Here is a 144,179-nt window from a genome sequence, read left to right on the forward strand (position 1 = left end):
GTAAATAATACAAAGAGAAAACCAAAGAAAATTGTAGAAAGTTGAAAAGCAGCTCCTCTTGCTCTTTTTTGCGGAAAAAAATGCTGAGACCACAAAACAAAGTTTATATAAACTGTCTCTCCTCTTGTTTGTGGCTTCTAAGTAGTCAATTAAAATGTCTTTGCCTTAAAGCGGAAACATTGTATACCAGGGGTTTTTACTGTGTTGCCGGCAGGCAGCGGGTAGATGTCATGATTGGAAGGAGATGGACCCATGTGGGGGTAAGCAGTAACTAGAGGCTTGGGTGCTCAGAACAACAAATCTCGGACCAAAGTACCAAACAAACAAGTGCGCACAAAACAACGAACAAAAATGCCCAAAACAAGAAACCAGGAACAAAAAAACAAACCTGTAACTGCAAGGTGCAAAGAAACAAAGAAACCAGAAACAAATTCCAGACATGAAACAGACGTCATGGAAAAGTGACATGGACCTGACAATCAGAGAGCCGTCCCAGCAGTCAATACAAAGGCTAGTTGGGACTAAGGACGGGCGTGTCGTGATTTGACTCTGGTGTGTTCGGTTCCAAACACGGTTGGCATTCTTTTGTTGAAGGTAACGCACCAGATCGTGACATGAGTAGCCCGTGGTCAGGTTCAATAGTGTTGGGTCATTGCGAATTTGATGCCTGACTGACTTGTAATAACAAAGTCACAACATAGTAATAACATAAATTATTTTGATAACGTATACAGTAATAGTAGCCTTTCGGGACAATCAGTAACAAAAAGTAGCTCAGCTGTAAATGGTTTCATGACCCCTGTTGCGGGCAGTAGCCAACCATATTGGTTTTCGTTGACACCACGTGACCTCCCCACACTGCCGCCGCTTCCTAGAATTCATTCCCAGGCCGCAGAAGTCAAACAGGGCTCCCACCCACGTTGGTGTGCAAAGCCACCGAACCCGAAGAGAACTTCTCTCCCGTTCGTTACCCGCGCTTGAAAAAAAAAGCATGTTATGTTCTGGACTATGCGCCACTTAACCAGCTAGTAGTTAATGCACGCACACCAAAGTGCATGTGTTAGAAAGGAGGTGCGCCGTGTGAAGTGTCTGGGAGAATGTCTAAGCTCAGATTTGGCTGGCAAGGTCAGCCGTTTACAGCTGAAAACAAAAAAAGGTGCATTTTCAGTCATCTTAAGTTTAATAAATTGACAGTAAAAGACAATGAATTCAAAATATGCTTTTTTTTCATCGTCATGTGGAAAGTCCACTGACCTTGAAGGGACTTTGTGTAAGAACTGTTTTGATTAAAGTACTAAAATAATAATAATAATAATAATAATTTCCTTGTATTGTCATTCTGTGTAACAATGTACACAGAACGAAATGTCGATTGCACCTGACCCGTTGTAGCGAGCCGATGCAGCCGCAGCCAACAGAGGGCGCCGCCGACCACTTTTTAAGTCTTAGGAATGACTCGGCCGGGGCGCGAACCACCGACCTCCCAGTCTCAAAGCGGGCGCCTTACCATCTAGGCTACTGAGCTGGTATCGATAATATTGATTTGACTCATGTTTGTGTAGAGCATAGGTGTCGCTCATGCGGCCCGCAGGCCGGTTCAGATCCGCCGATGAATCCAGCCCGCAAGACAGGGCTGGGAAAAGCTCAAGAGAAAAATGGTTATTTTGACCAGTAAGCTGCTGTTTGAAATAAAGTCAGGCGCCACCCCTAAAGCAACTATAGCTGTATTTTTTTCTCCCTCTCACTTTTTTTCTCTCTTTATTACCTTTTTTCTCTCTCAATCTTTGTCACTTTATTTTTCTCTCTCACTCTTTGCGTATCCTTCTCTTTTCTCTCTTTCTCCATTTGCCTCTCTCTCTCTCACTCTCTCTTTTTTCTATCCATTTATCTCTCTTTCTCCTGTCTCTTGATCTCACTTTTTCTCTCTTTGTCTAACTCTCCCTTTTCTCTCTTTGTCTCTCTCACTCTCTCTTTCTTTCCCCCTTCTCTGGCCTTTTCTGTTTCTTTTTCCTCTCTTCCTTTCTTTCTCCATTTATTTTTTCTTACCTCTTTTTCTCTTCTCTCTTTCTATTTCTTTCTATCTCTCATTTTCTCTCCTCTCTTTCTCCTTCTCTCTTTGTTTTTGTTTTTCTTTGTTTATTTCCCTCTTTCTCCCTTTCCTCCTTTCTCTGTGTCTTTCTATCTCTCTCTCTTTCTAAGTCTTTCTCTCCATTTATATTTCTCTCTATTTCTCTCTCCCTTCCTTCATCTAACTGGATTTTGCAGCTGGTATGATAAAATTATGGCAGAAACCACTTAGAGACAGTGCTGGGAAAGTAAAACCATTGAATGGATATTTTGCAACATCAAATGAATACATTTTTGACTGAACTAGTTACAAGTAACAATATGAGTGTATATTGCACATATGGTACAGCCTGGGAATCCATTGATCATTGTTTTGTTAATTCAGTAATCATTATTTTTGTTGGGAAATATCCACTTAAGATATGATTGTGTCCACCATCGTCCAGTAATTGTTTAGTTTTGTTAAATGTTCACCAAATGCCCAATTTATACATAAGATAATATAACGGAATTGTTGTGTAACTTAAAATGTTGATTGGACAGTTATGGACTATGCACATTAAAGTAGCATTACAGTATAATCAAATATTACTCAATACACCAAAGTGCATCACTCCCAAAGTAAGTATATCTTTACGTCTTTTTGATAGTTTTCCCCTAACCTTTTTACTTCAATAATCTAAAATTATGGCTTTTAGTTTTGGTGTGCCACCCAAAGGGTTTAAGTGGCCCCATCTGGCCACCCCTATGAAAGATTTCTAAAGGCACCACTGAAATATTTTTTAAAAAGATATTTTATTTTCTCAGTCATGTGAAAAGTCCACTGATTTTAAGATGAACCGTCACTCCACAAGTGTTTCCGTTGAAAAATGGGACCGACGGGAATTTCAGGAAGCTCCTCTAACCGATGACCACCTGACTGCTAATATCTGGAACGGTAAGACAGCTTTGCAAGATGACTCGCGGCACAATCTTCCATTGGCATCCATTGATTGGCAACAAAGGGAGAAGAAGGCAACGGTGGTGGTCCTTCTGTCCCGCCACTGCTGCCACTTTGGAGGATTTGTGGCCGGGCCGTTCTTTACCTAGGAAAAGACCAACAGCGACTGAAAATAAACAACACGGCCGGGTCAAAATGTCACAGCTCAAGTTTCTGTCTCTGTGAAGACAACTATGCCAAAAGGGCCACGTGTTGGTTTCAAAATTTAGAACCATTGTTCAACATTTCAGGTTAAACAATTATGAAACCGGCATAAATCGTTTAATTATTCTCCAAATGTTGTCACATTGTCACTGAAAATTGTATTTGAAACTCACTGGAGGGCCTAGCAGTTTACACCTAGGCCTTAAGCTCCAGTCTGAATTAATGATGCGTCGTTCGCGAACAAACCGGATCAGAATCTAATTGGCTCAACCCACAGCTTTCTCGGAAACTGATTTATTTATGGCACACTGCCTTTTGCTGTTCCTTCTTGCTTTTGTCTCTTTTAACCCATCTTTTCTTTTTTTCCTTGCTGTTTTTTTTCTTTCTTTGTGAAAGCCTGGGTAAAAAAAAGAGAAGATGAATGGTTCTTTATAGTCATGTTGAGTATTTTTGACTATTCTTTTTTAGCACTCGTTTTTGTTGCATGAAGACATCCAGTGGTCAAAAAATATGCACTAACCATAAGTAAGTGCGGCCCGTGCAAAATATGGATTCATTTATTTATCATTAGTTGATTTTAATGTTTTTTATTTTCTATTTTTGAAATATATTTTTAAAAAGATGTTTGAGAACAGTGGAATTTTTATGAACCCCTTTTCTGCAGAAAACCCGATTTGGCCCAACCTTTATCTGCCGGCCCCCAAGTACATTGAGCTTGCGACCCCTGTGATAACAGAAAATGAGTCGATGCCACCTTGTCAACGAGCCTTGATCAGAGACCTGTACAACCTGATAATTTTTGGTCAACAGCAAGTGAAAAATGGAGAATTGAATTTTGCTGCTTAATTAATAGTCCACAAACGTGACAGGGTAGGGTGAAATGAGGCTGGGCCCAGTGGGGTCCCGGCAAGTTGGTAGGATTTGCTGGAAGCGGCCCTCGTTCTACGGCGGGCGCTCCTGCTCCGAGTGTAAATGGTAATCGGCGTTACCTTGGCCTCAGGAGAGTTGGTTGGTTTTGGTAGATGGTGGAGATTTTGCCCTGCCGGTCCCTAGACCCTTTTGATGTATCTTGCATGCTCAGCTCTTCCACCACACCAACACAAACCACGATTTGTGAGAATAATCCCCCCTAGATATTTTAGATGATACCGGTTTCCAGCGATAACACTCTGCCTCTGCTAATCCTATTTTCATTTCTCTCTGAGTTTCTGCAGATAGGCACTGACCTCAGTTTCTCCTCTGGTGAAAAAAAATGGTCTGGGAAACCAGGAAAAGACAACATGCTTGCCTGACCCACTACCTCAGTCCTCCCATCCCACCCTCTAATTCTTTTGCGCACTTTTCCATAATTATGAGCTGATGAGCTTGGACTCAGGTATCGCATTGGTACATCAACCTTTCACCTCTGCTTGTTTCCTGACTACTTGAGTCAGCTCTGAGTCCAAAATACGCGGCAAGGACTAAAGTTCAATGAAGATTTATACTGTAGAGCTCAAATACACACATACAACACGTCGTACACATTTCCAGATAAAGGAGTGCGAAATTGAAATCCCCTTTAAATTGACTAAAAAACAATTTGTGATTTTATCCTTACTCCAGTAAAAAATAATCAAGCGTGATGTAAACAATATTCGTAATTTTTGCGATAAATTCTTGTGTACAAAGTACTGTGTTCTCAAAGTGCCTTTCGACACGCCACATCCCACTTTTTATATTTTTTTATTGACGAGGGCTCCTTGGCAGAATTCCCATGACCAGTAGGGGGATATAATTGTAATCACTAACAATATTATAAAAATAAATATGGTAATCATTTTGATTGATAGAAATGATTAATATAAAGACAACTAAGATAAAAAGATTTATACAATTATTATTAATAATATTATGCTTGCAATATTGGGTTATTTTTCATTTATTGAATATTGTTTTAATCAACTGAGAGGCACTTCAACGTTATAGCTCCAATGGCAGCTCTCAAATGAAATGGCTTCTGCCCTGTTTTGAAAAACACAATTTGATCAACGCAACTAAGTCGTACTGTTAATAAAAAGCTCTTCCGTCTCCCTGAGCAGTTGCAGTATTGAGCTTCCCACTCAGAATCGGCAGATATAATGAAGTCACGATTTTGGGTGGGGAGGATGGAATTATTGCGACACAATGTAAAATCTTCATATGGTTTTCCAAGTTTTAATCAAATGATGTAAACTTCTATCTTAAATATTGAGGGGGGCAAAGACATTTTCATAAAATACTGCGATATTTTTAAAATAAAATAGATGACTGTATAAAAAAAAAGTATACAGTATATATGTTTTTAAATCATGAGCTTAAACACATTATTAATGTTTATTTTGGGATTAAAAAATACACATCTTATTAAATATCTGTTTCTTTTTTAATATATATATATATATATATATATATATATATATATATATATATATATATATATATATATATATATATATATAAGTTTGAGTGTAGATAAAATGTTTATTTTGCCATAAAATCCAGGAAAAAAACACAATTCACACAAAAAAAATTAAAGGTTATTAATAATCTTTGTTCCGTCATAGCAGATATTTGCAGACAATGCTTTATTTGTGAAAAATGTAATTGTATTTAGTAAAATTAAAAACTATGGCATCTGGCATCTGGCTCAAGCTCCCGTACCTTGGATTTTGAATGCAAAGATCAGGACACTCAAGAGTGGTGGTCCTGCTGCCTGGGGGCAGACCCCCTATGGTAACAGGTCCAAATACACTTGTGTGCCAGACAGCCCACACCACATGGCTTTCAGTTTCACCATGAGCACCCAAGAAACTCTGTTATAATAATAAATACTCTATATAATATGCTGAAAATGAATGGTAATAGCAATAATGATAATGATGAAGGTAAAATAAGTGCTGGAAGTATTGATTATGATGGTGATAATATTGCAGGGACTGTGTATCCACAGAGCCAATGTAAATATGTATATTCATAAGTTACTTTTTACATGTAAATACACAGAAGAGCTAACTGTGGGACAAAATTATTAATCAAGTCAAAGGGGTAGGATTTAATAAGCACATGCTTCTTCCTACTCTCTTTCGAACATGTACAATAACATTGTTTGTGTGGGGGTTTTTTTTCGATTTGTTGTTTTGTTTTCGTTTTGTCGTGTATGAGATAAAAGTTTCATTCGTTCATTCATTTATACCAGATCTAAAAATCTGAAATAAAATTATCAACACGTTTTTTCAAAAAAGACAAACATTTAGAAAAAAAAAACCTGTACTTAAAGCGTCAGCATGTATCATATTACACATCATATTGATCAAATAAAAGTAAAAAATAAATTTAAAAAACAACATAGTAGTGGTGTATTCAAATATTTTCGTACATTCTGCTTTGGTAAAATTTGTACGCTTTCTAATATTTTTTTTTCTCATTACATTGTTTACTAGTGGGAGCTCGTGTCACACTCTGTGCTCTGCCTTTTCACTAAGACACTATAAGAGGAACTGCACAGAATTTGGAACTTTGTTACTCTGTGCCGCCATCTCCTAGCTCAATGTCAGGATCGCAGCGTCCCCAGCTCATTCATGATGCAAGTGCAAGTACGTGCATATTTTTGAAATAAATAAATAAAATGTTTCCATTCATATTCCATTTAGTAATCTTACCTGAAGGTCTTTGTTGAAGTTCGAGGTGGAGTCTCAACGCTGACAGGATGTGAACTTTTGGCAGGCAGATTGGCACTGCAGATTGCCCTTTTCTTACTTTCGTCATTTTCATGCTACGCTGACAAATACAAATTCTTCAACAAAAACTCTGCCCTGATTAGCTCTGATAAAAGTAAGATAAAAATATATAGGCGCAGTGAAAAATGAAGCATACAAGAGCTTAAATAAAACCTTGTTGACACACAAAGAAAATATTGAACTTTTGACCTTTTTCAGGACACCTCAAACAACGCACCACACCTTTAAATACCGGAAAACAGTACCAAGATCCCAATAGTGTTCTCCAAATGCTCAAAACAAGCAAAGTCCGAGGTTCCTCTTTGCCTGACTACATAGTACTCACCAAAATCCAACCTCACTGTCTGCTTCTAATTACTGTGATGTCGCTGGTTTGGCCAACACCGTCAGCTCAAAGCCCTTCTATATAATTCAAAGCAGATGCCCGCATGCTCTGATTGGACAGAGGGTCCCACGATTGGACCGAGGGTATCAGGAGCGCCCAACAGGGAGCCTCCATTGAAACCACGACAACAATAATAATAATAGTAATAATAATTTCCTTGTATTGTCATTCTGTGTAACAATGTACACAGAACGAAATGTCGATTGCACCTGACCCGTTGTAGCGAGCCGATGCAGCCGCAGCCAACAGAGGGCGCCGCCGACCACTTTTTAAGTCTTAGGAATGACTCGGCCGGGGCGCGAACCACCGACCTCCCAGACGTGGTGCTCTCTGATGTAATCGCATTCATCACGGGCGACGCCTGACAAAGAGTTCTAATGACGCACCATGAGATTCCACTTCGACTGAGTCATCTGGGTTGCGATTTCAGGATTTCTCTTTGGGACTTGCTAACACGGTAGGATGAACAAAAAGCATCAAAATCCAAACCAAGAAGGACTTTTTTTCGTTGTCTTGAACATTCACTTATTAATTGTTTAGGTTTAAATTGGTTTGTAATACAAGCACATCATATTTATTTGTATCTCAAGCAGTGTTGGGTAAGTTACTTTTAAAATGTAATCCATTACCGTGACAAGTTACCTTGTTTAAAAAGTAATTGTAGTGTAACTTTTTCAATTACTTTTAAAAGTAATGTAACCAGTTACTTTTGGATTACTTTTAGGTTTCAATGGGTATTTACTCATGTTCATCTGGCTGCGAGATCTCAAAACACATGCGTCTCAAAACACCTATGTTAGGTAAATATGCCATGCGAAACATGTTCCTGTCAGGACCAGAACGAAAACAGGACCCACTCGCGTAACGTTTACCACAAGTTTTATTGAAGGAACGGGGAAGGGGTGCGCCCACGATCCAGTGTTCGCTTTGGTACTCGGCTTGTGATCCGAACACGGAAGTGGATCTTCCGTAGCGAGTGGTCGCGGTGTCAGGGGCGGAAAACTGGTCGGTAGCCGGGACTGGAGAGCAAGACGTGGTCGGGGTCGGAAATGAGACGTAAGCCGGGACGGCAGAGCTGACGTGGTCGGGATAAAAAAACGCATCGTAATTCGGGACTGGAGAGCCGACGTGCTAGTACTAATGTAAAAATTTAAATGAAGAGGTATTTTCCAAAACGCTACAAATCAATTTTGATTGTTTTGAAAAAAAAAAAAAAAGACAATTATTTACCCATACCAACCTATGTAGCAAGTATTTAATTTATTTAGTTGAAAATCATTTTTGGTTCAGTCTGAACACTATCAGCAATAGTTGCGAATCAAACTACAACCATTAAGTCAGTCCTTCTCAGTACACCCACTACCATCAATTCAATTTCATATCGGAGATAAACAAATTAAAATGACTCATAATGTCACGCAACAAGGATATTAATGGCCTGACAATACTATTGTTTTACCCAGTGAATGTACGATCTGCTGAAACGACATGAATATTAGTAATCTTACCTGAAGGTCTTTGTTCAAGTTTGAGGTGGAGTCTCAACGCTGACAGGATGTGAACTTTTGGCAGGCAGATTTGCACTGCACAATGATGTTCTTTCCCTTTTCTTCCACCCTGTAAATGCATTCTTCTCTTTGTACCCAAAGTCATTACGTTAAAGCGCGGTTGGCAAATAGCAATAATAATAAAATAATGATGACAAAAAGCCAAAAACATACAAGCCACAGCAATTTAAACTAATACATGAATAATAGCAGTAATTAAATTCATAAAATGGGCCAAAGATGGCTCAACCAAGCACAAATTGAAATCCTGTTAAGTAACCCCCATGCTCACGAAATGTAACTGTAATCTGAATACTTTGTTTTTGCCTGTACTGTAACGGATTACAGTTACTTTTATTTTGTTTCCTTTTACCATAACGCCGTTACATGTAATCCGTTACTCTCCAACCCCGATCTCAAGTTACTGCTGTGGTGGCATCTAATTTAAGTTGAACAACTTAAAGACCATGTCTGGCACTTTCTTCTTTTATCCGTTTTAGCTTTTCAAGTTTGGTGAGGTAAAAGCTTGGAGGGTGGGGGGTACACATCTGTAAATATGTGCATTTATTTACGAAAGTAAACATTTCATACAGAAACAAACCATGTGAGATTCACTCACAATAATGGCAAAATGAGCTCAAAGGGTTTATCAACACTCTGAACATCAGGTTCTCAATACAGACGCTCCCCTACTTACGCCCATTCAACTTACGTAAAATGGTAAATACGAAAAAAAATTCGGGAAGTCGAAAAATATCCGGACATTGCTGTAAATTAGATTTTTGTATTGTGTGCACCTTTTTACGAGTACAGAACATTACTGTAGTGCTTCTATCCACCGCTACCTGCGTTTGGGCGTTGTGAGAGGTTACCCAGCATCCACCCCGAAGAAGAAATCCGCTTCCTCTTCCAAGTTTGTATGTCAACATTCTGTACCAGTGTGCTTACAACTTGGACATTTTTATCGTTAAATATCTCAAGCATCCATTGATTATGGTTGGTGAAAAGTTTAATGAAGTCAAAGGGGGTAGGGTTTACTAAGCATGTGCTTGTTCCTGACACGAAAGTGGAATAAGAAAGCTTGATGCAGTTGAGAAAAATTTTCTGGCCACTTTTTACCATGGAGGAAGAAGTCGCCTAACTCTTGAAGCTAAGTTAGACTCAACTTTATTTATCTTTACAGAGCAGATTATTTTAGTACAAAACAATACAGGTTACTTATACAAGCCTGAAACATAATTATATAAACCTTGAATATACAAAATATAGCACTGAAGCAACTCGTTCGTAAGTAGGGCAGCTTCTGTACATCAAAATGATGAACAATGGAAACCTAAGCTACAAAGAGGAAAGGTTGATCATGCATGTTGTGTCTCTAACAAACCTCACTCCCAGTTTTAGAACTTAAAAAGGAAAACTTGCTTCCATTTGTATCTAGTTTTGAATGTGAATTGTGTTGTGCATTGGGGGGTACCTTAAAAAAACATTAAGGTAGAATAATTAAGTGTTAACAATGCCCAACTGAGTTCAAAGAGCCTTTATATATATATATATATATATATATATATATATAGAGAGAGAGAGAGAGAGAGAGAGAGAGAGAGAGAGAGAGAGAGAGAGAGCGAGAGAGAGATGGATATAGATATAGATATTGTTCCCGCTCTCTCGGCCCTCCAACCCAGCTATGTCAAACATTTGGCCCATGGGCCACATCCAGCCCATTGAATGATTTATTTCTGCCCACTATAAATTTCAAGTATGTCAAAAAAAGAAGCAAGTCTTTATGTCATTTCAAGTTTTTGTTTGTTCTTTTAAAAAATGCAAACCAAATGCTCTCTCCAGCCGCTAGAGGGCGGTAAATGTTTAAAATACCTCCCGCTTTTATTTATATAGCTTGGTAAGTTGGTTTAGGGGTAAAACTGCATTCACTCAACTGTTAAGATAAACCAGTTAACACATTCAATGCTAAACACGTAAATCATGCTAACCCATTGTTTGTGAATAAATGCGTTACGCTTAGAAAAGATCCCTTTTCATTCGAGATTATAATATGTAGGGCAGACGACTAAAGTTGGCTCAATTGTAAAGGATAATAATGAAAAACAAAGCTGAATATCTCGAGTTGAAATTATTTTACTAATCCGGCCCGCCTGAGAACACAAAATCTGGATCCAAAGCCAAAAACGAGTTTGACATCCCCGCGTTAACCCAATACGGCCCACGAATCAAAATGTTTCTACCCCCCCTTCCAGCTCTTATGCGTGAGATAAATTTACATCAGGGGAAAAAAACGACTTGGCAAGAAATTGAATGCATGCAGTCGGATCGTAGTCTGCCTCCAAAAGCATTCAACAAGAAGCATCATGTAGTGTTATCATTGGCCTGGTGAATGGAAACACGGCAATTGTGCAGGCTTGAATGTTTGTTTTAGCGTGATGTGTGTCGAGATTCAAACATGGCCTCACTTCACCCCCACCCCGTTAGATTACCACTAAAACCGAAACTGCCAAAAACAGTTGTATCTTTTGGAATGCACCTAGTTTTTCTTGCCTTTGAGAATTTAATTAATTTTCCAGGTGAAAAAAACAGTACATTTGTATAGCCCTTAATCACAAGCAGTCTCAAAGGGCTGCTCAGACCACAGACTATGGTCCCTTCTCAGGGTTTCTTCATTTTCCTCATGTTGAGGTTTTTGAGTTTTCCTTGCCCTCATGTTGGTTCCAGATCAGGGGATGATGTAATAATAGTCTGAAAAATAGTCTGTGTAATAACCTGTGCAGCCCTTTGAGGCTCTTTGTGATTAAGGGCTATACAAATAAAAATGACTTGACTTGACTATTGTAAACTACAGACTATTAATACACAATCCCCTGATCTTAAACAAGCCAGGAGAGTCAAATAAAAACACAGCAACGTAACAAAAAACAAATATAACAATATCAACATGTCAACTATACCATCAATAGCACAATTTTTTGAAAATAATAAGTCGGAAAGTGCAAATGGTGTAAACAAAACTACCTAAAAACCTTAAACGTATGAGAAATCATACACTTCTGTTACAGAGCAAAAGTTCAGAGATTCAAACAAAAAAAACAGCAATGTAACGAACAAGCCCTTTTGGCTCCGTTGCCATAGTAAATGGGAAATGGACTGTATTTATATAGCGCTTTAACCAGTCATTGTGGAACATTAAAGCACTTTACAATGCACTTCACCCTTTACCCATTCACATACTGATAGCGGAGTCAGCCATGTAAGGCGAGAGCTGAATGTCGTGCATGTTTAAGAGGTTTCTCCTCTCCAACTCAGGTGATGCAAATTTGTGGGTGCTTGATAATGATCCAGGCGATTGGAATCACTTGTAAAGGAGCAGAGATATTCCAAAAACAGGACATCTGGCTCTTAAGAACCGGGTTTGTCACCCCTGCAATAGGGGTTCAGTGTCCTCGGAGGAACTGGGGAATCGAGTCTAGGACCTATTTGGTCCTGAGATGACCGCCCTCCTCTTGAGCTAACGCCACCCCAGTGACAACGGATTTACAGGTTTTGGTTCAGCAAATGTAACATTTACATTCCATTTTCAGTTTGCAGCTGGTTGATCTGTGTAGGGTGTTTTGGTTTAATGTGTTCAAGTAAAATTGCCAGTCACGGTCCACACCGTATTGCACTTTACCTCTTATAAGGGGTATATGCTTGGCAGGCAAGATGCAGCAGCCAGCCAGGTAGAGAGAGGTGCTCAGGGTGTGCCTGTCAGTCACACAAACAGGCATAAACTTAGAGAGTCACCAAGGGCGCTGGGTGAGAGAGACAAGGACTGTGGCGCTTTGAGTAAATTGGTGGCGGGATGAAGTCTTGAACCCAGGAAAATTCAAGTACTTGCTCAGTATCAATACTATTGGTATTTGGATTGATCCCCCCCTTAGCTTGGAGCAAGTTAGTATTCATACCAACAAGGTATATTACGTGTACATGGTACCTGTGAGTCTCAGCTGAAATGATCATTCTGCATTTATTACAAAACAGCAACAAATGCAAAACTAAACACACTTGTGCCTCCATTGTCACATGGGTGGTCTGTGATATACGTCTGGTGGGAAACGATGTAGCTGTAAGCTTCGAGTCCATCACAGCTTTTGAAAAATCTCGCAACAAGGGATTAATAAACAGCTACACTCTTGACCCGAAAGCCGACAGTATGGTGGGAAAATAAAAGCTCCCCTGTGTGAGAATGGCCCAAGAATGCCTCGGAAGGAGTCAATACGCACTCCCTGGATTCGTCCCTTTTCACTTGTTCAGTCTTCCTTTGACAAAAATGCCTAAGCGTGTTTTCCTAACACAGCGTTGGTCATGGGAGATAACATTTGAGCAACTCAAGATGTAAAGGAAAAAAACAAACCATCATCATATGTCGAACTATTGTTGACATTCCATGCTGGAAACTCAGATTTGCCCAATTAAATTGCTTGAAATATTTTGACTCTGGGGCAGCACGGCCGCGCAGTGGTTAGCGCTTGTTCGGCACAGTTCATGTCATCGGAACCTGTCGTGAGTTCAAATCCAGCTCCAGACTTCCTGTGCGGAGTTTGTATGTTCTCTCCGTGCTTGCGTGGGTTTCCTCCGGGCACTCCGGTTTCCTCCCACGTTTCAAAAACATGCATTTCAGGTGAATTGGCCGGTCCAAAATTGTCCCTAGGTGTGAATGAGCGAATGAGTTGTCTGTCCCTGTGTGCCCTGCGATTGGCTGGCAACCAGTTCAGGGTGTCCCCCTGCCCACTGCCCGGAGATGGCTGGGATGGACTCCAGCCCCCCGCGACCCTAATGGTCTTGGTCTGTGTTTTTAATATTAGGAGGATTTCAAACAAAATATGTGCCTTTTTGTCGAATTGTAATTCATGTTTCCCATTAAGACTGGTACAATATGTCCAAATTTCTTTATCCAACACAAAAGCCTGGATGTTTTTTTCCCTTCCTTATTTTCCTGGTGTCACTTCCGGGTTATAATAAACTTATTAAGACCAAAAGGGTGTCAATTTTAGGCACTCGTGTAAGAAAAGCATTTTATGCGTAGCTGAATGATTTACATTTACATCATTTTTTCCCCAACCAGTTCAAATAGGGTGGGAATGTTTTGTGTTTCTAATTTTCTATTCAGTGCACCATGAGAATTTTTTTGTCAAATCAAAATTTCTTTGACTTCCTATTCAGTTGCGGACATCTATTCTTTAATACTTTTGTTTAGATATTATAAGTCATGTTTTATTGGTCTTGGTCTCAAATGTTGTCTTCATCCCAGTCCCTTCTATCAGCCATTCATATCGCTCAGAGACGCTGCTTTTGTTGTCTCGTTTTGGTGTTTGTTTGTGCCGTATCCAACTTTGTATAGTCTTGTCCTTGCCACATCTTCACCTTATGTGTTTGAGTTATGTTTTGGGCATACTGCATTTTGTGTTTTAGACTACCATATTTTCCGAACTATAAGGTGCACCTAAAAACCCACATTTTTTGAATTATTTGAAAGTGCGCCTTGCAACCCGAAGCGTCTTGTATACCGCAGAATACTGTTGATAATATTATAACTGCATACAGTTCTTAGAAGTTTGTATTCCAACATGTGGATTTACAGTAATACTGTAAATTGCAGTATTTGAGTAATACTTGTTCAATCAATGAACATTATTGACCAAAATCGCAAAATATTGAATCTGCTAGGATTGAAGCCAAGGTAAAGCCATTAGACCTTATCTCATTATCACACTATTCTTACTCATGGTGCTAGAAACGCTTATTTGCAAAGAGACATTTTTTGCATTCTGATAGATTGAGCTGTCTCTCCACTTCTTCACCAAAGAAAGTTAAAGAATGGTGAAAACAGAAGTACATATAAATATTAAACTGCAACATGATTGATGCACAAGTGAAGAGGTGGAGGGACTATTAAACCAGAACAGAATGCAAAACAAAGTGCACCAGGCAAATCAGTGTTTCTGGCACCATGATCGAAAATAGTGAGATAATGAGATAAGCTCTAATGTCTTTTCTTGTGTCCCCTGCACGACCAATACATTAAAAGTAATGTGTCCGTGCCTTAACCACCATTACCCCAATTTTGAATCTAGCTGTGCACAATGTTAAGCGACTTTGAAGAGTGACACTTATCAACTGATCAATTATAGCACTGATATATACTTTGAGTGTATAAAGAACCCTACTCTAAAGTGACTATTACTTCAGTCTCATTAATGGGGTACGCATTATGTAGGAAAAATATATAACAAAAGAGTATTTTATGTAGGTGCGCCTTATAGTACAGAAAATAAGGTGTTTGGCGATGTTTTCTTTTCGTTTTTGTTTAAATGTACCACCTTTTTAAGATCTCCTCTGAACCGAACTAGCCATAAATTCCCAAATTACATAAGTATGTGCCAGGACTAACCCAATACTCCAAAGGTTTTCTCAAAGTTGATTGTAAAGGTGAGTAAAATAAAAGTGTCATTCAACCACAAGGCAGAAGAATGTTTGTGGTGGGGATGGCTGGAGCCTGAAAAGCTGATAACAGAGGACAAGAACAATAAAAGCAGAAAGGTTCTTTTCAGAGGGGGCAAAATGGGGCCCAGAAAAGGGCTGTTGAAAGGCTTACAGAGTGGAGCCGGAGTGGGAGGCACACTTCTGCATGAATGCTGACGCCACAACACTGAAAAGTGCACAACAGTCCTTTTGTTTGTGCATCATCCTGACCTGTGTTCAAAAGTGCTATGTTGAACATATCCAAAATTGAATAAAAGAATGGAGGTCACTCGGCAGGATACAGGTGGAGCATGTAGCAGGGGTGCAGGTGGGCTGAGAGTCTTGAAGGGTAAGGGGACCAGATGGAAACAATCAAACAAGCGAGTCAGACTTACTTTTAATGGGGACAAACACTGCTATGATACTCCTAATTTTTATTCAAGTCAGTCTTTTGAGGGCTGGACATGAAGGAAGAAAGATATGAATGAAAATATTTGGAATCTCTGTTCAAAACATTTTACTCTGTCGCAGTTCCCGGAAAGCTTGGTTGAAAAATTAGCCACCTGACTCCAATACACACAAAACTGAGTGACCAAAGAATCAAAACACTAAATTGATCTACTATTTATTATGGCTGTCTCCATGCAGATTTAAGAAGGAAATTGAACGTTTTTGAGATGAAGTGTTTGAGGAGTATGTTAGGAGTGACAAGATTGGATAGAATGAGAAATTAAATTGTGAGAGCCAGAACTGGAGGAGTCGTGGAACTGAGCAAGCGTGTGGATAAGAGAGTACTCGGTTGGTTTGGACACATGGAGAGGATGGATGAGGAGCGAATGTTAAAGAGGATCTACAGAGCAGAATTCAATGGAAGGAGACCAAGAGGAAGGCCGCGATTGACGTGGATGGATGGTGTTATGAGTGCACTGCAGGAAAGAGGTTTAAATATAATGGAAGCTAGAGCTCTTGTTGGAGATAGGAAGGAGTGGAGAGGTATTGTGAAAGGATAGTGGGATTGTGGACGCGTTGTTAAGGATGGGCTGGGCACCCTTGTGATGCGGCAGGGGTAAACCAGTGAAAGCTGTCGGGCCCTGCTGTTGAACAAAAGAGTGTGTTGTGTCACCCTGACCCGAGTGACATGGCCGCTTTCTGGTGTCCCGTTTCATCTGGAGGGACGAAAGCATGACCAACTTGGGTGCCTTGGTGCTTAACTTGTTTGGGTGTTTGGGCAATTGGGTTTGTCATGGTCCAAAAATGTTTGTGTGTGTCTTTTGCTTTTTTTTCCCCTTTTATGTTCTTTGTTATTGTATGTGTTTGTCTTGCTGTCGGTCAGCCCTCTTGAGGGATATGACCAAGGTAGATAGATAGATAGATAAATTTATTATGGACTTTTATGCAGAGTTTTTGAGGACTAATGTGAAATCCTACCAGCCAATTCAAGCTGATGAATCTGAAAATTAATTATGACTTGTTGTTTGTTTTTGTTTGCTTGTTTGTGGCTTTTTAATTTTAGCACAGCACAACCACTTATTACTACAGGTATAGAACAAAATTTTTCGACAAAAACTAATAGTTTGTGTGGGTGGCATTGAAGTTTGACAATAGGTCAAGTCAAGTCAAGCTATATTTATTTGTATAGCCCTTTATCACAAAAAGTCTCAAAGGGCTGTACAGAGCTCAACAACAACAAAAGTAACTAGTAAATTATAACATCATTTATGTGAAATACTTTTGTTAGAACGAGAATATTTTATGCAAAATGTGGAATCCAAATGCCCAAAATAATTACATCAATTATAATAATATATATATATATATGTAAAGTTCATACTCAGGTAAAAAACTAAGGGGGAGCTAGATAGCTATCTTAAATAGTAAAAGCCATCCAAATAGCCAGACCCAAAACTACATAGCTAGCAAGAAAGGAGGCCAAAATTTAAAAAAAGAAACAAAAGTTAACAGCAACTCCTATAAAAAGTACATACAAACTTAAATAGCTTCCAGATTATTATTTTTTTAACAATAAAAAAAAGATAAAGGATTTGTTTAAATCTGTGTGTTGGGGTGGGGGTTAGACTGTTACTGCTTGAGATTTTTTCTCGTAAAATTGTAAACTTCATACTTATTTGACAAAAGGTACATTTTAGAAAGAAACCAGTTGGCATCTAACAGTGGTAAGCTATCGGGGCATGCAAGGCCATCTCTGATGGCATAAAAATATCGGAATCATGTGATGTAATTATATTTTGCCCTCTCAAGCAGATATGCAGGCATTCCTGTGCCATAACATAGTGACCAACTGTAGGTTTAGCCAATCAGAATTCATGTTGGCAACATCAAGGCCTTGCAGGCGTAAGGAAAAATCAGCTAATGGGCGGTAATGCACTAAAGACTAAAATCTATTATTCTACCTAATTATAATAACATTTTTCCTCTTTACAGTGTGCTTTTAACCCATTTAAATTTCGAACTTTTTTGTACCAAGCAACTTTAATGTCAATCAATTTAGAATCTCTGAAACACACACAACAGGGCAGCACGGCGAAGCAGTGGTTAGCACGTGTGCGGCACAGTTCTGAGGTCACGGGTTCAAATCCAGCTACCGACCTTCCTGTGCGGAGTTTGCATGTTCTTCCCGTGCTTGCATGGGTTTCCTCCGGGCACTTTGGTTTCCTCCCACATTCCAAAAACATGCATGTCAAGTTAATTGGCCGGTCAAAATTGTCCTTAGGTGTGAATGAGCGAGCGAATTGTCTGTCCCTGATGGATGAAATACACACAAAAACATTTTAATTCAAATATTGACTTTTCATTGCAACAACCAATAAACTATGAAGTACAATAATTACATTTTACATTTGGTATGTAAAACACATTAAAAACACGAGAAACATAAATTAAGATATTCACAGATGGACAAAAAAGATTAAATACGAAACAATTTTCACCTTTTTTAACCTATCAAATTAGAAACATGCATATTGATTTATCACAAGTGAAAACAGCCTCTCGGGAGGAACTGGCTCTTGAAGCTCAGAGAGCTGGTTCATTCACGCAAGACACACTAAGGGTCCACACTGAAGGCCTAGGTGTGAAATCACGGCCCGATACTGGCATTTAATAACCAGTATTTCACTAATTGACAAATGGACAGAAAAAAATAGTAAATTCCCATTTTATTTATTTTTGTGTAAAATTATTTTTATCAACCTTCTATATTATATGGTTTTCTTGTAAAGTCATTCTACTGGCAAATCATCAGGTTTCTTTTGGTTCTACCCGCTGTGCTATCAGTTGTCAGGGCGACGATTGGGTAAAAATAAACATAATCATGTTGAAGCCTTCAGAAGGAGTTTTCCAAAAATGGGCTTCAAGCTTCAAAGGAGCAACGTGTTGCCTTGTACAATTGTGAAACATGTGGTGCCGCTGTGTGGTTTGACATCTGGATTTGCCTCACTGGTAAGCATTGGGTGCACCACAAGGGTGTGGAAAGATAAATCTCAGAGCAAATGTGGTTCTTAGCCAGATTTGGTGGCACGTCGACAACATGGACCACAGCCACAACAAAAAAAGAGCAAGGTTTTAACAACCGTACATCTGGGACGCATATGGAGCAAAACCAGACCTTTTTTGTCATATCTGAGTTCAATTTTAGTCAAATATTGTCAACAGAACTGTATTAATCATTCCTACAGTATTATGTCAATAAAGTATTAAAATACATCATGACATATTCGCCAAGCGAATCGCAACTAACGCAACAGACAAGATGTCAGGATCGGGTACGTGACCTTCCTCCAGAGGGCGTGTGGAACTAGACCCACCTGTGGCCAACCTCTCCACACATGTTCCTATTTTATCAAAACTTAAATTGACTGCTCAAACAGCATACTGCGTAGGTTCATTGCAGTTGTCATTCTACAACCCGAAGCAAAATGTCTGGAATCACCAGTCTTGGGCAAGCCCTCACTCCGACATTTTATTCTGTAGAAAAAAACTCAGATCATAAACATGAAACAATCGTAAAGTCAATCCAAAGTGCAACATATTACTTTTACAAAGGAAGTGCAGGGAAATAAATATGAAATAACTTAATTTTGAGGAAAAAAATATAGAATCATGAAAAACTAAAAAAGATAGCAATCATAGCATATCACTAGTATTTAGCACCATCATTGGATTTTATGACAGCTTACAGTCTCTGAGGCATGAACTTGATGAAGGACAGACAGTATTCTTCATCAATCTGGTGCTAACTCTCTTTGATTGCTGTTGCCAGATCATCTTTCCAGGTCGGAGCCTTGCTGTGGACAAATGTTCTCAAGTTCCACCACAGGTTTTCAATTGGGTTGAGATCTGGGCTATTTCCAAACCATAACATTGACTGGATGCGTCTTTCTCCAAGGAATATTTTCACAGTTTTTGCTCTGCGGCATGATGCCATGTGTTCTTGGAAAATTAATTCAACAACCCCAAACATTTTTTCAATTGAAGAAATAAGAAAGCTGTCCAAAATGTCAATGCATTTATTGCAGATTTGACCACAGCCAACTCCCCAGGGCCTTTGCCTGACATGCAGTCCCATATCATTAAGAACTGTGGGAATCTTTAGGCAGTCCTCTTTGTAAATAACACCGGAACGGCACCAAACAAAAGATCCAGCATCATCAACTTGTCCTAAGCAGATTCGTGACTCATCACTGACCAGTCATCCACAGTCCATGATTGCCCTTCCTTAGCCCATTGCAGCATTTTTTTTGTGTTTTAGTGTCAACGATGGTTTCCATTTAGCTTTCCTTTATGAAAATCCCATTTCCTTGAGGCAATTTTGCAGTTGTCACATACACCGACTCCAACTTCCTCCCATTTCCTCTTAATTTGTCTTGTTGTGCATTTTCTGTTTTCGAGACATATGGCCTTTAGTTGTTTGTCTTGATGCCTGCATGTCTTTCTTGGCCTAACAGTACGCTTGACTTTAACAACCTTCCCATGCTGTTTGTACTTGGCCAAATCTTCGGTATAGCGGATGGTGTACAGCCCACATCTTCGGCAACCATACGAGTAGAGTTACCTTCTTCAAAGAGTTTGACGATCCTGTATTTAGTCTCAAGGGTCGTCTCTCTTGTTGGAGCCATGATTCATGCCAATCCACTTATCCCAGGAACCTTCCAAGGTGTCATAACTGCACAGTTTTTAACTGCTGACTAAAAAGCAGACTTAATCTAAGCCAGGTGCCCAATTAGAGAAAAAAAAAATTTGACTGGGTGTGTCCTCATTTTCTACTCAAAATGCACTGATTTCATATTTCTTTCCTCAGAATTTAGTGATTACCCTGCACTTGCTCTTTAAAAGTAACATTTACTGACCGATGAACATTGTAACACGTTTTCCTAATTTCTGAATGCCAATATGTTGCAATTTCGAATTACCTTACGAATTTTTCATGTTTGCGATCTGAGATTTTTTTTTTTTTACAAAATAAAATGTCTGAGTGAGGGCTTGCCCAAGATGAAATGTTGATAGACCTGACCCGTACAGTTAAACTGTAGCGAGCCAATGTTGATATATATATATATATATATATATATATATATATATATATATATATATATATATATATATATATATATATATATATATATATATATATATATATATATATATATATATATGTAACGGGTGTGGTAATAACTTTTGTTTTATTGAAATTCCTGCTGAAATATGTGTATAGTTTTTGGTAAATGTCCTGCAATGATGAGTCCAACAGTGCCATCTGCTGGTATGGGGTGGGGTTTGGTTTTGGCTTCCGACATTTAACCGGGAGGCGGGGTTTGTTTTTGGTGGGACACGTACACCACGGTTACCAGAGAGAACTGCAATGGTAAGACACATCTTTTGGTGGCGCAGTGGTTAGCGCTTGTGCGGCACAGTTCATGTCATGGGAACCTGTCGTGGGTTCAAATCCAGCTCCAGACTTCCTGTGCGGAGTTTGTATGTTCTCCCCGTGCTTGCGTGGGTTTCCTCCAGGCACTCCGGTTTCCTCCCACATTCCAAAGACATGCATTTCAGGTGAATTGGCCGGTCCAAATTGTCCCTAGGTGTGAATGAGCGAAAGAGTTGTCTGTCCCTGTGTGCCCTGCGATTGGCTGGCAACCAGTTCAGGGTGTCCCCTGCCCACTGCCCGATGATTGCTGGGATGGGCTCCAGCACCCCCGCGACCCTACTGAGGATAAGCGGTACGGCTAATGAGATGAGATGAGAACCCCAGCTGACAAATCTCTCAACATGCACAGTAATGTGATTGATATTGTCAAGCTGTTTAGGTTTATTTTCGTTTTGTTTCTGTTTTACTAAATTATGAATTCCCCTTGTAGAGATCAAAGAGATCAAAGCCAGCAGAAAAGCTAATGTTGTGACTTATCCATTTGCAGGTAACTTGTACCCGTTTTAATACTCATTATTGTTTTTATTTCTATTTTCTCATATACATTAAAAAAGGATGATGTTGGTTAAAATTCAGACGAAAGAAAAATATGTTGAATCCATTGTAAACGTTAAAAATCCACTATACGATCTCTTGTTAAAAGTATCTTGTTAAAATGTAAAGATGTAAAAATGTATTGTGATATTCTAAAATGTATTTTCTGTAAAGTGAAAAGAAAGCTCTTTGATATGCTTTGTTGGCAGTCTTACCAGAGAGAACTGCAATGAGATCAAAGAGATCGAAGCCAGCAGAAAAGCTAATGTTGTGACTTATCCATTTGCAGAAACTGTAATAATAAAAACCTCATCATCCAGTCCAGCGTGAATGTGGATCTTTGGTGGGACACGTACACCGCGGTTATATATATATATATATATATATATATATATATATATATATATATATATATATATATATATATATATATATATATATATGTATATATATATATATATATATATATATATATATATATATATATATATATATATATATATATATATATATATATATATATATATATATATATATATATATATATATGTATATATAATTTCTGCTGTCTTTGACTATCATGGCAGGTTAGATCTGTTTGGTCATTTCGTCATTTTGTGATCACTTGTTTGTTTGTTACTTTGTACCTCCATTCTCGTATCAAATGCAATCCCTCTTTTTGAAAACACTGGCCTCTGTTTGGCTCCCCTGCCCTTGGGTCCACCCAAAAAAAACGTAACAAAAGATCGTGGCTTTGCAAAGATGTAAAAAAACACAACACAAACCATATAATATTTTTTAAAAAGCAAGTTGGGTTTTATGATTATTATCATCAATATAACATTAGAATGGTTTGATTTAGTTTTGTTTGTAAATGCGTTTCGAAAAATAAAATTGATTAGCCTTATGAGATGTGCATCAATAATGTTATCTGATAGGTGACAGGGCTACATTCCTTTTCTGGCTGACAATTTCAGGGTATTTATCTACAACCCAATCTCTCACTATAATGGATTTCACCTTTCGTGCTCTCGCTGCAAAAGGAATCCTTTTTTAATTAGGTTTTGTATTCTACATTCCAATTGGCTGTCCCTAAGATAAAAGGTATTGATAAAAAACATAAATACATGTTTTCAGGTAGTGTATATTTGTTAAACAAATACTGAAACCTGTAAGAGGGTATGTTGTTTGGTTTCCGTGCATAATTTGGTATTTATTTGTACAATAATTGTAAAATTTAAAAAAGGGTTCATGGATTTTGCCTACCGTGGGTTCTTTGAATGCATATCCCCCTTCTTCAATAATTTAGGATTCTCTGTACTATCTACATACTGTATGTCTGTCACTATAAGTAGTCATTCAATTAAAACAGAATTTTCTATGATCATTACAAAATTTTAAAATCCTTGAGGAACAAAATTGAGTCAATTGAGGCTCAATTAAAATGCAGCAGTCTGGCATTAAAGCTTTATTAGCAAACAAGCAATTGATGTAAATACACTCTGTTGAATAAAAAGGATGTGGCCAATTGAACAATTTTATACGTCTAGGAAGAGTTGATTTAAGTTTGATCAGGGTTTTCCATCAAAGTTTTATATTTTGCCTTGCATGTTCAAATATGTATCAAACGTTTGCTTGTGAGATTTCCAATCTTATGTAATCTGAGAGACTGTATTTCAGTAGCGTACTGTTGCGTAAGAGAAAAGATAGTCTAAATGTACTGGGTATGTTGTGGTATTTTTATAGTTTGAATGATGAATATCTTTTGGAAGGAGCTTCATCTATTGGCAGTTTCTCGGTTTTATCCCTATTATTTTACATCATCATGAGGCCTTTGAGCTGCTCTGTGTTAACGTTTATATTTGCGTCAGGCGCTTTTCCTACAATGAGACAAGGCAGAGACTTTCTGCTTCCTGGAAGGGAAAACAAGATGAAGACATGACCCCGGAGGACTGTTCTGTTCTTTTTCATCGTTCTTCTTCTGAACCCAAATGTTTTGTGTGTGTCGGTGTGGATTGTTGTTCTTTTTGTCAGCTGAAGGAGTAGAGGAAGCCCTGATTCTTTACTGTGAACTTAATGTGAATTTCCCTTCGGGGATGAACAAAGTATCTATCTATCTATCTAATGATGACCAGAGGTCTCTAGCATCCTTTGAGTATGAGATGTATGTCTTGCTTATTGCTCATAAAGATCGTTAACTTCCTCCCCCCCACGGTCTTCTGCTCTCTTGAATAAAGGCCGGCTCTAATTCAGTTCTGCACACTCAAGAGCGCTTGCAGCATTTTCCCAGCACAATCAGAACTTGGGCGCTCACATCAGGAGTTCAGGAGCTCTTTGTTCACTTTTCAAAGGCTTCCTCGCATTTCCTTTAGGTTGAGAACTTTCAACAATCAGTCAAGATTTCGGACAATTACACAATGTAACTCAGCTTAAGATGTCTGGAACAAGTCCAGTTCTACTTAGACACGGCTACATTTGGCACAATGATTGATAAGCTCTGGGTTATCCATGTATGATTGTTTAAATATGGGTAAAGTGAATGGGTATTGCATTTTATTTCACTATAGCCAAACCTACCTTGCAGACTATAAGCTAGTACATTTTTGGGGATATTTGCATGGAGGACACTCAACACTATCCATTATGACTTCTATTGTGCATTCAAACAAACTACAAACGCAGTGGTTGTGCGCCTTCACAACAAAGCCAGTGCAGACAATAATATTAATTTTCTTCCTGTTTTGACTTCTTATAAGAAGGGCCCTCTAAAATGTAGAGGAAGTTGAGCAGAAACACATATCATTTGACAAAGGAAGATTTTTTTAACCAGATAAAGCTCCAAGATGAGCTAGGTAAGAGTGGGGATTTCTGAAGAAAGCTTCTCTGACACTGATTAAAGACGATAGATGTTAAGAAATACCAATGGGTTTGTTCACTGCATGGCGTTTCTAGAGTGGAGGTGAGAACTTTAAAAAAAAAAGTAAAAAAGAATAGTGGTGCTTAAAGACATCAGCTCACTAATGGGTCTTTTTTATCAGTGCTTTCCAGAAAAAACAAGGTACTTCTTTCGTTCAGTTTGAGTCTGTTAGACCAAGAGCATCCACATGAAGTCTGAAATACAATAATACACAAACCAATATGAACACAAACAAGCTGCAGAGAACTCACTAAGACAGTGCAGTGACAGGATATAACTTTTTAGAAGGCTGCCTCAAGACCCTGTCTAAACTAGGGCTCAAATTTTTTTTAAAGCTGAGAGCATTGATTGGCTATCGTTTTGATGTGCATTTTAAAATGGACAACTTATCATGTTACTACCACGTTGTCACTATGTTATTACCAGGTTGTAATTATTAGAAAATGAGTTAAAATAGCTTCAGGCAACCACTGAAATATTCAAGTGAGAAATCAAATTTCGTGGACAACGCAATGACCTATCACTGGTGTCCTATTTCAGAACCTGTCTGCGGGTTAATCAGGTCTTCTTAGTGGGGCTACGTGGTGCTCACAGGCACCACTTTGGAGAACCGCTGTAAGAAGCAGACATGCGGTTTGAAAGAGTCAGGTGTGTAGAAAGGACTGTAAAATTAATTGTTGGAACAAAATTAAAAGGCCATGAAAAAAACTGCTGAAAAGTAATAACAATAATAAATCCATCATATTTATGACAGAACAAGAATATGATTCTTTAATCTCCTCTAAAGTCAAGAAATGTAAATCTGGAAGAACTCCTTTTGATAAGTGAAGATTCGTTCAAACTAACGATGTTAGAATTATGCTAATTGTGTCGGTCGTGCTTAAAAGTGTGTAATATTTAGTGTTATCTTGTGTTCGGTTAATAATTCCTACATTTTTTAAATTTCATAAGAATATGCTCACAAGATTTCCACTCACTTAACTACATTTTTAAATCCATTCAATGATATAGTAATCTTGAATTTGCTTAGGTAATCCTGCTTCTGACAAGACAGTGAGATGTTTTGCTGCCATCTTTCTAGTACACATACCCAATGGCAATAAACTAAGGTAATAAGCCTCTACGGTCATTACATTTTAGGTTGGACCAAAAGAGTGACATCCGCTTACTCGTCCAGCTGGGACCTTCAGCTGGTTGTTGCAGAGTCCCGCTTGTCTTTCTCTGTTTTGCTTTTGCTAAGTACTATCGCTAGGTGCACACGTTAGCAGCTCCAGCTATTTCTACAAGTTTGCTTTGGGAATGGAAGACACAGTATAAGTAATAAACAGTAAGTAGGGGCAAATAATGTACTTTTGGGTGATATTTGGACAGGTAACTTAAAATTAGTTTTATCTGGTTATATCAGTATCAGAAATATTTTATTAACACTCCACTTATTAAAACATGAATATTTTGTTTGTTTGTTTGTACATGATTCAATTGTTTGTTTGTTTGTAAATGATTCAAATTGAATCTTTTCTTCCGGCGCCGTCACGAATGGCAGCCACTCCAGCAGCTCCCGTGTTATTTTCGATTGTTCTCGATTGTTCTCAGCTCAGGGATGCTGCTGGAAATGTGAATTTCCCTTCGGGGATGAACAAAGTATCTATCTATCTATCTATCTATCTATATTCCATAAATTCATACTCAGTCAAGAACAAAAGGCAAAGGAGAAAAACTCTACAGAAAGACTATACAAGTCTTGTACATGTTGCAGCAAGCTCCTTATTTTGACACTTTCACCAGCTGTAACATGAGCTACCCCAGTACTCTCTGACTTTATTTACATCACAATTGACATTGGTGATTAATTACAGGCTGTTTTAAAAACTTTCAGCAACTAGATAAAACAAGACCAGATAGATCAAATTGTATAGCAGCATACAGTAATTGATTGTTGGCATGATTTTCTAGTGAGTTCCGTTACAACAATTTTGGTAAGGCATTCAAACTCTGTCAAGAGAATACACGAACAAGACCAGACATGATTCATGTTATATGATCACGATATGCACGATGTCTTTGCGCAGTTCAGCATTATTCTCGAAGTAATTCATGTTTCAGGGCCATGCAAACTACGTAAGAAGAAACACGCTTGTTTCCTGCTGTCTGCTGCCGGCAAGCCTTGTGAACGGTGGGGTTAGTGGGAGGGGAAGGTGATGAAGGGGCCCGAGCCAAAGACCAAGAAGGGGGGCCAGAGGCCAGAGCATTATGAAAGCCCCAAGCACACAGCTGTGTATGGACAGCCTCCCACTGTTAGTCGATCCACTGCAAAAGTCTGCTAATCCCTCTTCTGATCTGCTGGTCGGCACTCGGCCGTAAGGCATCAAGGCAATAGCGTTGGTGACTGTCCTTTGCAGAATAATGTGGAGGATGGTAGTGGTGATGCTTGTCGCTTTGTTCTCATGAAACAGAAGTGATGACTATGCAGATTTTATTTTAAAATAGGGCCCACTAGATATAAAATCTATATTTTATACCCAACCCAAGCCCCTTTGTTGTAATGGCTTGCGATCAGACGTGCTGCTTACAATATCACCTAATGAAGACTACAAGGACACAAACAAACTTCCTTGCTCAGCTTTTCATATGCAGTGTAGCAGGGAACAAAAAGCCTTTGAGGAGTAACACACGAAGGGGCTATCACGCTGTGAAGCCGTTTGTAGCGCTGGAGGCCTTTTTCTTCATCAAAGGAATGCCGAAATCACAGAGGCAAAATATTGTTACCCTGTGTCAGCAAACAACATTTCAGGCAGGGGATCGGGATGGTTTTGGGGTTTAGGTCTTTAGCTTTTAAGACGAACACCATGACTCAAAGCCAACAGGCAGCCATGGATACAAATGGAAACAATCCATCTTGACCTACATCCCCTTGAAAATATTTGAATACTGGAATAAGACGAGTTGCAGCTCTCCAGCGTGGAAAGAATTTTCAATGTTCTCGGAAGTAGAATATAATTGCTCTTAGAAGTTTCTGATGTTGTTTGTGCACTCTGCGTTCTTCAAGGCAATAAGCTCGTGACCACAAATTTACTGAAAATACCATACAGTACTTTTCCAACAACGCATATGCTATAAACCCATAAGTGGATTATGCACAAGAGGATTTGCAAGCCAACCCTGACCCAGACTACTGGGCAGCTTTGACCAAAGAAAGCAGCTGACCAAAGACCACACTTTTCTCTTTGTGTAATGAAGGGGCTGTCAATGCCACTTGCATTTTTGTGGCAGAAGTACATCACAGCAAGTACAGCATATTTTTTAACTTGCCCACTGCCAGCTGATCTTGTCCCCTTCACTTATCCCAGGAATTCTTTTCAGCCATGCACACGTCTCTGTGTAGTCTCATAAAACAAGCTGGTGTACAAACTCTGCACTGCCCAAAATAATCTGTACTCCAGCAAATGTGGGTTTTATGTGATTTTTATTGGTATTTAATGGTTAGCATTTGGCAAGAAAATAACAAAACAATTACCAGAGACTGAAAATAAGCTGCGTGATGGAATGTTTTAATTTTCCAGCTATCTGGTTTTACTTGACTTGCTGCAGACTTGGTGATCTTTTTATAGTGAGTCAAAATTGTTTTTGCTTTGACTATTTCAGATTTGTATCGCGCATGCTAAGGTTAAAGTGACTCCCGTCTAAAAAAAAGTGCATTGAAACTTTGGAATGCAAACCCAATTTTGACCCATGGGCAGGGTGTCTATCCAAAAGTTCCAGAACATTTCCTTTTATGCCGATTGCGTCCCAATATTTCAAGAGATAATATTATTTGCTGCATCTCACAACACGGATCTTTTTTTATCTTTCTTTTCAAAAAGTTTACAATAATGCTCAAATTCCACCCAGGTAACAGTGCCACAATTTGGTCCAAAACAATTTCACATTTCTGCCATTGGCATGACAATTACAAGCTAATGGTAAGGTTTCATAGCTGAAATATTAAGTCAAGTCAAGGCATGTTTATTTGTATAGCCCTTAATCACAAGCAGTCTCAAAGGGCTGCACAGACCACAGATTACTGCAAACTGCATTCTACACCATCCCCTCATCTAAAACCTACATTAGGGCAAGGAAAAACTCAAACCCACAACATTATGTGAATGAAGAAACCTTGAGAAGTGACCGCACATGGGGTATTCCTTCGAGAAGGTTTGTTCAAACCTCACTTTGTGTTTGCTGTTAAAAACGTAATATTGGAATATAATATTGTGAATGTGCTTAATTGCTGTTGAGATTGTCATGATTGTTTTCTGTTTTTAGTGTCAATAAATTTGTTCAAACCAAAAAATTCCTTCTTCCAGGATGACCAGGCTGCAATACAATTTGCACTAACAAACAATACACATATATTGTCAACATGAAATATAGCTCACTCATAAGATATAGAATTGACGTGTGTTATTAAGCCTAGATTCAAACAGTTCCACTGAGATTGCAGATCAAATCTCAGTGGGCAGAGCCTTCCAAAGCAGTTGGGCCCGAATGGAGAACACTCTTGAACTTCCGGTTCTCTTCTTGGCTCTTGGGATCACTAGTAGACCAGCATTTTCAGAGCGAAGGCTACGGACCGAAACTTTCCCTGGCTTAAGTGTTAAAGATCATTGGTTAGGCTACAGGAAATCGACTTGTATTTTGAAGTCGTCTGAAGTCATAAAACCTTTTAATTATCACTTTCTTCAATGTTTTTGTCAACCTTTGTCAATCCTTACAGATTTTTTTCTACAGTGCATAAAGTGCCACACTGCCACAGCCTTATGCACTTATATAACATCATACACCCCAAGACAAAATCACAAGTAAATATAATGACCACAGATACTTTTTTGTCCTTAAGCAAAGTATTTCTCACTTAATCTATCAAAAGAGCTACACGGGTTTTCTATGTACCGCTTGTTTTCCTTCATGTGCTGGTTCCTGTGACATCTCGTATCTTATTGCACTGTAAAACTATGTTTGAACATAGATCTTGAGTATGCACAGTTCTATACACAGACGCTAAGAGAAAATACTGTTTGAGATATATTTTGTAGACTTATCAACTAGCAAGTGTTGGGCATTATCCATGGCAAGTGGGGTGACCAATCTGAAGAGGACATAACAATTTGCTGTTATCTCAGTTACAATTTGTTCGTGGTGTTCAAAAGAGCAGCGGGTTTTTTGTTTTTGTTTTCTTGGGTTTTTTTTGCATCAAACACCTACTCCCATAATGTGATTTAAGGCACGGCACCGGACGTTGGTGTCTGGTCACTCAACGAACCCTAATTTCCATCACAAACTTAATGAGCTTAATGTGCACTCCCCTGGCCTCTGAGCTGGAGTGCATGGGCAGTTAACAGAGGACATGTACAGTCTTCGAGCATGTATCCGTGCCACCACAGTCATTAAAGAGTTACATCTGAAAATGTTTGACAAAATCGTGTGAGTTTTGATAGAAAATAACTGGGCTGTGCAAATCAGTGAAGACTAATTAAATGGGGCCACACCCCTTTGGGGCCAAAATAATGACAGAGCATAGATTAAAATTTGTACACAAGCTTATAGAATAAGAACAGGATGTTTTTTTTAATTTTTAATAGTTTGCAAAATAAATCTTTTCTGTTCTAAACACATATACATATACATCCTTGCATCCCCTGGCTACAGTAAACAAGCATACGCAATACCCAACAAAGTTTAGCTCCATTTAGAGCGTCATTTCTGTCTTCTTACTTTGGCTGATTTAAACAAATACTCTATAGGGTTTGAATCTGAAGTCTGGCATGGCCGGTCCAAAACTCATTCTTACCCTTGCATAACAATGGATTTTGACTTGGGATGATTATGGATGTGTTTGCCCTTCATTCTCTCTCTGCAGGATAAATAAGGTAACATTTGTGTAAGGACCAGAATAGAAAGATGACCCAGATGCATTACGTTTACTCACAAGTTTATTGAAATATAGAGGAAAAACAAACGAGGGAAGCAAGCCGCTTATGGGATCGCAGCGAGTTTGGAATGCGGAAGTGGATCCTCTGGGAGCAGGAGATTGTAGCGTGGACAAACGGGAAAAACGTGTAGAAAGCCGGAGCGGGTGATCAGAGCGTGGTCGGTGGTCAAAAACGGGTCGTTAACCGGGACGTGAGATCAGAACGTGGTCAGTGGTAAAAAAAAACGGTCCTAGCCGGAGACAAACAGGGAATCAGGAACAGACGAGTGGTATACGGATGAAAAAAATAGGACCGACAGCAGCCAAAGTCAGAGTGCTTGCCTTTACGTAAGCAGAGGTTCGCTGACGGACTGACAAAGGCCGAGTGAGAGCACTGAGCTTAAATAAGAAGGGAACCAGTCAGATAACCAGCAGCAGCTGGCGCCAAACGAGCGGGCGCAGGTGAGTGCAATGAGTAATCATGACAATTTGTAGATGATAGGGTGTAAGTCTGGAGATTTAGGTTGCTTCAGACTGTTAACCCATGATCGAACATCAAAAGCCCTAGTTGGATGACAATGATTACCCATTATTGCAACCAAAGATTGCAGTATTGATATGGATTCACGTCTCGAGCTTTTTGCAAATGTGATTTTAAGCTAGATATCTTGATTATTTAATTTTGTCTCGCCCCACAAACTGGTGACACAGTGTCACTGAGGATAAGCTGATGAAGTCTTCCTTATCCCATCACTATGCACTTCGTTTAATCACAGTTCGGCTGGACAAATACTTTAGCGTCGGTGCCATGCAAGTTTATCCTAAAACCATTCACTTGTTCTAAAAAGAGTTCCATTAATCTTTTAGATAAGAAGATTGACAAAGTATAGATTTACCCTCTTCTGACCAAAATCGGTCGTTAATGATGGCAAGTTTGTTTTTTTAAACTTGTTATAATGGAGGGATCATAGAGATAATGCAGCAGATCAACCTTATCAGGGGTGCCGAATGTTGCAACCCCATTATTTGCACCAGGGTTCTGACATCTTTACTTACAATTTAAAATGTATTTCTCACTATCACAATTGCACTGTTGTCTCTATCACGGTAGTCCAGTGTTTATCTGCTGTTATTATAACTGTTTAAGTTTGTCACCAACCAACACCTCAATGACATTTCACAATGTAAAGAAAATTTTCCTTTTGTTCAAGAGTTTCTCAGACCTAAGCCCATACTCAACTCTTGAGTGTTCATTGATAGCAATGTCATTTACATCTTTGGCTAAAAATAATGAATAATGTAGAAAATAGAAGTCGGAAAACTAATATAAAATTTTGTCCCTAAAAGTGCACTAAGTCAACAGCAGTACAATAATTCTCAAATTTGTAGTTATTTATTGTATAACAGCCAGAAGAGGGCAAGTGTTTTTTTTTGTATTGTTCTCCATCATAAATACTGATACCTGGCTGGATTGGCACCAATACAATACCTAGTATGAGTAATCACACATGCTTATTAATTATATTTACGAACCTGATATGTAGATAATCTAATGTTTGTTTGGATTTGTTTTGATTCTACTTGCAGGCTATAAAATATATTGTTCTGTTTTACAATTGGAAACCTGCAAAGTAGATTGCATGAGGTGCCAGGGTTGTTCGTAATATTGACTATTAGTGTACACTGTTTTTCGGTTACTTTGAATATCATTTAAGGCTTAAACACCGTTGACGTCCCTGCCACTCATGGCAATCATGTTGCTGTTCTTTCCACACCCATTAGGATGGATCTATTTTTGTAAACTCTGAGGTTTAAAGAAAAAAGAGAGCTCAGGGTAGGACCTCTAGAACAAGTTGGAATTTTTGCATCTTGAGGGTTTTTGTACCGGGCTCTCCTGTTCTCCTCGCAAGCTAAAGATTCACTGATATTTTCTCTCCTTATTTTGTGTGACGAGTGTAAACTTGTAAAACCTCATATTTATGTATTTACTTATTTTAATGATAAATATCATACTGCTTGTCTATCATTTGTCTTTCTAATAAAACATGTAACCATAAACTTGCATTGGTTTTTGGAGGCCGGTTAACGGGGTCTATAGAACTAATTGATGGCACAAAAAATGCCTTGGGGTCATCCATAAAACAGTGGTTTTCTTGGCATAAAACATTTATTCACAAACAATGGGAAAAAAATATTTACATGTTTAGCATTGTATGTGTTACCTGGTTTGTTTAAACAGTTGAGTGAATGCAGTTAAACACCTGAACCAGCTCACCATGCTATTGTGACTCAAGTGGGAGATGTGAAAAAATACATGTTTTATTTTAATTGTTGTACTGGTTTAAAATAAATTAAAACTTACAAAAAATATTTTAGTAGTGCATGGGCAATAAGATTATACAACAATAGATCAGACTACTAGTAAAGCTGAGAGTATTTTATTGCCCTCTACCAGCCATAAGGGGAATTTTGTTTGAATTTATTTTTAAAATCAGAACTTTTGATAGAGAGAGACTTGTTTTTTTTAACATATCGTAGTGTCACAAATATAAGGCGCACATAAAAATGTTTCAGTCGATGTTTTGCCGGATGGTACCCATAATTGACAAATTCCCACATTTTCTTGTACGTCGTACACGTCTTAAAATGCATAATAAACGTACTTGTACGGCAAAAACGTACAGGTTGACAGGTGTGTTTTTTTATAATAAACCTCATTCATGTCGAGCAACTCAGGATCTCACAACAAAATGTTAATTAACAATATATATGATATTACGAAACACATGTACAGTATAACATGTAAACCACATAAATGAACACGTTTGAAAAAAATATGGTGCAAGATTATTTTGTATTTTGTAAGGGAAAATACGACAGTTTGTAGGGGCATGGAGCCCTGGAGGTTGACAGGTAAGGAAGTTTGACCTATGTCCTACTCCCTTTGGGAACATGATTATGTTACATTACTGTATAGTTCAGATGTTCTTTGTGTAAATAATTGATTCTTTCCTTTTGTTAATCAATGATTGATGTTGGTTTTGTTTGTGCTGTTCCTGTATATAAAACAAATAAAAGTGCGCGCATTTGCGCGCGTGTGCGCGTATGTCTGAACAAACTACAGTTTCTCCTGTTGTCCCCAACAGGCCCCGCCCTTTGGCAACAATTCCCCAATCAGAGCGAAGAACGCCCTCCTGGGGCTCAGGACAGGAGACGAAGTGAGGAAAAAGAAAAAGGGGCGGGCAGAGGGTGAGCAGATGGAGGCTGGCGGGCTGTGGGGGAGGGTCACGTGTGTACACATTGTAACGCTAGTAACGTCTAGAGCGGACAGCCCTCTTCCCCCCCCTTAGATTAAAACGAGCCTCGTTCCAAAAGTTGATAGTCGAGAGTGACGAATGGAGTAAAACACCTTGATTCTCCCCTCTCGCCTTTGTAACTTCTAGAGGATCGACGGGACAGCAACCAGACCTGTTTTTCTTATTTCGGGACAAAAGAAGCGACTGAAAAATGTGTGTCGAAATGATCCGTCCTGACCCGATGCCTCCGTAGGTTGCTCCGACCAAGTCTCAGACGTCTCTGGTGAGTCGCTTTTGACTTATCGCCTGTTAAGGAAAACCCCGCGAAAGAAGTGGCCATTTCTTTCAATTTCCGAGTCCAGTAGTAGTAGAGAAAGGTTGAAAACGCGTATTTAAGCGTGACAGCTAGCCTCAGTTTCTGTTGTTGTGTCAAGTTGGATGGAGGTCGTCACAATTGATCCCTCGGTGCATTCTATGAAAGATCGTACAATACTGACTTTTAAAACTTTATAACTTATTATTGTATTAATAGACGTGGACGTTCCCTATTTGAACGTGTTCCAGAGCTTGCTTAAAGAAACCTTGATATTCACCCTATATTATCCATTATCTGCACCGCTTATCCTCAGTAAGGTCGCGGGGGTGCTGGAGCCCATCCCAGCCAACATCCGGCAATGGGCAGGGGACACCCTGAACTGGTTGCCAGCCAATTGCAGGTCACACAGAGACAGACAATTTGTTATGCCGAGAAATGCATCCCTGCCGAGATTTGCATCCCCTAGCTACTATAATCACTTTTACCTCGTTTTATCTCACTTTTATATCAATTTTCGGGAATGTAATGGCGAACATATAACCAAAACCACTTTGTCTTGCATTTGTTGGGAATGTAATACAACCTAAACCATTCCGTCTTTGTATTTGTTGTGAATGTAATCGAACGGTAATGCACACCGTATACAAATCACTTTTGAGCAGGTAACATGTTTATTTTGCCTTTTTCTATTCAAATCGCTCGCATTAAAACTGTTATGTACTCTACCATAAAGCTTATGTCAGCATAATAAGCTTTACGGTAGAGTGCATAACAGTTCTCAAAAGTGATTTGTATACGGTGTGCATTACCGTTCGATTACATTCACAACAAATACAAAGATAGAATGGTTTAAGTTGTATTACATTCCCAAAAAATGCAAGACGAAGTGGTTTTTGTTATATGTTCGCCATTACATTCCTGAAAAGTGGGATAAAACGAGGTAAAAGTGGTTATGGAAATGTTTAAATCTAGGCTTAAAACTTAAAACTTAAAACTCACTTCTACTCTATAGCATACGAGTAACCTAATCTTCTTATATGTAATAACTTGTGAAGCCCTTAGAGACTAATTGTGATTAAGGGCTATACAAATAAAAATGACTTGACTTGACTTGACTTGGTTATAGAAGCGAGGGGATGCAAATCTCGGCGGGGGTGCATTTCTCGGCATAACACCGGCCAATTAACCTGAAATGCATGCTTTTGGAATGTGGGAGGAAACCGGAGAGAACATGCAAACTCCACACAGGAGGTTCGATCTCATGACCTCAGAACTGTGTCGCACACACGCTAACCACTGTGCTGCCCTATATTATCCGTTATTTTTTTAATGTAAGTTGCAACTAAGATGTGAAACAGTTTCAACTTCATGCTATAACATTGTACAGTCCCAGGATGAAAACATGGTTTTGCCTAGTTCTGCCTTCTGCCAATCCAATGCACTACTGCAATATTTAGATTCTGACCAATTCTGTACTTATCTTTTTTTCAACCTTATATATTTCATATGCTTACTCTTTTGACCTAGTTGCTATTAGTATGGTGTGTCTTTTTTGTTTTACATTTTTGCACGCGGGGTGAAAAGTAATTTTGTGTAGGCTGTGTGTTGTGCATACAGTATATTTGACAACAAAGTTGACTATGACCATGATAAAAGCAAATCTGTCAATAGTCAATTGTTCTTCCTTTAAAAGTGTGAAGTTGTGTGAGCTGTCCTTAAAAAGTTGAAAGCTAATATTTTATTTATTAAATGAACGGTGTGTAATATTCAGTGCGTTTTAGTGAGACAGAAACACCTTCATTCAATAATAAAAAAAACATTGAATTGAATAACAGGCAAATATAAATGAACTATCATACCAATGTTAATTTTTACAAGTATTCATAGGTCGAGAAATTTGTATATCTCTTACATAGCGGAATCCATACCTAGTAGTCGCCGCTGTGTTTGTCTGACATCTTGGTGCTACGCTGTCCTCATTTGGCCCTGGCTTTCGCTTATAATAGACAATACCGTGCCCCCCTAGCGGTCAAATATGACACAATTTACCTTTAAGTATGTCCTAACAATACCCAACTGAGTTCAAGTATCCATTATGCTTCAACTTCCACTGCGCCTTTCTTTTATCTTAGTTTTACCAGAGCTGTTCGGGGTGGAATGCATTAGGTTCGAGGCGTGGGGCATCTTGCTTGTTCCGCAGGATTTTTAAAAATGTATATTTGTCAGTGTCGCATGAAAACGGTGTAAGTAAGGAAAAGCCTCCTTTAAGTGCTTAGAGTAAAGTCCAAACGCCATCCCACACTCCAAACTGGATGAAAAAAATTATCTAAGCACGTTTAAACCAGCTCAGTAGCCTAGATGGTAAGGCGCCCGCTTTGAGACTGGGAGGTCGGTGGTTCGCGCCCCGGCCGAGTCATTCCTAAGACTTAAAAAGTGGTCGGCGGCGCCCTATGTTGGCTGCGGCTTCATCGGCTCGCTACAACGGGTCAGGTGCAATCGACATTTCGTTCTGTGTACATTGTTACACAGAATGACAATACAAGGAAATTATTATTATTATTATTATTAAGAAATAAGTGCACTTGCATGTGCATCATGAATGAGCTGACAGACGCTGCAATAATGGCACTAGCCAGGAAATGGCGGCAGAGAGAGACAAAGTTCTAAATGATGTACTGCGCCTTTAATGATTGGAATTCTTTCAGTACTTTTCTTAGTTCAGTAAATTTAGTGTTGCTTATTACACGTAGCAGTATATATATTTTTTAAATCCACTACAAAAATTGTTATACCGCGTACACAATTTGAAATGATAGAAAGGAAAAAAAAAATACAGTGAAAACGTATAAATTGACAGGTATGAGTTTTTGCAGACATCGTGCTCAGTTTTAAGTGACACAATCAAAAAGTTCGATGTTCACGCTTGTCAAAGAGGATATTATACAAGTGTTTAGTTTATGATTCAAATAGACTGATTTATCTGTCACATTGTTGTAGTGAATATTCAAATTATTCAATTTTTTTTTTTCCCAAGATTTATCTTAATAAACTAGGAGCGGGTGAGTACCGATACCAGCTATTGGTATCTTTAAAAATGTCACTAATTTAATACAGAAGAGATTATTATTCTAATTATATAATTAAACAGGTATCAAACAGCCATAATATAAACTATATGTTTATTCATAGTTGGTGTAACTGTTTTAAATACCGAAAAATATCAGAAAAAGCTCTCACTCATGAGAACTTGGTAGACGTTATTGTGACGGCAGAATTTATAATGCAGGCAGGGTATACCGAATTTGGTGGATGTTGTATTTATTCACTTGCTTCATTTCAGGAATAAAATTAAAAAGGTTTTTTAACGAAAACAGAAATCAAAATAACAACAATTGAAAGTAGTAGTTCTATTATGGTATTGAACAAGTACAAGTAAGAGCTGCAGTTTCACCAAATCCTTCTGTAATCTTCCTTCTCAGCACATTAAATGTCACCTGAGATGTAAGCCCCCACCCACCTGCTTGTCCGGAACTGCCACACTTGTTGTCTACGTCATCCCATTGACCGAAAGCGACACGTAGCGTGTGTGGGCTGCGGCTTGTGTGCGATTATGCCTGCTTTGTGCTTAATGCTGAACTCTAACTCCAGTTTGTTGACAGAACGGGTCCATCGTTCTGCCACCAAAAAACAGTCACTTTAAAACTGTCATGGAAACCTCACCACCAATTGATGATGTAGTGGGGTGAATAATATTTCAGATAAATGTCATGCTAAGGTGCTGGCAAGGTAAATATGATCTCGGTTTGCAGTAAACCAGTGGTCGCCGTTCTACGAGAGATGATGCTGAGAGAAGCATACAGAATTTTTTTTTTTATCTCAAACAATGACCTACAGTTTTAAATATGTCCACTGGATGTCTCAACGTGCCACTCCAAACTACCAACTGTAACTGAATATGCTGACTACCATTTATCATTCAGGGAACATTTATGGTAACACCCATCCAGATATTATTTTATCTAAAATAGTCCTTTTTTAAGGCAATATGACTGCACTCACCTGGATTTTTTTGGCCCTTGTCCTTTTGTGTTGTCCATAAGAACTATTTTTCATTTTACTTGTCAAAATTTAATACATTTCATGCAATAAAACACTTCATAAGTAGCGCTGTAACATTGACTATTTCAATGAAACACAACTTGTGAAGGTAAATACAAATTGGTTTATGCTACTTATTTTCCTCATGTATTGCTGAGGTATATGATTTAAAACTCTATCGGCAGATTTAAAAGAAAAAAAACATAAATCAGGAATTTATTTTCTCTGGCCTGGCCCCTGTGCAAATGTCTTCGAACCAATGCGCCCCGTGAGTGAAAAAGTTTGCCTACCCCTGCTTTAAATAATTTCAAACAGCGGTCGAGTAGTGCTCAAAATGAATTCATATTAGGTCTGTTTAGTGGACACACCCTTTTTTCAAACTCGGATGATTTAATAAGAATTAGAGCGATCACAGTAGTGGAGTTACATCTTGGTCTGCTGTTCATAATTTTGAAACCGCATAAAGCTACTGTAAAACAAACTAAACATCTAACTAGATGTTTTTTTTTCAATATAGCAGATTTACTACTCAAATTGTGGATGTTTGTAACCGGCAACATGTTATGCAGAACTTTTTAATCATTTGTCTTATTATTATATTAGAATATTAAAGAATAGGTCTTAGGAGCTATTGCCGTTTTTAAAAACATGACTATGATATTTGAAAGTCTTTTAGAAGAAGCTTGTGGTCGCAATGCGGTACTTCTGCTGTAAATTATACAGCAAGTTGAGAGCAGAATGTCACGTAGTCTCCCTCGCCTCCGATCACCGCTGCCCAGCCGCAACATTTGTGAATGTGAGTCATCTAATGTTTTTTATTTGTATAGTAGGCCTGCCTCAATGTGCAGTCAATCATATGACAGAATCCAGTCATTTCTCAGAAGGCGGTGAGAATTCCAGTAAGGATGTACTGTAAGACTAAGGAGGTGGGGCCCAAGATGACATACACAATATAACGCACGGAGCACATGGGGGTCACTCTCACGACATCATACTTGGTGGGGCTCTCGCCATCTGGGAAATAATTTATTCCACCACTCTTGACGCAAAAAGTTCAGACGGGGCTGGCCCTGCAGTTACGTGTGAGCTGAACCAAATGTTATTGCCAAGGATTGAGAATGGAGTGTGCTTTTAGTGTCAGTCACCGTGCAAAGCTGTCAGCACTCGGAGGTGTGGTCTGAGACAAAAACAGAGGATTGAGGGAAAAGAGGACACAAAGCGTTTAAGTTTTATTTATTTTTTGCAGTGAATAAAGTGACTACAAAGCAGACAACGAAGAATATGAAAAAACAATGAGCTAGGTTGCTTCCTTACCACGGAAATGCATTTTGGTTGCAAATTTCTCTCCCCGTTAATTCTAATTTTATTAAAACAGAAGAGGATGATGGTCAGTGATCAACAATAAGAAACAAATATTTGCAAGATTATACTTTCAATCCCACAATTGTTAAATGAATGCTTATAGAAGCAAAGAATGAGTCAGATTGTTGACTTTAAAAAAAAGCAAATCTAACTTTTTCATTGGAATTTGAATTCGCAGAATTCTGACTTGAAGTCGTAAAATTCTCACCTAAAGTCATAATTACATTTGAGATTTGCTTTGCCACCAATGCATAACCAAAATAAGACCCAGAAAAGCTCGTAAGTTGAGTGTTTAGTTATTTAGACAATCAATACCAACAGAAGAACTCAACTTTTGAGGTAGAAATGTAACCAAGAGTAGACAGTGTTATTCTTTCTATACATTTCATATGCAAGGCACCTCAATATGATTCACACAAGATCTACAACCATCAACAAACACAACACAGGAGAGAAAACCTAAATACTTTAAAATGTACTAAGGGAACATGTGACAAAATTAAATTAAACAAAGTAAATTAAATATATCCATCAATCCATAACCTGCACTTCTTATCCTCAGTAGGGTCGAGGGGGTGCTGGAGCCCATCCAAGCTAACTTCAGGCTGTTGGCAGGGAACACCCTGAACTGGTTGCCACCCAGTCACAGGGCACACAGAGACAGACAGCTCACTTGCCTATTCACGGCTAAGGACAATTCGGAGAGGCCAATCAACCTGACATGCATACATGCATGTTTTTGGGTTGTGGGAGGAAGCCGGAGTGCCCGGAGGAAACCCACACAAGCGCGGGGAGAACATGGAAACTCCGCACAGGAAGGCTGGTAGCTGGATTTGATACCATCACCTCAGAACTGTGCCGCGGACGCGCTAACCACTCATCCGCCGTGCCGCCCATGAAATATATAGAATTTAGATAAAGAGGTGTTCAAATCAATAGATTTCTGCCTGGGACATACCTAAAATTTCAGTCATTATGACTGGGTCGGGCCTGGCTTCTCTCTTGCTGAGTTTTAAAAAAAATGTATTATCCACCCGTTATTGGTCTTAATGTATTATCCACCCGTTATTGGTCTTGTCTTTCTGCTTTTCACTCTCTTGCCACGCTTGATTCTTAAGGACGTACTGCTGCTGGGGTTTATGGCCGACTTTTCAACCTCTCAAAATAACACCCGGACATAAAAGATTTCCTTCAACTCTTGCAAAATGATTGAAAATTGTCACTTAATGTAACCTGCAGACACAGAATGATAAACTATGTAAATGTTTAACTTAGATTTTGTTGGAAAAGACAGGTTTTGTTTGGTTAGCATAAATCACCTCTCCCCTCCTCACAAATGAAATATGCAGACACATTTCTGCAAATCAAGTTAATTGGTCAAGTACGGGCTGGGTCGGCTTTTAATACTTGCGGGCTTGGGTCGGGCTGGAATCTTATTCCCCATCTTACCTCTAGTTCGAATGTATTTCGAGTTATTATTTTATGAGATGAAATGCCAGCATTGTGTGAAAGAGCTGTCGATACACTTCAAGACACTTTGGTGAGTCCTATTTGACTCTAACAAATTGATAAAATATCTGTTGGCACTGTTTCGACTCAGATATGTATGTAGGCTACATAGCCACAAGTTTTTTTTTCCTTTTATTCATAAAAATAAGATTTAAAAAAATTAATAAATAATTATTTTGTCCCCATTATTATCTGTTTGTGTTAAAAGAGTCTGAATGGAGTACCATCAATGAAATGAACTTATGCTCGCGCTAATTAACTTTACGATTCATGACATGACACAGTTAGTGTTTAAAAAAACTTCAGGGACATGGTAGCCGGCTAATTGCAGTGTTAACTTACTGCAGGAAAGTGCTTGTAAATGAATCACGCGGTACAGTTTACATGCGGCCCGAGCGGTGCTGTTGTGGGTGAAAACAGACTTTTGTGGAGAGTAACTGGAGACACTCTTCCTGCTGACCCTGTTTCAAGTCCAACTGCTTTGACTCCTAGTTTCAGCCACAGCCTCATTATAGCAAGCTAGAGTAGTACAGAGAGGGACTGACTGACGTCTCAGCCTCCCTTAGGCCTAAACAGACATTAGTGATTATTACATAAGGGAAAAGAATGATTTTACTGTAAATGCGAATCATCCTAGTGAAAACAGATTGGCCTTCCTGTCCTTTGTTGCAGATTAGCCTGTGTTTTTCTTCTGCATTTATTCACACATCATACAGGAACGTCTTTGGGAGGACGGCAAAACTGCAAATGACCAAATCAAGCTCTTAGAAAATAAACAAGAGCAAGCAGTTCGGATAACTTTGGCTCGATCCCTGATACTCCCTGATCATTTTCCTTGACCTCTCCATGAACTCCCAGACACTCGGTGTGGCTTTTTCACTGAAGCCTTTGCTCAATATAAATCTAGTTGTTGCCATGTGTCAAGATTCAAAGTTTCAGCCCATTTTTTCAATGCAGTATTTGTCTTAGTTTTGGCTCTTATGCGTGCATCAAAGACCCTGTGGTATTTTGACTTGGCAAATCTAGTTATCTTTTAAAATATAAATACGTTTTTTTATGGACTATCAGGCGCATCAAAAAAACACAAACTGACCGGAAATGTTAACACCTTATAATCTTGTGCGCCATATACGCGGACAAGATCGGGAAGGGCGTTAATATATTTTTGCAATTATAGATCAGTCGACAGGGATTGAACCGAATAGAAAGGTTAAAGTACCCAATCGTAACCACCAGGCTGCTCGGGACATGAATGGTTTTTCACAATTGCATAACATTGAATACAACAAGAATCAAACCTGGATCGCGGGTATCCACTCGATCCACAAGAACAATTAGGATACAGACAACACATTATAGATATTTGGTCTTATCTCATTATGAAGCTATTTTTAGTCACGGTACGAGATATGTTAAGAGTGAAGAGCATTTTGCTTGACTTTTTCTCAGCTTAAACTAAGCATTGTAAGAGACTTTTTTTTAAATAAATGCAGCCAAGCATGTATTTTTATCTTTTAGGACGACAAAATTACTTCCCGCAATGACTTTCTTTTCATTTAATTCCAAATTTTGTGTGCTTCCTTAAGACTGCGTGTGAGCGATAAAATTCTTTATGTCATTGGTACCATGAACCCGTTCAATGTCAGAGGTTATTCTTACGACAGGGTAATGTGGACCAAAACCCCGTGCGAAAAGTGAAAATTGACAAAATAGCGTCCTACTTCGATTAAAGCCCTGAAGGAGCAAAATTCCCTGGATATGACTTCCTTACTGAAAGTATACGGTGGTTGGTTGTATCCCTTAAACCCTAGGGTCGAAGGGGCACCACTTCCTGTGGTGTGTGTTGGGCAAGTACAGCCTGGTGGCGCCCATTCCTCCTCAGGCTGTAACAAAATAACAACTATAAATCCAAAAACATTAAAGCACAGAACACTAACTTGCATTTGAATGATTGCTCTTTATTGTCATTATACAAAGGTACAACAAAATTGAAGGGCTTCTCTTTTCAGAAAGTGACATAGTGAACGGCATCCCGTATCTTAGGATTAAGCCAGGTCTCCACGATTATTAAAATACAGCTCTCCTGAATGTAACGGTTTCCCACAAGTTGAAGCTCCAGGTCACCCATTTCATGGATAATATATCTAGTGTTGTTGGGATACAGGCTTTGTTGCAGGGGTGGTTAGAGAGAGTTGTTAGCCTAGCTGTAGCTGTAGGTTGGACTTGCAGACTTGCTTTTGCCTAGTGCCTCTACCAACACTGCCTCAGTCACTTTCCGAATCCCATAACAATCCACGGCGAACCCGCTGGTGAACAGCATTTCATTGTGCCCTACTGATTTTCCTCAGTGTCTGATTTAATACACCAGCCTATCTCAGTTGTGCACACACTGTCAAACACACAAAGACCCCCTTAACTTGCCCCGTGATAGAAATTGGTGTGTGATCAGTACATAATGTACGATACTGGGATATCAATGACTAAAAAGACTATTCCAATTAATTCAAAATCCAGGAAGAGTGAACCAGCTATAACCGTAGCGCAAACCAGCGAGGGGTCTTAATGTCGTCACTGCACCCAGAAGCTGTTTCAACCACACACAAAAAAGTAATTAGTGTCACTCAGTCACGTCCAAAAAGGGGAATATCCAATATGTGCAACATGAATACTGCTAATTATTGCACATTATTGAACCTTTGTATTTCTTTTTTTGTTTTTCCCACCTTTTGCTTAACAGTTTTTATACCAACAGCTTAATAAACGGTCAAGGGCCTTCGCTCTAAAAATGCTGGTCTACTAGTGATCCCAAGAGCCAAGAAGAGATCCGCAGGTTCGAGAGCGTTCTCCATTCGGGCCCCGGTGCTGTGAAATGCTCTTCCCCCTGAGATTCGATCCGCAACCTAAGTGGAAATGTTTAAATCTAAGCTTAAAACGCACTTCTATTATATAGCATATGAATAACCTATATTTTATGTTGACAATATCAGGGGATGGGGTCATAATAGTCTGTAATAATAGTTTGCAATAGTCTTTGATCTGTGCAGCCCTTTGAGACTCTTTGTGATTAAGGGCTATACAAATAAACCTGACTTGAATTGACTTGACTTGACTGAACAAAACTAACATAAACCCCATTATCATGCACCATGTGGAAAGCAGCAGGACGGCACGTGATAGTGTGACAAAACCCTATAGAGGCGTCAAACAATTCGGTTTTGTGTGGCAAAAGAAGAACAAGGCCTTCTTCATTTACTCCGGCTCGCTGGTGCTGGCACAAGGCACGTCCTGCAATGTTCATATTCATTCGTTTGGATGCAGTTGATTGGAATTAATGCTGCTTCTCCAGGTCAGAAAATAGTTTGTGTCTGCGTTTGACTGCTAGATTAATAACCAGTAATAAATTGAATGTTTTTTTGTTTTTTTTAAATTCGTAATATTATTTTATGTGTACATCAGGATACCAAAAATTTGGAATTTTTTGCTTGACCGGGTTATTAGTGCAAATACGGTGCAAACCTTTAAGCAAAGGTTGGCAGAAATAGATTTGTCAAATTTTCTTAGGGGAGGGGGCGTAAGGTGACCATATTTGGCCATGCTCACTCTCAGCATTTTTTTTTTTTGTGTGTCATGTTTTGATTAATGTATCCAACAATACCTTCAATAAACATTTCATTTCATTTCATGTATATAGTTACTTAGTTTCTATTTTTTTTTACGCTGGCAATTTATGTGGACTACAAAGTAAGAATTTCTTTGTAGAGAGAAGCCTGGTTCTTTACTGTGCATATGACAAACACTTTGAATTTAGATAAAAGATGAACTTGTCATTTGAGAATATTTTAAAATGTGATCACTCACGAAATCGACGGCAAATGTTTTGTGTTGGGTTTAGATTCAATGAATCAGATGCTGATTATTAAAGAATTGTTACAAATTACCTAATTGTTGCATTTAAAGGTTAGTCACAAGCTATAAAGCATTTTTTCACAAGCTATGAGTGGTAAATTTGGAGTAAAACAGGTTTAGAATCTTTTTACAGGATGTATATTTTTAATAAGCAAAACTTGAATAAATATGTAGGGAGGGAATTTTGCAATCTATGTTTCCGTAGCGTTACTCATCAAAACATTGCCACGAACAGCAACTTTGAACTTTCCAGTCACTTCCTACCAAACTTGCATTAGTTCCACCCGGATTTATAAGTGTGTAGTTACCCATTATACCTTGCACGTTTGCCATATTGCCCAGCAGAAAACATCTTTCAAAATCAAAAGTGAAACGTCATTTTTTTAATTCAATGCTTATTCAAACGGAGCGAAGTGACAATTGTCGTTTTGTGCAAAGTTGGGACAAAATCAGTGGAAACAAACGGGCATCTGTAAGCTTTTGTCACACTCGCACAAACACTGTCAAGAATTGGCAATGGGTTTCTCTCTCCAAAGTGTCTACAAGCCCATCAGTCAGCTCACCGGTGCAATTACTTTGAGAAATCGAAAGACCTTTGGGGCAAAGTTCTTTACGGATTCCTAACAAGCACGACTAGCAAGGCTACCCGAACATGACACAAACTGATATTGTGAACTATCTTGTGAATTCTGTGAGTGCCTATACCAGGGCTCAGTAACCCAGAATGTTGAATGAGCCATATTGTATCAAAAAAGAAAACCAAACAAACAATAAACTAATTCGTCCAGAACTGCAAAAAGATAAAAGCCTTATATGAGCTTGATAATGAATGTAACACCTCATGTATGTATCTACAGTATATTAGCCCGCCATCTTTATAAACCAGGAGATGCAGTGCATCCTGTGGAGAATGATGCACCACGTGATTACTCTGTTGAAGGACACCGCCTCAAGTTTATCCCTTTAACATTCCAGCAGCCCACCTGCAGGCCATCAGACTGATGATAAACAAAGTCGTGTCTTCACGATGTCACTAGTCACTGAATTACTTCATGCCACATACTATTGGAAAGCCTAAACTATTCAAGATATGAGTATACTATTTCAAGACGCACTGATCACAGAAACATCTTGATCAGTCTAAAACAAGAAACCCAAACACTATGAAGATGGTATAACTCACCCAAAAGGTGCTGTAATACTTCACTAACAAAATGATTATTCACAAACATGGACTGGTTCACTTGAATCCGGTGAATCCAACCGTGTAAATATATAATATATATCCAACCGTGTAAATATTTACTCCAAAGCACACGATAATGCCAACAGATTTAAAGAACAATCCACATAAAATCATTCCTGCTTCATTTGACAATGTTTGTTGTAATCAGTTTGTGTTCCTCCATAATTCCCCTTTAATAATATAAATGAATGAAGATACATTTGGCTTCAAACATCTTTAACCAATAATAACCGATTCAAATTGTGTTGACACACTGGCTAGCCAATGAAATTCCCAACATAATTCGGTCGCTGGTTCGCGCCTCGACCGAGACATACCTAATTGGTATAATGGCGGCGCCCTCTGGCTGCGGCTGCATCGACTCGCTACAACGGGTCAGATGTATCGACATTTCGTTCTGTGTACATTGTTACAAAGAATGACAATACAAAGGAAATTATTATTATTATTATTATTAATTCAGATCCATTTTTACGCATGCATATTACATGCATTACGTGCACAATTAGTAAGTGACTTCTCTTTCGAGAAGTCAAACATTTACAACTCTTTTACAATGTCTTAAAAATAGCCAAAGTAAATAAATATAAAAAGTAGTAAATATACGGTTAAAAAGGTTTTAGGGCTGTAAATTGGTCGTTTCCACATGGCCACTTTTGGAAACACTTTGACATACCTTTAGAAAAACGGGTAAATTACAAATTTAGTTTTTCAGATTGTGATTAAATCTGACCTGGGACCAGGTAAGGCTTCATGCTATTGTCCCTGCTGTTTCCCAGCTAAAATACCCTTGCTAAAATCTTTTGCAAGCATGTGTTTGGGGGGAAAACAATTCGAGCGAGAATAAAACCTTCCATTCCTGTGTGTTCCAACTTAAATTACTTAATGTTAATACTACTTCCAGTGATTTATTTTTCAGTTTGGAACAAAACCTGAGAGTGTTACCTTTCATATAGACCAAAACCACCCAAATTCCTCGAATAGTTCCAGAATAGCATTCATTTTACTTTGGGTACGTTTTGGTTTTTATTACATTACTAATGAACTACATTATGTTTTGTTGCTTTGATCAAATTAAAGAAATGTAATAAAGAAATCCAAATTTTGATGTGGGTTTTTTTTGGCCAACAAAAGGAGATAAATAAAACGCTGCATGCATTCATAAAAATGAAACGGCAGCGTTTTGAAAAGCTAAATAAAATTAAGTGAGTACAATTAAAGTTTTATTTCTATGCAAATGTCTCAGGTCAGTGCTTGGGTAAAACGCAGCATCCTCTTCTCTCTCTTTTGATACGTAATCATCGCACCCATCCTTTTGGTCTGAGCAACAAAACACAAATAATATTTTAAAGTGTCATTTAAAATATGTACAAAAATCACTTATTAAAAACAGCTACCTTGTTGCTAAAAAGTGCCTATGTCAGGATTGTATTCTTACCCGTTTGATGTGACTCATGTGTTAAAATGGGTATTTTAGCGAGAGGTTAAGTTATTGTGGGGGCAGCACGGCGGAACAGTGGTTAGCGCGTGTGTGGCACAGTTCTGAGCTCATGAGATCGAACCTTCCTGTGTGGAGTTTGCATGTCCTCCCCGTGCTTGCGTGGGTTTCCTCCGGGCACTCCGGTTTCCTCCCAGATTCCAAAAACATGCATGTCAGGTTAATTGACCGGTCCAAATTGTCTCTAGGTGTGAATGAGCGAGTGAATTGTCTGTCTCTGTCTGCCCTGCGACTGGCTGGCAACCAGTTCAGGGTGTCCCCTCCCCACTGACCGAAGACAAATGGGGTGGGCCCCAGCACCCCACAACCCTACTGAGGATAAGCAGTGTAGATAATGAATGAATAAATAAGTTATTGTGATGCCGTCCCATTAAGGGGGCGGAGCTTGCACTACGCTCATCTCCAAGTTGGAGACTCCAACACAGGAAACATGGGAGAGAAGAAAACCAGCAGAGGAAAAATGTGGTAAAATAGTTCAAATGTAATTCTACACATTTTTACAGCATTGGAAAACGTTAAGTTTCTGTGTAATGTTTGTTCTCCTACAGAAACCATATTAAAAGAAAAATATATTTGCTCCCCAATCCTTTTCAACTTTTAAACATTGTTGGAAAAGCGCCAGGGAGCCACTCGGCAGCGCGAAAGAACTGGATTCGGCTCTAGAGCCGCAGGTTGCCGGACCTATACCTTTTAGCAATTTGAGGCTGGCAATTCTCTTCAAGTGTACTATTATTTTTTTTTATAAAAGACGGAGTTCACGATGTAAGACAGCATGTAATAATGTCAGCTTGAGTAAGTTATTGGCAGAGGTAGGTCTGCTGATCCACTCCTTCTTCATAATGTAGAAGTCAATATTTTTGAAGGAAATTATGATGACTGTATTGTGACCCCACAGTACAATGTAATGCAACAGGATTCACAGTCGCATATTCAACAAAGTAATATTGTATCTGTTGAAGCACATCGTCCAACAGCCACAGTCCAACAATGAGGGGTTAAATATAAAAACCTTCCAACTGAAAGTAAGTTTGGTAGATTTAGCATGCAAACATCATCAATGTCCGGATTGCGGCTACCAGATGCATAAAATCATGTAGTCAACGTACAAAATAACGTGCTCAAATCACGTTACCAGCCACAAAAGGATTGGATTGAGAATAGATACATTGCGGGGAGTCCTCGACAACTTCAGGTTCGGTCTTTCCCTTTACATCTGCTTAGTTTTAAGTCTCTGTTTTGGAATAACGAAAAATGTCCTCTTTGTATGGTGTGTAGCGCGGCACCAAAACACGACACAGTTAAACATGTTAGTGGACAGAAGGGTCATGTAGTGTCCAGCGCACACCTAGCACCAACCGCATGGGGAATTTGGCGACGACGCCCTTGGCTGTAGAACGTCAACAGTGCTGTGGCTCTGCACATCTGTAGCCGTTTTGAGTTGCGGCAAGCTGTTTACGTCGCATGTTTTCGGATCATGTGAGCATTACAAATGGAAACAACCTAAGCGACAACGAGAATGAGCACATATTTACTACTGCGCCGGAAAACAAAACTCAAATAAGGGCCCCCTCGTGTAAAATGTCAGCCCTAAATTTCTACACTACATTGCATGGGTTGCCATACGATGGAAAATAATGCCAGATTGCAACACATATGTGAAAAGTTGTCTTTTTGTTTTATTGTTGTCTTTTCTGTTGCCACAGTTCGGGAACAACTGGCCTTTGCTTGTAAATGTTACTCGAGGATTAAAGAAACCTTTTAGCAACCTGACAATGACCCCCTATAGTACGGAAAGAGAAGTAAAGCGTTTTAGATAGATGACTTCCACTGCTGTGGAATTTGCACTTAAAAACAAAGGAGTTGATATGTGGGTGAAAAAGATTAAATACTGTGAGTACATTGAAAATATTCAATGAGTTATTATTAAAACTCCAGGTTTCCTCCTGTTATGTATTGTACGAATAATGTTGGAAAAGACATCAACAAATTCCTCCTATAGAAGGGGAGCATAACTGTTTCCAGACGTAATCGCGGTGTTTTGTATTAAAAGCACAAGTGCTGAGGAACAGAGTAGCTCGCCGTTTTTCACTTGAGAATATTGTTGACCGAGGGCCAAAGTTATAAACCTTATTCGGACATATGGGAGGAAACTGGAGTGCCTATAGGAAACCTACACACAGGGAGAACATACAAACTCTGTACAGGGAGGCCGGTAGCTGGATTTGAACTCTGTGGCTGACGTGATAACTACTCATTCGCCGTTTGTGCGGCATACTGCTGTTCGTAGTCTAGAACTTTGTTCCTCTCTGCCCCCATCTACTCACTTAATGTTATGATAGGAACCTTCGTCAGCTCATTCATGATGCGCGTGCAAGTTCGTGCATTTCTTCAATGTGCTTGAATACATTTTTTTTTATTTAATCTTTCTTGGGGTTAGCATTTGGACTGTACTTGAAGAAAGCCTCTTATTACTTTCACCATTTTTCATGCTACACTTACAAATAAAAACAGAGGAAAAACCAACAGAGACAAGCATAACGTCACTCTCCAGCACTCCCCTCAGTCCCCATTTCCTCTAACCTAATGTGTTCCGCCCAAAAAAGCTCTGATAAAAATAAGATAAAAGTACATAGGAACAGTGGAAATGAAGTATAAGAGCTCTTTGAACATGGGAAGTTGGGAATTGTTAGCAAATACTTAATAGATACAATATTTAACTTTCACATTTTTATGGACACCTTAAATGATGCACCCCACCTCTAGATGTAATTTGTGAGCCTGGTGAACAACCGACGCTTAGATATACCCTCCTCTGCATGGTAAATGTCAATGGGTCGGATTTATGGTTTGGTTAGCTTGACCATTGTTCTTGTATTGCTGGGTATTCACTATTGAGGTACAATGAACTAATTTGTATTTATTTTTTTAAATGTGATTGCAGTCTGCCACAGACTGCGCTGCTCAGTGATCCAGCGATGTGGATCTGCATGGTTTACAATGAGACTGAAACCAGCCTGGACTTCCGCCTGTGCCAGGACTTTGGCCTCATCCTGTCCGTGTTGTCACTGGTCTACTTGCTGGTGTGCTTCCCGCTGGGCCTGTGCTACAATGTGCTGCTGGTTGCTGTCAACCTCTCTAACAAAATATCCATGACCATGCCTGATGTCTACTTCGTCAACATGGCCATCGCGGGTTTGGTGCTTAACGCAGTGGCGCCCATCGAGCTGCTTAGCTCCACCTTCACGCGCTGGCACGCGTGGGAGTACACCAACGAGGTGTACATCACACTGCTTATCCTCTTCAACATCTCCTCCCTGGTCATCATGTACTCCACCACACTGCTCAGTCTGGACTACTACATCGAGAGAGCCCTGCCTCGTACATACATGTCCAGCGTGTACAATACAAAGCACGTTTGCGGCTTCATCTGGGGAGGCGCCGTGCTGACCAGCTTCTCCTCGCTGCTCTTTTATGTGTGCAACCACATCTCCACCAAGATGGTGGAGTGTTCCAAGATGCAGAACAAGGAGGCAGCCGACGCTATCATGATGTTTATCGGCTACGTTGTGCCAGCCGTGGCGGTGCTTTATGCTTTCGTTCTCATCCTGCGCATCCGTAAGGAATCCACGCCACTGGACCAGGACTCGGCTCGTTTGGACCCTTCTATCCATCGACTATTGTTGGCCTCCGTGTGCGTGCAGTTTGTGCTGTGGACTCCGTACTACGTGACTCTTCTAGTGCACACGGTGGTTGGCTCTCCCGAGTATGTGGGTGGCTCGAGCTACATGGCCACCTACTATTTCCTGCGCTGTGTGTCCAAGCTCTTGGCATTCTCTAGCAGCTTCGCCATGCCACTTATGTATCGCCAGATGAACAAGAACTTTTCAAACAAGTTGCAGCGGCTGCTAGCTAGACTGCGCTGCTGGGACCGGCCTTGTCCACATGAACGCTCCACAGTGCAGCGAGTGGTCACGTGAAACTTTCTGCCCTTATCCGCAGCACTTATCGAGCCCTGCACACCTTCTCCCCACCCTCCAGAACCAGTATATCGCTGCTGCCACGCCCTCGCAGTTTTTGACTGCGTTAGAGCACGACATAGCTAACTGTGGAATTTCCTGTCATCTTCCGGAGCGTAAGCCGACAGATCCAAGAAACCACTAAGCGCTGACATTTTGTGTGATTGTGTGCGTGTGTGTGTGCGTGTGTGTGTGTGTGTGCGCGCACATATATTTGTGTGACCAAGGGAAGCTTCCACTAAGTCACTTTGGCTGCATCATCAGCTGTTAGCCTCCCCTTTGCAGTAGCCTGACATCCTGGCAATGTGATAAACTTGTGAATATCAGTGTACATCCAAGAAGCTCTTAATTATGACGTGTCTCCCCTGATTTACAGCTTGGAGTACAACATATAGAACTTTGAGATGAAGTTATTGTGCAAGGCGGACATTAGCTAACTAAAGTACGTTCACAAAGCACTATGAATCACAAAAGACAAGCTGCTTGGCCTTTAAATTAAGTCAAACTTAAGGGTCTTTTCTTTAATGCATTTTTGTTTTCTGCCGCCTGAATTTTCATTTTTATGGTGCCATCTGTTCTGTATGGTTATGCCGCTCTAATCCTTACAGAAAGCCTACCTCAGATGTGTTAACACCTTGTCTACACACAAAAATTGATGCCAGTATATATGGAAAAAATGTAATAGATTTAAAACACACTCCACCCAACATACATTCATTTATGTAAAGATTGTATGGGTTAAAATGCATAATCTGCATTTTTTCCAGTTAATAAATTAATTGAATTCAACTTATAAATTCCCACTCTTAATTTCACAATTGAGCAAATATGTTAGTTCTCTATTCTTGAAATGACAAATTTAAATACTTAAATTTATTGCACAGGCCTTAAATGAAGAAAATATCAAGAATTGGAGAGGAAAAAATTGACACTTGCAATACTTCATGTATATCCCTGTCCTTCCACAACGCCAGCAATTGTTCAGAATGCACAAAAATGTGTTGTCTTGGTTCTAGCTCATGTTTCTCAGGATTTCCTCTTAGAGGTTTCTATTTAAAACCAACATTGAGATGCAGATTTGGTTTAAATGTAAACTTTTTCATCATTCTTTAATTTTCCAATGTAGTCGTCTGTACACCGATGACACATTACCTCCAAGGTCAAACAACTTGGCCTTCCAAGTGTTTAAACTCTACCAAACAAGTGGAAATAGCTCTTAACTGATGCTTATGTATAATAACGAGAATTACTGTAACAAGACTCGTAATAGAAAAAGTCTGTCCACTGCCATCCCTCAAAATAAGCATTGCGCCATTTTGCTATTGTTTTCATCTCGTGAAATCATGTAAGAGAAGTTTTACAAAATATTAAAATAACTCTATTTTCAACATGCATTTCTGGTTTTTGTTTTTGGTTAACAGTGTGTAGTCTCAATGAACCCTAATCAATCTGTGACATTCTAACGATTGGTAGCTTGTCTGGTCCAAATGCTGAGATTGTCCATCGGACGACTGAGTTTCTGTCAACCCCAAACTGTATGCCTTTGTCTCACTGAATAAGGCCATTTAAATGCGCCTTTAAATATAAATGAATCTTTTATTACACATTTCTCTTTCCTGTTGCTTGTACCTATCCGTTCCTTGGAAGCACAAAAAAGGGCAAAGGAGTTTTTACTATGAAGTTTCCACTTATAAAAAAGTTTTGGCACTCCACTTAATTATCGGTTGTTTAGATCAGAAAATTCAGTTAAAGATATCAAAAAGCAGACAGAGTGATATTTGAGAATCAGTATGCTTGAAGTAAACTAAAGTACATCTGAACAAGCCATCTTCATTTTGGAATAAGGTTCAATGGACTGATGAAACAAAAATTGTCTTATTTGGACAAAAAGACAAAAGGTGCTACGCATGGTGAAACAAGAACACAGTTTCGAGGAGAAATGCATGTTACCCACAAAATAATGTGTTGGTTCCATCATGCTGTGGGGCTGTTTGGTCAATGCAGGTACAAGCAATATTGTTAAAGTTGAAGGGTGCAGATGGTATCAGCAGATATGTTCAAGAATCTTTGACAACTTTTCAATTTTGCCGGGGCTGGATATTTCAACAAGACAACAACACCAAACACTGCTCAATTACTACAAAGACATTCATGCAGAGGAAGTACAATGTTGTGGAAGCACCATCTCAGTCCTTGGACCAGAATATTATTGAAAATCTGGTGAGTGATTTAAAGCAGGCTGTCTATACCCGAAAATCTGACTGAACTGGAGAAGGTCAAAAAGACCTTCAACTATACCCACATAAGAAGCTATATATAAGCGCCAGAGGCTGTAATTTCTTCAAAAGGAGAATCTACTAAATATGTCATTTTCTGTTGGGGTGCCCAAACTTTTGCACCTACCAACTTTTTTTTCAAGGTAATGTCAAGTTCTTAAACATGCAAAATGTGAGGAAATAGTACATGGATTTTGCATAAAATCTATACATATATTTCATCGGTATATTTCAATTATTTTCTGAGAAAATGCAAATTGAAAACAGCATTTCTTGTGTTTGTCATTCTGAGCTGTAATGTCATTAGGGGAACACCAGCAGCCTTACAAGCCAGTCGCCATATTGTTTTTTTTTTTTTTTTATTAGTCGAAGAAGTTTCGAGTGTTTAGGCAAATTTTGGTAGTTTTTGCAGAGAATCCCCGGGTGTTGTGTTGTGGGTAGATCCAGTAATGGATAACAAAAAGGGCAAGCTGCCAAAAAGGGGCTAATTGGCAAGAAAACGGAAAGCTGCCAACAGGAGGCTAACCGGGACCCATCAACGAAAGGCGGTAACAGCTACGCCAATAAACGAGAAGCATGCTGGGAATAAACTAAGGCTCATGGCAAAATCTGCACTAATGCCAGGCTAGCCAGCCGTACACACACGGTGGGCAGCCGGTGAGCGCCAACTGGGAGCAAACACAACTGAAAAACGCTCGGCAGCCCCGATGCTAACGAGGAGCTATCAGGACAAAAATATGCAAACAGTGACAGATGCGACAGAAATGAAAAGCCACATTGCCTACCTCTAAGCAAAAATGCCTGGTATGCAATCGCTGATTATTCAGAGATGCCTCCTATGTTGTGTTAATGGGATTTGCCGTTTTGAAGGTTCTTTCAATGACATCACAGCTCTAGAGGAAACAAGTCAGATCCGTCAACTTTGAGACATAATTTCTCGCGTACCCCGGAATATTTTGAAAAATATGTATCATGGTAGGGAGGAACACTACACATTCTGTGCCTAATTGAAAAAAGTATCTGTTTGGAAATACCTTTAACTATTGCACACTTCTATATTTAAATCTGACAAACTTAATTTCACTTATCTTTTTTTACTGTTTGTCTGCTATATGATATATATAATTTTACTTACCAAAATTGTAATTGTTTTTTTTTTGTTTTTACCAGCATGGTGCCTGTTTTTTTTTTTTTTTTACTTCTGAGCTCTTAAAATAATCTTTTTTTTTTTTTTAAAGCACGGTGTTCCACTAGTTAATCATTAGCTGCTCAAAGTCCATAGTAGCTGTTGATACGGTTAGTAAATGTGTCTAGTTTACATTACAATGTGTGACATACAGTACAATCGAATATCTAAGCTCCCCCATCCTGCTTGTCCTATCATTAAATACAACAAGTAAGAATCAACACCTTTAAGAGACAGTGTATAATATTTAGTGCCTCATAGTGGTCCATTTTTTTCAATTCAGTAAAAAAAAAACATTGATTTGAATGCTAGCCCAAAAATACATGAACTACCATACCAATGTTAATTTGCATATAAAACAAATCAGAGCTGAATGAATTTATTTCTTTTCCATAGTGGAATCCATGGATAGTAGTCACCGGCATGATTGTCTGGCATCCAGCTGCTGCGCAGTGATCATTTAGCATTATTTTTCCTTCGCATTAGACAGTGGTCAAATGTTACACACTGGGGCTTTAACTCAGGGGTGTCAAACATCCAGCCTGGAGACAATACCCATAGAAGCACAAGAGCCAACAGCCACTTGTGCTGTATTTTCTCTCTTTTTTTTCTCTTTCTCTTTCTTGTTGTCTTTCTTTCACTCTCTTTCTCTTTCTCTCGCTTTCTCTCTTTGTCCGGCACTGGTGCTCTCCTTTTCTTAATTTGTCTATTTACAGTATATTGTTCCCTCTTTCTCTCTCTTTTGGTCTCTTTTTTTCTGCTGTTTGTCTTTATCTCTTTTTGTCTTTCTCATTCTCTTCACTCTCTCATTCTTTCACTCTTTCTTATTCCCTCTATGTGTATCTCTTTCTATCTTTGTCTCTCTCTTTTTATATCTTTTTTCTCTGTCTCCCTATCACTTTCTTACTTTTTTCTACCTCTTTCTTTCTGTCTTTCTTTCTCTTTCACCCTGTCCCCCTTTTTCTCTCAATTTGTCTATTCTTTTCTCCCTCTCTCTTAATGTCCCTCTCTCTTTATTCCTTTTTAATCTACTAGTCCAACTCTTGAGAGTGTTTTTTGTATCATACGGCCCCCGAGGTAAAATGAGTTCGACACCCTTGCCTTAACTGCCGTCTGCGTTTTACCTTCTTGGGGAGTGAAGGCCTTTTTTTTTGGTCTTCTTATCACCACAGCGCCACCCTCCGGACTAATTTGTACCATAACCTGAAATTCTGGCAGCGTATGAGATTTTCAGTTTCGAAAGCCTCCAAGTTCTCTCTTACATTATCATGCAATGTAACTTTCAACAGCAAAACCTTATTGGGTCAAGATGAATCCACTTATGCTTTTTGACTGTGTCCTCCCGTAAATGGGTGATATTGATGAAAAATGATCGTGTACATATTGTAAGCGAGTGCTAGGGTGCTCTTAACGTGTACAGTATTTTTTTTTTTTGTTTATAACCAGAGTTTATCTAGATTCTCTAAGTAATCTACTGTCATCCGAGTCAAAGACTGAATAAACAACAAACTAACCTTGTGAAACATGGTCACTTCATTCACTCATGATCTAACACAACGTCATTACATTCAAAATTTCTCCTTTGGAAAGACAGACGCATTTGTTTTTGTAGCTAAGAATGCTACACGAAATGCGTCGATTTTATTCACAAAAGGGTCAAGCATCGTGTCTAACCAAGATCAAGCTGTTGCCTAGCAACGGCACAGCTAGAGAATCTTTTTATATTTGGATGGAGAATTCGTCTATGACATGTGTGTTTCTCACTTTCTATAAATATTCAGCGCTGGTCTAATTATCTGTAATATATATTGTTTATCCACGGTTTTAATTGGTGTGTTCAATTTGAGTTTTGCCTTCATCTCTTTACAAATGGAAAAGGCGATACTCACTGTGTTCTGATACACAAAAAATTGTCGGCTGGCTAAAAGCTCACAAAGACATTGCCCAAATGCAACAAAATTTGATTTGACTTTTTCCTTATCAAAAATTGCTGGGGTTAAAAGTTGCAAGGCCACACATTCTCTCCCTTACACACGTAGAACATTGATCCCTCAACACATTTCACGTGTTTGGTTAGAGGCCCCTCTCGTGGGTGACAACTGCAAGTGCAATCTGAGGTAGGATTTGATATCCAGCGTCAATCACTTGATTATTTATTTTGGTAAACGCATACCTGTCAACCTGAACGGGTTTGCCGTACAAAGTACGTTTATTATGCATTTTAAGACGTGCACGACGTACGAGAAAATCTGTACGGAAAAACGCAAATTTGTCAATTATGGGTACCATCAGGTATACACCGACCATCACGAAACGGCAAATCAATCAAGTCAAACGAGTTCGCCGCAGTAGCCTCTATCTCGGTATCTTTTTTTCGTTGCAAACGAAGCAAGCGGTTTGATGTAGTGAAAGGAAGTCTGTCTCTTTTTAGAGAAGCAGATTTTTCGGCTCAACTCATTAAAGAGACGGCTCACTTGCTTTGATGCATTATAATCCGAATTATTATGTTGTATAAAGAAGTTAAGAAAAAAGGAAGTATAAAAGGAGAAAATGAAAAAAGACAGGTTTGTGGTTATTCCTTTAATCAGTATATTACCAACAGTAATTTAATGCAGAAAATGAATTCGTAATTTGAATAAGAAAATCTATTATTCTACTTACATAATATACTTCTAAAGTGAACGTCCAAGCTACTTCATTTTTGAAGTTTTTTTTATAATAAACCTCATTCATGTTGAGCAACTCTGTGTCTCACAACAAAATGTTCATTACCAATATATATCATATAACGAAAAACATCTACAGTACAACATGTTAAACTACATAAATAAACACGTTTGAAAATAAAATAATATGGTGTAAGATTATTTTGCATTTTCTAAGGGAAAATACGTCAGTTTGTAAGGGCATGGAGCCCTGGAGGTTGACAGGTATGTCTTCTATAATCAAAGACCCAATCGATGCCTGTATTTTGATAATGGGTTCCGAGAATTTTGCTTTGTTTTTGTCCGTAGCGAGTGCTCTGACAAGAGCCAGGTATATGGAAACAGAATGTTGATATCCGTGTTCAGTAATAGTTAAGTCTCCCATGTGTCTTCCCAGTTACTTGGCTTCTGGATGCTTTCCAACTCATTGGGATAGAAAAGTGTTGTGTTTTCCTGAATGTCATATCAACGACGATTCAGTTGTCAAAGAAAGCCACTCGCAACATAAAAGTCAGGTATAGTTAAGTCATGTTTCTATGTATAGTCCTTAATCACAAGGAGTCTCAAAAGGCTGCACAGATCATTGCAGACCACAGACTATTATTACACCATCCCCTGATCTTAAACCTACATGAGGGCAAGGATGAACTCAAAAATATAAGCATGAGGAAAATGAAGAAACCTTTGAGAAGGTACCGGACATGAGGTAATCCCCATTCCAGGACGACCAGGCTGCATTGGATGTTGCATTAACAAACAATAAAATTCAAAATAAAATCTGGACACAGTTCGGCACAGTTCTGAGGTCATGAGACCGAACCTTCCTGTGTGGAGTTTGCATGTTCTCCCCGTGCTTGCATAGGTTTCCTCCGGGCACTCCGGTTTCCTCCCACATTCCAAAAACATGCATGTCAGGTTAATTGGCCGGTCCAAATTGTCCCTAGAACGAGTGAATTGTCTGTCCCTGTGTGCCCTGCGACTGGCTGGCAACCAGTTCAGGGTGTCCCCTACCCACTGCCCGATGATTGCTGGGATGGGCTCCAGCACCCCCTGCAACCCTACTGAGGATAAGCGGTGCATATAATGGATGGATGTCCTATCAAGTGTCATTACCCAAGATGTTTAGGTAAATCGTACACCTAAACAGGGCATTTACTATTGCAAAGATTACGTATAATTATGGACATTTATCATGGACAATGCAAAAAAAAATAGGTAGTGATTCCCAGTAGTAAACTAAAATGGGAAGACTTTCCTGCTACTGAGTCTAAGCTACATACTACTGTCATATTTACCCGAAACCTACTATATATGGAGAGATTTGTCTCAAATATTTACACATGTATTGTTCAGATCAACACATGTATCTGCAATTTACTCAAGAACTAAAAATCACATATGAAAATCCCACATATATTTGTTGATCTGCAAAATACATGATTCATGCCGGATTTCTTCTTTAGAAGGGTCCAGGAGAACTCGAAAAATGGAGTTTGAAAGTCCTTAAAAAATGCTTGAATTTTGCCATAACCCAGATGATTGCAACTTATATTACCTTTATACATATCAGTTATTTTATGCTTTGTATGAGAATCCAAAACATAAAAGCATATTTGGATGAAGCAATAGTATTTTATCTTTTAATGGCAAGACTCATATTTTCATAGCCAAAACATTTTTGCAATGAATGAGACTAGCATACACATTGGGTGAACATCAAAGATGATTACGTTTTTGATGAAATTAACATATTTCAGGCTTTCATTTGATGCTTTCATTTCCTGTTTATTTGTTCTTTTCTTTTAAAAAAAGTGGACTTTTATTTTTTACAAATAAACAACACTTTATTTTCTTTCATTTTGTGACATAAAAAGTCAGTTTAGCTCGCCACAAATATTGAAATTTAACATGTTTTTTTTTCATTCGATACATACCTTCTTTCTATTCATATTCTCATTGTTTTCAAATTATTTCAGGTTTGATGGTGGTTCGATTTCTCAGATCTTTCCATAAATGCTCTATAGATTGAGATCTGGACTTTGGCCTGGCCATTCTAAAACCTTTATGTTGTTAGTTTTAAACTAACCGATTGTCGATTTTGCTTTGTGTTTAGGGTCGTTGTCCTGTTGGAGAGTTAACCGTGGACATATTCAAGTGTCTTGCAGACTCCAACAGATTTTCTGCCAATATTGCCCATTATTTGGCTCCATACATCTTTCCATCAAATCTAATGATCGGAAGTGCATGCTGAAGAAAAGTAACCCCAAAACATGATGCTGCCACCACCATGTTTGACAGTGGGGATGATTTGTGTTCTTTGGTTTTCAAAATGGGGTGTGATTTCCAGTGTCTGCTTTCACAGACCTTTGAGGCCTTCACAGCGCCTGTGCATTTAAACTGAGACCTAATGACACTCTGTCATTAAAGTCGACATTAGATCTTTGAGAAGTCAGTCGTGAATTTCTTGAGTCAGTTGCCTAAAACAGGGGGACAATATTTTTGGCAACACCTACTAAGTTTTTTTCATTGTAAATATAATATTAAATGTTGTAATAATTTGGTTCCACTTCTCTATTGCGTCTCAGATGTTAATTCTTGAAGAATATATCCAGTTTTTCAGCTTTAAGTTTGAAGCCTAAATGTGGCAATATGACAAAAAGTTACTAGGGGGCCAATACTTTCGGTAGGCACTGTAAACATCAATTTTGCAGTTGTCCAGAAAGGTAGAGCTTTTACTTTGTGAAGACAAGTTAGACCATGGCAAACTTATAGTATTTCATTTGCTGTGCATTAAAAAGACAATTGTGCAATCTGGTAATGTTTTGATAAACAGCAAAGCAAGATTTGTGTTAAGTACATCTAGTTTTTGTCATTTAAAAATCTCAACATCGGTCTAAAGTATCCTACAACCTTAATTGTAGCATAAACATCAAATACTATTAACTCATTCAATGCCATACTTTTTTCTCTAATAGGGACGGTGCCAGCCATTTTTTGCCATCTTGACTCATTTCTTTAAAGACTACAGAAATGTTAGTTGCATATCTCTATTGGCATAGGGTATATAAAAAAGAGCAGAACTTTCACTTTGGTGCTTTTTTTTTTGCATTTGTGAAACCCTTATTAACTAAACCACTGGTCTCCAACGTGGTGCCTGCGTGCACCAGGGTGTCCCTTAAAAACAGTAGGCATGTCCGCGGACCTGTGCTGAAATAACTCATTGTGATTTTCTAGTAGAAGGTTTTCTAAAGTCGCTAAATGAATCTTGTCATCTATACTTCAAATGATTAACTTGGTAATAACACAATAACAACCTAGTAATAACATAATAAGTTGTTTTATAAATGCATTTCAAACTGGGTGCCCGCTGTGCCAATGAGTAACAAAAAGTAGCTTTTTGAATAAGGTTGTAGACCCCTGATCCAAAGAATGCTTCCTATAAACACTTTGCTTGCAAAAAACTTTATCGCAAGAACACCGAACCTAAGTATGGACTTTGCAAGAACTTTTCAGCACCATGTCAAATGCTTTCCCTCGGGCGACGGCGTTCCTGCGCATGAGAACGAAAAGTCATCCCTCCCTGATCAGATGATGACGATGGGATTCTGTCATCTTTTTTTTTTAAATAAATAACCTCTGTTGAAGAGTTAACTGCCTATTAGTATTTGTCCATATGTTGCAACTCCTACCACACTGCTTCACTATGCCTACTCGCCTTATGGGGTAGCCTACATCCACTCATTCGCAAGATAAAGAAAGCAATACAGTACTGGGAATTTGGGCGTCCTTGATGTTTAGACAAAGCTATTTAAGGGTGATTTACCATACTAAAACCATTCCCAGAGGCTTGATACTTACTGAAAAGCAGCGTCAAACCCTTTATAATACATATATAAAAGTATCGATTTTAATAAAACAAGAGAAACACATTTTTACGTTTTGGCACTCAGGGACAATGCTTCTAAAACATATTCATACCTTATGGCATTGAATGAATTAAGTCTTACAGACTCTTTGTCTTTTATGAGGTCAATAACTTGAAAGCGGGTTTCTGTTATATTCTAATTGCATTATTTCTGAATTGGTCTGCATTAATTTTCCCAGGGGCAAAGGTTCTGGTCTCTGTTTGCCCTAATCATGTAGACAGGTGCCTGGCCCCGTCATATTGTATTTTATTCACCTTAATAAATCTTATCCTTTCCATATGTCATATTGTGTGTATGAAATAACTAGAAGCAACAAGAAATGGCAAATAATGTCATGTGGACGAATTCTCTGGATACCTTTGTTTAAAAGAATTGTGTTTTGTGAAATAGTGGCATCTGTGTTTAAAAAAACAGACAATTGATACAACTTCTAAAATAAGAAAGGAAAAATAAATTGAATCATCACGTCAAAAGTCCAAGTGAAATCTTCTTTTGGCCCGCCTTCTCCAAAAGGGGGGTGGGGGCACACACAGCGGGTGGTGCGGTGACGGATCACCGACATGGGATTTGATAATTTCCACTTGTGCACAGGATAAGGAGAACTACATTTTGGGACGAGTAAGTGAGATCATTTGTATTTTTGAGGGGTTGTTTTGAAGGAACTTCAAAGGCGTTTTTATGGAAATGAGCAAAATGGTAAACCTTCTTCATATTTATTTATTGAGATTTCAGCTTCATTAATACTTTTCTCTTTGGAACCCTCTGTGCTTCATGAAAGTTTATTAACTATAGTATTATTTACATTATTATTATGACTGCTGGGGTCATAAAATGCTGATCATAAGTTTTTGTTGCCCGCAAATGAGTATTTTTTTATATAAAGAAATCCATAAATATAATTAAAGAATCCAGACATTTTGCAGGGAGTAAACGATATATTGTCTTTAATTATAATATGTTTTGTTTCTGCGACGTCGCTATGACGTTAATCTACCTACCTTCATCAATATGAAGTACAATTCATCTAATGTATCTTATGCTGTACAATATTGAACTAGCAACAATGAATAATTATATTTTGAAATTCTTCTGTGTGATGTTTGATTTAATTTTTAAAACATCTTAAAACCCTGTTAACTGGTTAATGACTTTACGCTTCATGCCAGAAAATGGATGCATTTTAGTATTTATTTGCTTAAATGTGTACTCCTGATTGGGCTCTTCTTAATAATCACAATTTAGGCTAAAGCATCTTTGTGTCATCCAAAGATGAATTTAAGTCACTCTTTTGTGCGTGATGCTGCACTTTACAAGTCAATACTTAAAATAAAGTGCATTCATTTGTTAGAGAGTTTCTGTGGCGCAGAAAAAAAAACTGCGGGCTGGGAATGTTTGTTAAAGGTCATGTTGGCCAAACAGGCATCGGGGTTGCTTTCCTCCGGGATCATCTCACAACCAAGAGGGTTTGATGTTAAAGCACATATTTGAAATAGACAGGGATGTCATGATATGTATTGTCTAATCTTGAACAATCTTTGTAATTATTGTGGGTTGAACATCCTAAAGGTAAAGGGTCGTGTTCTTTCAGCTTGCCATATGGACGACACGGTATTCGGGCTCGGCCAAAAGGATTTAAAAGGAGGACTTTCAATGCATCTGCTTAAGCCTGAAGCTTGAATTTTAATGAAAGCACTTATTTGTCAATCATCCTATTAGAAAACAGCAAAAATAACAACAGATTTCTCTCAACGGCTAATTACACTGGAAGTGAACTGAAATGAAATTAAACTAATTTCAAAGTAGTATTTTTTCAACGTCACTAATTCCCTTTTTGAATTGAGTTTGTTCACACCTTTTCTTTTCCCTCCTTAGCTCAGGTGTCACATGGGCTTTGTCTCCAGCCAAGGTCCACTTAATAAGGATGCTGAGCTACGAGGAGCACGGGAGCCAGTGACTCATCTAATCAATTAAAGGCGAGAAAAAGCCAAAGGTGGCACGGATTTGCTTCCGTGTTGTACCGGGGCTCTGTTCCTTATGGCTGTCGACGAAGTGTAAAACGTCTGGTTCCCTTCCTTTGGCATCCATGATCGACCCCACCCAGCCAACAAGCCATGTAGCGGCATCAGACAATCCAAAACGTTCCCAAAGAAGCTACCATGGAAGCGCAGACTACGTCCTTAGTTTGGATTTTGGTTAACCTCACGGTCAACAGTTCGGATGAGTTCAACTCTACGGGAAGCTCGGATAAATCATACACCATCGGCCTTTTCCTGTCCTGCCTATACACAATTCTGCTCTTCCCCATCGGATTCATTGGCAATATACTGATTCTGGTGGTAAACCTGAATCACCGCGAGAAGATGACCATCCCTGACCTGTATTTTGTCAACCTGGCGGTAGCTGACCTGATCCTGGTCGCTGACTCTCTCATCGAGGTTTTCAACCTGAATGAGAAGTACTATGACTACGCCGTATTGTGCACCTTCATGTCGCTCTTCCTGCAGGTAAACATGTACAGCAGCATCTTCTTCCTCACCTGGATGAGCTTTGACCGCTATGTGGCACTGGCTGGCTCAGTGGGCTGCAGCCCGCTGAGGACCATGCGCCATGCCAAGCTTAGCTGCGGACTAATTTGGATGGCGTCCATCATGGCCACGCTTCTGCCCTTCACCATCGTGCAGACGCAGCATCGAGGCGAGCTCCACTTCTGCTTTGCCAACGTCTTTGAGATCCAATGGCTTGAGGTGACCATTGGCTTCCTGCTGCCATTCTCGGTCATCGGTCTTTGCTACTCCCTCATAGTGCGCATCCTCATGCGGGCGCAGAAGCATCGCGGGCTTTGGCCTCGCCGGCAGAAGGCGCTGCGTATGATTGTGGTAGTGGTACTGGTCTTCTTCATTTGCTGGCTGCCTGAGAACGTCTTCATCAGCATCCAGCTGCTGCAGGGTACTGCCGACCCGGCCCGGCGGACCACCGCCACCCTGTGGCACGATTACCCGCTGGCAGGTCACATTGTCAACCTGGCTGCCTTTTCCAATAGCTGCCTTAACCCGATAATATACAGCTTTCTGGGGGAGACTTTCCGGGACAAATTAAAGCTTTTTGTCAAGCAAAAGGTCAGTTGGTCGGCTGTTGGTCTCCAGTTGGGACCGCCGGTCAGAACTGAGGTGACAGAGGTGTGAAGCAATACCTCTGGTTTATGCCTCATACATCTACTAACCTGCTCACTTTATGAACAAAAAGACCAAAGAAAGAAACTGTACATATTATCAGTGAGGTAATGCACTCCGCCTTCAAACGCTGTTACGTCTTAGACCAGCCAAATAATCGATCCATGATTATGCCACATGCCCAAAATATGTATATTATAATTTGCAATTACAGCTTTGCTTTCTTTGGGAGTAAAAAGGTTTTTAATAACATCTGACATTCCATCACCATCAGCTAAAACAAAAATAGGCTGAAATACTGTAACTCTGTGTGCCACCATCTATTTGTTGACAGTGTAATCACACCAAAGGGCCAAAATGAGGAGTTAATAGGTCAGGAGACACTCAAAAAAGGAAAGGCAACATCAATGTATTAGTAGAACAGGATAAGAAATTCCAACCTGTTCTGAAAGCCCTCCCTTGAGCTCTTTACTTTTTATTAAATTTCCCGGGTTATAAAAACCACATCCGCCCTACAGGGTAATCAAAGAACAGCAAGATTATTAGCCAACAGTGCATATTCAAAATAAAAGAACGTGTATCCTATGCAATCTCCTTTGCAGGTGTCCGATTCTAAAACCAGAATAAATTTCTTGCCAATTACAAAATACAGTAAATAAAATCTGCACATGTTTAAGAAACAGTCCAACCATGTACCTTGAAAAGGCAATAAAGGTATAACGGTCTTGTCACATATAAGTCAGAGTAGCCACACAGGCCTTCATATGATTTGCTAGCTGGAGCACTATAGCTAGATCTTTTCTGCTTCACATCTTTGAGTGTCAATGGTCAAGTCTGAACTCTGCCCTACATGTTTGCAGTTTGCATGCTTCCCGTTGCTTGTGTTCGTTTCTGCCATCTACTGCAGCAATCTCCAAGCTGAAAAAATAAATTCTAGTCCATATCTTCCAGAGGTGTAATTATGAGTGTGGATGCATACATGCCAACTTTTTTACATAAAAAGCGGTAGATTTTTCTGGGTGCTCAATTTTGGAACGCCAAACACGATCCGTCTCCAAAATATTGATGAAACAAACCAAAAACACGTGTTTGTTTGAAAATGATATTGGCAAACTTTTACCAAAATGCAAATCTAATGCGGCCGTTGTAGGAGTTTATTCAGTCCCTCTTCAAAATAAAGCAGCCGTTGACCAAAATAATACTCTCAAATGAACATTTACTGTTGTTGCTGAAATTTAAAAAAGCAATAAATTTTTTTTAAATTGGTAGCCGTTTTTAAGAAATGTTTGATCATAAATCAGGGGTGTCCAGACTTTTGAGAAACTGGGAAAGATTTGGTAAGCTAAAAAAGTGTGCAAGGGCATACTATTCAGTCTGGCATTTTTGGACATTCTTTAATCAATTTACCCTTCGTGAAAGGTTTGCAGTTCTTGGCAATCAGCGTCCCGACCTCGTAGCTCGCCTTTGTAGCATTTTCACTTGACCCGCAGTGTCTTGTGAAAAGGCGCTGCTGTGCCGGTAAAACAGCTTCCAGTTTCTTCACTTTTTCACAGCGTTCGTTTCCAGTTTGTTTTGTTGCGTCTAGCATGGTGATATTCTTCTGATGTACCCCAGTCAACATTACTGGCGGGCCACATATTTTTATTTAATGACAAAGGCCACGGGCTAGTAAAAATTTAATCACGGGCCGTATCTGGGTCCTGGGCCTGACTTTGGATATGCCTGTCATAAATGACTGGGTTTAGGTGTTGATCTGAACAGGTTTTAACCTCTTTCTCATGCTATTTGATAATAGATATAATGCACCTCGCGGATGGAGGAATAAACAGGACATTGAACTACAAATTTCCCAGTCACAACTATACACTCAAGGCGCTGTTGCAATCTTATGGCTTTGGCCTTTCTGGTGACATTTAACTGGTTTACAAACTTTTGATACAAATAGAGGATGGAAGGGTACATCAACCCAACACTTTTCTGCCTGAGCGCCCGTAACGGCAAATCAGAAACCAGGAGATCCGGCCACCAATGCCAGAACTGCTCCTGTTTTGGGGTTATGTAACAGGGGTTGATTTTCTTTGAATTATTTTATTTCCCTACATCACTTCTGAATCATGTCTAAAGCAAAATGAAGCAGAGTAATTGAAAAGCGATACAGGTAATAATCACAGCCGTGTCAGAACCAGGACAGCGCCTGTGTAGCGTTGCAAGTAACATACGCTGTCAGTTAACAATTAAAATGCATTAAATCGGACACCACCACCCCATAAAATATCAGTCCTTTGATAACTTTGCAGGGCTTTGCAATTTTTGCTTGATGCCCTCTTTAAAGGAGCTATTTGGAATTTGGAACTTTTTTACTCCCTGACGCCATATCCTGGCTTATATCATCATTGCAGCCTCTGTCAACTCGTTCATGATGTGCGCGTAAGTATGTGCATTCCTTAACCAAAATACTTTTCTCATTTAATCTTTCTTGGGATTTGAGTTTACGGTTGGACTCTACTTGAAGCAGGTCTTTTCTTACTTTCACCACTTCAATGCTACACAAAAAGAAAAAAACATGAGGACGGAACATGACATCACTCTCCGGCACGCCCCTTACCCCGAACAGCTTTGCTAAAAAAAGAATGAAATCAGACTGGCATTTTAAACTCTGTTGGGCATTGTTAACCTATACTTGATAGAGAAAACAATTAACTTTCAACATCTTTAGGGACACCTCAAACAACGCACCCGACCCCTCAACTCTCACATTTATCTGAGTTTGGAGTTATTCCATTGACTCTTGTGGCCTTCCATTGCGTTTTCCCGTCAAACATGGACATTTTTTCTGGACACAAACCAATTTTTTCTTTGCCTGAATGCTTCAAAAATAATTTTCAAGGAAATTGGTCAATTATTTATTTTGTTGTGTGTAATCCTGCTTTTGAAGTTGACCCACTTGTTAGCATAACTGGCTCTGTTCAAAGGGGACTATGACATGTAAACAACACCGTTCTATGTGTCTTTCAAGTGCTATAAATCCAACCAGCATCGTTAAAGGTCAGCATTGTGAGGGTGGAGAAATTATGCCTCTCCAGCTTCAAAGATACGGCTCCATTTTTTTAACAAACACCCTACATTATTGAGAATCTTGTCAAATGACTTTCGGTGATGACATTAACTTTTGGAAATTAACTCTCCGTTTTGCACCTTTTTAAGGGTTTAAAGCCATGCAAGGGCCTTAAAAATACACAAAACATTTGGACTTTTTTGTGTGTACAGAACTCATTAAAAAAAAAAACATCACCGGGCTGTAGACAGTGTACATGTTTTTATGAAAAGCATCCTGATGATTGTTTGTGTACTAACCACAAAACTGTTGTTGCAGCTGTAAACGGTTCAGAAGCCCTGGGAAAGAAAAATGAGAGATTCTGTTTTGACCCGTTTCATTAAGGGGGTCGCAAAGAATAACATAGAGATATTTAAATTACAAATGTGTGTAGCTAATTCGATTCTCCCGCTGCACAAAATATATGCGACTATCCAGGCCTGAAAGTACATTCAATTTTCAGAAATGCATATAGAATCCATTAAGGTTCTTTGAAGTGGTAGCCGGTAGCTTAAAGAGATAGCCAATCACCTCAGCAAATGAACCCTTGTGCATTCATAAGGGGTGCACACACAGTAATGATTCTTCAACAAGCTGCGTATCCAGCTGAGACTGTTTGGGAAGGTTCAACAATGGTCAGTAATGTTACAGTGACATGGCAGTATAACCACATATATGACAGATGACAAAAAAGGGCTTGGTGTCTTGGTCTTCTTTCGCCTTCCTCCTGGTAATACCTCAAACCATCATACATGTACTTCGCTGTTTTTGATTCAATTAAAGAGTTATCAATAATTTATTTATGCAAGCCAATTAAGAACAAACACTTATTGACAAGGCTCTCTAAGCATTAGAGTAAAACAAGATGATACAATTAACAACACAACCAGATGCATGACGTGATACGGTTACATAAACCGTGACATCAAAGCACATCTTGAAGAAAAGGGTCGAAAAAGGTTAAAGAGAGGGACATCCTTACCAACGTTTTCAATGATCTTAAGACAATTCACCCAGCAGCCTCTTTGGTGTGCTTGGTAGTGCAGTGGTTAGCACATTCGCGTAACACCCAAAAAAAAAGGTCCCTAGTTCAAGACCGGGTTGAAACATTTGTTCGCCTGGAGAGGGATGGGTGCCACCAGGCTGTACTTGCCCAAGACACCCCACAGGAAATGGTACCACTAGGACCAGTATGGTTAAGGGATTTAAACTAAATCAGAAATATAAGATGACTGACATACATATATGGTTGTGCTAACTAACCTTAAAGAACTCTGATGAACTGCTGATGGGATTAGGATATCAGTGTTTATCTCTTGCATCTTTGATATTTAGACACCAATGTTCTCAGTGGCGGAACTTTATAGTATGATTGGAAGGCTGACATGAAGATTAATTCACTTGAAAATGCGCACACTTTGATTTGCTAAATGGGAAACCTGCCTTTACGAGACAGTGCAAAAGGCTGATCTGTAAATGCATACCATCAGGTTAATGTAAGATAAAATACACACAGACTTGATGTATTGATCTAAAGGATGAACAATAAAAAATAAGATAAAGAAGAAAATTAGGATAAGCAATATTTATAAGTTAGTGCGGAGTTATACTGTTAACCAGAAAAGAATTACAATAGTGCAGGAGTGGCGAACACACGGGTCTAGAGCCGCATGCAGCTCTTGGCCAAAAAGAATGCGGCTCTTTGCCTCATCATATTTTCTAATTCTGTGGCTCTTTACCTTGTTTCACGTTTTGTTTTTTTGTGTGTGTATTAAGGGTGGACACTTTACTTGAAATCAACACAAGAGCAATACTTGTTGTATTGTAAGGAGAGAAGTGTTTTATGGGAAATAATATGTTTTTAATTGTGTGTTTGTGTGTGACTGTCTGTCATGGCAGGTCAGTGCGTGGTGTGGTACTTTGACTCTCACAGTTAAAAATTTCGGCTCTTTGTTTCAAACTTGTTCGCCACCCCTGCAATAGTGCATTGACATTAGCTGCAAGATTTTGCAAAATACAAGATTTTTAAAAAAATATATGTACATTTCTCAAAACATAAGTAAGATCATTTTTAACGGTGTTGTGTGCTTGTTTAGGGTGGTGTTGGGCCTCGAGAAGACATAGTCCCTTTATCTGAGCTTTAAGAATAGCGCCTGCCAGAGGGCAACAATTCAAAGAGGTTGTGGCCGGGATTAAAGGAGTTGTTTTCAATATTGTTGGCTATTTGTGGCATTGCAAGCTTTCTATGTTGTCCAGACTGGGCAGAGAGCAGTAACTCAGGAGGTAGAGCGATCGTTTTAGGATTAAAGGATCCCAGTTCGAATACCGGCTTGTCCGTGTTACATGCCTAAGTGTCCTTGGGTAAGAGACTGAAACCCCAATAGCCCCAATAAGCAGGTTAGCGCCTTACATGGCTGCACAGATCACGGCCGCTATTGGGAAATGTGAAGCACAATGTAAAGCGCTTTGGGAAGTCATTGACTTGAAAAGCGCTATATAAATGCAGATCATTTCATTTTCATTTCATAAATGGTCAAAAAAGCCCGTGGGCCACATCTGGCCTCGAGAATGTTTTCTACGGCCCCTGAGATTATCCGGATTTATCATTATAACCAACCCACGATATGATAGGCAGGTTACATCCTGTAGTGCATACATATTATACACTATATTAAAACCATTTACATTTTTCCTATGTTTTAGGTTCCATAGAAGTTCCATGTTACAGTAAAATAATTTGCAATTATGTCTCAACCACAGGTTTTCTATTGAGAAATATTGCTTTATTTGACTAATCATATTGGATTATATTTATTAGATTTTCAGTGGGTTCAATTAGGTTAACATGACTATATGCATCCTTTAAACATGTTACAAAGAGTATTTTCAACAACATCAAAGATACCTCTATCACATTTCCGTTGATTTCAAGAAGGCGTTCGGCAGAGTATGCCTCGGATGTCGCTGTTAATGGGGAACAGAACCACCTGCAAAAAGGGAAAATCCGCAAAGTAGAGACGCCCCTTCATAAAAGCCCCTAATGGTGAAACTTACCTCGCAATGACGTATATACTGTCAGAGAGTATACGACTGTAATAAACTTACATCAATAGATCTACAAACTAAAAGCACAGAATACAGAATTGCAGTTGAATAAATGGTCTTAAATGTCATTATTCAAAAGGACAACAAATTTGGAGGATTTCTTCTCTCTGTGTAAGATAGCGATGTCTAGAGCAGCTGACAGGTTTTATGGGTAATTGATCTGGCGTTGGTGAAATACAGAGAGTTGTTATGTAGCTTAGCCGTTGCATGAGCCGAACCTTTGCAGCCTTGCTATTGGGTTCTTTCCTGATACCGCCAAAATCCCTTCCAGGACCCGATAACAAGCAACGGAGCATCCGCTGACGATCTTTGCTCTTTTCTGACTTTCCTCAGAGTCTGATTAAATTGAGGAAATTCTTTTCAATGTAAAAGGATACTGAATTACTAGTTGAAGCTATGATTCGCATTTTGCTTCGGTGGTCACATGGACTTGTGTGCCCGCTTTGCTGTTTGACTGAGAGCATCCACCAGCCTATCACTGTCGTGCACACAAATAGCCATGCCGACCCAATACACCTAAACACACAATCTGTGCCATGATACCATTTGATGTGTGCTGTTTGTAGAACACAATGGACAATATGTTGATATCAATGGCAATAAAGACAATTCATTTCAATTCAAAATCCTTGACGGAGTGAACCAGTGCTAACCGATGCGCAAAGTAGCGAGGGATTACTGCATTTCAAACTTTTCCAATAACTCCACATTCGTTGGCAAAAATAGATATTGGTTGATGGTCTGCATGCTGAAAAAAAGAGAGGTTGATGTAGAAAGGCGTTTTTCATCTAATTTTAGAACATCGCTAAAGGGTTTGTGGTGTGCGCGTGTTTCAGGGAGTCAAAGCAATTACAAGAGCCTACTGGCTGTCTGATGCATAGTTACATGGGAGGGCACTTGGTGCACCTGAGCGGTTGAATAATGAACTAGAAGTATAATTGCATTTGTAAATTGAAATCCCATATGAAGAGAGGCCAAAAGGAAAAAATAAGCCAAGGAAACTCTGTAATGATGACAAGGTTTTTGGGGGGGTTTCAAGTTAGTGTTCAGGTAATGACTAAAAACAGTGTCACGAGGTGGAAGGGGTGACCGGACCAGAACGGAGGCAGGAGGCAGGAAGGGAGAACTCAATTGCGTACGATCAAAGCTTTTATTTACCGAAATAAAAGTTGTCCAAAAACTCCGGGACAAAACAGATCAAAAACATTCTTTCACTCAGAATGGTCTGGTACAGGTTTCCTCCGACTTAAACTAAACAGGACAAGGCATAACAGAACAGAAAAGGTGTGATGAGCCAACGCCCGCAATACCCTCAACCCAACCTTAAATAGCAGCCATGCAATTAGCTGATCTGCTTCAGCTGGTGCCCAGGGGGCGGGGCAGACCGGTCGCCATGGCGACCATGACAAACAGCACCTTGTTCGTCTTGAATTCAGAGGTCTATTGTTATAGAACAGCGGTTCTCAACTGGTCTGAGTTCAGGACTACACCTAAACATGTGTAATCATTTAATTATGTATCTAATAAAGATTGATGTAATGGTAAAAATCTCTACATATAGCATTTTAAACCATTTACTGTACATTCCAGCAGCACTTCAATGTTAGACACTCACACACCATTTTCCTATTTCGCAATCGTTTCCTTTTTCAACTTCTTGTTGTCACTCGTTTCCACTTTTTCTTCCCCTTCCCACTGACTTTTCAGAGACTCATCATTATAGAATAGAATAGAATAGAATATACCTTTATTGTCATTGTTACAAATGGGTTAACATATTGTGACAACGAAATTGGGCATGACACTCCAGTTTTACACATTCACAGTGAGGTATGAGCCAAGAAGATAAAGGAACAGAGAAGATAAGGTTATAAAACAAGGGGGATAAGGCTATAGTTATAATTTACATGGTATTTACACAAGAAATGTCGGCATGTGGGATGTTACATACAGTGTTGTCGTGATACCGTTGGTATCGTAAGGGTTGTGGAATATTGCATTTGGTGCAAAGTCATCATAGTGCAGAAAAATAGTCAGCATATGCATTGGTGCAAACATAGACATCATAGTGCAGAAAAAGGAAATGGTCAGACATTGTGCAAGGTGAGCAGTAAACGTAGTGCAGTCGACATGTGCAAGAACATAGACATGAGTACCATTATATTCGTATGAGGTAGTGTTGGCACGAGTTTTCAGTTTTTTTTGTGCGGTGTCTGTTTTGAGCAGTGAACAAACATAGTGCAGACAGCATGTACGTGAGTACCATTTTACATTCGTGTGAGGCAGTTTTTTGCAGCAGTTTTCAGTTTTTTTGTGCGGTGTCTGTTTAGGGTGGTAATGGCTGTGGGGAAGAAACTGTCTCTGAGTCTGTTTGTTTTTGCTTTGTGTGACCTGTAGCGCTTGCCGGAAGGCAGCAGGTCGAAGAGGTGGTGGCCGGGGTGAGAAAAGTCCTTGATGATGTTTTCTGCTCTGCTGAGGTAGCGAGAGCAGGCAATGTCCTCCAGACTGGGCAGAGAGCAGCAGACGATTCTCTGGGCTGTTTTGATGATCCTCTGGAGCTTTTTCCTGTCTGCTGCTGTGCACCCAGCATACCACACCGTGGTGCAGTATGTTAGGATGCTCTCCACTGTGGCTTTGTAGAAGGACACCTGCAGCTGCTGTTTTAGGTTATTTTTCCTGAGCAATCTCAGGAAGTGCAGTCGCTGCTGGGCCTTCCCTACCACCGCTCTGGTGTTTGCAGACCAGGAGAGGTCGTCGGAGATGTGCACACCCAGAAATTTGAAAGAGTGGACTCTCTCAACACAGTCTCCTTTTATGGAGAGTGGTGCTGGATTCCTGCCATTCCTTCTGAAATCCAGAATCAGTTCTTTTGTTTTTGTGGTGTTCAATATGAGGTGGTTTTCCGAACACCACGTTGAAAGTGACTCCACCTCATCCCTGTATGCCGCCTCGTCCCCTTCAGAGATGAGGCCGATCAAGGTGGTATCGTCAGCGAACTTAATTATAGTGTTTGTGGGGTGGGTCGGTGAGCAGTCGGAGCTGTAGAGGGTGAAAAGCAGGGGGCTCAGTGCACAACCTTGGGGGGAGCCAGTGTTCAGTGTTAGGGTGGGAGAGACGTGGGTACCGGGTTTCACCAACTGTGGGCGGTTGGAGAAGAAGTCCATTATCCAGTGGCAGATGGAGGGAGAGAGTCCTAGGTGTGCAAGTTTCTCCACCAGGATCTCCGGGATAATGGTGTTGAAGGCTGAGCTGAAGTCCAGAAAGAGCATTCTGACGTAGCTCCCCCAGTGGTCCAGGTGTTTCAGCACGGTGTGAAGTGCTGTGTTTATGGCGTCGTCAGTGGAGCGGTTTGCCCTGTAGGCAAACTGGTGGGGGTCCAGTGTGAGTGGCAGGGAGTTTTTGATGTGCCGGGACACTAACCTCTCGAAGCACTTCATGACCACAGGCGTAAGAGCTACAGGCCTGTAGTCGTTGAGGCTTTCCACTGCTGACTTTTTGGGGATGGGAATGATGGTGGAGGTTTTGAGGCAAGGTGGGACGGTCGCCTGTGACAGGGACCGGTTGAAGATGGTGGTGAAGACCCCAGCCAGCGGATCGGAACAGTCCCTGAGTACCCTCCCTGTTACTCCATCCGGGCCAGTTGCCTTCCTGGGGTTTATGGTATTCAGCGCACGCCTAACTACGTGCTCCTGAAATGTGAGGGAGTTGCTGCTGGTTTTTGTTGGGTGTGATGTGGCTGTTTGTGGCCTTCCAGCTTCAAAGCGAGCGAAGAACTGATTAAGGTCATCAGCTAGTGAAGCCTCAGCCTCAACAGTTGCCAGGTTGTGGCCTCTGAAGTTGGTGATGTGTTGAAGGCCCTGCCACATCCTCCTCGGGTCATTTCCAGCGAAGAGGTGCTCGATCCTCCTTGTGTAGGCTGCTTTTAGAATAGAATAGAATAGAATATGCCTTTATTGTCATTGTTACAACATGGGATATGCTGTGACAACGAAATTGGACGACTCCAGTCCCACATTTACAGTGAGGATAAGGAAACAAAGAGACAAAGGAACAAAGTACTAACTGACTTTGTTGTCCTCGGCGGGGGGGGGGGGGGGGGGGGGGGTTGTTGTGAGGGTCAAACAGAGTTCCCGAATGTTTGATCTTACATTACACAGTCCAGCGTTTTTCCAAATTGCTCAGTCCACAATTAGTAGATTTGGGAGTCCACAATTGAAAGGATTTTGGAGTACAGTCAATAAACATGCCCGATTAAAGTCGCCGTCGACGATAAAGCTCCGTTGGGGTAGCGCAAGCTGATGTTTAGCAGCGGGCAGGAGATATAGCGCTATGCTAACGTTAGCATCTGGTGAAACTGTTAGCGGTGGAAAGTATACAGCAAACACAAAGACCACAGTTAACTCTCCCGGTACATAGCTAGAAACTCCATATCGAGTGAGCATTGTGTATCAATGGTTCCGCTATTATTGTAGCGCGTAGTCTCCAACCCCTGTTTTTACCGGAGTCTTCGTCTCGTTCGAGCCGGTAATGTAATGCGGCGTCGGGAAAGCCAAGACTCCGTGATGGCAAAAAAAAGTCCTCCAATTCCGGACGTTGTTGGTGGCGATCCGCAGCTCAATTCACTCATTGTGGACGGATGGATCTGGCGTTGGTTGAACATGCTTGGGAGCGCTGGTCTGTGTGGTCGCCTTCTTAGCTTAGCTCAGCCTTTTCTCCGTCGTTGTCATTGTCGGCAGGCGGCAAATCTTCCAGGGAGATCCGGTGGTCTCTGTATATCCCTCGGGATGTAGTGGATATTATTGTAAGTGCGAAGGGAGTCGAAGGGAAAATAAGAGAATCAGGGGACACTGAAAAACAAAAGACGAACTGGAGCACGAGCCGCAGCGTCTAGTAGACGCGCCGCCATCTTAAATCTTTTGCTTTCTTGATGCCTCTCTTCAGGTCAGCCCTGGCCACCCCGTAAAGAGCCTTGTCTCCAGACCTGAAGGCGGTGTTGCGGTGTTTGAGGAGGGTGCGCACCTCGCTGGACATCCATGGGCAGACAAAGGAAATAAAATCAACAATATCACAATAAAATGAGATGTGGTCCCTCACAGACACATCAATTGATTGAACAGAAAAAAAAGCTCGAGCAGGGTATTCACTCCAACTAATGTTATGGAGTACCATTATTTTGCCAAGGAAAAGGCCCACAATCCACTAAAAACTGGTCTGTACCCACTTTTGGGTCCCAACCCAGCGGGTGAGTCAAGTCAAGTAGAGTCATGTTTATTTGTATAGCCCTTAATCACAAGAAGTCTCAAAGGGCTGCACATACTACATACTATTATTACACCAATACAATTCAGATGAATGAAGAGGGTTCAGCAAATAAGCAAAAAAACTAAACAAAAACACAACTTAGACGTTCTTCAATTTAGGGTAACCCAAATCCATGGGTATGTGCTAAAAACACATGTTGATTCTCAAAGTGGGAATCAAAAGAATAATCCAATTCAGAAACACTGTTTTTAGAATACAGAGGCAGTCAAATATTTTGTCTTAATACACCTTGAATGTTTAACGTAAACATAAAGCTAACCCAGGCTAATCGTACATTCGCGTGATCGTAATCTTCTGTACGAAAGATTCCCCTAACATTATCCTCAGTGGGGTCGCGGGGGTCCTGGAGCCCATCCCAGCAATCATCGGGCAGGGGACACCCTGAAATGGTTGCAGGCCAATCGCAGGGCACACAGGGACAGAAGACAACTCGCTCGTTCATTCGCGCCTAGGGAATATACGGTATATGTATATATATATATATATATATATATATATATATATATATATATATATAAATATATCTCACCTCATCTCATTAGCCGTACCGCTTATCCTCAGTACGGTCGCGGGGGGGCTGGAGCCCATCCCAGCAATCATCGGGCAGGGGACACCCTGAACTGGTTGCCAGCCAATCGCAGGGCACACAGGGACAGACAACTCATTCGCTCATTCACACCTAGGGACAATTTGGACCGGCCAATTCACCTGAAATGCATGTCTTTGGAATGTGGGAGGAAACCGGAGTGCCCGGAGGAAACCCACGCAAGCACGGGGAGAACATACAAACTCCGCACAGAAAGTCTGGAGCTGGATTTGAACCCACGACAGGTTCCCATGACATGAACTGTGCCGCACAAGCGCTAACCACTGCGCCGCCGTGCTGCCCTATATATATATATATATATATATATATATATATATATATATATATATATATATATATATATATATATATATATATAAAAATTATATATAAATGCATATATATATATATATATATATATATATGCATTTATATATAATTTTTTTTCTTAATTAACTATTTAAATATTTTTTTATGCTGTGCCCAAAAAGGCCACAAAAAAGGAAAAATAATCCGTCATGACAGGGGGCGGTAATGCACCAAACCACCATTAAACCAGAGAGGAAAAATACAAAGAAGAAGACGGACTTTTTCGGGGCGGTCCATGCGCGGCGGTGGAGCAACAGCTCAACCGCGCGTGCGCACTTAATTGTTTTGACTGAAAATGCCGTCGGTTTCGAAAACGGCGGCCAATGCTTCCCCTCAAACGGAGAAACCGACGCACTATACGTGAGTACCCTCGCGCGTGTACGCGATTGTCGTTTCAGCTTTGTTCCTACTCCGCGTTTGTACATGCGTTTTCGAATGTTGCTTTTCTTGGGGCTTTGTGACCGTCTCCGAAAAAAAACAGCGACTCTGCGGGCTCGAGGCGACAGCTCTTTAATGTCACTGACATGACGGTTCTTGGCGGGATAGTTTAAAAAAACGCTCTGTGTGATTTGCATTTATATGGCACCGTCAACTTTGCTAGCTTTAGTTGTGGTTAAAATTTAAACAGTCAGCTCGCCATCCCGCCCCTGCATGTCAACAGCTCGGCCCTTATTTTCGTGCCCCCCTCGTTCTGCCCCCTTCTCGCTACGTGCTTTCTTTTGCGTACGCTTGAGAAATTCCCACTAGACTTGCGTCGGAATGCTTCTGTGCGCTGCTTCGTGAATAGCGGGCTAACGTAAGTGACCCAAAATACTGCTCGAGCTCGTCTTTTAAAAGCAGACTTTTGCAACTTTAACGGAGCCAAGTTGCGTTATATACCTTAAAAATATTGTATTCCCCTACCCCAAAAAGTCTAATAAGTTCCTTTATGAGTAATAATTTAAAATTTATTTTATGGCTCATAAATGTATTTGAATGTTTTCTATGCATTAAAACCTTTATGGCTTTAGAGCGACGATTATTAAAGCACAAGTCCTCCTTTTGCTGACTGGCTGCTTTGTGTACTGTGATGTATAAACATCACACGTACTAAAAGAAAGTTGTCTCTTTTCCCAAGTTTTTCTACTAACGTTATTTTGTTTAGGTACTTTGTTGAATAGCATCCTTGTTATGAAACATTTGAAAGACGGCACTAATGCTAACGGTTTTGGAAAACTTGTGTCATAACGAAACAAACTAAACACTGGCCCACAAAGAGAATTTACTGTGTGACCTTGCTCTCATCCCGGATGACTTGTTGATAAAGTTGGTTGATGAGTTAAAAAGCAGAACACACATTTCAAATGTAAACACTATATATCGCGGGGAAAGTCCGAAAAATATCAATAGTGCAGCAAAAGTCGGAATCAAGGTTATTTGAGTATTTTTTTATTTAAGGAAATCTGACGCATGCTGAAACCACGAAGGCAGCTTGCGTGTTTCGGTGTTATCAGGTTAGCTTATTCGTAATTCATTGTATATCAGAACTGAGTATTATGTCTAAGTTGATTTTGTTTAGGTAGAGTAGGGCATCGCTAGGCTGGACCCAAGCGGTTAAGGCATTTGTGAATTGTGAAGCCTTAATCTGATTCATACGTGCTGTCCCACTTTTAAAAATTGCCAATCATATTCTAGGACTTCCACCCGTATTTTATTAAACAGGCACCTTGATTATGAATCCCTCTCCTTAATATTTTGTTGTCAATATGTTGTCACTGTATTGTTAACTATCTTGTTGTTTCTGTTATTTTAGCTACTTAAAGGAGTTCAGGACTGAGCAGTGTCCACTTTTCCTGCAGCACAAGTGCACACAGCACAGACCGTTTACGTGCTTCCATTGGCACTTTCTTAACCAGAGACGGAGAAGACCCATCCGCCGGAGGGATGGCACCTTCAACTACAGCCCAGACGTTTATTGCACCAAATTTGACGAGACCACGGGTATCTGCCCTGATGGAGATGAGTAAGTAGACAGGGTGGCCTTTTGTTTTTTTATGATAGGCATACATGCTGTCACTTTATGGTAGCCTTTTTTGTGGCTAGTCCTGGTCAGAGTTGTGGACAATGGTAGGGGTTTGGGGTCAGCAAGATCTCCACATTTTGCTAAAATCAGAAGGGACAGTTACAAAGTTGGTTTTTTTGTGGGTGATCTTTGTTACATTGTTCTCACATTGAAATAAAATTATTTATTAAAATTAGTTATTTGGATAATGAAGTAAACAGGTTTACAATACTCTGAAGATGAAGTTGACATAATTTTTGTTTAATGTGGTGATGTGACATAATTAATCAATACCAGAGCCAAGCTTTAGTTTTAAATCTTGGGTGGTTACTTCTAGACCTGAGCTGATAACGGCGCGATAGTGCTATTGTGGGACTCTTAAAACAGTGGTGCTCATTATGTAGATAGCCATCTAAGGGTGGATCACAGAGGGTACTGGTAGATCGTGAGAAAGTATGGAGTGCATTGTATTTGTTAGGACATGCTACAATCGGGCATTAAAATCCAGCAGCATTGACAACAATGTTGCTGAGCAGCAGTAGCAAATTGGAGAACTCATAATTTCGTTGACATAAGGTGTAATTTATTACAATTATTTGTTTTATATTTTTGCTTAGGATGTTATAAGTATTTAATGATTAAGAGCCCAAATGAAATGTAATATTTGCTTTTACATGGACATATCGTAAAATTTTTGATGTTGGAGTTCATCAATATGCTCTACAAATAAGTAAAGGAAAATACTCTTAACTAAATTACTATCTAGGTACAGGGTGACCCAAAAAGATACGTACCCATATTTTATTCGATAAAAAAATCAATTTTTTTAACGAATGTCTTTTCCGTTGCAGGACGTGAAAGGTGAACCTATGGATAATCATTTGCAGCTATAGTTGCCCTGAAAATGTCTGGTTCCAGAAGAAGTGCTTCAGAGGCCGCTTCATTCCGTTAAATGTACTGCCTGGGTGGCCATGAGCAAGCACGGGATCATCGGGCCTTTTTTTCTTGATTTTGATTGAAAGTTGCGACAGTGAAAACACTTTTGAAACTGGATCTGTACACTCTGGTATGATTTTGTCGCAAAATAGGTCTCCAGGGAGAATATCTTCTGCTGATTTGTCCAAGAAATTTTCAGGGCAACTAATAGCTGCAAATGATCATCCATAGGTTCACCTTTCACGTCCTGCAACAGAAAAGACATTCGTTAAAAAATTGATTATTTGTCAAATAAAATATGGGTACGCATCTTTTTGGGTCACCCTGTCTATGTTGGATTTCTACCCACAAATGTAAGTATTTGCCTCGTTTGAGTACATGGCATTTCATTTTTTCCGATCAATCGAATTGCACTTCAGCAATACAGTTATACTTATATCTTGCAAGAGCGTCGTTGGACAAAAACATTGGCAATAAAAAAAGAACTGACTTAAATTGAGTCATGGTGTGTACTCTTATTTTATATTTTTTCATTAGATTAATGTTTTTTTATTAATAAAGTGTGCATTGAAAAATATTATGAGCATTCAAATCCACTAATTAGAACTCGTTTCTATTTTTTTAAATGCTAGACTGCTCTTGAATATCCAGATCATTTTGACTCGGTCATTTTGTAACTAACTAGCATGCTGAAAATGATAAATGGTCTGCATTTATATAGTGCTTTTCAAGTCAGTGAAGACCTCCCAAAACGTTTTACAATGTGCTTCACACACACAATTGCAACCCTGAATGTGTGAGCACCCCTGCTCTAAAGAACATGTTATCGCTAATCTAACTGCACAAGGCAAGCATGCACTGATAGGGCACCTGTAGTGAAATCTCCCTGTCTGTCCCTGTTGCTATGAGCTGGTGGGGCGCTGAGTTTTGAGTTATGCATCTGAATGGTTTAACAAGATAAAGGAAATATGAGCCCAGGAATTCTGCAACGAGACGCACATCAGCTGACAAGGTCAAGTGCATCTGAGAAGATACCGTGGGGAAAAATAAAATAAAAACATGCTTTCTATCCATGTTTCAATTTTTGTACACACACTTGATAAGCCTCAATTACTTCGTGCGCGCATGCCAGCAAGAGACTTTAACCGTATGGAGTGCGGAGGGGTGTAAAGCAGCACGAAGCAGCACAGCACTATTGGAAGATACCCCTTTCTAATCATCATAATGAACAATTCCATTAAAAAAAGGAACCACATTTTTGCCCCCCTCTTAAAAAAGCACATGGTTTACTAAGTTGTTTTTTTTTTCATCAGCACAATGACAATTAAGTCCCAGAATAATGTAATTGTCTTTGAAATATAGGCGTAGGCTACATATTAAAATAAAATAAAATCTATGTTTGGCCCGTTCCTTTTAAGGGATTTACATAAAAAAAGGAAAATAAAGAATTATCACGGATACCTTAACCTCCAGGTTCGTCAGGGCACCATTTCCTGTGGTGTGTCTTAGGTAACTGCAGCCTGGCGCCAGCCATACCACACCAGGCCATTTTTGTGGTTGGTGTTTGCTCCCCCACATGAAACAGATAGGGCCTGTTTCCATGGTGATCAGTAGCAGTAGTAGCAGCTTGATCTGATTCAGATACAGCACCTTCGTCATCTGATGGCCATTGTTTTTCATCTGATCACCATTGTTTTTTGATGAAAGGGGTTATCCCGCTCTTCAGAGATGCAGCAGCATTGGCAGGCAGTGGCTTGTGACAATACTGATACTAATACTGATATTTAGTTCTGAAATTTCAGTATCTAATAACTCTTGTGGCTTTCATTTTTGTGTTGAAAAACAAACTTTGTGGCGACGACAGCACATCCTTTGTTTTTGTTATATATAAAAGGCTCAAAGGCTCTTTACCTGGTAAAGGACTTTGTTTTTGTAACAATATTTCAATTGTTTATTCAAACAAATAAATAAATAGATGGTTAAAAATTAAATGGTTCCTCCAAAAATGGTTTAAAATAAATTACACAAAAGAATCAATGAAATGGTTCAATTAAAAAATACACAAATAATTCAATGAAATGGTTCCATTAAAATAGATGAATAAATATCAAAATGAATATATGTGAAATAATGACATACTTGCCTAATGACTTTCCGGACTGAATTACAGTTTAACAGTTCACGTGAAGACAAAAAAGAATGGCCCTCCAAATAGTACACCAGTATCATTGTCTCAATGCAATTGACCCTCTGCCCGTGACGTCACGTTGCCTTCCCTGGCAGAATGAAAGCCCTGACAGACGGCAAGAAGCCCCCTAGCTAACGGCTAGTAAATAAGCATTTGAATCGTAACAAATATCAATAACGATGACAAAAAAAAAATAACCACCACTGACAATGGTGATTATTTGCTGTGCGGTGGGCAAGGTTGCTGCCGTTCGTCATGCTGTCCTCACGTGGTTAGGTCATGTGTGTGCAAAGGGTCAATGTTTTATTTTATTAATTTTAATGGTAGAGTAAATTTATACCCAGTGTTTCCCATAGACCTTTGTGAGACTGGTGGGTTGACAGTCCAGGGTCGTCCAGAGTCATGCTCCCCCAGAATAACATTTTGTACATTATAAATTCAAACGCATCGATTAGGGGCACTTTTAGTGTAAAATCAAAAAGTTAGATCTATGATGAACTTGTGCCCTTGTCATTTATTGATTCATAAATACACTAGTTATGAAAGGAAATGACACAGTAAACTAGGTAAATACCAGGCAAACAGACTGATAGAGATTTGTTACACAAATACATACTATGGCGTTGGCGATCATTTATGATTGAGAAATTTTAGTTATTTTTTTTTCACTTCGCATTTATGTATTTTTAACGATATCATACTTTTCTAATAAAACAAATGAAGTTTATGATTCTTTGGTGGGACAGATAAAACCCTGCTGGCCCACCAGAATCTTTCTATGGTATGGTAAACACTGCATTCCTAACTTATTAGGGTCCTTAAAGAAGCTGTACAGAATTTGGAAAATTTTTACTCACTGCCGCCATCTCTTTGTTTGTGTTATCATTACAGCCTCTCAGTTCATTCATGATGCGCATGCAAGTACATGTATTTTTTTACAATTGCTCAAATAAACTTTTTTTTTTTCACATCTCTTTGGGTTTGGTTTGGCATTTAGACTACTTAAGCAGGGTTTATGCTACACTAATTAAAATAACCTGCAGGGACTAGCATGGCATCACTTTACAGCATGCCCCCAAGATCCCATTCCTCCTACCTAATGTTTTCTGCCCTGACCAGCTTTACTTAAAAGTAAGATAAAAGCAGAAAAGCGCAGTGAAAAATAAATCATAAGGATGGGTTCTTTGAACTGAGTTGAGAATTGTTAACTCATATTTAATAGAGAAAATATTTAACTTTCAACTTTTAAGGACAGCTTAAATAACACCCCACTTTTAATGGAAATACAAATATGTTTTTTTAAAACAACAGTATAAATGATTTTACATTATCATACACCTTGTGAATTTCCCTTCGGGGATGAATAAAGTATCTATCTATCTATCTATCTATCATTAAATACATTTTCAATTTGTTTTAAAACATCCACTTTGTTTGTCGAAATAAAAATGAAGCTCTTTATTTGAACCCGGTTTTTGATAAATTAATTAAAAAATTCAAAGGAAGAATTTAAGGCATACGAATCTAGATTATCAGCAGAACGGCAATGGAATTAATCCTGATTCAACATAAATATAAACAAATGCATTTGTTATGATATAAAAAAAACCCTGCTCACCTTTTTGTTACCAATCAGTAATTCAGGCAGCCAATCAATCATTTGTTCATCACTTAACAGATTCAATGCAGGAATCGAACTTGAGGCGTGTGCATTTAAAAAAAGAAAGGAAAAAAAAGCTGCTGCCATCAGTACGCCACTCCTAACAATGGCAGCTATTTTTATATGACCTTACCTGTTTCCATGGCAACTGTTGCTACTCGAGACCGATGGCAAAGTCTGTGCTCATCAATGTAATATATTTGTCATCATAGCTCACAGTGAACTATGTTTTGTTGTTTTTGCGCTAAATTGTTGAATCATTTTGTTTAAAATATGTTTATATGCTTTCTCTTCAACTCTTTCAGTTGTCCTTATTTACATCGGACCACGGGTGACACAGAGCGCAAGTACCACCTCCGCTATTACAAAACAGGAACGTGCATCCACGAGACGGATGCTCGGGGCCACTGTGTGAAGAACGGCCCCCATTGCGCATTTGCCCACGGGGCGCATGATCTCAGACCTCCCGTATATGATATCAGGTGACTTTCAAGTGCCAGGGTTCCCAACGAACCTTGAAAAGTCTTAAAAGGCATTGAATTAATTATTCCAAAAATAAGGCCTTAATTGGCATTAAAATGTCCTAAATCCATTTTTTTTCTTATTTTGTGTACACATTAAATAACATTTATATTTGTTTGAGCTAAACATATTTAGTTAAAAAGTAATTTATTATGCATCGTGATAAAATATATAAAGAATATAAAAATGCTTCATTAATGCAGCAGAATTCTTTTGGAATTAGTAGTTATTTGCCAGTTCTGATTAAGGACCTATAATGTACCACAAACATCCTTTTTACTTCTTGTTTTCAATGACTTCAACTTTGTAAAGTGCGAGTTTTTTATTTTAGATGGAATTGGACCAGACAAAATCTTATTTTAATTTAAAAGATGAAAACGTTTGTTTAAAATGGAGTCTAATTTATGTGTTATTGGTGGGTTTTTTTTTGTGTCACTTGTTTTTTTTTTTTTTTTTTTTTTTTTTTTTCAAGTTAGTCTTAATTTTGATTTCAAAAGGCATTAAAAAGTCTTAAAATGTCTTGAATTTAACTTGACATAAGCTGTAGAAACCCTGAGTGAAATAAATGACTTTACTGCTGTAAGGGGAGGTGGGAGCTCTTCTAAAATTTTAGAAAAATTAATCGCGTTTCACACAAGAAAACAACATATCTGTGGGGCCGCAATAACTAATCGATATAATCGATTAAAATAAATTCTTATAAATCTTGGCAACTAACTTCATCATCAATTTGTTGTGTCATGCGATGTATGAGCCACTAGACACAGTTAATCAATGCAAATAAATGCATTAAATTTCGTTGTTATGTTGGGTATTGACTGCCACTTTTGGTCCTGCATAGGGTGCTTCGTATTGAGCATCGCATCATTGAAAACAAAATTGGCATAAAACAGTCAAACACAACAAAGTTAACAATTTTAAAGGGAACACAAAGTGCTGCAGAATCGCAGGGAAAAATAAAACAGAAAATAGAATAAAGTAAAAAGAAAAATAATAACGATGACATGTTTAACTCAACACAACGGGCACATTCCTAAATAAATTATACATCATTTGCACATTTGGAATGTTTCTCATATTAAAGATGCATTTAACAAAAATAAAACAAATAAGTTGACAACATTTTAAAGTTGGTTTCCGGTCTTGATATTTTTGGTGAATAAAGATTTTTGCTACACATAAAATGAAAAATTATTGCTTTTTATTTGTTTTTGTTTCATATGATACGTCCAAATATGTTATTATTCTAAAACACAATTTTAACTTGTTTTACCATATTAGGTTTAATCCAGTGAATAAACGTTACTTTACTCACAAAAACAGATTCATTTTGCAGTGAAAAAATAGGCTGTAAGTGTTTTTTTCTTTATTGCTGAATTCAAACAATTTGCGTTGTCATATTATGTTTTCTTTCAGTTGAACTTGATAGGAATAATTAGCATATTAGTTAATAATGTTTTTTTTTCAAGAATCAAACTGAAATTGAGATTGTGATTTTAACTTAAAAAAAGTGATTTTTATTTTATTTAACCTTATAGCCCACACCTAGATGCAATTAATATTGTTTGTGAACGAGCAGCTGTGTTAATGGGAAATGCAACTTAAGTGTACACATATCACAAGGTTTTCTCTTTTTGGCATATTAATTTTGTAGAAATCTAAAAAAAAAAAAAAATGCGTTAGGAAAAGGGTTCAGCGATATATTTGATTCATTTTCCAAAGGCAGATTAAACATCCATAAGGGTTTATATGTTGTACCCATCTAACAACAGAGAAATCCAAGCACAAGAGGCCCTCCAGAATGGACAGTTGGGCTCCGGCGAAGGTATTCCTGACCTGCAGCCTGGTGTCTTAGCCAGCCAAGCCATGATTGAGAAGACCTTGATTGAAGACCCCAGGTGGCAAGGTAAACGACGACAGTTCATTTCAAGCGCAATAAACTTTGAATTGTTTTTATTGAGGACTGAAGATCAAACTTTTTACTCTTTTCCACAGACACCAACTTTGTCTTAGCAAACTATAAAACAGAGCAGTGTACCAAGCCGCCCAGAATGTGCAGACAGGGCTACGCTTGTCCACACTACCACAATAGTCGAGACCGCAGGCGTAATCCACGCAAGTACAAGTACAGGTAAGCAATCGCTAGAAGGGTACAAATCTAAACCATGACTTAAAAATACCAATATGCACATGGATTTTGAATGTGATTTGTTTTTCTTTGTAATATTACACAGGTCAACCCCTTGCCCTAGTGTGAAACACGGCGACGAATGGGGCGAACCCTCCAAGTGCGAAAGTGGTGACGCTTGTCAGTATTGTCACTCGCGCACGGAGCAACAGTTTCACCCAGAGGTGGCTAGCAAATTTACACGCAAATATGAAATTCCAATCTAACTATGCTTCTTCTGCCTTCTCCAAGATTTACAAATCCACAAAGTGCAATGACATGCGACAAACTGGCTATTGTCCCCGAGGGCCATTTTGCGCCTTTGCACACGTAGAACGTGAGTCATTCAAGAAATATTTACTAAAGAGGAACAAAAATAGACAAATGTTCACAAAATATCATAAAATTTGGAATAAACATTAACTGGAATGGTAATAAGTGGACATTTGTGTTAGTTTTTCCTTGGATGTATGTCAGCATCCTCTTTGTACTGGATGAGGTTTTATAGTTAGGATGTCAAAAAGTATTAAGCCTATTTTTCAATGAGCTGGTTGTTTGATGGAATTCCCATTTGTATACTTTACTGTATCTAACTAGACCGATCCCAAAATGCAAAATTCCCACAAAACGTTGTCGAATTGCCATTTAATTATGTCATTTTATCACTCTTAAAAATGACAATATATCATATTCGTTATTTTAAAAATTATTGTGTGGAGTGAAACATGAGTCTATATATTTGGTATGTTCTGGAGGTAACTCAGTGTTTACATGGATGTTGATGTGAGACAAGACATTTGCTGGCAAACTGTCAAGAATAATTATGCTGCCCAGTTGTTCAAAATCGTCTACGTTGGGGGCTGTCTAATTGCGTCAAGTCTCCCCTCAGGAATCCCGTCTGCTGAGGATCCCATGAGCTCGTTGCTAACGGCGATACATTCCAGCTCCCATTCCCATCCCAGCTCTCAAATGTACTCGGAGTGTCCAGTTGGCGAGTGGACCACGGCCGGGGGCTCCAGCACCAGCAACGGACAAGTGGCAAGTGTTTGGAAATACTAAACACATTTCTTTCGGGCAATGACTTGAACAACTTGCTATTTAGATCATTAAATGCCAAATGTTTTTCTCAAATTGTGAAAGTCAGTGCCAGCCAATTTTTGCCATTTTGACTCATTTTAAAGGCCTACAGAAAATGTATTTTTGTAGCTGTATAGGCATCTGACATACCAAAAGAAAGCTTGAACCCTCAGCATTCATTAGAGAAAAAATATGTCATAGCTTTTACCATTGTTTAGTAAACAACAGTTGAACATCACTAAGTTTTCTTGAAAATTCTCGTTTCCAAGAAATCTTATGAGAAAAACAGCTTTTTGTGGAAGGATGCATTTCAAGCAGAACTTTCACCTTGGTGCTTTTTTTTGGGCATTTGTGATATCTAAACAACGTTTTTTTTTATAAACACAAGGGCACTTCGCTTGCAACATAAATTTTAAATGCAAGAACACTGAATTTATGCATGAATGATGCAAGAACTTTTCACCGCCCGATGTTTCAGATTAAGTCATCACACAATTTTGGTCTCAATGGCAATTGCGTTACCTCAGGCAACCGCGTTCCTGCAGATGAGAACAAAACACGATTCCCCTCGGACCTGACGATGAGACCTCGTCATCATTTTTTTTTCTTTTTTTTTTTTTAAGAAAGAATAAGCTCGGATAAAGAGTTGCCTGCCTACTACAATTTATCCATATCTCGTGACTCCTACCACTCTGCTTCACTATGCCTACTCGCCATATGGGGTCGCTTACAAACACTCATTTGCAAGATACAGAAAGCAACACTAGGGATTTCGGCTTCCTTGATTTATAGACAAAGCTATCTAAGGGTGATTTATCATACTGAAATAATTCCCAGAGGCTTGATACTTACTGAAGAGCAGCGTCAAACCCTTTATAATATATAATATATACGCCTAATCGCCATATGGGACTGCTTACACCCACTCATTTGCCCAAGGCAGGATGCAACACTAGGAAGTTGGGCTTCCTCGATATGTGGACAAAGAGCTGATAAAAAAAACCCACTCAGTTTAATGGTGATTTTTCATCCTGAAATAGTTTTTAAAAAAGGGTTTTTACGTTTTGGCACACAGGGACAATACTTCTGAAAACGTATTTATACCTTATGTCATTGAATGAGTTAAGAGATTCTTCAATGGTTAAGAAATATATTTACTTGTATTCAAAATTACAAGGCTAGCAAAATATCTCCTTGCCCGTAAAAAATAAATTGCAATTATATTAAGCAGTTTCTCATTTGGCCCTCATTAAAAAAATCCTTGCTCATCTCACATGCATTAAATGTTATTTAACTTTCCTTACTTAAGAAATTTACCTAACATTCCTTGACATTGGAAAAATATCAAAGTCCCTACAAAAACATCTTCTAATTTGGCTTTATATGGTGTACAAATACAAAAGTTTGAATGAATGTTTCACTGAAGGAGGCACAGTATTTTGCAGACTACTGTATTAAGCACACCCAAAAACCCCAGATTGGCCAGAAATTTAAACGCCTGCTCTATAAACCGGTGGGCCCTATATCAGTGTTCATTTTACCTCTGAAAAATGATGGGTCCCGGGGACTCGCATGTTCAAAAATCTATGGGTCCCAACAGATATCAATGGGTCCCCAAAATTTGGTGTTATATTAAAATTGTAAATCTGCGACAAATATATAATATAAATCTATATATTCATTCAGTTTTAATCATCACCGTTTAGTGATAATACAAATCAGTTATCACTTCAAGAGTTTTCAGTTCACAACAAATATATGGCGGCGCCCTCTGTTGGCTGCGGCTGCATCGGCTCGCTACAACGGGTCAGGTGTATCGACATTTCGTTCTGTGTACATTGTTACAAAGAATGACAATACAACGGAAATTATTATTATTATTATTATAATACAAAATAATCCTGCTGAAATATTAATCTATACTTTCATTGTTTTAATCATCACAGTTAATTGGTAATACAAGGCAGTTATCACTTCAGGTTTTCAGTTCATATATTCTTCGTGGTTTGCTGTCCCGCCACAGTTGTAATGCCTTTTTAAGGTCCAGTTGCAGCAACGAAATTTCCATAGTTTATTTGTGGTTTTCATTGTCGTGGTGCCGATCGAATGTGCTCTTCTGAAAGTTCGTATTTGCGAAATGATTTATGCAATCCAGTTTTTTTGTCAAGCTGGGTACACGCATCACAGAATATGTAGCCTCCTCATAGCGTAACCAGGAATAGAATTGAGTCCATTTTGGCAGAAAAGTCCTTTCCTTGCTAGGAGTATTCTTTTGTTTATTTCTTTTCGTCGAATCGTTCGCTTCAACACACGTGCGTTACTTGCCGGAATTATTGTCGTTTTTATCACTCTCTGCATTATGTTTCGACTTATTACTGACACTGATAAATGAAATAAATGAATTTTGTGTTGATTTTTACCTAATACTTTTTTGCCGGAGGCATACTTAACCTTTACTCGACGACAAGCACCACAACAATGACGTAATCTCAAAGCAACGAAATCTCGTTTGCCGAGATCGGCATGCAGACGAAATCTCGAACCGCGAGACCAAAACAACAATGGCGGATCTGCCTGACGAAAAGTTTGGAGTGCGATAAATCCTTGTTAAAAAAAAAATTGGGTAATAATGTCAATTTTGTGTCAAAAAAGTTGCGTCCCGGGGACGCACGTTGATTCGACACTATGCGTCCCCTGCAAAAATGATGCGTCTAGGACGCGGGCAAACGAGAACACTGCTATATGCTGACTTAATTAGAAATTTATCTCATAGCAATGTTGGCAAAGGGGATCAAACAGAAAAGCAATGGTAACTGCGCTGATTCTTAGATGCCAAGCCGCTAGAAACTTGGATGCCTGTTCACAAATGCATAACTTTGAATGCTTTAGGAATCAAACCCAGATTTTGGCATGGAGTGCACCAATTCTCATCAAGTAGAACATTAGGGATACAGACAACACATGAAAAGGCATTAGGCTTTTCTCATTATCACACTATTTTTGGTCTCTACTAGATATGTAATGAGAAGAATGTTGTTTCACTTTTTCTCAGCCCTACCCAATTCATCAACACATTGGCACCATGACTAAAAATGGTGTGGTGATGAGATAAGACCAAATGTCTTTTACTGCGTCATCATTTTTCCTAGTGGTCTAGTGGATTGGATCTGACATACTCCACACTGCCATCTTGGTTTGATATCCACATTCGAAGCTACGCAATTGTATGCAATCGAGATCAGTGATATATTCTGACTGATCAATCAATGCACAATAGGGTACTTTTTTGTTTTTATGCAACCCTAGCCCATATGGTAGTTATATTTCCATGCACATTATACCTGTGTGCCTTATGTTCGAAACAAACATATCACAACGGACAATTTTTTGAGAGTGCGTCTTCATATTCTTGTGTCCCTTTTAGTGCGGAAGAGTCGGTATTTATTTACAATTGTGCCTTTAGTTTGGTGCGGCATATACACAGTCAACTGAAATTATATTCAAGGAATCCATGTTATTGTAGGGGTGGTTAAAAACTGATAGATTGTCCCATTTCCATAAAGTAATGTCTTCACATTAAATCAATGCACCAATCTTAATTGGGAAGTTCACTAAATTAGTCTTATCACTCATGTACACTACATGCAATCTACCATCAGTATATTCAGATTTTTTTTTTTTTTATATACAATGGTTTCTACATATTAAAATTAATTACAAGATTTTTGGACATCTTCATCAAGTTGCAGAATATACAATAAATGTGTCAGGTGCATACAACATTTTTGAATGCATGGTAAAGTAACGTATGCCTCCCCTCTTTTCAGACACAAAACAGCGTTTTCTGCGCAGTGAACCCCTTGGCGTCAAGCTTCACCTCTAGCATAGCCTCCAGCTTGGCCTCCAGCATCGGCTCCGACAGCTGCTCCCCAACCACCTTGTCCACCATGAATGCAAAAGCCACTCCCTTCTATCCAGGGAGCAACACAGTGGAGTCGGTCATAGGTAAAGAGTTGGCAATCATTTGCTTTTTGGCCTTAAAAAGAAGAAGAAATACATATTTTGACTTTTTATTTGTCTCTACTCAGGATCCGCTCTGGACCTCAATTTTAGTGACATCAATGTTGCCTCTCTTGATAAGGAGCTAGAAGAACAAGATAACAATATTGGACTGGAATGTGAGTGAAAGGAAGCTAAAATGTATAGTTTTGCGTACGAATTTAATGGGTAAAACAAGTTTAGCCACAAGGAAAAAATAAAACTCAAGACAAAATTCACTGTTAATTAATAAATAAAGTTAGAAAGCTGCTACATCAAAGCTCCAAGGACCTCGCCTAATGCAGTTCCCAGAAAACACGTACTTTGCTTGTTTTCATCTGAACTTATAATTTGTGTTTTTTGGATGGTAAAATTACAAAAAGTGACAACGGGTGAAACAGGCATTGTATATGAATTCGACCAAAGGGCCATGTCCAATGTTTGCCCGTTACTGGAATTTTTATTTTTATTTTTTATTATTATTATTTTTTTTACAATTACCGATTATTTATTTTAAAAAGTAATTGCATTACCCCCCAGATTACTGATACTCAAAAGTAGCACCTTTAAGGTAATTATTAAGTTACTTATTACTTGCATTGAAGCCAAACCCCTAAATTTAATTAAAAATAGTTATGTCGTAGAATAAATAAAATGTGTACACCAACCTGTGGAAGTGTTGAAGCCTTTAAATTTCTTGGCTTTTGCAATCTTGAGTGATTGCAAACTAACACACCATATCAATTTCTTTCGTCTTCAAACCATTCAAATATTTCCTTGCAAAGTTCTGGGTGATGTCCAAGACACTTCCTTTTTTTTCTTCAGGCATGGTGTATTTAAAAAGAGTTTTACAAATAAAAAGACCAAAATTTGGCATTTTTTACCGCAAATTCTGTCCTCACTTTTGCCCCATTGATACAGTTTTTCCTATACAAGCCACGCCCCCACCCCATGGGCAGCCTACAATTGCAACTGATGACACACAACCAAGTACGTTTCTGTGTAAAAACTGACCTCTGATTTCAGTATTTAATTTTTATAGTAGTAAATACACTTGACGCGAGTATATACGGTAGGAAGAAAATGAGAATATCGGTAGGAAGAAGTTACGTGCCCTCTTACCTAGTGTTTACAACAGTACCACCGAAACTGTATTCATTTGTATTTTGTAGTTACATATAAACATGTCAAGTCATGTTTATTTGTATAGCCCTTAATCACAAAGAGTCTCAAAGGGCTGCACAGACCACAGATTATTGCAAACCGGGATTTACGATCTGCTGTTAAAAAGTCGCGGGATCATGTCGTAATTAATGAAAGTTGAGTTACAAAATGTCGTTAATAACGCGTTGCAGTACTTGTTACCAAGAAAAGTACTTGCATTCCAGCAATGTGTTACTTTGTAACGCGTTACTCCCAACACAGGACATGTATGACTCAGGTTTGACTTTTAGTTGGGATTATGGTTATTCCACCTGAAATTTTCATCCCCATGTCATGTCTCGGGCCCATAAAATGCGTTGAGCCACAATATCAAGACAAATTCCCATTTTTATTTCATTGTTCTGCCTCAGGTCAAAGAATATTTGGCAGCTCAGCCCCGGTCAACATTCCCGGCTCTCCAGCGCGTTCCTCATCCTTTAACTCGTCCTCATCACTGTCAACGTCACCGCTGAGCTCACTGTCGCAATCGCATTCCCTGCTGTCGGGCATGGCATCGCATCACAGCCACGCTGCTAACATATTGACCAAGCAGGAGCACGGCCTGCTGGGAACGCCCACGTCTTCGTCCCAAAACTCCTTAGGTCAGTAGAATTGTGTTTTTTTTTGTTTTGTTTTGTTTTTTCAACGCTTTTCTTCCAATAACACTGGAAAATATAGGTAAGATCGGACCTTAAAAAATGCTCCGCGTATTAAGGCCCGACTGAGCCTGACCAATCAACTCGATTTAAAAAAAATAAAATGCACCTATTATTCTTTGTTTTTCTTTGGTAACGCTGGATTCCGTCCCCCTGCCTCGCGCCGCTGAGCGCGTAGCTGGGTTCCGAGCCGAGTCCGGCGACTCAGGCTGGATCAGCGCGACAAAAAGAAACAACGACAAGAAAAATCACTGATGGATGTTTTTTTTTTTAAGTTGGAAAGACAGAAGCCCGGCCTAAATCAGAAGTAGTGATTGAAATTGTAGGCCCAGGCCGACCCGAATTTCTTACCTCTACTGGAAAAGGTCCAGTGGAGGTCAGCAACAAGTGGCTCTTGAGCCCAATACATAAACATTCTTAATGTTTTCTAATGAAGATATATGTTTGTGTATATATGTATACATACAGAGAGAAAGAGTGAAAGAGAGAGAGAGAGAGAAAGAGAGAAAGATGAAAATTAGAGAACAATTTACAAACATTTGAATAATTCTGGAAAAATGCTTCTTTGCTCAACAGTTTAAGGACCTTTTGTTTGGCGTATACCATGTTACTACAGCATTCTTTCACAAATTGGATAAGGATTTTCTACCAAAAACCTGTGTTTAGTCAAAAATGCACTTATCAAAATTAGGTGCCTCCCACTTAATGGTGCTTACCTAGCATATGGTCCTATTTTCTATGATATTCTGTCAAACCCTATTTAACTGGCATTCTGCCATTTTCACTGACTTTGCAAGATGGTGGGCCGTTCAAAGTGACTAGACAGCCTGATCTGATGGATAGATAGATAGATAGATAGATAGATAGATACTTTATTCATCCCCGTAGGGAAATTCACACTTCCAGCAGTCTACCCCGTTGTTTATTAACAGATGAACATGATGCCCTAGGGGTGCTTGTAGCGAAGTGGATGACGTCACGCCAGTCCAAAAATTCGACATCCCTGCGGCAGATGGAAAACATTTCTTTGTGAAAATCTAGAGATACACCACCTCGTGTTAGCAAGTCCGCCTCCTCTCCGATTCCCCCCGGCTTTCGTGTCTCTGTTTAGCGGCGTCGGAGCCGGATTGCTCCGGGTAGCTCCGGGTGGCTACACGTTAGCGTCCGAAATGCTAAACGTGAGCCACGTTTCCGCACAACACAGCAACTGCGCTCCCTGTGCGCTTCGATGTTTTCCACCAGCACTCGATGATCTTATTTGGTCGTGAGTTCGCATTTACCATGATTACGGATGGTACCGAAGACTTATAACGCCGCTAGCCGCTTCGCTAGCTCCGGCTCTTACTCGATAGGCCCCTTCATCAAGCCGGCACGAGAATTCTTCAGGGCAAGGAGTTGAAATTCCTTGAATACACGCATTTCTTGTGCGTTAAAACCCATGTCCATAGGATAGAAGTAATCCATAGTGTAGTTGTCAAAACGGGAAGAAAAAACACCGAAGATAGGAGCAGACAATAAAACAATAGGGCAGCTGCTGGAAAAGGCAGCCGCTCGTGGCAGCGCCGCTTTGATCTTTTGATGTTCCGTGACACATTGAAGAAATACTAAAACCAAAGTGTGTAAACAAAATCAGTGAAAAGTGTCCTTTTAGGAGCATGTTTTCTGCAACATTAGTGGGGCTTCTTGTACAGCTACATGGCCGAATGCTAATGTGGATCAGAACCTTTTTCAACAGCACACGGTTCCTTACTTGCGTTCATTGCCCAATTATCCATGCCGCACAGCAAAACAGGTAAAGAATTTCCTTGAAGGTGAAAAATTTGAAATAATAACATGGCCGTTTGATCTGAACCCAATAGATAACCTGTGGAAAATCTTTGGTGATGAAGTTATGTTCAAGAACGGGCAATATCGTAGTTTTGGAATAAATATTTTACACTGTTGGATTCTACGGATTGTCTTTTATGTACTGAAACCAATTTTTTGGTACAAAATGGCTCTTTTAACATTTCAGAGTGCAAACCCGAGTTACAACTTTGAGGGAACTTTGAGTCAATAAAGTTAAAGGGATCATAATTCAATGTAAAATGTTTTGCTGTATTCAAAAAGTCGATTAAGTCGAGTTATGTTTATTTGTAAAGCCCTCAATCACAAAAAGTCTCAAAGGGTTGCAAAGACTTAAGACTACAGAGTTCTATTAACCATCCCCTGATCTGAAACCTACATGAGGGCAAGGAAAAACTCAAAAAGCTCAACATGAGGAAAATTAAGAAACCCCGCTCCATGTTGCAATAACAAATTATACACAGATATTGTCAGTTTAAGCATTAATCTGATGGCTGGAATGATTTTTTCATAAACAGTGCAGTCAAGAAATTCAAATTATTTCAGCGTGATAATATTTTTCACTTAGATGTGGGAATTTATCTTAATTGTATTATGGAAACCCTCCAATGTGTCTATTATTAGAACTCATTAATACAATTTAAAATAAAGTGAAGTGATCAGAAAGATGCCAAACACTTTGTTTCACTGTATTACTCATTTAAAAGTTAAAAATTGAAAGAAGGGGAAATGTGATAAAAGTTTACTAATATTCTATCGCATACGAATTAACAGCATGGATGGAAAGAGAATTTTCCTGAAAAAAAAAATCAGTCATCCTATTATCAACATCCAGCCTAAAAAACTATTTATTTGAACTTTTACCCATTGTTATAATATTTTGATATTTAATACTCCATGCTTAAAATAAAACTTCCTGCTTTCAATTTAGTGGAACCATCTGCTGTTTCCCATGGATATCACTGTTATATTTACATTTACCATCAGTATTATGCTATTAGTGGTTGGAAATTTTAAGTGTGTGTGGCGATTTTTGACCCTATCCAGGCTTGAATGGCGCCAGCAGCATTTGGGACTTTATAAACGGCAGCTTCTCGCCAAGTCCGTCTCCGGTCTTCAGCAGCCTGACGTCTGGTGTGGGCAATGGCGATGTCTCACGCCTCTTTCGGGAACTGGATGAAGCCAAAAGGAAGATCAAGCAGTGGGAAGAAGCCTGGCATCAGGTCAAACAGGTACAATTTAAGAATGGGAAAGAGCTTTTTAAAAGTTTAACAACCGCCCCAGCACTATGGTCAGCTACAGTTGTGGTCAAAAGTTTACATACACTTGTGAAGAACATAATGTCATGGCTCTCTTGACTTTTCATTTATTTCTACAACTCTGATTTTTCTCTGATGGAGAGATTGGAACAGATAGTTCTTTGTCACTAAAAACTCACGAGGATGGGTTTTTTTAATGACTTTATTATGGGTTAACGGAAAAAGTGATCAAATCGGCTGGGTCAAAAATATACATACAGCAACACGAATTAGCAATTTTGGTGACTTTTGGTGAGCTTCATAACATGCCCTCTTAACTTCGTATGAGTGATTATGAGTGACTACAGCTGGTGACTTCTTTGAGGCCATTTAAATAGGGCTAATTGAATGCAAACACCTACAAATGATACAAAGGGACAGTCCAAGGAGCTCAGCATGGATCTGAAAAAGTGAATCATTGACCTGAACCAGTTAGGAAAGTTAGGAAGAAAACGCAACCTTTCACCTGTTGCTGAAAGAAAATGGTCAGGAGGGTGAAGATTCAACCGAGAATCACCATAAAGCAGATCTGCCAAGCATTAGAAGCTGCTGGAAGGCTTGACTGAAATTTGCTGCTGATCACATGGACAAAGATAAGACCTACTAGAGGAAAGTTCTGCGTCGGACGAAACAAAAATCAAGCTATTTGGCCACAATGCCCAGCAATATGTCTGGAGGATAAAAGGTGAGGCCTTTAACCCCAAGTACACCATCACTAATGTCAAGCACGGTGGTGGTAGTATTAAGCTGTGGGGCTGTTTTGCTGCCAATGGAACTGGTGTTTTACAGAGAGTAAATGGAATAATGAAGAAGGAGGATTACCTTCAAATTCTTCAAGATAACCTAAAGTCATCAGCCCGAAGAGTTTGTCTTGGGCCCAGTTGAGTGTTCCTACAGGACATTGACCCCAATCACACATCAAAAGTGGCAATGGCAAGTGGCAATTCAGGCTAGAATTAAGGTTTGAAAATGGCCTTCCCAAAGTCATGACTTGTGGACAGTGCCGAAGAAACAAGTCCATGTCAGAAAGTTTCAAATTTAACTGAACTGCACCAATTCACCAGAAGCCTATGGATGGCTACCAAAAGTGCCTAATTGAAGTGAAAAGGGACATGCTGCTGTATGTATATGTTTGACCCATCACTTTTTCTGTTAACCAATAATAGTCGTAAAAGATCCAAACCTCATGAATGTTTGTAGAAATAACTGGAAACTCAAGAGAGCCATGTCATTATGTTCTTCACAAGTGTATGTAAACTTTTGACCACAACTGTATATTAGAGGTAAAATCTGGCCTCAAAAGTCCAACCCTACTCGGCGTTGTGCCGAAAGGTCTGACCAGGTAAGAATTACTGGCCAAAGACACTTGGATAGAACTGCAATACAATTAATGGGGACCAGACCCACCCGCAAAATGTAAAAATTCCAATGCCCCCTTCAAAAAAGCCCTAAAAAAGTGTCAAACTTACCTCATGATGAAGTCCAGAGTAGCATGCACATACAGTCACGCCCATCTTACACACACATACACACTTAGAACCTGCCCCTCGTGATGGCATCTGTTATCTACTGTCTGCTGCAGAACACAATTTACGATACGTAGATATCAATGACAACAAAGACAATTCAATTCAAAATCCGCGAAGCAGTAATCCAGCAATAACTGAAGCGCGAAGTAGTGAGGGATTCCTGTATTTCCAGCCTTTAATACATATTTGACAAAGTAGTGTCCCTAAGTTGTCAAAAATATGTCCCTAGGCATATGAGACGTGCCAGAAAGATGCCTTTGAAGCCAAGGAACAAGTGAAGGCGTCAGAGGCGGAGCGGCAGCTGGCGGAGCAGAAAAGAGACGAGATGGAACGCAAGCTGAAAGACCTCCGAGGAGACTTTGACACACTGTGCCGGGCACCCGGAACGCTCCTCTCGTGCAGCTACGGCGAGCTAGATCAGCTTCCACTCTCCAAGCTGCATTCGCTTAAGAACCAGCTGCGCAACGACCTAGACCTTATAGACGGGGTGAGAAAAACACACAACACAAGAATGTCCATTCGTAACCTGCTTAAGTCACATTGGTCTTTTCTCCTCTAACAGGTTATTTTTCTGCATCAGTCAAAGAAATGTTTAGTTTGCCAAAAGCACGACCGATGCATTGTGTTGCAGCCGTGCCGACATTACGCTCTATGCGAGAGCTGCGCACCCAGCAATGTCGAATGTCCCTACTGTCGTAAAATAGTCAAGTGGTGATGGATGCTCACCCGCCAGGGGTACTATGTAGAAAAACGAATCAAATATAGAACCTTTTGTATATTTCATGCAACAACATTAAATGCAGAAAAAAAATATGCCAAACTCTTACGGAAAACACGTATGGGATATTTGGATGTTTAGGTTTTGCTCATTTTCCGCCGTCAACATCCTCAGTTGTTTAAAAAAAAAACATCTAATCTTTGTTGTAGTAAGAAATTGTACAATGTGAATGTTCTTTAATTAATTAGGATATACTGAACAACTTTTCGGTCTCATTCAAATACCGAAACTCATAGTGATCACGGACGCACCCATTTATGTATGTTACTGTTTACTTTCTTATTTTTAATAGCTACTCAATGGCCTGATATCAGTGTATGACAATGTTCGAACATTTTAGAATTTTAATATTGGGAAGACTTTTTAATACAGCAGTGACTGAAGAATTTTCTCCCCTGACAGAATTGAATATGTCTGGGATTTTTCCTGTACACTTTTTTTCAAGACAAGTAGATTTTACTGACTTACTGAAAAATACAAAATAATTAACAAATGAACTGAGACGATGTCACCTTTATAATGGGTAACAATTAGACATCCACTTTACCTGCAGTTATAGAGGAACACGAATTGCAAACATTTATCGGTATTTACAGTAACATCATGTGATATTCAACACTATGCAGAGTAACAAAAAAAATATCTGTACTACAAGATTGTCACGTGTTTCAGGTATTCGCTTTGAATGTTCCTTTTCAAGAAAACTAAATATTAGTTGACACAAATGCAGTCAGTCAAGCGCATTTTCTGACTTATTTTTCCTGAACATTTCTCAATGAAAGCACTTTGTTCATGTGGAACGCTTAGAAAAGTTTGCAGACATTTGGTTTAAGCTGCTTTGTCGGCATTCTTACTTTACTTTTTAACTTGTCATCGTTTTTATAAAGACTCCTATATTAATGCTGTCAAAAGTTGAAGCTTTAACTCAAGACTCGAAGCAGCTTAGAGCATTTACGTTTTAAATTAAAAGTCAAAGTATCTTCAAAGCTTTACATTTTTACGTAATCATATGTTCTGTAAAATTGAATTCTTATGATTGTGCTGTCAAACACAAGTAGATGATTTCATGTTTGCTGAAGTAAAATCTTGGCATGATTACGCCTAAAAGATTTCATACGAAATTAAAATATTTAACAGTTTCTACTTTCATAGTTAGATTTATAAAGGATTAAAATGCAAAAGTATTTGTATTTAGGCTTAAGCAGATAATATTATATTTGTAAAGTCCTCAAACACACTCAGACGTAGTGTGTGTCAATAAATTGCGTTTTTCTAAAAACAAAATATCCTTTGGAGGTGCATGTTCTTTTGAGTAGGAATTTAGCCTCTAGAACATATCGGCCTGCAGCTTTAAAGTGCCTTCAGTTCGAATTTTAGAAGCAGAGAGGTCATTTTTGTTGAAATGTGTCAAGAAGGTTGACTTCAACTGTATTCGGCCTGTTTCATTATACTTTGATGAAAAATCACCAGGTCCCACGTCTTGTACTTTGAGCGCGGTGCTCTTACCGTGCAATTTTGCTTCTTTTCTCCCCTGGCCATATGCAAACAATCGATGCATGCATTTATATAGAACAAATATTGTTTGACAATTCTTGTCATTAATGTAATCGAGTCCGTCTTAAATGACCTTCTACTGTGGAAATAAATCGTTTGTCTTTCTCAAACCTTCCAGGTACAATCGATCTAGCGACTTGTTAGTTTACATTCCCTGGCGCGACAATAAAATTCTGCCGTGGAAAAAAATAAGATGAAAAATGCACTGTATATTTTGAAGTCAAGAAGCATCCAGAGTGGTTATTCTTTCATTTACATTTTTTTATGAGAATAGACAAACTGTGTACTAGCCATAGCAGGGCATTTAGCTTTTACTATGATTTTTAACATGAAATTGACCAAACACATAACAATGTCTAAAAACAGCAAGTGCTACTAGCTGTTGTCGCATTTTTGATGGTCATCTGTGACTGCCTCTAGTCAGATTAGAAGATATAGTGACTTGCAAAATATATGACCAGCGAAGACCCCCTCCCCTTGAAACTTTTGTCATGTTTAAAGTTAAGTAACTGAAAATATTTTTTAAGGATAGAGAACACGTGAGACAATTGTGAAGCGGAACCAAATTATTTTAACTTTTCTATTTTCAACCAAGTGGGCGAAAAGTTGAAAACATTTTGGTCCCCCTGTTCTATCAGATCAGCCAACTGCCTACAAAAGTTCCCTGATGACTTTTGAATGATCCAACGTTGACCTAAACGACTAACAATGACAAACAGTGCAAATCTGTGTCATTTACTCTCAGTTTCGATGCACTTGATCTCTTATAAAGACCAAAGAACAAACCAGGCAGGTCTGGGATCAAGTTGTGGAAATGTTTAAAACAGGAATGGCATACAAGAAGATTTCGCAACATTTGCACATGTACCGGAGCACTGTATTGAGAAATTATACCAAAATGGAGAGAGCATAAAACCATGTGAAACCTACCAAGACCGGGCCAAGCCTTTAATTTTCAGCCCGAACAAGGAAAAAAACTAATCAGAGAAGCAATCAAGTAGTCCATGATCACATTGGGTGACCTGCAGGTTGAGGTAAGATCTTAAGCCCGAGTTTTTGAAATTAATCACATGTCCTCACAAATAAAATGTGAAGTTTCGGGCTCGCTTCGTGTTTTGTTTTGCCAATCAAGTTAGTTGGCCGTGCTCGGTGCTCGGGCTGGACCGAGTTTAAATACCAGCGGGGTCGGGTTGCGCTGCATTTTTTAGGCCCAATCCTCGCTCTACCTGCAGGCATACACCGCTGAAGTGGGACGATCTGGGCGTAAGACAAATGTGGAACAAACTCTGGTCAGATGAGGGAACTTTTTGGGCTGAACGCAAAGTATTACGTTTGGTGTAAAAGTAACACTGCACACACCCCTGAAAACACCATCCCCATTGTCAAACATGGTGGTTGCAACATTATGCTCTGGGGTTGGGTTTCTTCATCAGGGACTGGGAAGATGGTTATAGTTGATGGGAAGATGGATGGAGCCAAATACTGTGCGGTTCTGGCAGAAACTTCGCAAGAGACTTGATCATGTTGTGCAGGTTCATCTAACAGGACAACGACCCTAAATATAAAGCAAAATCTACGATGGGATGGTTTAAAACGACAATGTACATGTGTTTTAACTGAACATCTTTGGAAAGATTTGAAATATGCTGCGCACATACAATCACCATCAAACCCGATGGAACCAGAGCTGTTAAGTAAAGAAGAATATATGTGGGCAAAACTTAAAGACATCCCTAAAAAGACTGGCTGTGATCTGAGCAAAATGCGCTTGTACAAAATATTAAGATAGATAGATATATACTTTATTCATCCCCGTAGGGAAATTGACACTTCCAGCAGTCTCCTTTTTTGTTTATTAACAGATTAACAGGATGCCCTCGGGCTGCTTTGTTGTAGTTGAGCCACAGTGGAGTGGATGACGTCACACACTAGTCCCTGCAGCAGATGGAGTGCCCGGGGATACACCACCTCGTGTTAGCGAGTCCACCTCCTCTCCGCTTCCCGCAGGCTTTCGTGTCTCTGTCTAACAGCGCTGAAGCCGGATAGCTCCGGGTAGCGCCACGTTAGCGTCGGGGATGCTAGACGTGAGCCACGTTTCCGTAAAACACAGAAAACTGCACTCCCTGTGCGCTTTGATGTTTTTCACCAGCACAGCCAGTTCGTCGGTCTTATTTGGTAGAGAATTCACATTTACCACGGTCGGACGGTACCGAAGATTTATAACGCCGCTAGCCGCTTAGCTAGCTCCGGCTCTCCGTCCACGATAGGGCCCCCTCATCACGCCGGCACGAGAATTCTTCAGGGCAAGGAGTTTATTCCTCGAATAAACGCAATTTTGTGCATTAAAACCCATAACGATAGGATAGAAAGTAATCCAAAGTGTAGTTGTCAAACGGGATGAAAAACACCGAAGATACATGCAGACAATAAAAACATCAAATCACAAAAAGTGCGAGATAACAGGAAGCTGCTGGAAAGGCTGCCGCTCGCGGAGGTGCCGCTTTGATCTTATTAACTCAAAGGGGAACAATATTTTTGCAACGCCTACTTTTCAATTTGTTAGCACAATATAACATGTTCACTACATTTAGTTTCTTTTCACAATTGTGTCTCGCAGGTTGTTTATTGATTAATTTTGAAGCCTGAAATATGTCTTAAGGGTTCTTGCGGGGCTAATACTTTTGCAAGGCATTGCGTATCCATCCAGCTCAGGATATTTTTTGATGATAGACGTTGGATGAACTGGCCTTTCCTTCTACAAGAATGGTCTGCATAAGAAACCGATGGTTCCACCGGTAGTGTTTATCCAAAGGCCCGTTAAATAGAACCACCCACTGTTTACAAAGTGAGACCCATGCTTTTCCAGAAACATGGGAAGCGGATACAACCCTCAAGCTTCTCTTAAACGCTGATCGTCAACATTCTGATTTCCGAGTTACCTCGAAGATGGCACTTAACGTAGGTCAAGGGAAGAGCTCAGCACAGCATGTTAACATCAACTAATATCATTCAGTTTTTATCTTTTCGTGACCTATTCCGTAAAGCCTCTGCTCCTGAGCCATTGGAAAATTGGCTCGACCGTCATCACCGGTTTGCTTTGTGTCACCCCATCACGTTGTGCTTTACATTGTTGTTGTTAAGAGCTTATTCAATGAAGAATACGATTGCATATTTTTCTTTATGAATTAATAGATTTGCAATGCCGGATTATGCGGACTGTTCCATTCAATTCAACAAGGTTGAGGAAAATGCTCCCCGACTACCTTAGATAGTTAAATAGCAGTGATAAAACGTCAATCATATGAGTTGTCTTGAGAACTAACACCCAAAAATGAGTTTTCAAAAGGACATTAAAGGGTTATAGATATAGTGTTTAAACCAGCATATACATTTCTTTAATGTACATATTTTGTACATTTATATTTAGTTTTCGATTAAATATTAATCCTACTTTGACAGCACCTGGAAACTAAGAATACGTTAGTGCCAAGTACATACCATTCTTTGCCCCCCCCCCCTCCCCTTTCCCCATAAAACGGGGGTCACCAAACTACAGTATCAGGCCCGCAAAACGATGCTGAGAGAAGCATAAGGAAAAAATGAGCCACTTCTAGTCAAACAATGACCTAATATGTGCACTGGATGTCAACAAAGCATCCCATAATAGACTTCCAAAGTAGTTTTTCAACTCCTTTTCTTTGTCTCTGTCTATCTTTTTTCTCCCTTTTCTCTGTCTTTTTTTCCTCTTTTCTCCATCTCTTTTTTTCTCTTTCTCCTCAATCAATTTTTTTCTTTTCTCACTTTATCTCTCCTTTTTCCTCTTTCGCCGTCTCTTCTCTCTTTCACTCTCCTTTCTATCTCTTTCCCTCTTTCTCTTCACTTTCATTACATCTCTCGTTGCCTTTCTTTTTTGCTGTCTCTTTTTCCCCCTTTCTCCCCTGCGAGAGTGGTTTTTTTTTTTCTACCACGTTGCCCCCCCCTTAGCCCACCCCTTATTTAGATCCTTTCCGTGCCTAACGGGAAGGGATCTTTTAACCAGACTACCCGGCATACTTTAAGTTTTTTCCGTTTTTAAAATCCGATTTATGCAATCTCATTCTCACGTAACGGCATCGCGTGCGATGTTAGGATTCAATATTGCTTTGATTAGTGTGCTTGTCGTCAAAGGTAAGAAGAAAAAAAAATCTGAACGTGGAACTGGCTGTTTAGTGTACTGTTGACTTGCTTGTTCTTGTTAAAATTCGGAAGCTCTGAAATATGAATGTATCGTTCTAAATTTGATATCAAACGAAGAGGTCACCGGAACATTATTGCGATAGACCATTCCATTTTGACGTAGCATGGAAACGGCTTTTCAATCAGATCAAAGTGTTGTCACTCAATGAAGCGCGTTTTGAAACTGGACTGAGTGGCTTACCGTCTTGTGGTTATACGTAGGGATTTGAAATGATCATCACAAAAAACTGTTCATGTCGGTATCCTGTGAACACAAACATACCGTGTAGGTGCAAGTCTTAGAGTGATACCACTTGTTTTCCTGTTATTTCGAATTTCTGCATTAAAGATTGTGCAATGCATATTTTCCGTAGCCTATGACTAGTTTGTTAAGACTTGTTAAATTGTTACACTACAGTGTTGTTTGTAATGGTTTACAGAATCCACCCGATTTTTATCATCTTGACAATTAAAACAAAATTTTCATCGGCATTGTGTGACTCATTTGATCTTATATATTATTGTTATTTTATTTTATTAGTATTGCTGTCTGTAAAGTGCTTCATCAGATCATTAGAGTTGATAGGAAGATGGATGGAGCCCAATACTGGGCGAACCTGGCAGAAAATCTGCAAGAGACTTGATAATGTGGTGCAGGTTTACCTTTTAACAATACAACTACCTTAAACAAAAAACAAAATCTGCGAAAAAAAGAAAACCTTTATTTAGCCAGTATAAACCATAAACATGATATATACAAGAAATCATTTGACACGCGAACTCTCAATAATGATAATACAATAGATGTAAAAGAACAGAGTAATAAATATATTGTAGTGTATAAAACAAGGTAATTATTTAGAATAGTTTAAAAAGAAAGAATATGTAAATAACAAGACTAGAGTAGAATACGTCGGAGGAACGTCGTTGGCATAATAAAACTATACATAATAACCCAATCATTTCTCGTTGAACATGCGAATAGCGGAAGGGTAAAAACTCTCTTTAAGGCGTGTAGTTTTGCTCCTAATGGTGCGAAGACGGCGACCTGAAGGCAGGTAATCAAAGTACCTGTGAGCAGAGTGACTAGGATCGTCCATAATTTTTAGTGTCCGTTTTCTCGTTCGTTTGATGTAGATACTGCAGGGACCGGAGGCCAGTACCTATTATTTCCTCTGCCGTCCTCACTACTGATTCCATCTTTGACAATTCTTTCTGACTGATGCTACCAAACCAAACTGATTGACCTTGTTAAAACGGATTCAATGATAGCCCGATAAAAATTGACTAGAATTAATTGACAGACTCCGAATTATTTGAGTTGACGAAGGAAGTAGAGCCTTTGTCTGGCTGACTTTAGAATATCAATAGCATTGACAGTCCATGTGAGGTCAGCTGACAAGTAAGTACCCAGAAACTTGAATGAATGGACCAGTTCGACCTCACTACCATTAATTGACAGTGGCACGTTGGAATTGTTGAAACTAACAGTATAAAGGTGTTGGAATGGCCGAGCCAAAGTCCAGATCTCAACTCCTATAGAGTCAAGTCACGTTTATTTGTTAAGCCTTCAGTCACAACAGACAACATGAGGATAAGAAAAAACTCAAAACATCAGCTCGAGGAAAATAAGAAACCTAGAGAAGTGGTTATCCCCTTTCCAGGATGACCAGGGTGCAATAGATTTAGCATTGGGTAACGGTACACAAAACATCAATAAATGAAACAATAGGTAATATGTTGAAATTTGTCCAGAAAGTGCATGGTAGGAACAGCGCCTCAAGCCTGTAAACTTGTCCAATGGTCGATGCAGGCGTTGACATGCTTCAGGTCCAACGCTGGTTCACTAACTCATCTCGAATCGTCCTTCTCCCTCGTATCACCACCGGCCAGGCAGTCGGAAAAAGACAAGAAAAGGAGAGTGTGAGGTAGCCATCAATCATAAGCTATTGAAATAGAAGTGGGTCTTAAGTCTAGATTTTAAAAGTTCCACTGAGGTTGCAGATCTTCTCTCCTAAGGCAGAGCCTTCCACAGCACTGGGGCCTGGATGGAGAACAAGCTCGAGCCTGCAGACTTCTTAGCTCACAAACAAACCAGCATTTTCCGAGCGGAGGCTCCGTGCAGGAACATAGGGGGAAATCAAATCAGAGAGATAATACGGGGCAAATCCATGCAAACATTTGTATGTTAGTGAGTGAACCTTATAGTCTCATTTTAGGCGAACTGGGAGGTAATGCAAGTTAGGTCATGAGTAATATTCTCAAACTTTTTTTGTCTTAGTCAAGAGTCTCACTGCCGCATTCTGAACCAGCTGCAAACTTTTGATGCTAGACCTCGGGAGACCAAAAAGCAATACATTACAGTGATCGAACCGAGAAGTAATAAACGCATTTGTTTTAATCCCAGCATCTGATTGAGACAGCATCGGGCGAATCTTCGCAATATTACCGAGGTGAAAGAGAGCTATTCTATAAATATTTTTCAAATATAACCGAAACGGCAGATTAGGATCAAATGTAACACCTAGATTTTTGACCGAGTCACAATGGGTGATATATTTGTCGAGGTTCATAGCGGTGCTTGAGAACAAATGACAATTAGCTGGACCGACAATCAACATTTCGTTTTCCTCTGGGTTAAGGCGCAAAATAGTAATTGACATCCATCTTTGTATCTCACTAAGGCAGGCCTCCAAATTTCTACAACTTGACTGAGCAGTTGTCACCAAGCGGAAGCATATCAATACCAAAAAGAAGGGGGCCAAGTACAGAGCCCTCTGGAACGCCACATCAAAATGTTTAGAGGTCAGATTGCTGTAGTTAACACCTAAACCACGAGAGTACGGTTCCTGAGATATCGATCCATTTTTTTTAGACAAACAAGTGATATGTTCAGTTGCCGACAGTAGCAAAAGCAGGACAGCAGAGTATCAAGCACCCAAAGCTATTGCAAAGAGGAGATTTTCAGTTCCTTTAGCCAGGGCTGTCTCAGTAGAGTGATTTGCTCTGAATGCTAACTGGACAGTTCAAAGAAACAATTTTCAGAAATAAAGTCATTCAGCTGTTGTGCAATGACCTTTTCAAGTAATTTTGCAAAAAATGGCAGATTTGACACTGCCCTATAATTACATAGGCTTCCCGGGTCAAGGTCGGGTCGCTTAAGCGTGGGTTTAATGACAGCAGACTTGAAGGTTACCCGAACAATAGAGTATTTGTGGAAAATGATTTAAAATTCTATTTTTTTTAAATACTAGATTTAAAGCTGCAATGTGTAATACGTGACCACTAGATGTCTGGCAACCCAAAACAAGTGCTAAAAAGCACAAGGAAGACCTACAAGTGACTAAAACATTATCTTCCCTCACTTTTTTGCCTAACCTTTCAAGGAGATAGATAAAAGGAAACAATTTAAAAAAGAGAAAAACATTAAAAGACACAGAAAGAAATGTAAGCAGAAAAAATGTCCAGACAATTTAAAAGGAAAGCCAGAAAAAGAGGAAAACGAACAAATAAGAAAAAAAAAATTAAAAAGGGGAGGGAAATACCCAAAAAATAATACTTAAAATGAACACGAATTATCTTACTGTGAAACAATTTTTTACCACGTTCTTATCATTGTTATTTTCTTTAATGGTGAAAAAAGAAATACTGTCATTAAGGTATGTAAAAAAAAAGCTTTTTAAGGGTAAGCTTAGCAGCAGGATGGCGTCCAATCGTGTCAGCTTTAGGTGAGGATCATCATATGTCAAATAAATACAAGTTTTTTCGACCATTTATTTTAAAAATGCATGTTTACATAATGGTAACACATACGTTTGTTTTTAAATCAATCAATATATAAATATTTTTTTTTCTAATTTATTCGTACCACCAGGAGGCGCCAAACAATACACATTGTCCCTTTGAAATGTAAACACAAAATATGGAAGGTGATTTACATTGGATACGTCATACAACGTGAAACAATTCAAATAAAAGAAACGAATTACTATTGCAAAACTAACTCAACGTTCTGATTTAATAGATTTGTGATAATACGTCAATTTAAACTTAAAAAGTTCACGTGAATATTCAGTGCAGATTGCTGTCATACCGCCAGATGGCAGCCTGACTGCACTGGTTAAAATTCAAACCTTAAATATCAGATTTTTCTCTGGGCCAGGGGTGTCAAACTCATTTTAGCTCGGCACCCACATGCTAAAAAAGAGAAAAAACGGACTAGTCGATTAGAGAGAAAGGGACGGAGAAAGAGGGAAAAAAGAGGCCATGCAAAAGAGATACAGAAAGAAAAAAGAATGTAAGGAAGAAAAAACAAAAGGAGAATAAAAAGAAACAAAGAGGAAGAGAGTGAGGAAAGAAAGCGAGTGAAATAAATTTAGAGTTAAGGAAAGCGTGAGAAGAGGGTGTGATAAAGAGAGAGAAAAAGGGGAAATAAATAAACGGGGCAGGGGGATAAAGAAAGGGAGAAAACAAAAAGAAATATAGAAATTTGACAGATACAGTAAGAGAAAAACAATGAGAAGAGAACAAGAGAGAGATGAGGAGAGACAGAAAAAAACAAAGATGAAGAGAGATAAAAAGAGAAAGAAATAGAGAAAGAAAATAAGAGATAAGGAAAGTGGGAAAAAAGTGTGAGAAAGAGAGAGAAAGAAAAACGGATAAAAAGATAGTAAAAATGAAAGAAAGAGAAGAGAAAAAAAAGGAAAGACAGTAAAAAAAGAGAAATACAATACACAGGATATTGCGCCTGACTTTTGGCGACACATTTAGGAGATTTCGCTCTTGCGTTTCTTTCACTGTTGCCTCGTGAGCCAGAATAAATCTGTTGACCCCTGTCCCCTTCGCCCCCCCCCCACCCCCCCCCCCCCACCCCCGGTGTCTTTTCTGTTGTCGACTCCCAACGTCCTGTCGTCGGACCCAGAAGGTCAGGCTTGCGGTGGGGGCCAGGTTTGATTCCACACAAATAAACTGGGAAACTTCACTCCCAAGAGCGCATAGAGCCTGTTTGTTTGCGAACGACACCACTGAGTCACACCGGAGCTGAAGGCCTAGGTGTAAAATGCATGGCCCGCCACTGCCATTGTGATATGATTGACAGACAAAACAAAAACAGGGATTACAGTTTTTGGATGCATTTATTGCACATGCCAGCATTCAAGGAAGGTAAAGACATTTTCTCTAATATCTCCATGTCATATGTTTTGAAAGAAGAGCTTGTTTGTGTAACTATTCCAGCATTTCACCAAGATTAAAACGGGAGATTTCTGTTTATTCAAGTGATTTTCTTTTCTACACGTAAAAGCTTTTGCTATTCTCGTCAATGTGCGACTTCTCTGCACGTCTGAAAGAGTTCAGTGTCAATATCCCGCAGGTCCTGACCCAGTAGACGTGCAGGACTAGCGCACGTTATGTTGTTGTATATGGTGATGGTGCTGTCAGGCTCTTCGCCCTCTGCGTGGGTCTCCACTCGTCGAGGCACCACATAGGGGTTCTTCAAGCTGTAGGTCCTCAGCAAGTTGGCACCACAGTCGCATTTCCAGCGGTTTCCGGACAACAGAAGCTTCTCCATGTTTTCTGGGAAATCTGGCAGGAGGCTCGTCAAGGCGTTTGCTCTTAGGTCGAGGTAGCGCAGCCTGGGGAGAAGATGCTTGGTGCCGTTGTGAGGAAATTGGCGGCATTCGTTGTCGGACAGCAGCAAATACTCCAGATTTGTAAGACCGTAAAACGTGTGGCTGGTGAGAAGGTTTAACTTGTTGTGACTCAAGTCCAGTCCCAGGAGTCCCACCAGATCCGTAAAGCTTTGGCGTTCCACCACAGAAATGTTGTTGTACTGCAGAAAAAGTCTCCTCAGACTTGACAGCCCCGAAAAGGCTTGACTAGTGATTTTGCTCAGACAACCTTTGTCAAGGTGAAGGCTGTGTAGCTTTGACAGACCTTTGAAAACCTGATCGGGTAGGCTACGGAAGCAGCTTCCCGACAGGTTGATGACGGCTAGATGGGAAAGTCCCGTGAAGGTACCCGGTTGCGCGTCTTGAACTTGGTTGTGGTCGAGCTCAAGAACCTCCAGATGTCCGAGTCCTTCGAAAATCCTTTCGACCAGGAGGCGGATTCTGTTGTAGCTTAGACGCAGTTCTTCCAAGAACTGCAGATCGCGAAAAGTCCTGGGCCTGAGACCGGCGATGGAATTGTTAGAAAGACGCAGCACAAGAAGATTGTGCAAGCCCAAGAAGGTTTCATCATGGAGGGTGCTGAGTTTGTTATTAGTTAGGTCCAACCACCTGAGCGCTCTCATACCCACAAAGGCTCTAGGCGCCACTGTCACGATCTGATTTTGGGCCAGGTAAAGCTTCCGCAGTTTAACGAGTTTCACAAACACATTCGCCTTAATGACCTTGAGAAAGTTCCCGGTGAGGTCCAGTTCCTTGAGCTCACCGAGATTTTGGAAGAGTTGCGGCTGCAGGTAAGCAAGCCGATTTCCTGCAAGAACCAGTTCTCTCAGACCCTGGAGATCCTGGAAAATGTTCTCGGGTAAGACCGCTATCGAGTTCCAACCCAGGTTGAGAAGCCACATCTGCGTGAGCCCTGAAAAGAGTCTCTCTTCTATGCGGACCAGTTGGTTGTTGTGCAGACTGATGGAAGCCAGGTTAGGCGTATTCTGAAAGACGGTACCGGGTAACGCGCGAAGGCGGTTGCGCTCGAGGTGAATATGAGCTAATGAACCCAGCCCTCGAAAAGCCTGAGCATCTATTGTCGCTAGCTGGCCGCTCTGCAAATTTAAAAAGTCCAGATGGCTGAGATCCTTAAAGGAAGCCGACGGCAACGTGACGAAGAGGTTGCCGTCCAGCCACAGGGAGCGAGTGGCTCTCGGCATGTCTGCCGGGACTTGGGTAAAGTTTCGCGCGCTGCAGTAAATGTTGAGTTCCAGGCTGTAGTCATCGTGGAGACACGTGCACCCCTTGGAACACGGAATCGGTTCTTCTGGCGTCGGGCTGGGGTCGGGCGACACTGCGGATGTCCCCAGTACCCACAATGAGAACAATGCAAGGCTTTGCATCCCAGCTGTAGACAGAATGTTTAGCTCAGTCATAATAATCTCTCCCTGAAGGAGGTCGTCATCTAAACGGCTTACCTCCGACCTGGAACGTCTCGCTTGTAAGAGCGCAATGTGCGAGCAGAGCAAGGACTGAACCTTATGCAATCGTTTGTATGCCGAATGACTGCAAAGGCAAACCCCGACCGATGATAAGTGTTTCCTTATACTATCTGGTCTTAAAAAATGGTGGTCATTTCAAAAAAATGTGACTGACCCCTCTAAGTGCACAAACAGTCTTGAATTAAATAAGTTGAATATCTTTTTGTTTGTGTATGTTATTGAAAAAATAGACAACACACTGTTGACAGTTTTTAGCGTGAGTGCACTTACTGTACTTTCTACATTATAGACTACCCGCATTTGGTAGAGATAAATGGAACCCTCTTGAGCTGGTTTTCCCTAACTCAAACAACTTTTACCTCCAACCCAAAACCTAGCCCACAGACTCAGAGTCTTTCTTCTTTTTTTTTATTCACAATGGATCAGATGACAGTGAAGGTCCAAGGTCCATTTCCTCCTCTGGTCATAATGGCTAACTTTCTGTTGACTTTTATCCTCGGTATCTGGGCTTGTTTGACAGCCATGAACCACTGATGCGCTTGAGAACAAGACAGACGAATTTAGATAGGGCCTGTAAGGTTTTTGTGACTACAGGCCTCTATTTATTTCCTGATCATTTATTTCCAGTTTCCCATTGTAGTCTGAGTAGAGTCTTGCTTTCTTTTCTGTCTAATGTCCATCAATTAGGGCTACGGTCAAAGTACGTGCCACCTTTGAAACCAAAAGCTGTTTCTCCTTAATGTGTAAACAAACTGTACAAACAAGCAATGGGAGTTTACGCGAGCTTTAATTTTGTCAACCGCCAAACTCAAAACATATCGAGATACAGAACTTGCAACAGTCTTGCAAATTGGTGTAGACGCATACCTGTTTACGCATACATTTCCCCCGTACATTATAGAGTATTTGACATGTTCAGGTCGTATATGCCGTGTAACCATTTTTATACAGGAAGGTTTTTCGACAGCTACGTTTTTGGTTTTGTCTTGCCCATTTCAGTTGTAATCTGGATTGTCTCAGTCACTGGTAGTAGATAACCATATTGTCGTAGATTGCTAATATCGTAACAGTATTCAACGTAGTCCGTCCTGCTCTGAATGCGGATGCTGCCCTACTTCGTAAGTTGAATTTGTTCATAAGTTGCTTCATTGTTATATTTTGTATGGAACGTATGTTTAAGGTTGATTTATAATGAAAAATAAACATTTAGAAAATAATATGCTCTACAAAGATAAATAAAGTGAAGTTTAACTTACTTTTGGAAGATGGGCTTCAAGAGTTAGGCTAATCCTCCTCCGTGGTAAAAAGTGGCTGAATAAAAGCGATCCAACCATTTTCTCAACCGCATCAAGCTTCCTCATTACACTTTCCTTTCAAATGAAACAGCTCGTCTCTTCTTTACACTTTACAACTACTATATTAAATGGATGCATGAGATATTAAACAATAAAAATCGCAGAGTTATTTGCGCGCTGGAGATACAGTACAGAATGTTTACACACGAACTAGGAAGAGGAAGCAGATTTCTTCTTCGGGGTGGATGCTCGGGGAGCTCTCACAGCGCCACACGCCGGTAGCGGCGGAAAGAAGCACTACAGTACTGTCCTGTTCACTGAAAAAGGTGCACACAATACAAAATCTAACTTGCAGCAATGTCCAAGTATTTTTCGACATCCTGAAAAAAATGATCGAATCTACCGTTTTTCGTAAGTCAAATGGTCGTAAGTAGGAGAGCGTCTGTAAATAAATGCTGCGTTGTGTTTGTCAAGTGTTTTAATGCTTTATAAGGAGAATTACAATCATTAGTAGGTGGAGCAATCGGCTAAGATTGACAGGTATCAGATATAATGAAAATTGCCGCATTGTCATATTCAGATCATGTAATTAGAAGTTGCCTTCAACGGTCCAGTTGCAATCCATGTGCGCATCTGTTGGCCGGTTTATTAATGCAGTCTAATTTTAAAAAGTATTTTTGGCCACTGCGGTCATCAGGAATCTTGTAAAAAGACGCAAAGGTATTTTTCAACAGCAAAATACATTATTTTTCATCCCCTTCATTCAAAGTGAAGATTGTAAACAATATACACCATGATTGTGGCATGACCTTGTCTATTCATCTCGATTTATTATACAACTGGGTTCCTACACCTTTTTCATGGCCAAATTCAAGCACTTTTTAAATACTTCTAAAGCTAATCTTCTAATTTCTCCAGTACCATGGAAATAAAAAACCCGGTGTGAATCAGGTATTTTACAGAGCTACAAATATATCTGTAATTTACTAACGACATTTTTAATCTTGCTTGTGCATTTATCAAGACATATCGTTTTTAGATATTGAGGAAATTACCAATATATTTAGTTTTGAGAATTTTTTTTTAGCATATGAATATGTATCTTACATATTCAGTTTCAGGAATGTATTTCCATTTCAAGTTACCCATGAAAAATTTTCATAATTGATTCGTAATCCTTGCACCTATACACATTTCCTGGAAAAATGCCGTACAAACTGATGCCTGCTGCAGTTAATAATGGGGGTAGAAGAAACGCAATAGCAAAGCAAAGCCAGCAGAGAGCAGTGTTGGTGTCATTTATGGTGAATATTTAAAGGCACTTCACCCAAAATTCAAGCACTTTTCCATGCTTGAAAACATAACATAAAAATGCAATAATTTTCAAGAATTTCTAGCACCCGTATGAACCATAGTATAATGACATCTGTTTATTGTTATATCTGTTATAAAAATCTGGTGGTGGAAATCCCTTTTCAAGAAACACAGAGCATAATGAAAAGAGGGTCTCTAAATACTTTTCACTTCTTCTATTAAAACACACGGACATCGATAATTAGTAGTTTATCAGAAGTTAGAAGAATCTCACTGCTTTCTCACTACTTCGTTTCTAGCCTAAACATCTGCGAGTGAAGTGTGAAACCCAGGAAAGGAGACCTTGGGCATGTACCCTTGACTTTACTTCTTTCAAGACCTCGAACTATGCATACAACCAAAAGACACTCAGAAAATGGAGTCGATTCATTCAGATTACTTCAGTCAGTCATTGTTGGTGATTGGAATGAGTGGAGAGGTGTTGTAAAAGGATAGTGGGATGTTTGGGCACGTTCTAAGGGATGGGCAGGGCACCTGTATGATGCGGCAGGGGTTAACCAGTGAAAGCTGTCGGGCCCTGCTGTCGAACAAAAGAGTGTGTTGTGTCACCCTGACCCAGGTGACGTGGCCGCTTTTTTGTGTCCCGTTTCATCTGGAGGGATGGAAGCATGACCAACTTGGATGCCGAGGTGCTTAACTTGTTTGGGTGTTTGGGCATTTGGGTTGGCCATTGTCCAAAAAAATGGGTTTGTGTTTTTTGCTACTTTTTCCCTTTTTTAATTTTCTTTGTTTTTGTATGTGCTTGTCTTGCTGTCGGTCACCCCTCTTGAGGGATATGACCAAGGTAGATGGTTAGATAGATAGATAGATAGATAGATAGATAGATAGATAGATAGACAGACAGACAGACAGACAGACAGACAGACAGACAGACAGACAGACAGACAGACAGACAGACAGACAGACAGACAGACAGACAGACAGACAGACAGACAGGCAGACAGGCAGCCAGGCAGGCAGGCAGACAGACAGACAGACAGACAGACAGGCAGACAGACAGACAGACAGACAGACAGACAGACAGACAGACAGATAGATAGACTTAAGTCAATAATAAAAGATCAACTGTCAAAAACTAAGAGCAACTAGATTATGTCACACTCACTACACAGAAAGCCTGTCTTTTACCAAACCAAAAGCCCCAAAAAGATGAAAAACTAAGGGTTTATTCGAGGTTAACCGTCTGTGTTGTTTCTACCTTTATTTCTTGTTCTCAGTAATTATAGTATTGTTGAGTTTTTACCAATTGTATGACAAATAATAAATAAAAAAACTTGATTTTCCACGTTTAACTGAATAGAAAATACAGTGCTGCCATGTAATGAAGTTTGGTGTTTTTGATTTTAAAATAATGGTGCCGTGTATTCAGAGGGGCGGGTCTTGGCCAGATCTTGGTAGGTTTTCGGTGTTTTTATGCTCTCTCCATTTTGATATGATTGCCTGCAGACCGCTCTGGGTGATGTGTAAATGTTCTGAAATCTTCTTGTATCCAATTCCGGCTTTGAACTTTCTCACAACTATATCCCGGACGTGCCTGGTGTTTTCTCTGATATCTAAAATGCCTTCGATTCACAGGCCACTGAGCCCATCACAGAGGTGGTGCATTTAAACTGAGACTTAATGCACTCTGTCGTTGATAGCCATTTAGGTTGACATTGGATCATTCAGAAGTCATTGAGGAACTTCTGGAGACAGTTGACTGTGCTGAGAGAATGGAGCAACACCTACTTTTTAGGTTTATTTTTCATTGTAAATATAATATAAAAAAAAAATGTTGAAAAATTTCACGTCACTTCACTATGGCGTATTACATGTTGTTGATTCTTAGTTTTGAAATTTGAAGCCTGAAATGTGGCAATATGACAAAACAATATTGGGGGGCCACATGCCGTGTTTAACGTTGGGCTGAGATTCCTGAAATGACCCAATTGTGACAAGTTGGTCACAAATAATCACGTAAAAGTGTGTCAATGGACGGCGATGGGAATATTATGATAAGTGTTACCAGTCAGTCGCCCAAGGCTCCTGTTCCACATTGAGACTAGCTGAGCGAATAAATATAGACAGAAGTGTAGGTCAATAAGAATGGGGAGAAACCGGAGAAACAACATAACAATAAATGTACCTGTGGGATGGTTTTGAATGTTTTCAATACTTCCATTTTATAGACTTGAGCGCTAAAGCGCTGTAAGAGCTTACTGTTATCAGCAGGGTTGGCATTTGCTAGTTGGGACATTCGCAATAAGCGATTACAAATAAAAAAATATTTTACCGACAGTCAAGAACAGGGGTTGGGAACCTATTGCTCTTTTCATCAATACATTTGGCTCAGAGATAAAATAGAATTTGTGCACAAGAACCAGTTCTCTCAGACTCTGAAGGTCCTGGAAAATGTTCTCGGGTTAGACCGCTATCGAGTTCCAAACCAAGTTGAGAAGCCACATCTGCATGACTCCTTGTGCATAATTTATTATCATCTACAGAACCGATGTGGTATTGACTGCTGATACGGTTCATTCCAGTACATATAGAACACAATTTTATCTGCAGTTTACACTCAAGGTGTTACCCCAACTGACCCTGTTTTGGCTGTAAATTACCAATTAAACATTTATAATGAAGTTCATTGAAGAATATACGTTCATTGTTGAGAGACTTTATGATGAAATGCCACACGACAAAGTGTAAACACCCAAAACCTTTAAGCAAAGCACCTAGAGCAATTTGATAAGGAGAGCGGTAGGAATGGGCAGAGCTATACAAAGGGCACACGCACTCCATCTCCTCGCCCAGCGTCTTCTGCACTGAAGGTAAAAACGTTGGCATCCTCACTTCTAGTATTTTGTGACATTCTTTTAAAAAGAAGGATGCTCCCACTCTGTTTTGAAACCATTCTTTAGGACAAAAATGAAGGTCAAAATGAGCCTCATGTCAGAACCAGAACAGACGGTAGACCCAAACGCGTAACGTTTCACAACAAACTTTATTGCAGGAGCGGAGAAGTCAGGTGCGGGAAAACAAACGCCAGCAATTCGGCGATCGCTGAACAGGAGGAGCAGGGAGCTCACGTGATCGGTAGGCAGAAACGAGTTGAGCAGCCGGACGGGAGATCGGAGCGTGGTCAGTGGGCAGAAACGAATTGGGCAGCCGGGACGAGAGATCGGAGCGTGGTCATTTGGCAGAAACGAGTTGGGCAGCCGGGACGGGAGATCGGAGCGTAGTCGTTTAGTCAGCTTAACGGGGACGATCGGGAAGCCAGGGACAGTGAATTGATACAGGATACTGTATACAGGATAACGGGGCTTGGATCAGGGATTGATACAGGATACTGGATACAGGATACCGCATACAGGATAACGGAGCTTGAATCGGGGATCGATGCATGATACAGGATAGAGGATACAGGATACAAGATATAGCACAGATCGGGAACAGAACGAGAGCCAGAGTCAAAAATGCTTGCCTTGCAAGTACGGAGGTTTGTTGACGGACTGACCCGGAGTGAATGAGAGCATTGAGTTTAAATGGGAGGGGAACCAATCAGGAGAGGAGCAGCAGCTGGATTCAAACAAGCGGGAACAAGTGAGGGCAATGGGCAATCATGACACCTCAATGATCCTTAGTAACAGTGGTATCAGGACAAATTTTAAGTGGTATATTTTTGCCGAAAAGGGACACAGACTCTCTGGCATTATTATCATTTTATAGATTGTATCGAATCATCAAACATCACAAAATAAAAGAAAATGTCCTGAAAATTTTGCTTTTGTCTGGAGATTGGGTTTGGCAGTTTGGTTGAATTCTTAAAATGTATGGTGGGTCTCTCCCTCAAAAAAGTCAAACTATTTTTGCTTTTATGGCCCTTTGACTCAAAAAGGTTCCTGACCCCATGGTTAAGAAGATTCATACAGTGCAGATAGTGACATTTTAGTTTATTTAAGGCTGTTTTGGTTTTACTTATTTACTCCCCAGCCTAGAAAATCTATCTAAAGATGAAAAACCAAAAAGAAAGTAAAACCCAACATGTTCAAAATGTTTTCCAAACTAATGTCTGTTTTTTTTTGTGTCATGTTCATCCCACAACAAAGGAGTCAGCCAATATGACAGCTGAATAAATTTCGATATTTTTAGCTTATAACCCTGGCAAGATGACAGTCTGGCTTTAAATATACGAACGCAAACACAGCTAGCGATGGAAAAGGATTCCTTCCTTGTATCTTGCCAGATAACTTGACTTTTCTCTATCTGCCCTTGAACTTGGTGCTCGGAATTCCCAGTGGGCAACTAACGTTTCGTCGTGTCTGCTGCAAAAGCTTCACTAACAACGTCCCAAAAAACGCACAACCGGAGAGTAAAGAAAGGATGCTTATATGTAAAGCAATGACTCAAGCAATCGATAAATTCTACCTTTAGTAGGAGTTAGGAATCTCCCATTTGTGAGGTCTTGTTTTGTGTTTTTACGTAGCAAATTAAATAGAGTTCTAATGTTGTGTTTCAAAGTTTGGGAAGCACTTGACCTTTAGATGAAGTAAGTGCATGTAAATGTTTGTAATGGTTTCAATGTCTATTAGCAGTCCAACTTGATAGACCACGCATTAAATAAAGAAAAATAAAACAAGTACTCTTAAAAATGATGCAGACACTCTTCTCTGGTGGTTTAACTTTGCTAATGCATTCCTTTTTCCCTGGTGATTAACGGCAGCTGGCATCCATTTGTATAGCATTGTCATGTGAAGCATCCTTGCCCCTACAGGTGTTATGTAGCTAAGCCGCGCATGCATTGTTAAATCAAAATGGCGCAATTCAAGTCTGTTCATGACAGCCAACCGACAGAAAAAGAACATTTCTCGTAGATGGTAACATTTTAAATAAGTACAAAATATGTGCAAGCAGCAAGCTCGTGACTTGATTTTAGTTTTAAAGGTGGTGTCAAGTAAGTTCAAAATATTCTACTAGCTGATGCCATCTTCTGGCTGAAATCATCATTGTAGCCTCTGTCAAGCTGTTTGTGTGCCGCGTGCACGTAGGTGTTAGACGAGCTCGAACAAACTTTTCTTGTTACATCTTTTTTTAGGTTTAGGTTGGCATTTGGACTCTATTTGAACCAGTCCTTTGCTTAATTTCACCATTTTCATCCGACAATTAAAGAAAACCGCAAGCGTGCGCAAGAATTCCCTCTTGTCCCCTCTTCCCCCTCTTTCGATCCAGCCTAATGTGATCCGTGGCCGGAACACCGATAAAAAAAGTAAGACGATAGCAGATAGGTGTCATGATTACTGATGTGACTCACCTGTGCTCGCTCATTTGGCGCCAACTGCCGCGGGTTCTGATTGGCTCCCTGTCACTTTTCGAACCTTGTCCTGTCAGTCCCCTGTTGTCAGTCTGTCTGCGAACCTCAGTTTATACTAGGCAAGCCTTTTTCGACCCTGACTCCCACCTGTCCCGTTTTTACTCCCATCTGTCTCTACAACCCATTTTGATCCTGACCTCGTCTGCTCTCCCGTCCTGGCTTACGACCTCTTTTTGTCCCCGACTCCGTCTACTCTCCCGTTCTGGCTGACGACTCGTTTCTGACCCCGACCACGCCTTGCTCTCCCAGTCCCGGCTACTGACCCGTTTTTTTCCTTCCCTGACACCGCCATCGCTCGCTACGGAGATCCACTCCCGTGTTCGGATCACAATCCGAGTACGAGAGCGACTTGCTTCCCGCGTCCAGCAAACACTGGATCGTGGGCACAGCCCTTCTTCTCTTTCCTTCAATAACATTTGTGAGAAACTTAACGCAATTGGGTCCTGTTTCCCTTCTGGTCCTGACAATAGGCACAGGAAAAAATTGTAAAAAGGCTCTTTGAACTCAGTTAGGCATTTTTACATATAATTATTAGAGATAATGCCTAAATTAAAACGATTTACGGACACCCTAAACTATGCACCCCACTTTTAAAGTCAACACCAAAAAAAAAAAATCCTTCTATTGGCTCTACACATAGATTGTCCATATCAGGTAAGTACTAGTAAAAGTACCTTAGTGGTTCGGATGACTAGTTTATATTTACAGTGGCTTCGCAGTGGTTAGCGCGTGTGTGGCACAGTTCTAAGGTTTTGAGAACCTCCTGTGTGGGTTCAAATCCAGCTACCGGAGTTTGTATGTTCTCCCCGTGCCTGCGTGGGTTTCATCGCACATTCCAAAGACATGCATTTCAGGTGGACTGGCCGGTCCAAATTGTCCCTAGGTGTGAATGAGCGAGCGAGTTGTCTGTCCCTGTGTGCCCTGCGATTGGCTGGCAACCAGTTCAGGGTGTGCTCTGCCCACTGCCCAATGATTGCTGGGATGGGCTCCAGCACCCCCGCGACCCTACTGATGATAAGTGGTGCAGCTAATGAGATGAGATGAGATTCATTTCACTGGATTTCTTCTTTTAATGGTACTGTAGAAATTGGCTTTGGAAGTGCTTAAAAAGTTTTTGAATTTGGCTGTGAAAAAGATGAACCAACCCTGTAAATAAGACAAAAACAAGAGATGGCTGTCGATTCATCCACGCCTATGCATGAATATTCAACAAACTTAATTTTGTTAGCAAAAATACATGTTTGGCTTTCACCAACCTGGAATAAAATATGCCAAATTGGGCAATAAGACAGTCTGCGAATAAACTTTTTTATTTCATCGAAAGCAAAACACCAGAAGCATAAACACCTTTGACAATCTGTAGCGCATTAAAACACATTCCCAGCAGAGTTTAATGCGGCTGCCAATGTTTCCATCTTCAGTACACCTCGTTCGTGTCGTTAGCTTATTAGCAAGGTCAACATACACCAGGGGTGGCGAACACGTGGCTCTAGAGCCGCATGCGGCTCTAGGCCAATAAGAATGTAGCTCTTTGCCTCATCATATTTTCTATATACTGTGGCTCTTTGCCTTGTTTTGTGTTTAGTTTTTTGTGTGTATTGAGGGTGGACACTTTCTTTGAAATCTACACAAGAACAATACTTGTTGTATTGTAAGGAGAGGAGTGTGTTATTAATTGTGTGTGTTTGTGTGTGTCTGTCTGTCATAGCTGATTATTGCGTGGTGTGGCTCTTTGACTCTCACAGTTAAAAATTTCGTTCGCCACCCCTGACATACACCTGATGAAGATTCTGATCTCGAAAATCACTGCGAGCACTACCATTAATAGGGGAACCCTGCTTTTGTCCGTACAATCAAAGATAAAGTCACTGAGATGTATAATAGTCTAGTAATGGTGTCAAATGGCAGTTTTTATTATAACAGGACGTCTGAAGCTAACCTTGCATTGCTAAAGACATTCAATGGCTACGGATACTGTGAATCTACAAAAACAACAATACATATGCAGTGCTTCACAATAACAACAATGTTTTTTTTATTTGATGCAAATAAGTTGAATGTGACAATGTGTATTCACGTCATTCAATAACATCGACTCTTTGAAATAGAAAAAGTTCGGATTTTTTCACCAGTTGTGTGAAACACACGTCTGACTTTTACATCTGGTTTGTGCTTACTTGTGGTTAACCTAACAGTCGGTGTCGTTTCTGCCCTCATTTGTTGTTCTCGGTAAGAATGAAACTGTATATGCAATATTTATCGTATTTCATTTTTAAGAAAAATATGGAGTGAAAAAAATGTTACGGTTTCAGTGAAATCATGTCCCAATAGAACAGTTTAGCGCACATCATTTTCTTTCCACTCTCAGTTAAAAGTTGCTGTCAAACTAAACTCAAAACTAAGCACTTGCATTATTTTCACCGTATTAAAACATATAATCAACAGATATCTGAAGAACAACAATGAAACTTAACATGCTGTAAGATAATAGGTACAATGAAGGACTATATCAACAATCCTTTGCAAAGAACAACTCATCTTTATAGAGTTCTTCGAGGATTGATTGGACTGTCCATGCAGGGATCTTTCCATGTTTGTACAAGACTGCGCAAGGTGATTATACGTACAATGAATTGAAAAAAATATTGACCAAAAAACGAGAGTTATAAAGAAAGAGGGAGAGAAAAAGACACAGAGACAAAGACGGATACAAAGACAAAGTAAGAGAGAGAGAGAGAGAGAGAGAGAGAGAGAGAGAGAGAGAGAGAGAGAGAGAGAGAGAGAGAGAGAGAGAGAGAGAGAGAGAGAGAGAGAGAGAGAGAGAGAGACGTATATATAGAGAGGATTCAGAGAGAGAGACAGACGAAGAGAAAGACAAAGAGTTACAACGAGAGATTCCAAGAGAAAGAGAAACAGAGATGAAAGGAATAAATTAGAGCAAGGGGGACATATACAAAGCAATAGAGAGAGAGGGACAGAGAGAGAAAGAGGCAGAGAGAGAGACAAAAAGAAAGAGGGGGGCAGGAAAAAAATGAAAAGAGAGAGGGAGAAACAGACAATGAGAGATGGAGAGGCAGAGAGAGAGACCAAAAGAGAGAGGGATAAAGTAAGAGAAAAGGAGATAAAGAAAGAGAGAAAGACAGAGAGGGGAAAATAAGAGAGGAGAGAAACAAAGTAAGACAGAGAAAGAGACTGAGAGATTGTCCAAATTAGGTTTTTACTCCAAAAATCCAGCACTAATTTCAAGGTACTACCATAGTTTTCTTTTGTGGAGTTGTTTGTTAAGTCACCTTACTAACATACTGTATTAATACTAAGGCATGGGCAGGGCACCCGTATGATGCGGCAGGGGTAAACCAAGGAAAGGTGTTGGGCCCTGCTGTTGAATGGAAGAGTGTGTTGTATCACACTGACCCGGTGTCGTGGCCGCTTTTTTGTGTCCCGTTTCAGCTGGAGGGACGAAAGCATGACCAACTTGGGTGCCGAGGTGCTTAACTTGTTTGGGTGTTTGGGCATTTGGATTGGCCATGGTCCAAAACGTATTGTGTGTGTTTTTTGCTACTTTTTCCCTTTTTTTTCCTTTGTTTGACTTGCTGTCGGTCACCCCTCTCGAGGGATATGACAAGAGTAGATAGATAGATAGATAGATCAATTTGAGTACTTGTGTTCTCCAGAATGAACGAGCACAATACATATTAGCAAGTGATACGATGCATGATACAGTATGTAAACAGTATTGTGTAGAGTCTGAGTGAGCATGCGTGATTTGGTATTATTTGTGCTCTAGCATTTCTTTGAATAAAACCCTTTATCTTGAATACTGCACTGCGTTCCCCCTTCATACCGTCACTTCTGTTTTGCTGTTGGTGACCAAGTAGGGTTGCGGGGGCATGAAAGGAGCGGTTGCTGCCACGCAAAGTTTGGCGGGGACGTACCACTGCCTCAGCCCCGGCATGCTGTTGCCCTGCCAAGGCCTGGATGTGGCCGGGCTGGAAAAAGAGCCAAAAGACAGCGACTGAGAGATTTGGCTTCTCGGGCTTTTGTGCCTGCGTCTGCTTGGTGCGCTCGACATTTGCCTGAGCGTCCCACCCAGGGGGTAGGGGTTCCTGGGCTCCGGCTCCGTGTCTCCGCGCTCCATTGGAAGGCCACTCTTTGCTGTTATTCCGCTCAGGACTTGGAAGCGGTTGGTGTAGAAGCTGTCGTCCGCTTTTCCTGCTGACATACGGAGAACAGCGAGACTCAGCATCCGAGAGGTTCTTAAACTTAGAATTACCTTTCTATCAGAGACAGTATTTGATCAAGTGAAAATTTTCATAAAGAGAAAGATGATGTTCTAGTTAAGTCTGCTACAAAAGCAGATCTGGTCTGTTTCAGCTTTGGTTCGGTGATAAATTGACTTTGGGGATGGCACGACTCGCCAACCTCTCTTTATGTGATGTAATGAACAAAAAAAATAGTGAATGAGTTTTACTCAAGCTTCTCATTTTTATTCAATCAGAGCCATAATGTACAGTATGAATATATTTTCAAAAGCATTGTGCATAGGTCAGGGGCAATAATTACAAAAGTTCACTCGAGCCCCTTTTTATCCTTCAAAAACGTGCAATAAGAACCATACACAGGGTAGGATATCGGGATCATAATAATATTTCATTCATGCAGTCCAAATTATTAAAATTGGATGATTTAATAAAATATTTCACTTCACAACTGTTATTTAAGGTCAACAAAAACATGGCGCCAGAAGACATCCATAAATTATTCATTCGGAAAGAGGGAAATTATAACTTGAGGGGCTGTAGTATATTCAAAATCCCAAAGGTGATAACAACCAGGAAAAGTATGTGTGTGTCTGTGTGTGGAGTCAAACTTTGGAATAATTTACAAGATAAGATCAAACAATGTAAATCTATTCATGTGTTCAAGTTTAACTACAAAAAAAACATTACTGGCAAAATACAGGGATGAAGACAATGGGATATGAGTGAGATTGGAAATACTGCGTTTAAAACTATGGTTATAACACTTGTTGTTATTGTTGCTATTATTATATCATAACTGTTATTATAAATATTATGTTTATTTTTATTGTTTTTATTATCATTGGTGCCGCAGTGATATTTGGTAACTAGTGGCATTATGACGTTGAGGGATGGGTGATTATTGTAATAATTACAAATATTGATATCTGACCTATGTAATAATTATATCCATGAGATTTTGTTATATTAGACACAAGAGGAGAAGAGGATTCGTAAAATGTATTTAATCGGGAAAGGGGTAAAGGGGTAGGGAAAATCTGCTTCTGACTACCCCTTTTCGAACATGTTTTGTAACATTATTTTCTTGTTGACTCATTGTTTTTGTTGTGTTTTCATTCAAATGTTCGAAATAAAGTTTTCATTCATTCATTCATTGTCTTTATGCACCAAAATGTAAAAATGTGTATGTTTGAAATGTATCTACATTTTATTTAATCATCTGTTCTAAAGGCTTTGGCATTGCTGATCAGTAAGTATCAAGCCTCTTGGAAGGATTTCAGTATGATAAATAGCCTCCAGATGGCAGGGACGGCTGTGATTAGATCTTTGTCCACACATCAAGGAGCCCCCACTTGCCTTTGTTGCCCAGCTTCCTCTATCGAACAATGCAGAGTGCAAAGAAACCCCGTGTGACCGAAATTGGCTCACGTCACCGGCAACATTCTTGCAAAGTTAATGTGTCATTCATGCATAAATTTAGTGTTCTTGCAATAAAATATTGTTTTGCAAGCAAAGTGTCCTTGTTAGTTTTTGGAAAGCTTTGTCTAAAATTTGGAGATATATCACTGATGCAAAAAAAAAATCACAAAAGTGAAATTTTCACAAAAAGCTGTTTTTCTCAGTTTTCTTGGAAACAAGTATTTTCTAGAAAAGCAATGTTCATCTCTTGGTTACTAAAGAATAGTAAACGCTATAAAAATAGTTTTTTTCTAATGAAACATAAGGATTCAAGCTTTGTTTTGATGTGTCAAAATGTTGGACAATAGCTAGCTACAAAGCGAAAAACATAGCCAGATAGCAAGCTAAAAAAAGGCAATTTTTTGGGTGATTTGCTTATAGAATTCATAAATTGGAAATTAATTTGTTGTGTTTCCTGTAAGATACACCAATACAAAAATGAATAAAAAATTTGTTTCATACATGAAAAGAATCTTGTTTTTTTCTTAATCAATTGATTAAAAATAATTATCAATACTTGTTGTATTATTTTTTTTGTCCATGAAGTTTATGAACAGGAATTTGTTTATTTGAATTTCTAAAATGGAAAATCTATCATGTTATTACAGTTAGTACATGATTAATTATTAAAAATAAGGTGAAATAGTAATTCAATTAATATAATTTTAATAGAAAATCACAATGACCCAGCACGGTGAGCTGTTTTCAGGACAGGTCCGCAGGCGCCTCAGCTGTCTTTAGGGGGCACGTTGGAGACCCTTGTTAAATGGCTATATAGCTACAGCTCGGAATTTTTGGAAGAATGGCAAAAATTGGCTGGCAACCAATCTTCCCATCTGAGAGAGACATCAGCCATTGAATGAGTTTTTCTTCTGTTTTTCCATTTACTGTAAGTGGGGCGGCAGTTAAGAGGTCCCAGCAGAGTTTGGATGTCATCCCTGTGCCTGTGTAGCTTTTCTCCTGGTACTCCGGTTTTCTCCCACATACAAAACATACCTAATTAATCAATAAAAGCACTGTTCTTTGTACTTTGTAACCTTTTTTAACAAATAACTTATGTGCTGTCATATAATACTTAGCGGGGAGAATGTTTAACCAATCAGAATGCTGAACACAATGTATGACGCTAATCTGTGGTGAAATAAAAAAGTGAAAAGTAAACTGCCTTTTAGCAAGGGATTCCTGCATGACAAGGGTGTTAAGGTCATCTGGACAGAGGTCTGAAATCAAAATGTAACTATAGGCCCGCCCGTAGTTTTCACTTTTGCCTCAACACTAACAATAAAAACAAAGAAACCAGTTGACCTTGAGGGTGAGTGCACAAGCCAAAAGGAGCAACACTTAACCTGTTGTGAAGCACCCATCCATCATCTGCACCGCTTATCCTCAATAGGGTCACAGTGGTACAAGAGCCCATCCCAGTCATCTTTGGGAAGTTGGCCGAGGACACCCTGAACTAGTGCCCAGCCAGTTGCAGGGTACAAGGGGACGGACAACTCATCCGCTCATTCACTATCCATCCATCTATCTACCCTGTGTCAAGAACCGGAACAGGATCAGGACCCAAACGCGTGACGTTCTCATACAAGCCTTTTATTTTACGGAAAATGGGGAGTCATGCACGTTGGGTAGCGGTCTGGCGTGGAAAGACAGGAAGCCAGAGAACGACGAGATCGATTGCAATTGCCCTAGCAGACATCGGATAGATGGGGTCGATACCGGACAGGACGGGACAGACAGGATTGATAATGAAAAAGGATATTGAAATAAACAGGAACTAGACGGGAACGAAAACTGGAGAGAATAATAAACAGAACAAAATAAACGGGAACAGTACCGGACAGGAAATACCAACAGGAAAACAAGACCGAGTCAGAACCCACGTGTTGCGGGGCATCGGTTCGTTGACGGTTTGACAAAGGAAGAGCACTGAGCTTAAAAGATGGAAAGCCAATCGGTCAATGAGCCACAGCTGGTGCCACACGGGTGGGGCCAATTGGGCGCCATGGCAACCGTGACACCCTGGTCATATCCCTTGAGAGGGGTGCCCGACAGCAAGACAAACAGAGGCACAAAACAAAGAAAATAAAAAAAGGGAAAAAGGAGCAAAAAAACACACACAAAAATCTTTGATGACCATGGCCAACCCAAATGCCCAAACACCCAAACAAGTTAAGCACCTCAGCATCCAAGTTGGTCATGCTTTCATCCCTCCAGATGAAACCAGACGCAAGAAAGCGGGCATGTCCCTCGGGTCAGGATGACACAACACACTCTTCTGTTCAACAGCAGGGCCCGACAGCTTTCACTGGTTTACCCCTGCCACATCATACAGGTGCGCTGCCCATCCCTTAGAACGCTTACAAACGTCCCATCGTCCTTTCACAACACCTCTGTACTCGTTCTTATCACCAACAAGAGCTCTAGCTTCCACTACATTTAGACCTCTTTCCTGCAGTGCACTCGTAACACCATCCATCCACGTCAATCGCGGCCTTCCTCTTGGTCTCCTCCCATTTACTTCTGCTCTGTAGATCATCTTCAACAGTCGCTCCTCATAGATCCTCTTCTCTTATCCACACGCTTGCTCCGTTCCACTCCTACTCCAGTTCTGTCTCTCACAATTTCATTTCTCAATCTATCCAATCTTGTCACTCCTAACATACTGCTCTCAAAAACATTTAATTTTTTTCTTAAATCTGTGTACAGGCTCCAAGTCTCTGCACCATACAACACAGTCGGCACAATCACACTCTCATACAGTCCTCTCTTAACATCTATACTCATCCACGCTCATTCACACCTAGGGACAATTTGGACCGTCCAAATAACCTGCCATGCATGTTTTTGGAATGTAGGAGGAAACCGAAGTGCCCGAAGGAAACCCACGCAAGAACGGGGAGAATAGGCCACCTCCACACAGGAAGGCTGGTAGATGGATTTGACCTCAGAACTGTGCCGCAGACGTGCTAACCTCTCAGCTGCCGTGTCGCTGTTGTAAAGAATTCACTGTCACAATTGCTATGCCGCCCAATTGGTCCGCCAGGATTGTCACAGTTGACAGATTGCTTCCGGACTACTTAAACATGGTCTTGCGGGTTGCCTGGTGTCAGAGCGTCTGCGAAACTCATGCTAGACTCTGTGTGATATGCCAAGTCCCGTGAATCTCCGTTTTTTCCTGTGTTTTGATCCTGTTTTATTTTCGGCCCGATCTGTTTGATTTTGACCACTTCTTAATTCTGATTTCAATTTACTTCCAAGACCATCGATCCCCAGATCAAGTAGGGTCATCCCTCCTCTCCCCAATAAAATGTGAGTAACGTTACGCGATTGGGCTCTCATTCCTGTTTCCTGTCCTAGTTTGTGACATTCACATCTAAATGCATTTCTTCAGTTTGTGTTATTTTCTAATGGAAGAACGGTTTCATCATGCATCATTCTGTTTGAGGGTGTTCCATTGTACTTACTCACAGCATACACTCCAACGCCCCGAATATACTGTTTCCTCCAATCAAAACGAGTCCTTGATTTGTCTTGACCGTCTGCTGTCCTCAATCTCATCAGCTAAGATCCGCTCTATTTTTGATCGTTCCTAATTATCTGTTTGCTAGCACTTCCCGCTGAGTCAGATAAGCTTCAGCTGCATCGTCCAAAACTGGCCCCGAGATGAATCGCTCAAACAGACTGAATATTGTGATGCTTCGGGGCAAGCATGGATATTGACGTGTAGCTTTTGATGTCCTTTTTTTTAGGTTTTGGCCTAAAAGTGCCTGTCGAGGCAGTTGCGTTTTGTGTCAAACTCTGACATCCATTCGGAAAATGACTACGCTCAACAAACCTGTCCTATAAATTTGTTTCCACTCCTCTCCCACCGGACATTCAAAGCATATTGACTTAATAACTGTGAGTAAAATAAAATGTAAAAAAAATATTTTCATTACAATTGTTAAAAATTTTAGGACCGACTGGCCCGAAATTTGGCTTGAGCTCGGGCTTAGGATCTTTTTGTAGATTTAAGGAGTAACGCAGTAACGCTCCATGTAGTAACGACAGTTACTAAATGTTATTAATAGTGTGTTACAGTACAGCGAAATGCTTGTCTTTAAGGCAAGTGGCAAAGAAAAATCCATATCCGGGCAGAGACATTGAACAACTCATTTGATAAATAAAAGTGTGACTTTTTCATGGAACACACAACATTGCCTAGGTGACCACAAACTTTTGAACGACAGTGTATCACATTTTCACGATAAAGGTATGATCGGGCCTAAAGAATACAGCCCGACTCGACCCGAGTCACGGGCATTTAAACCCGAACCCGCCCAAACCTGACGGATAAACTTGATTTGATAACGGAGCCCAAAATACACAGTTTTAAAAAGTAAACACAAAGCTTTACTTTGACCGCGCATACTTCAGCTGACTAACCAGCTTGGGGTCTACTTGGGGCAGAGTCCCTCAATTCAAGTGTGCACTGCAAGTCCTGCACAGAAATGAACGTTTCGGCGACGTGCAATGAACAAAAGTGAAGGTCTAACTGAAACAAATGGCACAAAAACGAAAACTGTATTCTGCAGATCACAAGCTACGACTGGTGAAATATTTGGTCAAAAAGCAGAAAGAAAGTTTGTCAGAAACGGAGACAGGACCCAGTAGCGTTTGTTTACTCAGTTTTATTAATAAAGAGAGAGAGCAGTGCTTGCGTCCACAATCCGATGATCGACGGACACGGGTTGCAGGTGGCTGGAACGTGGAAGGCACTTCCGTGTCGAGCGAGGATAATCGTAGACTTGCAGGAGTACTGGTCGTTGCCCGGGACGGGAGAGCAAGGGCGGTATCAAGTTCAGAAACGAGGACGGCAACAGGTGTCAGGCAGGAAGCGGGGCAAAACAGGTCGGATATCGGGATGGCAGAACAGGGCAGAATCGGGTCCAGAAACAGGTCGGCAATGGGTATCAGGCAGAGAAAAAAAGGGCAGGAAAAATGTCTGACGGAATGAGCTTGCCTAGCTGGGAGCATAGGTTCGCAACGATCTGACGGCGTCCTCTTGAAAGCAGGGGGTTTAAGCCAATCAGCTCTCAGTGCTGTTGGCGCCAATTGGGTAGTCACAGGTGCCTTGAATTGGCAATCATGACAGTAGAGCCTGCAAGCTATTGGCGAGAGGCAAATATTACGTCTGACGTAAAGGATGCTTAGGTGGAAAGATGAAGCGGTGCATCTTTTGCGCCAATACTTTGTATTGAGTGGTTTGTATTTGAACTGATAGTTCGGTAAGTATGTTCTTTATCTAAATAATTACTATAGTAAAAGTAATTGCATGCTGTGCTGATCCTCCATGAATGGTAAAAACAAAAATTGCGAGAGAGAAGCCCAGCCGGCCCCACTTAATGACTGACATTTTAGGCCTAAACTTTGGTACAGATTCGGGGTGGGTTCAGGCCCGGGCCCAAGATTTAACCTCTATTTTCACCTCAAACACGTCTTATGCATTCTTACCAACAGTCTTGAGGGTGGCGTACTTGTTGAGGTCCATAACAGACGTCTGTAGCTCGTAAGGGCTGCTGATCGGATCCAGCAGAGTGTACGGCTCAATGAGCAAGGGAGATGCAGGTGTCGTGTTGTCCATCAGGGGGCTATCTGAAAAATTGAAAATTGAAAAACATGTTTGAACACCACTTAGTATCTGTTTTGTCGTGCTTGGTGAGAAAAACGCCCAAATGAGAGCCGTATTGCCAGTTGCCCCACCTAAAATAGTATATTTAAGTACCAAGACTGACCTTTAAGGGTTAGAAAAGTCCCATAAGGCATGTGTACTTCCTTATAATACAAAGCAAAAGAGGATGTGTACAGGAAGAAGTTAAACTCACTATTCACTAATTGAATAATGACTGCATTTGCCAAAGGGCTCCTACTTGGCTTACTTGTAAGACATCTGGACAAGTGCTTAAATGGACCGTGTGTATTCTTTAGCGCATCCTGGGTTTTGAATAAATAGGCTAGTAGTTATCGGATGGGTGTCTTTCCTCTCTGAGCCGATCTTGGAACCAGATCTAGGCGAAAGGGTTACCCAAAATCAATCTCCGACTAAGAGTGTTTCTTTACTGTAATACAATCTCAAGTTTTAACCTTGACAACGTTCTTCAACTCAGTTGACTATATTAAAAAAGGTCAAATCCAAGAAGTACAGCATAATAATAAACAAAACCAAAAAATAGTTTGTATTACCTTATGAGCCACTGTGACCACAGATGATGAGAAATTATTGATATTATCAATTTAAGCAACATTATTATTTAAGCTTTAAAAAATACATGAATCTGGTGCCAGGTATTCGTTTTTAAACTTCTATGAAGGGAAGTGTGCCTTGTTATTTTTTATTTTTAAAAAAAAAGTGTACAAAAAAGTTGAGATATTTTGGTCTACTAAGTTGTCACCTAAAGGCTCTTGTGATTTATTTTAAGAAAGTTGAATTCTGAACGTTTTTTACATATTTTGGTGTTTCAACGTGTTGGAGTAGTAGAATCGGTAGTCGAAGACATTCTTATAGGACGAGACAGACTCAGACAGCCTCTGCATTAATTAGCACAGTAATAAAGTCTCTTAGTGACCAGTGGGGAATAAGAGCCTCATTAACCTCATTCTGGTTTAATGATCTGTTTTCTGCGCAGAAATCCAAGTGCCGACCAAATTGGTAAACCCCTCAAAATGTCCATCCAGATTGAAAACAGACTTTTGGTGTGAAGTGGATTTCATTATATCGAGTTTATTCGACGAAAATCTCGATTAACAATTTAACTTTGTATTTGGTCAATTCTGTAAAAAATACATTTAAGGGTAACAAAAAAACATTTCGGACATATAATACTACTACCACTACTACTACTACTACTACTACTACTACTACTACTACTACTACTACTACTACAACTGCTATAATAATTATGATCATAATAATAGTAATATATTATTTTTTCTAAATGACTGCAGTGCTAAAATCTGCTTGTAAGCCAGAAATAAAAGCACTATTTATTCTATATTTACCATTAAAAATAAATTGTTCATTATTTAAGGCCTCTGGAGTAAAAAAAAAAAAGAAAAAAACTTCTTTCATTAAAAAAAAGAAACTGAGATTTGGGGAAAAAAAGGGAAAAAATACACAAACCATCATATCAAAGTGCTTTTCCCCCCAAAAATACTCACAGGAAAATTGTATTTAGCTTACTTAACATCAGACTCACATTGAGGGAATTGACATGATTGTGTGCCATCTTGCTGCTACAAGTACCCCCCCAAAGCCCCATTAAAGGCTGGGGAAAAAAATGATAAGAAATATGGTGTGATTTGGTCACTTTGTCTCTCCGTAGTTTGTGTTACTTCTTGTGTTTTGTAGCACTACCGTTGCACTACACAATGCAGCGACTTCTAGTGGTCAATTATTACACAGAGGTTCCTTTAAACCATGTGTCACCAACCCTTTTGAAGTTGAGAGCCACTTTTTGTAACTTATTATGTTTATGTTTTGGCTGTGTTTTGTAACTTAATATGCCAATTAGAAATCAAACTTCCTGGACAATTACAATGACCCATCACTGATGATGTTAGGTTCTGAGTCCACATGGGCACATCCTCCCACAAACCCTAACAGATGAGCTATTATCAGAACCTTTTCATGGGCTACTCATTTGTTCTCAGGGGGCTACCTGGGGCCCACTTGCACCACGTTGGAGAACCCTGCTTTCAACTATTTCTTAACAGTAGTACTGTTTTGTGACGGCAATATCAATAAAATACTCGCTCATGTCATTTAAAAAAAACAAAACAAAGAAAAGATAACATATCATCATGTGGGAAAAAAACCATACAGTACCTTCAAAATTTGTTTTTGTTAGTTTATCATCTAAACCGCGCCTCCATGTTTCATTTAAGAGTTATTTTAAGAATAAGTTTGTTTTAATTTGTCCATATTAAATTCATCATTGCTTACATGTAAATAGAATAATCTTTTGAGAGTGTTTTTATTCAAACACATTTGTAAATAAGTATTTTTCTCATGACAGTGACATATGGCGTTCCAGGAAATGTGCTGGTAAAAGTAAAAGGGCTTTATTTTTTGAAATAGTGTCAAAAGTTTGTAGAACCTAAATATTAAATGACTGGCATTCAGGATTATCAGAATGTCCTGGCAGCGATCAAACGGTCTTTTGGAACATCTGCTAGCTCGCACCGTCATGCCAGGGCGACGGGGCGCTCTATTTGCCGCACAGCAATTAATTGCACAGATGCAATCGTGTCGGACTTGGAGAGCAGCCACCATTCTCCAGCTGCATCTCCAGGAAGTCTTCACTCTCTTCATGCAGGTCCCCAGAATATTTGGATCATTGCCGCTGCAGAGTTTTGATTTTCATTGTCAGGAACAAAACTTTATTTCAAACATTTAGTTTAAAAGAAAAATAATCCAATATAATGAATGATAACATTACAATGTTTGCTGATGTTGCCTTTTAACAGTGTATATTTAAAAAAAAAAACTTTTAAAAATGTCTATTTTATTAGGGGTGGAAGTTGAAAGGACAATTATAGTTTATTAATAGTTTGAATGTTCCTTTGTATGATTTTTTTTCCCTTAAAAGTACCTTAACAAAGCCAAAGATTATATCCAGGTGCTGTTTGTATTCTTACAACATTTGTATTAATCAAGATGTCCTTCACTTTAGTGCGGGAAGTCTGGTCACAAGCTTGCTTCCCCTGATATACTGTCTTATTTTTACAGTAACTCATTGTTCTTTTATGTTAAAAAAAATTCACTTTTCTTAACGTTCATTTATTGTGCTCGCAAGCCATCTTGTGACCAGCATTATATGGCTCCATTTAATTGTGTGATTTTGTTCAAGCCAAGCAGATACGTTTCATGTATTCATGTGATCTTGTTTAAGCCAATCAGATGTGTTGTTTTACACCTGTGTTTCGAACAATGGGCTAGTAGTTATCGGATTGAGCCGTTCTCAGATTTAGGGGAAAGCTAAGGTGTGATGCGCGTCCGATGAAAGCGCTACCCAAGATCAGTCTCTGACACAGAGTGTGTTTCTTTCTTTACTTTAATACAATCTCAAGTTTTAACCTTGACAGAAGTGACTGTGAAATTTGGTATCAATCCAATACCAACTAAAGGCAGGAAAGTATTGGCTCATATTGACACTTTCTGAATGGAAATGTCATGATTTTGTAATGATTGAACCCTCTTTCCCTGAGTTTATTTATTATAACCAGGTTTAGGGAGTAATGGAATCCATCCATTAAGTAATTAGGATACAAAAAAATTGTGTTCCGTGACGGTTACCAAAAATAAGACACAATCAAATTACGTATACATTTAGTTGAAATTAGGTTTACTTTGCACGATTACTTCCTGCCTCCCTGTGCAGAGTTTGCATATTATCCTCCCCTGCCTGCATGGGTTTCCTCCGGGAACTCCGTTTTCCCATGAGCCTGTGAATAGTTGTCTATATGAATGTGCCCTGTGACCGGATGAAAACCAGTTCAGGGTGTCCCCTGCCCACTGCCCGAAAATAGCTGGGATGGGCTCCAGCACCCCGAGATCCTACTGGGGATAAACGGCGCAGATAAAGGATGGGTGGATATTTACTTATACATAATGCACCAATAGACAAATAGTGTCTATCACTAGAGAGACAGAGAGATGTGGCTTAAACATGACGTGCGCGCAGATCGTAGTAGTGTTCGTATCTGTAGAGCAGATAATACAGATTGCGTGTTTGTCACACTGAGTTGCAGGTTAGAGCAAAAACGTTCTATTTTCTTTTTCCTTCAATGTAGCACTCACTTTGTTGAACTGCTGCAAGCCTGCAGTTTTGTGAGGCTCGGTGTTACTATTGGTGCTTTGGAGGAATATTACAGGCATATTTAGAAAATCTGATCATCTTCTTTTTGTGTTATGCAGTTAATTGTTGGTCCAAATGCATTACAGGATCACTGTATTAATGTGATCTGAATAGTAACTAAAAAAACGGGTATATTAAGACTGCCATGTGAAAGAGAAAGTTTAATTTTGCACAATACATGACACTAAATCAGGGGTGGGGAACAAGTTTGACACAAAGAGCCGAAATTTTTAACTGTGAGCGTCAAAGAGCCACACCACACACTGACCTGCCATGACAGACAGACACACTCATTTTTCTTTATTCATTTAATTTTCCATATTGTTATTGGTTCTTATTTCTTTCTGTTTTCTCTTTTCTTCTTTTTCCCTTTTATATTTTCTTTTTTTCATTTGTTTTTATTTTCTATTTTTCCCCCTTTTCCTCTTTTATTCTAAAACGCTGTGCAAAACAAAAAGAAGGGATAGTGGGACATTTAAGTCAGTTTTGACTCCCTGTAGTTCGTGTTTTCCCTTTTTACCACTTATTTTTTGATTCACTACACAATAGAGCGACAGATAGTGGTCAAACATCACACACTGTCCCTTTAATGAAGAAAAAGTGTGCTTTGTACAAAACAATTATAAATCTGATTGGAAATAAGGTTAAAACATTCACTCACGGAGACTGTTGACGGCCACTCTCGTTTGCATGTTGTCATAGTGAAGGCCAAGCGTCATCTCGTCTGTGTGTTGGGCAGCAGGATGGCGGGTAACATGTGTCAAAGCTCTGCAAAGACGATATACAGTAAACATTCAAACACATCTGATAAGGTTTTGTTCAAAAGGGGAAAAAGACGTCATCAAATTACAGGTATATTATGTAAAATCAGGATCACCTTTCAGGACTACAATTATATTTAAAAGCCTTTTTATGCTGCATACTACAGGGGAAAATATTTAAGTCCGGTGTGCGTTAGTTTTAACTCAATTTATTCAGTTCCATTCTCAAATTTGCTTTGTTTACATTCACCATTGCGCCCATCTCTCTCTCTGCCGTCTCATTCATTCCATACACACTCAGGGCACTCAGGACCCCGACCCTGAATCCCCTAAACATCAGAGAAGTCATGTTAATTAATGTTTATTTGAATAGCCCTTAATCACAAGAAGTCTCAAAGGGCTGCACAGACCACAAACTATTACAGACTACAGACTAATTTTACACTATCCCCCGATCTAAAACCTACATGAGGGCAAGGAAAAACTCAAAACTTTAGCATGAAGAAAATGAAGAAACCTTGAGAGGGGACCGCACATGAGGTAATCCCCCTCCCAGGATGACCAGGCTGCAATGGATGTAGCAATAACAAATAATACACAGATATTGTCAATGTGAAATACAGGTCATTGCTAAGCTATAGAATATAAGTGTGTTTTAAGTCTAGATTTAAACAGTTCCACTGAGGTTGCAGATCGAATCTCAGGGGGAAGAGCATAACATAGCTCCGGGGCCCGAATGAAGATCGCTCTCGAACCTGCGGATCTCTTCTTGGCTCTTGGGATCACTAGTAGACCAGAATTTTCAGAGCGAATGCTACAGACCGAAATGTAGGGAGAAATTAAGTCTGAAAGATAGGAGGGGGCAAATCCATGCATGATTTTGTATAATACAAAAAACAATGATTGTATCTGCCCAGACCAAGGTTTGATCTGATACCTCAGCAATTCATGAGGGGAAAATATAACGAACACCTATCCAATATTTCTCACATCGTCTCTACTTTTTAGGCGTTTTTAAATTTTACCTTTTCTCATTGTAAACATTCATTTTATGCAAAATATAAAGAGCCAAAAAAATTGAGATGGGTCTGTTTAGAATAGCAGCGATAATATACATGTATGAATAAATATAAATTCAGACATTTATACGTTCAGTATGTACAGTAGCTTAGGCTTCCATTTTTTTCATTTTTGCATGAAATTTGCTTAATATTTTGCTTGAGATTTTAAAAGATTTAACCAGCTATTTGAATGTAATGTCAAAGTACACATTTATGCTTCATAAAAACTATTGTTATTGGTGAAACACACAAAGGGACACTGGGGACAAGAACATCCCCAAAACGTTTTTTTTTCTCTTATTACTAGTTTATTTATCATATCATGTATATTATCATTATCTTTTTAACGTTTGCATTCGGTCGACCGGATTAAAGAGCTTGACTGGCCAAATGTGTCCCACAGCCCATAATTTGCCCACCTCAGTTTTATTGGTGGCTCATTTGTTTTTATTGACGGCCTGCGTGTGGAGTGTTGAGAGATGTCTGGTACGTTGCCATGTGGTATACGATGGTTTAATAATTGTTCAAAATATATATAATCATACCAGTCAATTTCTGCATTTTCCCTATATTTTATACTTTTTTGATCATTAAAAAAAAAACAACCTTTTTTTAAATAGAGTATACTGCTGCGTATAATAGGCGCCACTGAATTTACTGCAGGTGGGGAAAGAGCTAAGCAAAGTGTTGTTAATATGGTGAATAGATTAAAGTTGTTTAAAATTTTATCTTTGTTTTTAGTCTACATAGCATGTCTTGCTGTGAGTAAATAGATGCCGCTTTGTGTTTGCAAAATGTATGATTGCTTAACAAATTAAATCAAAAGGTATTCATTTGTAAAGCACTTTTTAGCCACTCAAAGTGCTGTATTAAAACATTAGGCATACAACAATTTTGTTTTCTCTTCCTTTGTTTTCTGGTTCATGTAGCCTCCTTATTTGTTTTTCTGTTTTACATGGTTTTGTTTCGAGAAATTGTTTGACAATATAAGGAAGCCTTGCAGTACTTGTGATGCATATTTAGAATAAACAGCGACAATAATAAGACAATAAGATCCCTTTCTTTATCGCCATCCAACAACCCGAAGACACGCACAATGGTTATAATGAAATAACATTGAAAACATTATCTATAGAATTGTCAGAGCCAGAACAGATGGTAGACCCAAACGCGTATCGTTTCACACAAAGCTTTATCGCGGAAGCGGAGAAGTCAGGCGAACAAACGCCAGCGATTCGGCAATCGCTGGGCAGGAGAAGCTTGGCAGAGACAAGTCGGGCAGCCAGGACGGGTGATCAGAGCGTGGTCGGAGGAGGGAAAAAGTCAGGTAGTCGTAGACAATCGGGAAGCCAGGGGCAGATGAGTAGGATACAGGAAAGGACAGGAAAAACGGGAGCCAGAGTCAAAAAGTGCTTGCCTTGCATGTGCGGAGGTTAGCTGACGGACTGACAAGGAGTGAATGAGGGTGTTGAGTTTAAATAGCAGCTGGAGCCAAACGAGCGGGCACAGGTGAGGGCAAACGGCAAATCATGACAAGAAATTTCAATCGGCTGAGGATGAAGCCTTTCCCTCCAAACTAAGTGGAACTAAGTGTCCCTTATAATATTGCGGAATAAAGCTTTTTCCTTTTATCGCAAACTGTCATCTTACTGTGCTGCTGAATCTGTGTGGCCTTAGTGGTCATTTTGAGAAAAGCAAAGTGTAATTGTATTGTGACTTAGGTGAAAATAAATCCTGCTGTACAGTTCCGTTGGAATTATGGCGCCACCTGTTGCATATCCACCAACACTACAGTTTTATGTGTTTAATTACTGCTTTTCTCCCCCTTGAAAAACATTTTTTAAAGGTTTCGTCCTTAAAAAAGTTGAAAGTTAAACAATTTATATATTAACATTTGACATTAACAATGGCCAAACGAGTTCAAAGAGCCCGTATGCTTCATTTTCCACCGCACCTATCTGTGTTTATCTTACTTTTAGCAAAGCTGTTCATGGTGGAACACATTAAGTCGTAAGGACGAGGCTGGGGCGAGTGCTGGTGAGCGACGTCATGCTCGTCTGCTCGTTTTTTTTGTTTGGTTTCTTTTTGTGTTGCACGAAAATGGTAAAAGTAAGAAAATACCTGATTCATAGAGCCCAAACCTCAAGAAAGATGAAAAAAGAAGATTTCATTCGAGCATATCTAAGAATTGCATATGAGGCTCGCCTACAGGGAAATTATTCTCTGCCATTTTGCTGCTACAGGTGCCTCAAAAAGCAAAATCTGAGTAACAAAAAATGTAAGTAAAGAGAAAGGTGCTGCTTGGTCACTTTGAGTCTCTATAATTTGTATTCCAGCACATGCTACCAGTTGCACTACACAATAAAGCAACATTTGTGGATCAAATAACACACACTGTTCCTTTAATGTAAGCGCAGACTGAGCACGTTATGGATTTCTTTATTATTATTATTTTTCTAATCTTTTATGTACATTTTCTCTTTACCTGTGGTACGGACAATTTAGGGAGACCTTGGACATTGAACAGGTTGTAAACATAGGTGTCTCCATTGAAAAACAACATTTAGATATGCCACTTCTAACCAAAACAACACATTCAACCATACGTTTACACCATCTAGAAAACCAAAAGAACTGATTAAATAATAAAACGGGAGACAAAAGTAAAATCATAATAATGATAATGATATTAATAATAGATGAATACATTAATTAATACATTGGGTAATGATGATGGGAATGAGGGAAAAACAGGGGACAAATGAAGCTATTCTTGCAAAAAACCCAAATTGGCCCAACCTCACCCAGACCCTAGCTAGAGTGGCCCCCAAATCAATCGAGCTTGAGACCCCTGATTTAAAGGCGATCAACACGGGAAGAAACACGACGGTGCCTACTGTGGGATGTTCCCTCGGTTCCCCCGCTGCACCTTCTCCAGGCCGAGTTTCGTGAAGATGCCAACGAGTGCCACAATGGCCACCAGGCCGCAGATGACGAACACAATCATGTTGCTCTTGTCCTTAACCGAGTTCTGAGCCAGGTCCACTTTAGAAGGCGGACGGCCAGTCATCATCCATGGCGGTGTGTCGTAGTTCTTGCAGGTGGTCTGGTCCAGCCGGGAGCTGCGGAAAGCGCAGCAAAACCTGAAGCCGCATGTCCCGCAACAGTACAAGTAGTTGCCCGTCTGGCAGACGAACGGCGGGTCCCACTGGCCCATCACGTCGTAGTAACCGCGACATGCGTCCTCCGTGGGCGAGCTCTGCGTCGGGCTGCTCGCCGTCCACTCCGCGGACTCGTTGGATCCGCTCAGTAGCACCAAGTCGTCCGTGGCGCGCTCCGCTTGGCTTTCGACCTGACCCACGCTCACTTTGGCTAAAAAGTAAGCGAGAAGCAGCTCAGCGCCGCGCATTTTTGCTCACTTTGCTTCGAGTTCCTCGCATTTTTCGCGCAAAGGCTCGTGCGTAAAAGGGCAACTTGTCGTGCGCCTAAACAACGCGCAGTGCGCGTATCATCGCACTCCTCGGCGCGGGTGTGTTTTTTAGTTGCAGCCCGTGAGTAAGAAGATTTTTTTCTTGAGATTGCCGAGCTTTTCCAGAATGATGTTCCCAGCTTAAACACTGACTGGCATCAGAAGAGACAGGTTGAGAGGGAAGATGCTCAGGGGGAGGTGGAGTTTTTGGTTGTACGCCTTTGTTCGTGTACGTGGGAGTGAGTGTTTTCTAGTATGATCTACTATGCCGTAATATTACTAGTCAAAATAATAATGCTGATATAAATAATAATAGTTATTTCTTATGTCAGATAGCTTTGCCTCTTACATACCTGTCAACCTCAGCCATTAGCCCCCCTTATTAATGACAGCAATTCCATTAAGCGATAATACATCTTAAAAACCAATGGCGTCAGTCGCAGGATGGATGGGGGGCATACCAAAGCAACAATTTACATAAATACTTATAATATTATTAATAATAATACATAGTAAATAATACATTTTATTTCGAAGCACCAAAAAAACTCATTAGAGTTAAATGGGGCGGTGTGTGAGGCAGATGGTCAAGAAAAAGCAAGTCTGCAAAAGTGAATTTTGAGTCCGGATTTGAAGGTGGACAGGGTCGCGGAATTTCTGAGGTCAGGCGGCAATGAGTTCCAGAGCTGGGGGCCGAGCGTCTGAAAGCTTTGCTCCCCATGGAGCTGAGGCAGGCAGGGGGTATAGTGAGATGGAGGGAGGAAGATGATCCGAGGGTGCGGGATGGTCGGAGAGGAAGGGAGGAGCAAGGTTATGAATGGCAATGTAGGTGTAGATGTCACTGACCAGGAACGGAGACGGGACCCAATTGCGTTCGTTTTACTCAGTTTTGTTTAGACATGGGAAAAGGACTTGCATTCACAATCCGATGATCGTCGGTCACGGGTAACAGATAGCTGGAACGGGTCCAGAAATAAGGTCAGTAACAGGAATCAGACAGAACAACAGGGCAGGATAGAGTCAGGAGTCACAAAAGTTTGCCTAGCGTGTAGCCTGGGTTCACAAACGATACGACAAGTGATTTCAGGAAAGTGGGGGTTAAAAAAAAAAAAGGAAGCAGCCAATCAGCATCCTCGGCTGTTGGCGCCAACGGAGCAGATTCAGGTGCCCCGCATCCGTAATCATGACAGTAGAGCAGGATTTTACTATTTAAAAAAACTATTATTATTATTATTATTATTATTATTATTATTATTATTATTATTATTATTATTATTATTATTATTATTATTACTATCATCATTTAGTTTTTTGCATTAAACCTTTTTCACTAATTAACAGTTTTTCTATTATATAAATAGGAAAGGTTTACAGCCGTTCACCTGGGTGATTATTATTATTATTATTATTATTATTACTATCATCATTTAGTTTTTTGCATTAAACCTTATTCACTAATTAACAGTTTTTCTATTATATAAATAGGAAAGGTTTACAGCCGTTCACCTGGGTAAAGACTGACATGTTTTACTATAATTCTTACAAAAATGGCAGTCCATGAACTAATTGAAAATCTATGACAAGTCTAGCACAAAGTTGAATAGAGCATTCAAATACTGAAGACCGCATTTTCATCTTTGGGGAAATTTTACTCAAGCTGCTCAACCTTTAACGAGTAAATCAATTGTATTTTATTAAAACGGAAAAAAGATGGACTTTAAAATGTGTGATCTCAGGAATGTGCTTGTTTTAATGTGTCCTCATGAACTGAAATTGATTCCTGTCTTTCATTGTCTGTCCCACTTAAAAAAGTAAGGTGATATACATCTATCCATCCATCCATTATCTGCAGCGCTTATCCTCAGTAGGGTCGTGATGGTGCTGAACCCCATCCTTGCTATCCTCGGGCAGTGGGCAGGGGACACCCTAAACTGGTTGCCAGTCGGTTGCAAGGTCAAGTCAAGTCAAGTCACATTTATTTATATAGCCCTTAATCACAAAATTGTCTGAAAGGACTGCACAGGATTACAATGAAACAATTACCTGATCTTAAACCAACATGCGGGCAAGGAGTAACTCAAAACCTCAGCGTGAGGAAAAAGAGAAACCTTGAGAAGGGACCTCAAAAGTGGTAATCCCCCTTTCAGGATGACCAGGGTGAATTACATTTAGCATTACAGTACACAAACATAGTAAATACTAGGTAACATGTTGAAAATTTGTCCGGAAAGTGCATGACAGCAACGACGCCCACAGCCTGTAAACTAGTCCAGAAAGTCTATGGCGGCCAGGACACAGCTTCCCATCTCTGCCAGCTGGTCTATGCAGGCGTTGACATACTTCAGGTTAAACGCTGGTCCGCTGACTCATCTCAAATCGTCCTTCTCCTTCGTATCACCACCAGGCAGGCAGTTGGAAAAAGACAGGACAATACAGAATATGAGGTGGGCATCAATCATAAGCTTTGGAATAGAAGTGTGTCTTAATCCTTGATTTAAAAACTTCCATTGAGGTTGCAGATCTTATCTCCCGAGGCAGAGCATTCCATAGCAACGGGGCCCGGATGGAGAACGCTCTCAAGCCTGCAGATTTCTTGGCTCTCGGAGTCACAAGTAGACCGCCATTTTCCGAGCGCAGACTCCGTGTAGGAACATAGG

At 39.7% G+C, this 144,179-nt stretch overlaps 5 protein-coding genes across 7 annotated transcripts; 3 read left to right on the forward strand and 2 right to left on the reverse strand.

The window, feature by feature from the left end:
- The first annotated feature begins 34,016 nt into the window (after positions 1 to 34,016).
- On the forward strand, positions 34,017 to 53,382 carry gpr146 (G protein-coupled receptor 146). Of its 2 annotated transcripts, none has more exons than XM_088329915.1 (2): positions 34,017 to 34,326; positions 50,920 to 53,382. In XM_088329915.1, exon 2 carries the CDS (start codon positions 50,954 to 50,956, stop codon positions 51,953 to 51,955), a length of 1,002 nt encoding a protein of 333 aa, XP_088186041.1. In that variant the 5' UTR covers positions 34,017 to 34,326; positions 50,920 to 50,953; the 3' UTR covers positions 51,956 to 53,382. The 2 variants fall into 2 exon arrangements, with proteins under 2 accessions (XP_088186041.1, XP_088186049.1); XM_088329923.1 differs by lacking the exon at positions 34,017 to 34,326 and adding an exon at positions 44,571 to 44,674.
- A 9,241-nt stretch (positions 53,383 to 62,623) lies between these two features.
- On the forward strand, positions 62,624 to 65,269 carry gper1 (G protein-coupled estrogen receptor 1). Of its 2 annotated transcripts, none has more exons than XM_088354038.1 (2): positions 62,624 to 62,705; positions 63,960 to 65,269. In XM_088354038.1, the coding sequence occupies exon 2, from the start codon at positions 64,244 to 64,246 to the stop codon at positions 65,267 to 65,269; it is 1,026 nt and encodes a 341-aa protein (XP_088210164.1). In that variant the 5' UTR covers positions 62,624 to 62,705; positions 63,960 to 64,243. The 2 variants fall into 2 exon arrangements, with proteins under 2 accessions (XP_088210164.1, XP_088210174.1); XM_088354048.1 differs by having other exon boundaries at positions 62,687 to 62,783.
- A 12,678-nt stretch (positions 65,270 to 77,947) lies between these two features.
- unkl (unk like zinc finger) lies at positions 77,948 to 105,932 on the forward strand. The gene is made up of 14 exons (XM_088329934.1): positions 77,948 to 78,093; positions 79,526 to 79,735; positions 84,864 to 85,040; positions 86,853 to 86,986; positions 87,076 to 87,211; positions 87,315 to 87,432; positions 87,500 to 87,584; positions 88,137 to 88,285; positions 92,152 to 92,329; positions 92,413 to 92,502; positions 93,937 to 94,167; positions 97,114 to 97,298; positions 99,123 to 99,380; positions 99,456 to 105,932. Exons 1-14 carry the CDS (start codon positions 78,029 to 78,031, stop codon positions 99,606 to 99,608), a joined length of 2,169 nt encoding a protein of 722 aa, XP_088186060.1. The 5' UTR covers positions 77,948 to 78,028; the 3' UTR covers positions 99,609 to 105,932.
- Positions 105,933 to 110,556: 4,624 nt separating this feature from the next.
- igfals (insulin-like growth factor binding protein, acid labile subunit) lies at positions 110,557 to 112,949 on the reverse strand. The gene is made up of 2 exons (XM_088329943.1): positions 112,570 to 112,949; positions 110,557 to 112,499 (listed from the first exon to the last, which is right to left on the reverse strand). The coding sequence occupies exon 2, from the start codon at positions 112,492 to 112,494 to the stop codon at positions 110,758 to 110,760; it is 1,737 nt and encodes a 578-aa protein (XP_088186069.1). The 5' UTR covers positions 112,495 to 112,499; positions 112,570 to 112,949; the 3' UTR covers positions 110,557 to 110,757.
- An 8,950-nt stretch (positions 112,950 to 121,899) lies between these two features.
- On the reverse strand, positions 121,900 to 141,674 carry shisa9b (shisa family member 9b). The gene is made up of 4 exons (XM_088329953.1): positions 140,951 to 141,674; positions 136,893 to 136,999; positions 131,829 to 131,969; positions 121,900 to 124,827 (listed from the first exon to the last, which is right to left on the reverse strand). Exons 1-4 carry the CDS (start codon positions 141,460 to 141,462, stop codon positions 124,451 to 124,453), a joined length of 1,137 nt encoding a protein of 378 aa, XP_088186079.1. The 5' UTR covers positions 141,463 to 141,674; the 3' UTR covers positions 121,900 to 124,450.
- Between the last annotated feature and the right edge of the window lie 2,505 nt (positions 141,675 to 144,179).

Source organism: Urocampus carinirostris, chromosome 1 (genome assembly GCF_059441175.1).
Source record: "Urocampus carinirostris isolate Australia breed hairy pipefish chromosome 1, RoL_Ucar_1.0, whole genome shotgun sequence".
In the NCBI taxonomy this organism is placed as follows: Eukaryota; Metazoa; Chordata; class Actinopteri; order Syngnathiformes; family Syngnathidae; genus Urocampus; species Urocampus carinirostris.

Excerpts from the sequence above, each read along its gene's own strand:
- igfals (XM_088329943.1), bottom strand. The coding sequence starts at position 112,494 with ATGCAAAGCCTTGCATTGTTCTCATTGTGGGTACTGGGGACATCCGCA.
- shisa9b (XM_088329953.1), bottom strand. The coding sequence starts at position 141,462 with ATGCGCGGCGCTGAGCTGCTTCTCGCTTACTTTTTAGCCAAAGTGAGC. Across the intron at positions 137,000-140,950 it reads AACCGAGGGAACATCCCACA|AGCTTTGACACATGTTACCC; the intron begins GTAGGCACCGTC and ends TCGTCTTTGCAG. Across the intron at positions 124,828-131,828 it reads CGCCACCCTCAAGACTGTTG|CAGGAAAAGCGGACGACAGC; the intron begins GTAAGAATGCAT and ends TCCGTATGTCAG.
- unkl (XM_088329934.1), top strand. The coding sequence starts at position 78,029 with ATGCCGTCGGTTTCGAAAACGGCGGCCAATGCTTCCCCTCAAACGGAG. Across the intron at positions 87,212-87,314 it reads CCACGCAAGTACAAGTACAG|GTCAACCCCTTGCCCTAGTG; the intron begins GTAAGCAATCGC and ends AATATTACACAG. Across the intron at positions 94,168-97,113 it reads TTCGTCCCAAAACTCCTTAG|GCTTGAATGGCGCCAGCAGC; the intron begins GTCAGTAGAATT and ends GACCCTATCCAG.
- gper1 (XM_088354038.1), top strand. The coding sequence starts at position 64,244 with ATGGAAGCGCAGACTACGTCCTTAGTTTGGATTTTGGTTAACCTCACG.
- gpr146 (XM_088329915.1), top strand. The coding sequence starts at position 50,954 with ATGTGGATCTGCATGGTTTACAATGAGACTGAAACCAGCCTGGACTTC.